General features: G+C 34.5%; 2 protein-coding genes across 2 annotated transcripts; both read left to right on the forward strand.

The window, feature by feature from the left end:
• The first annotated feature begins 12,675 nt into the window (after positions 1-12,675).
• On the forward strand, positions 12,676-95,044 carry LOC118192099 (uncharacterized). Its single transcript, XM_035362999.2, has 6 exons — positions 12,676-12,829; positions 27,253-27,372; positions 41,228-42,312; positions 49,590-52,861; positions 89,911-90,044; positions 94,771-95,044. Exons 2-6 carry the CDS (start codon positions 27,323-27,325, stop codon positions 94,916-94,918), a joined length of 4,689 nt encoding a protein of 1,562 aa, XP_035218890.2. The 5' UTR covers positions 12,676-12,829; positions 27,253-27,322; the 3' UTR covers positions 94,919-95,044.
• A 6,436-nt stretch (positions 95,045-101,480) lies between these two features.
• On the forward strand, positions 101,481-104,783 carry LOC146993094 (uncharacterized). The gene is made up of 2 exons (XM_085807232.1): positions 101,481-101,947; positions 104,294-104,783. Exons 1-2 carry the CDS (start codon positions 101,861-101,863, stop codon positions 104,708-104,710), a joined length of 504 nt encoding a protein of 167 aa, XP_085663358.1. The 5' UTR covers positions 101,481-101,860; the 3' UTR covers positions 104,711-104,783.
• The last annotated feature ends 39,396 nt before the right edge of the window (positions 104,784-144,179 follow it).

Raw genomic sequence — 144,179 nt, forward strand, 5'->3', positions numbered from 1 at the left:
CTCACCTCCCGGCCGACACACAGGCGTGCCAGAGCATTTTCCTGTTCACTACCGACTGTCACGTATTTGTGCCAGTGTCCTAGAATGTTTGAAAAACTATAATTTCTGCCACAAGATGGCACTGTATGTCCATATGGTTTCAGATATATGTACATTAGACCTTCTACTCGAAATGAGAGAAGCATGACTCACATACACGTGTTTTTGATTATATAAACAAACGGGAAAATAAATGTTTTCGAATGGCATGATTTATGACATCTCTTTAAATCGCACTTTATTCGCACGTGGTAGTTGTTTACTGTAAGTAGAGAAGTTTCATTTGCGCTAAAGCATTGGGTATTTCGGTTTGCAGTTCAGTTTTTAGAAAATAATTAGATCTTGTTAGACGTGAATTCTTTCTGTTTTTACCGTTGCAGTGTCGAAGCGTCGAACATGTTTAACAGAGCATGAAATAGCAGAAATGATGCAAAATATTTCAGATATTGATTCTGAAATTCTGATATTGATTCTGAAAGATTAACTGAAAGACATTTTCCAAAACTTTGTTCAGAAGAGACTAATAAGAAAATGAGACGACGATGCTTCGTTTGTTCACATTCCCGGAAAAGTCCTCCAAAACGGCAAATGAGTAACGTAGATGCAAGGAATGTAATGTAGGACTGTGTGTAGATCCCTGTTTTCAAATTTTTTCATACGAAAACAGAATTTTAAGTAATATATTTAGTTTTCAGATGTTAAAAGTCATAAAATGGTGAGTAATGAAAATAAAATGTGTAAAATATGCATTTAAACAAGAAATAAGGTAATTAAAGTATATAGTATAAAAATATCTATAAAGCATAAGCTGTTTAAATACTCTCTAGAGCATTATTAAACAATGCGTTGATATTTCGGAAATTTAATGGATTTAGGCTTAGCAGCAAAAAAGCCCCTGGCCCTGGACAGACGATCGCATAAGACACTGCCGGCCTCAGCGATAAGCGCGCGTTTGCGCTACGCGGCGCGAAGGGTTTAATTAACAAACTTAATTTTATGGGAGCATATTCAGCTCTAAATCCAATGGGGTGCCCATTTGTTGAAGCAGAATTTCTCTAAAACTAATTTTTTAACCATTTTTCTTGGCAATCTCTATCAATGGAAATAAAATACTTGATGCAGTTTCTAACTTTTTCACAAAATTTTTACAAGAGTGAAACTGATTTATTTAAACTAATTAAAGGTACATGATATTCAGTGTAATTTATTAGAATGTAAACAGTTTTAATTTAACTAAAATTTAAAAACTTTTAATCTAATTAATTAGCAAATTTTTCATTTATTTATTTTTTGTACCATATTACAGAATGAATTTCTTTATATTAACATTTCCATCATATATGCTTGGTACTAGTTCTCTAACACTAGTGTTACAAACACAAGTTATAAGCATTGCAAATATGAACCTTTTTATAACTCACCTAACTTGTAACTTTTGTTTGCCTATTGTACTTCAAGAACACACTAGAAGTCTAATACAAAAAAAAGTATATATATATATATATATATATATATATGTTAAGGAAATTCAAAGTAAGTTTAGTATGATATAATTTTGAGAAATTTAAAATCTGTTATTGTACATTTGTTAAATGATTAAAAAATTGTGCAGTGGAACCTCAGATCACAAAGTCCTCTTATCACTTGCAAATTATGTGAAAAAAATATCTGAGATGACAAATGATGCTTCGAGTTATAAACACACAAGTCAGCAACAAAGGATTTTGAAATGTGTTTTGAGCTAACCTCTTATACAGAATTAACACTTATGGAATTCTAGAAACATCGTTTTAATTTTTTTTCTTGTTTAACTGAAATTAGCAAATCCTGATAGCAGGTGATTTACTTGACCATTAATTCCACCTGGTGGAAATTTGGTTAGGTTTTGCTGCTGCATGCAGATATTCTGAAGGCTTTGGCATTGAGAGATTTTTTGTTAACTGATATTGTATCTCTAGATAAACCCCTGTGAGTGGTTGTTAAGGTTGGAGGCATCAAAGAGTTACTAGAGTACCATAAAAATGAACACAAGAAGAAAGAATTGCAACAGAATATAATCCTAGTTCTTTGACTTGTAATATTTTTGCAGAATGATGCAAGATGTAAAGTTCTTCACATAATGATAAAGCAATAACAAGCTACAGCATGAGAATTTTCAATAACAGTGCTATGTTGGACTTACAAATGTAGACAACTACAAAACGTTGGAGAAATTTTGAGTAAATGAAGGCCAGGTGAGTCTCAGACAGAGTGGTACAAAGAGAAACAGAAAGGATTAGAAGAAGCTGCAGAAAAACACTTGTCTGATGCTAAAACTGGAAGGAACTTCTGATCCAAATGATTATGTCTTTCCTTTATCTTTTCCTCTGCATTTCTATTTATACTAGCCACTCTCGTTCATGCGTGTAAGATAAGATTAAATTAAATATTTGTTTATTTTATTTTAGTATTACTTTTCTTAAATGTCATCTTAGATTTAATGATTTCCATTGGTTTAGTGAACTTGGGCATCATTTTGAATGTCAAACCAGTGCTGCATTGCACACTCAGAAATGAAACTTTGTTAATCAAAAGCATTAGATTGGTTTATTTGACTATGGCAAAGCACTCAAGGGCTATCTGCTTAAACAAAGGGGTGCTTTTGGGGAGTACTTTCTAAGGAAAACTGGCTCATATCCATGTTGCACATGGGGAAAACCATGAAAACGCCCATGCAGCCAGCCCATTTATGGGATCAAACCCCAGACTGAATTACCAGTATTCAGTGACGTATTGGAAGTCAAAGTGAAATTTCAAGTGCAGTGTTAGAAACAATTAAGATAGTGCAACTTTTTTCAACAAAATATCAGTCTCGCAAATAATTGCTTCACATTTACTACATTCAGGGCTAAAATAAAAGTTGAATTTTTAGAAGGCTGTGATATTTGTGAATAAAACTAATGACTGACGTACTTTTTGGAGTGTAAAACGTGATATTAGAAGAGAATTAATAAAATGAATGTTGTGTAAAAGGGTAGAACATATCACAGGAGCTTCCAAAGTGTGCACAGCAGCACTGGAAGGTGCCCCTGGCCTAGCTTCATGCAGAGGCTTGCATTGAACTGTCAGCCATACTTTTTCATTAATATGTTCCATTAATTTTTATTCTGTTCTTGAAATAGGCTGTTCAGTGATATCTCTTGTTTGCCGTTGTGTACTCTCCGCTCAGGCGGCAATCCCTAGCTGAAGAATTCAAACTCGTGCATCAAAAATGTGCTGAAATACATAAGTACTGTTCTTGAAATACTTTCTTAAATTTACTCAATATTTTAATTTCATATTTCTTCTTTTAAGCTAAAGTTTTTATTCTCATTAATATGTTCCATTAAGTTCTTCAAACAATACTTCTTTAAATTTTTCTTAATCTTAAGCAATTCTTGTTCTTAATTCTGTGTTTAAAGCACTATTTTATGCTACTCCTTATCTATCACCTGCTTAGTTCCTTCAGTTCATAATAATTCTATATTATTGTGTCAGATTTGTACTTTAATATTCTGTTAACTTTTTTGCACTTGTTGCTGTCTGTCAGAAGATTGCTACATTTTGCTTCTCTGCCCTGGCATCCCTTGGCTGTTTATTTTTTCCGTTTGCGATCGTCAGTATCAAACACATGAACATGAGGTGTACATTCCTACACTTCTATGAAGAAAAAGTAGAAATCTCAAAGAAATATTGCAACAAATCGATGCTTTCTTATTGATATTTCTAAAACTGAAAATATTTTTATTAAACAAGCAAACCAATGATAAAAATATTTTAAGTTTCAGTGACAAAGCAATCAACTGTTGAAGGAGAAAAGAAGTGGAAATATCGTAAATACAAGGAAAGGTACTTAGATTTTGATTTTATTCAGCAGAAGTATAACCAACTTAGTCTACAAACTTTGCAATATTTTTTTAAGGAAGTTAAAGCACACTCATGTCCATAAATTAAGGATAATTCGGATTCCCGCGGAAATCGAACTCTAAAATAAATATATCACCTGTAAAATCACTACACACACCTTCAAGAATCATATGCAAATTTCAGGAAGTAACCAGATGACACCGATGGTACGTCACAATGACGAGAGTGATATATAAGGAATACAGGCAAAGAAGTAAAATTGTTCGCAGGCGCTTTATAAGCATTTCAGTGCAATAATAGTTATGACACAAAGGACGCATTTGGATGATTATTTACGTGGTAGAATTATCGGCTGTCTCGAATGTAGACGTACCCAACTGAAAGTATCAGACGAACTTGGAATTTCCCAGAGTGTCATCTCCAGGCTTTGGCAACGATTCCAAGATGATGGTAATGTGAGTAGACATTACAGCACAGATCGCCCCAGAGTTACAACGCCGAATAAGTACCTGTATTTAGGACTTACTGCCAAAAGAAACAGGCGGAGCACATCCTCAGACCTGTCTCTTCAGCGACTGGTACGACAATTTCAAGGCAGACTGTGTACAGATGCTTAGGGCAGATTGGTCTATATGCTCGTAGACCTGACAGATGCGTTTCACTTACTGCAACTCACTGTCGCCTGCAATTAGCCTGGAGTAGAGAGCATGCATTGTGGACACCGCAACATTGGGCTTGAGTGATGTCTTCCGACGAGTCCAAATTTAGCTTGCAGTCTGATTCTCGCCGGACTTTCATATGGAGAGCTCCAGGTACCCGTTACCACCAATAAAACATCATTGAACGACACCGTTACGGTGGTGCAGGAGTGCTCGTTTGCGGTGGAATTATTCTGGGTTCCAGAACTGACCTGCATGTTCAAATTGGAACCATGACAAGCCAAATCGATCGGGACGTCATTCTGGAACAACATGTATGTCTGTTTCGGGGCGCCATGGGCGCACAATTTGTGTTTATGGATGACAACGCCCGACCTCACCGTGCAAACATCGTAAGCGAATGCCTTCAATGGGAGGATATCACCCGTATGGACTGGCCAGCATTCTCACCGGACTTGAATCCCGTAGAGCACGTGTGGGACATGCTTGGCCGACGAGTTGCAGCCCGTCAACCTCCTCCTACATGTCTACCGGAACTTCGGAGAGCATTGCTTTTTGAGTGGTGTAATATCCCCCAAGATCAGATCGATAATTTGATACTCAACATGCCTAGGCTTTGTACGGACTGTATTGCATCATCTGGGAGACATACAATGTATTAACAATCATACCAACTAAGTAATATTGGTTTTTTGTAAATAGGTTTTTTTTTTTTTTTTTTTTTTTTTTTGTAATTTGCTCCAGGGAGAAAAAATCGCTAATTTTTTTAATAATATCAAACATATAGCATCTTTTTTTGCTCTTTACCTTTTGTTTTATACATAAGCTTTATAAATAAGTCAAATTTGTTTTGCTTCTAACTCTTCCTTTGCCTGATTTTGCATTATCTATAATTTATGGACATGAGTGTAGTTACTATATTTACAAAAGGAAAGCAATGTGTTTACTAAACAAGTGTCAGTTCTGAGTAACGCACAGCTAGCGTCTTTCAAGGTAGCTTACAGTATTTCGAAGTGCAAAAAATGCACAATATTGGAGAGCAGGGAATAGTGTGGCAGCGCCTCTCGACGTGTTTTAACATTATGGTGGGAAATTTCATTTCTAAAGTACTTAGACCAACATTATTAGTCGAAGAAGTCAGTGTACAGGTGAGGATCTCAATGATGAGTAGATAGAGAAAATGGATCATCCGGTCTAAGTGAGACTGCTGAGAGTAACAAAGATGCAAATCTTGGAAGTTACGTATGCTTCCTGGATGGTAATATTGTTGTTGAAGATCTGTTTTGTAAGAGCTTAATCAGAAACACAAAGGTTGATGACTTGTTCGAAATGCTTGACAAGTTTCTGACAGGAAAGGATTTAGATTAGATTAGAAAAGGAAAAAAAAAAAAAAACATTTGAGAAAATGAATAATAATTGCCTTCCTTAAATCTTTTAGGGAAATATGATACAGTGGACATATTCAACAAAGAATTAACAGAGCGTAATGTTCGGAAAAAACTTGCTTAGTAAAACAATCCACTATACGGTTTTTATAATATTTCAAAGCTTACTGCACTTGACAATAAAAACGTATCTCTCCATTAATTCAATAATAAATAAGTATCTCTCCATTAAATAGATAATAAAATATAACCCAGATTTCGAAAATTTCATGCATTTTAAAAACTACTGCACACTCCAAATATTATATACATATATGCCAGAAATATATATTTCTATTTGTCTATGTACGAAGAAATAATGCATGAGTAAAATCACATATGTAATGCATTTTTTGAGCAGACTGATTAGTTTTAATGCACGCATATGTATAACGATAATCATAAGTTCTTGCTACTATACTATAACACTTAAGAGAAGAGAAAAGTATTTTGTAAAATACTTTTTGTAAATATTTTGTAAAAACTTCCCCAAACCCATTCACATAGCAATTACAACATACGTAAAAGTATAACAAAAAATAACCAGTACGGCGATAAATAGCCAATTACAATAACCTTCATTCGTCAATAGCACTTGTCTGTCGAGATTACTTGCCCTGAGGCCGGTACATATCCGAGTAAACCTCCCTCCTCGGGTCTCAGATATCAGACACATTCTTTTAGGATTTTTTCTACCTACTTTTCCTATTCTTTCTATAGGCCCCCCTTTTTTCCCCTCTATTATTTCTGAGCCATTTATTTAAATTTTTTTTTTGTCCCATCTTTTCTTCCTGGCCTTCCGAACTCGTACAAAATGTACGAAGTTCCTTTTTACTCTCCTCAAATACGAAATTGGCCCTCTTTCTATATTCCTTTCCTTTGCACTTATGCTTGATTTTTCTGTAATCGGGCAGAAAGACTTAGCGGGTGCAAAACTAGACATCTGTCTCAAGGAGGTTAGAATAGAAGAGGTTAGGTAGAATAGAATCTATTCTAACCTCCTTGATCTGTCTAGTGCTGTAAAAGTAACGAGAAATTGAGTACCCGTATGTATTCGTTATTCAATGAATCAGTACTCGTTACTTTCGTATCGTTACTCGTTACTTTCGGTAGAATCGACTATAGTAGGTATAAAGCGTCGCATCGCATTGAATCACGTGAACGGCTGAATCCCGCAGGAGTTTTTTTGCATCGCATTTTTGGGTAGAAATAATTCACTTTCTTTTGGCTATTATTTTGTGGTACACTCATATCATTAAATATTTAATTTTCTATTGGTGTCAGGGCTTAATTTTTAAAATCAGTTGTTCGGAAAGCTACGGAATGACGTTAGGAATGCAGAAAAAAATAAAGAAGGAAATAAAATAAATAATACAATAATAACATAATTATTAAATAAAATGATAAAAAGTAGTTATTAAAATACGTAATAATTAAAATAATAAAAAATTAATTCTTAAATTTATAATGAATAGTTAAATAATAAACTAAAATACCAGATCTCATCTTACTGGCTTAATAACATTTCGTCCTGTATGGTTTCATCCCCAGCTCGAAAAAGTGTCTTTTTGTCCACTGCTTTCTCCCCAATTCCCTCTTTTCGTCCTCCAGGAAGGTATCCCTCCATTTAGGCAGATAGCCCTCGTGTGCTTTGCCATAATTAAATAATCCAATTCAATCCATCGGCTGTTCGAAAAACAGGTGTTCACTTTACAATAAGGCGAACGCCTGTTTACTTTAATTAAAATGGTTTCCAGGAGATAACTGTTTCTACTTTGACTTAGCTTTTCATTTCTAATGCTATTTAATATTTTACGCAAACAAATTATGCTGAGCAGAATAATGAATTTCAGACGTGTTCAAAAGGTGTGTATGTGAATATAACATTTTTTATATATAGTATCCATTTTTTTTAATTTCACGCATTTCTAAAGCAGCAGAACCACGGTATCACTATTTTGACATGCACGCACACATACACACACACACACACAAAAAAAATGTGCAATTAAGATTCATGTTACATTCTTTATTAAAAGTAATGGGTTGTCTTTAAATGCAACTCTTCATGCTTTTTAAGAAATTCATGTGATGATCTTAAAAAAGGTGATGTTCACTACCAATGTATGTCTATGTTCTCAAAAATGCAGATCTCTTTTAGAAAGTGACCTCTTCGTTATCTTGATGTCTCTGATGTCGTTAATAGATGTCCTCTTCTCTTGATGTCGTTAATAGATAGCCCACCAGCGGCCGAGCGGTAAAGTCGCTGAACACTGGTAGTTCGGTCCGAGGTTCGAATCCCGCGAACGGGCTGGCTGCATGGGTGTTTTCGTGGTTTTCCCCATGTGTAACGTGTATACGAGCCAATTTCCCTTAGAAAGTCCTCCACGAAAGGTATCCCTTCTCTTAGGCAGATAGCCCTTGTGTGCTTTCCCATAATTAAATACACCACTACCACACGTTAATAGATATTTTAATAAATATTTTCTAATAGATTATAAGGTATTAATCTCTCTTGCTTTCAAAAAATCCTAATGTCTCTACAAGATAATGGAATGAATGTAATTTAATGTCAATTAAAAAAGTGTACCTTTATATTAAGACAGATTTATGGCTCTAATATTTCTTTCGCAATTAACTGTTATGTAAGCTTAATTGTTTTCTTATACCATTTATTGTACATAACTGAAATATTTACTTTGAGACAGGCACACACACACACACGTAATAATAATAAATCCTATATTTACAATAAAAAAATCCAAAGAATATTCTCTATTACATTTTTATTTCACCACAGCAGATTTAAATTATTTTGGAAATGAATATGATGTCTCTTTTTGAAAAAAATTCAAAATCAAAATTCTCTTTTTCGAAATCATTTTGCACACATGTACACATATATGTATGTTTCTCGCATTGTGTTAAAACAACGGTACCTAGAGCCATCCGATTTTGAATAAGGTACGTCTCCACCCGAATATGGGCATCTGGAAGCCCAAATTTGGATTGGATTATTTAATTATGGCAAAGCACACGAGGGTATCTGCCTAAAGGGAGCGATGCCTTCGTTTAGGGCTTTCTAAGGGAAACTGGCTCGTATACACGTTACACATGGGGGAAAACCACGAAAACATGCATGCAGCCAGCCCATTCGCAGGATCCGAACCTCAGACCGAACTACCAGTGTTCAGCGTCTTTACCGCTCAGCCGCTGGTGGGCCCCGAATTTGGAAGTTCTTTTATTTTCTATTTCATATTTTGTAAAAAATTTAACGAATTTTTTATTAACAAACTCAAAGATTTAAAAAGCGAGCAATGGCAATATTCTACGGGGGGGGGACCTTTTTATCACCAGCGCGCGAAACTGTGTATCAGAAATTGTAAAGATATTCTCATTTTAAAATTATTTTGCGATATTACTGTAGAACTGAATTTTATGGTTTAAGTGCGAAGAACATGATATTTAATAAAAGATGACAACACACAAAACTTAAAAAAAAAAGGCCCCTTTGGACGTAATTTAATATTTGAAACCTTTCAGATTTAAAATTTTTTTTAAGATCCAAAGGGACAGTTTGCTCTGAAAGACTATTAATTTCGTTTTGGATTTTGCGTTGGAAACGTTAAAAGGGTGCATCACTTTTCAAATCGTTGCCACCATATATTATCGCTCTGTCTTATATTTAAAGAAATTATATAATGAAGAATCTACATGAATGCGTGTATGTTCCTCGCATTGTGATAAAACAACGGTACCTAGCGCCATCAAAATTTGGATAATATAATTTTCCATAGAATATAGGCATTTGGAAGCTCCTAGTTTGAATTCGAAATTCGTTTTATTATCCAATTCGTATTTTGTAACACTTCAAAGAATTTTTTATTAACAAACTAAACGATTTCAAAGTGAGCAACGGCAAATACTGTACGGGTAAAAAAAAAAAAAAAAAAAAAAATCTCCAGCGCGCGAGACTTTGTATCGAAAATTCTAAACATGTAGAAACATTAGGTTACTTCGATGTAAGAGATGTGAAAAATAAGCAATATCCTCGCCGGAAATCGTATTACCCACCTCTCGAATACGCGCCGAGCATCCTGACCACTATACTACGAAGGCCTGCTAAGAAGGAGGGAGAAATACCTTATATTCTCACCCTTTTAAAGGGCGACTGGGAATTAGGCGACCCAGTTGCCAAATCATGGTGGTGGAGGATCATTGTTGTGAGCTCCATGATTTATATTTGGTAACGACATTCATCAGCCGTTGTGTTCCATTTTAGACAGATATTTTTTTTTCAGTTTGGCAACAGTAAGAAAGCTTGGAATAATGTTTTGATTTCCTTAAGTGTGTAAGAAAATAAAGTTTGGCTTTCTTAAGCAAGAAAACGTAATTGTTTATTTAAAATATTTCTTCTCACGTGTTATAGAATGGAGTCAAATTTAATTTAAAGGCAAGAACGACTGAATGAAACAATATTCAGGTAGATTCAACGCAACAATCATCATCTACCATCTTTTTTAGTTCGGGCGCCATTGTATAGACATCAGGTTGTTTCGAAGCGAGATGATAAATGAGCAATGCCTTCGCCGGGACTCGTAACTACGGACCTCTCGAATACACGCCGAGAGTGCGGACCACTGCATTACGAAGGCATGCCAAGAAAGCGGGAGAAATACCTTATAAAGATATGCTCATTTTAAAATTATTTTGCGATATTGTTGACCCAAAATGTTCAAAAAACGCCTCTTTGGACGTAATATAAATCTGAAACTTTTCAGATTTTTTTAATTATTATTTATTAGTCCAAAGAGGCAATTTTCCCAGAAGGACTATTCATTTCGTTTTGGTATTTTGCGTTAATTCACATGCGTTGTTTCACTTTTAAAATTATTGTCACCAAACTCAAGTATTATCACCCTGTATTATATTTAAAGAAATTAAATAATGAAGAATGTGCATGTAAGTTTCTCGCATAGTAATAAAACATAGGTACCTAAAGACATCAAATTTTGAATAACGTAATCCTCCTGAGAATATGGGCATCTAGAAGTGCAAATTTGGAATTTGTTTTATTATCGATTTCATATTTTGGTAAAACTTTAACGAATTTTTTATTAACAAACTCAAGGATTTCAAAGCGAGCAATGGCAACGCTGTACGGAAAAAAAAAATTATCTCCAGTGTACGAAAATATGTATCGGAAATTCTAAAAATATACTCAATTTAAAGTTATTTTGCAAAATAGCTCTTGAACTGAATTTTATGGTTTAAGTGCGAAGAACTTGGTAAAGGTAACACACAAAATGTTAAAACGACGCCCTTGTGAAAGTAATTTAAAATCTGAAATCTTTCAGATTTTTTTAGTCCAAAGGATCAATTTACCCAGAAGAACTATTAATTTCGTTTTGACATTTTGCACCGCTTCACGATAAGCGTTGTTTCAATTTTCAAATTTTCGCCACCAAATATTATCTCCCTGTATTATATTTAAAGAAATTAAATAATGAAGAATCTGTATGAACGTAAGTATTTTTCTCGCATTGTGATAAAACAGCGGCACCTAGAGCCATCGAAATTCGAATAACGTAATCTTCCATAGAATATGGGTATGTATAAGTCCTAATTTGAATTTGCAATTTGTTTTATTATCGATTTCATATTTTGTAACACTTCACTGAATTTTTGATTAACAAATTTAGAGATTTCAAAGTGAAGAGTGGCAACAATGTACGAAAAAAATATTTTTATCTCCAGCGCGCGAGACTGTGTATCGGAAATTCTAAAGATATGTTCATTTTAAAATTATTTTGCGATATTGCTGTTGAACTGAATTTTATGGTTTGAGTACGTAGAACATGATATTTAATAAACAAAGGTAGCACGCAAAACGTTAAAAAAAGGCCTCTTTGGACATAATTTAAAATCTAAAAACCTTTCAGATTTTCAGCTTAGAATCATATCCCTTTAATCCTACTTAGCAATCCGTTTTGGGAAGAAAGAGTCCTTCATTGTGTCCGTACGTACATACGTCACCCAAAAACATTATCCACATGGATTCTGTAATGGTCAAAAATGGATGTTTCCGTAGAAATATGATGCCCAATATTTTTCGCGATTACAGTACTTACTTCCTTTTTACTTCGTACAAGTAAGTAAAGAACGTATATTGACCTACATATTCTTATATAAACAATACCTAAGTGCAGTATATAAATATTTCAAATCAATAAAAATATCCCAATGGCACCCTCAAGAGAAAATCAATAATTATTTAAATTATCCAAATTTTCAAATTACAAACATAATATGCACTATAAATCTTAATGTAAACCAAAGCGAGTACAAAATAACGCTTCACGCTGTCAAAATGGCTCATTAAATATCATCAACTAAATAATATTTCAACTAAAATACAAACACATAATATAAATAAGAGTTTACCCGATGAATTACACAAAAAAGTACGAAATTATCAATAAAAAAAATATGCGCGCATTGTGACGCACAGGTATTGTTAGCAACCTCATCATTCGTATTCGAACAGCAACCGCATTCGTATTCGAACAACCGCATCATTCGTATTCGAGTAGAAACCGCATCATTCCTACTCGCATCGTATGAGTAACGAAATGGATGCGAGTAACGAAATTGATTTGTGAGTACCGAATCGGTACTTCGAGTCAACCGATGTACCCGTTACTTGGTAACGAATACATGCGGTTTGCTCCAGCTCAAGGAGTCTGTCTTGTATTACTTGGTGATATTCTTTTAGTTAAAATTCTCGGTGAGCTATACTGAAGCTGTGCTAAAATCATTTAGGTACTTTATTTTTCAAATTATTGTTGATTATATAGATTATTATTATATTAAGTTATATTATATAGATTATTATTATGTAAGTTATATTTTATATTAAGTTTTAATTATTAGCATGTAAAAAATGGCTATATATATGTTTTATATTTCATTATGTGTTTTATAATTTTAATGTGCGTTTATTAGCTGCTTTGTGCTTAGTTTTGGGCTATGTTGAATTATTTATTATTTTGACGGTTCTTTCATATCTAACGTAGTAGTAATTTCGCGCAGTACTTTGGTAAGTAAAGTTAAGTTAGAATTCCAAAGTAATTGTACCATGTCCGAAAGGTGATATCTGAAAAAGGAAAAATTAATATACCTTCTTGCAGACTTTTAAATACTTCTGACTTTTTACTGAACCAGACACGTAGCCTTTCCCATGCTCTTCGTATAGAATCATAATCCATTATAAATTTTTTTATGTGTTTCATATTACTGCATTTTAGCTCTCTCATCGATTCATTCCCTACTTTTATAACTAGTGAACGTACAACATCGAAACTGGAATTTCATTTTAAATGCAACTTCTTAAAAAACCGAAAATACTAAAATAGCAGCTAATCATGTGTTAATATTTCACATGTTCTAGGCTATTTAAAGTACATTACAGAAATGGACGACCATTCCTTTTATAATACTTCTTTCTGTGTGAAATTTGAATTTTACATTTTCTTCAGTATTTGTATATATTGGTAGCAATTCTGAAGTGCATATACAGAGTCGTAGCTAGGGTTTTCAGCGCCCGGGGACAACTGAAGATTCCGTGCCCCCTACTGCTTGCCAAGGATGAAAAACATTTAATTCTAAAATGTTGTAACATCAGTTTGGCGCCCCTTGCATTCTGCGCCCGGGGACATATGCCCCCGCTCTAGCTACGCCCCTGTGCATATGGGTATATAAATTCCTGCAGAACTATTTGTTTTGACATCTGTTGATAACCATGTTCTTTAAATATCTAACATCTGACAATATTTTATGTTTTATTAATCAAACTCTGGTAATAAAAAATAAAGCAATGCAGGTGTATCTTATGTTTAAGTAATTTTATTGACATAATTTTCTGCTCATGTTAACCTTTTTGACATCAAAATGTGTACATGCATTCAACTTTAAAAAGAAGCAAATATCCAGTAATGGGTAATGGTAAATTTTTAAAAACATTATTTACTTATTTAAAGAGCTGACTGAAATATAATAAAATTATGTCAATAGACTGGAATATTTCAAACATAACAGTTGTGTGACATATTAACTTGAAAGATTACTGAGGGAAATTTATTTATTAACTTGTTTTCAGTCTCTTTAGCAATTGCTACTAAAAGATAAGCAAGTTTTCTGATTTAGTTGGAATTATTAGACTGCTTGTTTTCAGTAAATTTTAGGCAACTTTCTGCCTTATGCAAATACTTATGTTGCTCGCCGTGTTTCTTCAAGAGATATATATTTCAGAACTTTTACTAAAATTTAAGCATAAAGTGGCAGTAGGATGCCAATTATCTGAACCTGTGAGGTACAGTGCAATTCAAAAGTTGCTGAATTATAATCTTTAACAGTACACCTTTATATTGGTGCTGAAAGAGTATCCTCTTATTGAAAATGTGTCAAAGAATCCCTATCTTCAGTACACAAATCAGTTACAGTAGATTTAAGGGTGCCCCTTGGATTATTGCAAAGTTGTTTCATTTATCGCCAAGTTGTCGTTTCATCTATGGTGACCTGAGTGGTTGAATGTTATGGAAACCCTATTATGATGTAACTGGTTGCTGGATTGTGGTCAATTTGAATGATGGGAAAAGATTTAAAAAGTGTGTGTCGGGTTTTGGATAATGGAAAGTGCATGTTGGATTTTGGAAAATTTTGTGGTCTACATGGTAAAATGCCTGAATGTGGTAAGATTAATTTGAAGTTTCTGTACAATTTGGAATGAAAGGGAAATAAAACATGAATTGACTCTTATGTAGGTAAAAATATATTTACTGGTACCCTTTGGCAATTTTTGGCGGTACATGGGTGCAGAGTTTGTGCAAGCCTCTGACTTGTTATTTTGGCTTGTGTAGCCGCTACACAAAGCCAAAATAAGACAAAAAATTGCAGGAACTCGGTATCCATGTAAACATCGACATATTTTCACTTCAAAAAACCCCGGAGAATTGCACAAACTTGGCATTGCACACTCTCTCGACTTTATCCATGTACACATCAGCCTATTTCCACTTAAAAAAAATCAGAGAATTGCACAAACTAGGCATTGCACACTCTTTTGACATTGTCCATGTACACATCGAACTATATCCACTTAAAAAATCAAAGGAACAGCCTCCCAATGTATATATATAATGTCATTAAACTACATTTTAAATCAAACACATTGTGTAACATAAAAAGGGAAATTCATCTTTGCGCTCCACAAAATAAATATCCACTACCTTATTTCTGAATTAATATGTCTTCAGTCAAACAAAATCCTCCATATATATCCTCCATAGCGCCATTATCGTACGTTGTTCGACCGTACACATTTCCTTCCTACGGACTGGACACTTAATGATGGCTACTAAGTAAACCTTCATTTACACACTGGTCAAGTAATGCTCCTTTCCCCTTTCTTTCCAAATCGTACATTGAATATACTTCCTAACCAACACACGTACAAGCCCTTACGAATTTACTGCAATCATGTAACCGATTACGTCATCATAGGGTTTCTATTACATTTAACTAGTTGGCCTAACATAAATGAAACAACTTGGTGATAAATGAAACAACTTCTCGATATTACAAGGGGTACCCTTGTCTCTATTCTAACTGACATGTAAATGAAGGTTTACTTAGTAGCCATTATTAAGTATCCTGTTTGTAGGAAGGAAATGTGTATGGTCGAATGTCGGAGGATATTTCAACTCTTATATTTGCAAATTTATGTGGATACGCCAGTATACAGATTCTAGTTCAGATAACTTTAGAAAGTTTTTAGATGCTGTTAAGGAATTTTGTTTGACTGAAGACGTGTGAATTCGTAAATAAGGTAAGTGAATATTTCCTTTGTGTAGAGCAAAGATGAATTTTTGTTTTATGTTATTTCCTTGTTTGATTTAAAATGTAGTCTATTGAGATTATATATTTTTTGTTGGCTGCTTCTTCGACTTTTTAAGTGAATAATGATCGTACATAGACAAAGTCAAGAGAGTCCACAATGCCTAATTTGTGTAATTCTCTATTTTTGGGGGGTGAAAATAGGTTGATGTATACATGGATACCGAGCTTGTGCAATTCTTTGACTTCTTATTTTGGCTTTGTGAAAAATCGCTGAGAAGCTGAAAAATTAGGGGTGTTAAGTTTTTAAACTTAACACCTTAAACTCGCTAGGTGCCGGACAAACTAACTAAAAATCAAGTTCATAATAAGAACAATCATTTAGTGGTAGTACAATTAAATTTAAGGTTCACGTTGTGAGTAACGTAATAAAAAGTAAAATCAATAACAATAACTCCAATAAAGCTCCATGTTTCTTAAAAAGCCTCCCAGCTCAAACAAATGGAGTGACTTGACAGACCACCGTAAAAATATACACACAAGATAAAAAAATGCAATAAATTTATAAGACAAGCACATGTATTAATTTTCTTGAATAATTCTAACATTAGTTGACTGCGTAAACTGATCAGTTCCCTACCATAATAATACTATGCAAAATAACACAGAATATCACACCAAATTACAGCTTACAATAATTAATAAACCTTAATATGAAGAATAACACATATCTCGTTCCAAAATTAGCATACTCATATTAACATGTAAGTTCACTATTTTTGACATTCACTAATTAAGCTGGTAAGCAAATCTTTAAACCTTCATTTACAGACTTTCAATTAACTGGTCATTATTCAAAATATTCTAATCACTTAGTAATTTATACATATAAAGCCCTGGAGAATTGCACAAAATTGTTTTTCTTCCAAGTAATTTGAAAAGATGGAGAGGTAGACAAATTTAAAAATCGCTTGCAGATTTTTCGGAACATATTTTTACGAAATATGCAGGCGGGGTAAGATGGCTTCCCTGCAAAACAGTTTTAGGGTTGCCATAGAATTGCATGGAAGGCAGAGTTGCCGAATTTGGTAAGTAATCGCCCATTTGGCCACAAAATTGGCGATATGCCATGGACGGATGGAGAACCTTCTGGAATGAATTCTAACCGGTTTATCCCAGAATGTTCTCGAACGCAAGCCGAAAGCTATATAAAACCTGCTGGTCCACAGTCAGTTAGAGTGTGCCTCGTTGAGTGCGAGATAGTTAGTCTTGAGTTAGTCAGCATCTGAAAGAGGTGAAGAAATAATTCATGTAAATAAAGTTCCTTATTCTCAAGTGCCTGAAGTGGAAGAATGTGAAAATGCGACTATTAAGTTCAACGAAACTGATAGAGAAGTTATGAAGTCGCAGTTAGCGAGTATTGAACCATTTGAAAATGCATATGATGCAGAGATGAGGGAAGTTGATGTGCAGCTTAAGCAGTATGCTCCAGTATTGCAAGAAAATTCACCCACTTTGCAAACTATGTGTGTATCTCATAGCGTGCAGACAAGGACTTCATTCTAAGCCAGGATGCTTCTGTTTGTAAAGAATCTAATTCCGTTCATGACTCTGATGCAGAATTTGAAGCTGGTTTCCAGGAAACGGGAGAAAACGAGTATGTACCAGCTGCTAAAAATACAGAGGTGAACTGTATGCATGCTGTGAATGAACTACAGAGTGGTGAACAAACTGTTTCACATATATAAAATATTCTAATCACTTAGTAATTTATACATATAAAGCCCCGGAGAATTGCACAAAATTGTTTTTCTTCCAAGTAATTTGAAAAGATGGAGAGGTAGACAAATTTAAAAATGTGGATTGGAAAGTCTGAAAGGACTATATCTTCAGATTGTGATATGCAAAACAGAAATGCATCTGAGAACTGCAGTGGAAAAGTATTTGACCCAGGTATAACTTAATGAAAAAACAGACTGAAATTCATCCTGAACTTTAATTTGTATAATTTGAAATTGTTATATGTATATAACTTGTATATAGTGTAATTATGTGTTTATTTAGTTATGTTACTTGTTTGTTTTATTTTTTGAAGATGGCTTCCCTGCAAAACAGTTTTAGGGTTGCCATAGAATTGCATTGAAAGCAGAGTTGCCTCATTTGGTGAGAAATTGCCCATTTGGCGACATGCCACGGGTGGATGGAGAACCTTCTAGAATGAATTATTACCAGTTTAGCCCAGAAAGTTCTCGAACGCAAGCCGAAATCTATGTAAACCCTGCTGGTCCGCAGTCAGTTAGAGTGTGTCTCGTTGAGTGCGAGATAGTTAGTCTCGAGTTAGTCAGTCTGTGCGGAGTTGATCGAGTTGACAGCCAGGCAGCAAGTGCTGAGTGAGTTGTCTAGTGCATCAAAAGTGTCTTTTAGTGTATCATGGTTAGTGCATCATCCAGAGAGTGTGTTGAGCTCTGGGAACGACTGAACCGAAGAGTCGGGAGCTGTGCTCTGTGTGTCGTCGAGTGCATCGCGAGTTGTAGGGTGGAGATTCTCGAGAGTACGTGGAGTTCGAGAACGACCAAGCAGAGTCGGAAGCTGTACTCTGGTGCTTTGCAGTGAAGCTGTCTCAACCGTTATAGCCTGATAACCTGAAGGCTGTGTCCCTGATTGTTCCAGCGAGAAGATCTTCGACGACTGTGAAACATGTCTTTGGAGCTGTCCTGATTAATATTGGCTAAATAGTGTGTTTCGAGACTTCATCAAGTGTTGTCATTATTCACTCCAAATCTACGAACTCCGTACAAATGTGAAGGAAGAAAATAGCGTAACAACTGGTGTCAGAAAAAAAAATTGTAACAATATAATCTTGAGGGAAGTGTCCAGTTTTTCTCACAGAGGAAGTCTTATTTCCTTGAGCCAACACCTTGATTACAGTTAATAAACTAACACTCGTGCGCTGAAGTCCATTCTGTACAAGAATATCTGGAAATGGGGTGAAACTTTTGTAAAACTAACCGCCAGATCAGGGAAAAGTTCGTTCTTCAGAAGCATATTTCTGTGTGGAATGTCTAGGCGTCGGGAACTATAACAGCCGGATAGTAATAACTGAAGTCGATCCGGAACTTCCAAGTGTCGGGTATATTCACTAACAGTCACGCGCGAAAGTAGTAGTCAGGAACATTCTTTATCAGGAATGCTTCAATAGACCAGGAAAAATGCCTTGAAAGGACTCAAACTGGAAAGGTACTGGGTGGGATAAACAAGAAAACCCCCTGGTATCAGCATCACCTTGAGAATATCTATATACAATTCTCGGAAAATTATAATGGAGAAATGACTATGCTATAAATTTTTTTCTGACGAGTTCTAACACTTTTTTTCAATGCAAATTCTCATCTGCTTAATGCAGGGAATCCATAGCCGCAGCTCGCTGGTTCACAGCACTTGCGAGAGCAAGACCTGCAAGGGGTCAAGCCCGCACTCTTTTCTCCTTTTCCTTTTATTTCAAAAATCGGAATCTAACTTTTAACATGGGGCAGTCTCCAAAGTAAACTCGGTCTCTCCGCCCCCGAAAATTTCATAGGCTTACAAAAAATCATAAAATTAATTCTTATCAATTCCAGAATTTTACTTTATCTAGAACTGAGAAAATTATACTCTCTCAACGAATCAAAAACAATAAAAAGCTGATAATCAAGTCCTGACCATCTGTACTGAAAAATAGATCCCCCCCAGCTAACAAGCGGAAACTAGCGATAAGGAAATCCAGTTACCTAAAGTTACTGAAGGAAACATTGCAAATATAACAAAGCGAAAGCAAATGAGAATGAGAAAGCTGATTTCCGTAGTAAATGAAACTACAAACACCCTTACGGCAGTAAAAGGCCATAAACCAGGTGTCTCTTCTCAATGTTTCCTGTCTTTGTTACACTTCATTTTCAAGAATTATGAGCTAAATAAAGCTTTAACAACTTTATAATACTCTTTTTACCAGATTAAAATATACATGAGTACAAATAAAAATACTAGAATAATGATAACTTAACACAAATGTTAATATAATTAAAATTCGCAACATAACATTGCTGCTACACAAAGCCAAAATAACAAGTCAAAGAATTGTACAAACTCAGTGTCCATGTACTGCCAGTTACAGCCTAGGGTACCCGTAAATATACGTTTAGCCACAAATCTACATGAGAACATGTATTTCTCATTGCTGTTTTCAAAATGCTGCACTGTAATGGACATGAACTCTTCAGTGATGGTCAACAAACTTACCTAATTAGTAATACCTTACCTTAGAGAGTAATTGAGTGTTTTCTATCATTAGTGTAAATATTATTAGTGAGAGTTTCAGGATTTCTGAATTACTTTTTATTTTAGTTATTAAAAGACAATGTGAAATTTTTCTGAACCGGTGTAGTCACACTTGCCATCTTATACAACAGTAGTAATTATTTTCTCCTTTGAATTACATTTTTTCAACCATAAGATCTTGGTATTTTTTAATTTCAGTTAAAAACGTGGGCTAAAAATGAATTTACTGGTGCTCCATGGCGATAATTGGTGGTACATGGGCACTGAGTTTGTGCAGTTCTTTGACTTGCTATTTTTGATTTGTGTAGGGGGCACAAAAATTGCCGCTACACAAAGCCAAAATAACAAGCCAAAGAATTGCACAAACTTGGTATCCATGTGCACATCGACCTATTTTCACTTAGAAAAATCGGAGAATTGCACAAACTAGGCATTGCGCACTCTCTTGACATTGTCCACGTACACATCGAATTATATTCACTTAAAAAATCAAAGGAACAGCCAACCAAAAAAATATATAATCTCAATAAACTGCATTTTAAATCAAACAATGAAATAACATAAAAAGGGAGATTCATCTTTGCTCTACACAAAGGAAATATTCACTTAACTTATTTACGAATTCACACGTCTTCAGTGGAACAAAATTCATTAACATCATCCAAAAACTTCCTAAAATTATCTGAACTGGAATCTGTATATTGGCGTCGCCACATAAATTCACAAAATAAGTGTCAAAAATATCCTCCGTAGCACCGTTCGATCATACGCATTTCCTTCCTACAAACAGGACACTTGATAATGGCTACTAAGTAAACCTTCATTTACACAATTGTACAACCAATTACATCATAATAGGGTTTTCATAGCATTCAACTGCACAGGTTATAAATGAAACAACAGGTTGGTGATAAATAAAACAATAACTTAGCGATAATGCAAGGGGCACTCTTAAATCTACTCTAACCAAACTTTGAATTCTTTTCTGGAGAAACATTTTCTTAATCATTCTGGCTTTAAAATTTGACTGTGAAGTTTCTGTAATTTGAGATAGTTAGTGTTGTATGTGAGGTTTCAAATTTTTTTAAGAAAAATTTTTAGGTTTTAGACAATTTTGCTTAGATTTCAAGACTATAATTTTTGTTTTATTTTGACCGTCCATTGGATAGAGCTGGCATTTAGAAAAATGAAATCGAAGTCTATGTTTGTTAAATTATTGTGATGAGATGTCTAGTTTGAGTACTTGTCGTAAACTATTTGAAAACAAATTGTAGCACAATTAACTGAGTTGGGCTGGATAATGCAGTTAATTAGATTAAAGTTTTTTTTTTTTAAACTCAAAACAAGACTTCTCCCCCCCCCTCAGTGAACATGATCGCCAAAATACGGTTTTTATGATTTTCTTTAGTTGTAATGTGAACACAAACCTCTTCCTTTCAGAAAGGCATCCTTTCTCGTAGGACGAACGAGATTGTTGGAGAACATAATGTAAAAATTTTGAAAGTATAAAATACATTCCTTTAAGTGCATACATAATTTAGAAGGAAGAAAGCCCAATTTCTTTGGCATTCAGAAGCAGCCCCCCTTTTCCCCCTTTTTTTGAAACGATCGATTTCATTCGAGAAGATAAAAATAGAAGAAATGGTAGAAATATAATTCTTACCAGATATATGAGTGTTTGATAAAGAAGTTTGTTGCCTGCAAATAAGCAGAATGAAGTTTTGTGAAAAAGAAAATTGAAAGTTTTCTTTACCTCCTGCAGCAGTTATACAAAGATTTATACATGCTGTCTGTGAAACATATTCATCTGTGCATTTCATTCATCATTTCATTGCAGTCATCTGTACAAACATTTCAAGCCTGCCAATGACTGTGTGATTAGAGTTACTGAACACTTATAATTTATCTTGGGTTCTGTTTCAGACAAATATCCAGAGAAGAGCAGCAAATAAATTTATAATTTTTTGTAAATGCAGATCACCATTCACATGTGAGAAAAATAAATCAGGTTTAAGACTACATTACAGTCTTTTTGTTATAAATTATTCATACACTCCTTCATTATACTCTTCTTTGTAGTAACATAAAGGGAAGTAAAAGTTAATTCATTTTTATGAAAAGAAAACATTTCTTGGAAATGCTGCTCCATTAGATTCAATTCTTTCATGAAATTTCATTTTGTAGTCTTTGTCAGACATGCATTTCTATTTATGAAAATATCTTAAATGATGAAAAAATTCATATTGTGGCACTGGAAAAAAATCCGTTTTGTAAAAATTATGAAATCTTAACATTTTTGTATTGTTATATAGTTTTATTTAGGGAAATTTTATAGTTATTATAAAAAATAAAACACAGAAAGTTTTGATTCCTGTATTTAAAAAAAGTGATCCAAGGTATTTAGTTTAAATACTTGAAACTTTTTACATCAATTTTGATTTAGCTTGAGGGGTTATAAATTAGAATAACGAGGTTGATTTTTTTTTTCTTTAATGCCAGCCAATGATATTTTTTTATTTACTAGCATGTAACATTTTTTAACTTGCAATTTTGTTACAATTGGTACACCAAAAGAAGTTAAAAAAGAAATAAAATAGTCTAAATTGACATACTTAAACCATGTTTAAACATTAACTCTTTACCGACCGATTGGCTTTTTATCGGTAACGCCTACCGATCGATAGCCTATTAATCGGCTTTTTTTCACACGTCTACCAACCTATAGCCTATTAATCGGCCTTTTTTCCAACAACGCCTACCGACTGATAGCCTATTAATCGGCTTTTTTCACCAATGCCTACCGACTGATAGCCTATTAATCGGCTTTTTTTGCCAATGCCTACCGACTGATAGCCTATTAATTGGCTTTTTCGCCAATGCCTACTGACCGATAGCCTATTAATCGGTTTTTTTTCTCGGGTCTACCTAAAAATAGCATATCAATCGGTAGCCGTGGCGATAAACAATTGCTATTTGCTGTATCATCTGCATTTTATTATTGTTATTGAGCTACATTGCTCATTTGTGTTAAGTGCGTTGCTTCGTTAACTCCCACATTTTCACACAATTTTTAAAAAATTTATCGTTTACTATGAGCGAAAAAATTGTACTGGAGAATTTCATTTAGATGATTTATCAGATTGTTCCGAAAGTTATTCAGGACAGGAAGAATCTGCAGCTAAGCGGCCAGTCGGACGTGCGTATGCAGTTGAACAGCTAGCGATTGGTAAAGTATTAATAAAATGGGAGCTTACAGAGTCAAACCATCTGCTTCATCAGCTGGAGGTTGCTGTACTGATGGAGCAAACAGCGTGTTTGCAAAAGTTTCTATTTTACTAATGTTTAAACATTGTTTTAGTATGTCAGCCTAGAATATTTTATTCTGTTTTCAGCCTCATTTTAACCACATATGCCTCTTATTCATCATGCTGAAAGAATAACTTACTAGTGGGAACTAATACTTTGAAAACTTACTCGTGTGAAACAAGAGTAAGTGGAGAAGAAAAAAGTAAATTAAAATATATTTAATTTATGCAAATAATGTTGTGAGTTGCCTATGTACCAGTTCTAAAGCTTGGCATTGTTTTCTGAAACATAATACAGTACAAAGTCTTTAATCCAGATGTCCATAATCCGGAATGATCTATAATCCGGACCTCAAAGCTACGAACTTTCTACGCGTAAATGCATTATGCATTTATGCATGCACATTACACGTTTATGCATGCACGTTAAATTATAACAAACGGTATAAGCTAGGCTAAAATTATCCAATTATCTATTTCAGTTAATGTTGCAGATGGCGTTGTTCCTTAATCTTCTAATTGGATACGCCTTATTATTTTTTTGCAGACTGTTAGAGCAATTTTATAAAAAGTAAGCTTTAACTTTCGATTATGTAAAAAAGAATTTCCGATTCTGGAGCTGCCAAAGGATCTACAAAGAGAAAGCATGTTTCGATGTACCGCTTCCAATAGTAAAGAAAGTGACAGAGAGGTTATTGAAAACGAAAAAATTTCGATTGCCAAGTTAGTCGGTATTCTCGACACAGCAATTACAGGACTTGAGCAGTGGAACTCAACAAGAAATTATGTCTGTTTATAGAATTAAAGAGAAAGTATAAACACAAAAAACAAAGCAACTTAAACAACTTACATTGAAAGAAATGTTTAATAAAGTAAACAAATAAATATTAAGCTTTTTTTTGTAAATTTTGATACACTTTAGATCATAATTGCTCTTTATTTCATAAATTACGGTTTCATATTTTTAATTTTATAATTTCTGTATGCCATTTTACCAGATTTAAATTGATGATCTATAATCCGGAATTGCTGAAGTCCCAACAAGTCCGGATTAAAGACTTTGTACTATATAGGATTCTGTGAATAGGATATCTTTTTTTTTTTTTTTTGGAAAAGAAATTATGTTGAGGAATGCTTTTCATGAAAATCTACATAGAAATGCTTTTGATTTAATATAAGAAATCTTTTTCTAAACTCGTGTTTAATTTTTAGATACGTAACAAATTCAAACTTTTCCATGTTCAGTTTGTGTACGGAGCCCGAATATGATTTCAGGCTTTAAATATCCTGCTCAGTTTTTGTCGTGTATGGGAGTGAAAATTTTTCTGCTTTACTTTTTTGAAGGAATTTAACTGTAGGGATTATGTGAAAAGTTAGATTATTTAAATTTTTCAAAATTTATTTTTAAAATTTAAAAATCTCAATATGAATATTTGCATAATTTAAAAAAATTTTTGTAATAGAAAATATATGTCTACAACCAACAGTTGCAAAAATGAAGGCTGCATAAGGATTTGTGGGTATAGTCAATTTTAACTCAAGTGTGCAAATGAATTATGTATAAACATTTTTAATAGCTGTATTTTTTTAAAATTTAAATTAGGGTTGCTATTTGAAACAATCAGACTGCTTGTCAGATTTTCTAATCTGTTTTAATGTAGAGTTATTTTATCAGAGGAATAGTTTGTCTAAAATTAATCATACTTTTGAAGAAATTTATTTGGAACAAAAGTAGTTCAATAGTTGAAGCTGTCATTAAAACAAATTTTTAAAATATAGTGAATAGCATGAACTTTAATGAAATTTAACATGTAATTGTGAGCATGATGTATTTAAGATTTCACTTAACTTTCTAAACCTATTTTACTCATTCTCTGGTAGTCTTAATTTTTTACCATGTAACTGATTGAATGATAGGTAATTATTATATATGTTTAGTTGTCATTAATGTGACCTATTTCCATTAAAAACTTGCTCTTTAGGTTAATGTGTAGTAAAACAATATTCTTTTACACCTTCAGATATCTGTGAAAATAGAAGATATATTATAATTCTGAAAGGTATTGTTTCATTAATTTAGTATGTCCTTCATTACTATCAGTTGCAAAAACTGTTTGATCAATTAATGAACATCTGTAAAAATAATGACCATGTAAATATACGAACTTCAGTTTAAATAACATTGACCATTCCTGTAGAAATACTTTGCCTTGTACTCCTTATTTGAGCTTTCACTTTATATCATTTTACTAATTGTCTTGAAATGTTTTGCTTGATTTGTATATGAAATGAAAGCCAGTTATAAGATAATGCAGTTATTGAAATTAGTTATGTATTAATGTATATATTAGGTTTTTAGCATTTTAATACTCCATTCCCTTTTCTCACCATACTTCAGATTACCTTTCTCCCTCCAGGTTTCTTTTATTCAAATACTGCACTCTGAATAATATGTAAAATTGAAAGTATTTTATTTAAATGTACTATAAAGGCATAAATTTAAGATTTATTATTTTTATTAATACATATTTATTATTTTATGAATTATTTTATTTATTAAATAAAAATAAGGATAAATTTTATTAGCTTGCATGGCTTACATGAAACGTGTTTAAATCTTTTAAGCCATATTGTTCATGTTATTTCAGTTCTGTCGTAATCCTTTTTGACATGAGCTTTTTGGTTCTATTTTAAATCTATAAATCTGAGGTCATTCAAATTCCTCATTAATTGAAAACCTCCAGTATCTGTGTATCTCATAGCTGCTAAATTCCTCAGTAAAAGGAATACACTCCTGGTTTTTTAAGGGGCCCACCAGAGACCCAACGGTAAAGTCGTTAAACACTGGTATTTTGGTCTGATGTTCAAATCCCATGAATGAGCTAGCTGTATGGGCGTATTTGTATTCCCCACGAAGTCATTCCTCCTATTAGGTAGATACCCCTCGAGGCTTTGCTGTAATCACATAAATCAAACCAAAACAAACCTTTTTTTTTTTTTCCTTTTTACTCTTTACTAAGGAAATCTAGCAAAGAAAATATTTTTCAACAGCTGAATTAATTAAACTTAAATTGAGCATATTCTACTCCCTCACACCTAGTAATTCTCAGCATAATTTTTCTCATTAAATTTTATTTGATCTGAATTATCTTAATCTTTGGTAGATGATTTTAAGACTTTTTATGAAGATTCAACCAACGTTGAATCAGTTAATATTTATAGTTAATTTTGTTTTACATCAACAAATGGTACACAATATAACAATGGTATCATTTATTCACTCTTTAGTATGTGTGTTAATTACTAATTTTATTTTTGTATTAAAAAATACTTTAATAAATATAAACTTTGTTTCCACTCGGAATTTTCTCAGTATAAAAGAGTAAGAAAATTACAAAATGAAATTAGCTAAGGAATATCTAATGAAATATATTTTACTTCAAAATCGCATTATAAATATTTCAGTAAACTGGATTTCATAAAATGTATTTCAGTCAATTTACAGTTCTTTTGAAATGACATTTCTGTGCAGTGTAGAATTCTCCTGGAAACTCTTTTTCTTACAAAAACTTTCCAGTTTTTCTTATTTCAGTTTTGAAAGCTGGAGTATCTTCTGCCAACTATATGGTTATGATACTATATGGTTTACTATATGGTTTAAGTATCTTAATTTTAAGGAGATTGCATTATTATAAAAATTTATTCTTTTTTGCATTCCATTATATTTTATAGGTAGATTCTTAGAGCCAGTAATTGTGCCTGCCTTGGATTAGTCCATACAATATAGAGTTAAATTTATGTCATGGATGAAATAAATAAAAGACTAGAAGAATGGAAGTTTATCGTAGATAGGTAGATTATTTTATGTTATTTACGTCTGCAATTTTAGTTACAGCTTGTTGTGTGTTTAAATTTTTGATAAATGTAAAATAAGATTACAGAAAATCAGCTAAACACAGATCAGTTTGTATACTAGTTGTTACTATTTATTCAACACTATGTTTAACGTTACATATTCTGTTACAGTTGCAACTATATCCATATGTATATATAATAATTTATTTCCTAAACAGTATTGATTAATTGATTATATTATCTCCTAAGTTTAATTAAAGTAGAATTATTTTAAAAGTGTGAATCCATACTGGTAAGTTATATTTTGAAAGATGTTTTGAAGTAATTTGAAAGCAAAATGTTAATAATGTTTTAACGGGGACTGGAGTTAAATCATCATGAAGAATAAAATTTCAATTGTAAAAGGAAAAATTAAAACATGTAATCATTGTCATTGATCGGAAATTAGTTGACTTTTCAAGGGAAACAAACCAACTCCCGTTCAATGAACAATAATTGATAAAAATATGTAAATACGAAAGTGTTTCGTCTTTACTCGAGTTATAAGTTAAAGCCAAATAGGCAATTCTAGTCAGGCCAAATATTTCCGCGAATAGAAGGAATTATGAACCAATGCTGATACTCAAAGAACTTATTCTTATGAAGCATTTTAGTCAATTCAATTTGGAGTAAAAATCAATTACTGTGGAGAAATCCTATTTAACTCGAGTAACCGTCCCCGACACTTTCATGTTTATGCATTTGAGTACTATATTATTTGTAGAAATTAAACATTGGAAATTGTCATTGTGAAATCAAATTCAAAGTAAAGTTGAAATAAACATAGAAGATTACAAAATAAGATAAGTAATGCAAACTTTGTAAAAACAAATCAAAGACAATATAAAAATAATACAAAAATAATATAGAAAATAATATAAATAAGATCAGTGAATGTACATGAAGATATAAAGGCCAGAAAAGGTATTAAGTAACTTACATTCTTTCTAGTGGGGGAGTTGGCAAAGTGTTCTCTTCGTGTCTGACTCATAAGTGTAGGGTGTCCGAAAATTCATAGCGGCAGTAGGGGCTTTGAATAATATCAGTCGGTAAGACTTAGGTGAAGTAATTTATGGTAGTGGGTGGGACTTGGAATTCTTGAGGGATGTATTTTGTGGAGTTCTTATCTGAGTGAGACTGTCTGTTAAGATTTTTTTGAAAATACTAGTGAATGGAAATTAATTAATTTCTGGCTAATTGTCGTGTCGTAATGATTAAGAATTTAAGAAAGGAAAAAAGAATTTTCACTGTCCAAGAGCTAATAGACAGACTAAAGGCATGAAATTGGCCCGTTTTTTTAGTAACAGTATATGTCTGAAGACAATTAGCTTTTTACAATATATACAATTGAGTAATCACACTATATACAAATCTTCCAACTGACAGTCATCCAACTTATACCGCCTTCTCAGGTTTAGGAACAAATTATCATATCCCTATCAGTTAAATGATTTAGAGTGAGTATTTAACGCCTGCTCTTTTAAGGCAATGGTTGATAAATTGAATGGAAATTAGATTATTTTCGAGAATTTTAATAAGGATCAAAATTTCGCGTTGTAAATCTATTATATCTGTGTATATAGTTTTAATTCGTTGTATTTGATTCATTATAGTATTGTTAATTACTTTTTGGATATGTTGGAGTTCCAATTTATTAATTTGTTAGTATTGAAATTGAAGTTTCTTGTTTTGTCAAAAAGTAAAATTTTTTTGTAGTTAATGATTTGAAGATCTAGAAAGTCTATGCTATTTTGTGAATTATTAGTTTTATTAAGTGTAAGACAATTCGGATAAATCTCAGAGTGTTCAATTTTACCAAAATTATTAATTGTAATAAGGTCATCAATATATCTGTAGGTGTGTTTGTAGTAATTTAACTCTTGTGGTTGTAGATTTTTTTGGAAGTTAAATTCTTTGACAAATAAAAAGATATTACAGATCGAGGTGCTGGAATGTAAGCCCATTGGCAATCCTCTGACTTGTTTAAAAAGTTGATTTTGAAACTTGATGTAGTTATGAAAAAGTGTGCATTTTAGGTAGGTTTTCCATTTGCCAAGAGTCATGATATTGAGTATATTAGGGAAAAGTTTAGGTAGATCAAGTAGACTGGTATAGATTTCTTCTAGAGGAAGTGAGGTATATAAGTTTTCAAAATCATAGCAGTTAATGTTTTGGATGTTAATGGTTTGAATGGTATTAATGACAGGAGTGTTATTATGAATGATCCAGCAATAGTTATGATTAGTGTTACAATCATTGAAAATAAATTTACAGATTTTATTAAGTTGAATTGAAAAATAATAGTCTACATTTTTCTTGTAATTATTAGTTCCATTAGCTATAAATCTAAATTTTAATGGTGTTTTATGGAATTTGGGAATCGCATAAAGATTAGTAAATCTGTTGTAGTTTGCATTGAAAGTAATATTGAGTTTCTTATGAAAAGTTTTCATCCTGTTTATTATAGATGTTTCTGTAAGGTTGGCTATAATTGATAAGTAGTTGCGTTGAGAAGTTCTTTATGAATAATTTCAGCGTAGAATTGTTTTCATATAATGCTAAAGTTATTAGTTGCTTTATCTATTTTTGTAATAGTAAAAAGCTGTTTTAATTTATTAATATCTGATGTAAGTTGCGACCAATTCAGTGTACTTTTAAATTTGAGGTGACTGATTTCGGTGGATATGCGTTGAAGAATTTTAGCTTTCCATTTTAAGAAGGTATCTATGGGTAAATTCAGTTGATAGCTTGCTTTACTATAAATTCGTTGATGTTGTTTTCGAAAGTCTTGTAACAGTAATTTGTAGTCATGTTTCTGACTGGTCTAAATTTTGTATATTTATATGACATCTCCCTTTTTAATAAAGCCCATCAGCAACTGAGTGGTAAATTCTCTGAACCCTGCTAGTTTGACCTGGGTTCAAATCCAGGCAGTATTAGGTGCACAGGCATTTTTAGTTTTCCCAATGTATTGTGTCATATAAAAGGTCTCTGTGCTTTTTTGCCACTATATGTTATGATGCCTATATATCCTGCAGCACTCACCTGATTGTCTCAAATGAACATGTGCTTAAGACATTAATTTTCCATTGTTTTTGAAGCTAGTTTTTTAATTTGTTGCTTATGTCAAAAGTTATATTGATCTGAAAATGTGTGAAATATCTGAAGAAATACGGTATGTGATGCTTTTTTACTATAAAAAAGGTGAAAACATGCTGGAAAATTTGTGAAGTGAATGCTCTGAGTGAACAAAGGACCCAGCAGTGGTTTGCTTTGATTCCATTCCTGAAATTGCGATATCGAGATTGGAAGGGAATTTTGTCCATTATGAGCTATTGCAACCTGGCAAAACCATCAATTCGACCCTGTACTGCACACAAGTCAACCGTTTGAATGAAGCAGTCTACAAAAGGTCATCAGACTTGGCCAACAGAAAGGGAATTGTGTTCCATCATGACAATGCACGGGCTACACACATTTTTGATGACTCGGAAGAAATTGACGGAACTTGGTTGGGAAGTTTTGATGCACCCACCGTATAGCCAGACTTTGCACCATCTGACTATTTGTTTCGGTCTCTGTAAAACTCTCTTGATGGTAAAAAGTTGGCCGACCGAAGCGCTGCTGAAAAATCACTTGGCCAAGTTTTTCGACAATAAACCACATAAGTTCTATACCGATGGAATTATGAAGCTTCCCAAAAAATGGCCAAAGGTCATAGATAATAATGGTCAATATGTAGTTGATTAAATTTTCTTTATCAATTTTCAATAAAGAAAATTTTTGTTAAAAAAATCGCCCAAGAAAGATTGGAGACTTTTTATATGACCCAATGTAATGCGGATACGAAGCAGTTTCACTTAGAAAATCCTTCACTAAGGTCCACTAAGCCAACACTTCCCTTAGCCAGAAAGCCCTTTTGTGCTTTGCAGTTATCAAATAAGCCAAATAAAACCCTTTTTAACAGAAATAAAAGGTGCACATTCTTTTAAATATAGAGGTATTTTAGCAGTCCTGCAAATGAGTAATATAGTTATGTCAGTTTGCAGAACTTAGTGACATAGCAGTTTAATTACGTGCGTGAGAATTTATGAGCATCTGTAAATTTGGAGTATTTCTAGTACCCTCTGATTCATTCTCATTAACATCTTTAGTTTTACTAATTCACAAGTCAAACAACAAAAATCAGCGTTATATTCACAAAATTTTCACAGGACTAGTTTCGATGGTTTTACCGAACCACCATCCTCAGCTGCAAAATCTTATCTAATCATTATTTCCTATCTTGTTCATTTGCGGTTTTGCAGCTGAGGATAGTGGTTCGGTAAAACCATCAAAACTAGTCCTGTGAAAATTTTGTGAATATAACGCTGATTTTTGTTGTTTGACTTGTGAATTAGTATTTATTCGATGTGTTATTGTGTCTTAATTATCTTTAGTTTTGTTGCTTTCATTTTCATAACTGTTTTTCATCATGAATCTTTCCAGTTTGTTACTTTTAGAATGCCTCTTCTGTTTCTGTCAATTCTGCCATCTCTTTTTTTTTTTATATATAATCCTGAATAAACATGGTCTTTATGCTTTTCCTATGACTTTTCAGCTTTCTTTTAGCGTTCCCCCTTTCTTATTCATGTGCACATAGTCTCCTGCTGTCAATAGTTTTAAAGGTCTATTCCTATCAGAATAACTCTTTGTGATGTTTATTTCTTAAGTAAATGTTATGTTTCTTTTATATGTTGGTACTCTTTTGTAGGCATCAATCTATTCACTTTTCTTCCAAGCAACAGTTCTGAAGGTGATTTAATTTTCAGCTGAAACAATGATATTCTATTGCAACTAAATATGTATCCTTATTTTCAACTCCAGCTTTTTCAGTATTTTCCAATTCTTTGCACTTCCCTGAAAAGTAGCCATGAGTGGTGTTCTGTGTGACTAAAATAGGCAACCAAAGATGTTGCCAAAATGCATTTATGCGATAACCCAGGTATGCGCACAGAGATGAAGCACCGATTTTGACCTTCAATTTGATGGTCATTAGTTTTTGTTGAACTGAGTGTATTTTTTGTATTTATTTATTTATTTATTTTTTTATTTGAACTTGAGTGTATTTAAGAAGTCATAATAGGACTATGGACGTCGCTGACATCCTTCAGCCACTTGTATTGCCACTCATGGCAGGGCTCCTAGGAGCCTGTTTTCAACAAGACAATGCTTGGGCACACGCAGCACGGATCTCACAAGACTTCCTCCACCAAATCTGGGGATTGAGCAGGCCCCCAGATTAGTTATCAATCGAGAATATCTGGGATCATTTGGGATGGCAAGTTCAACTGTTAAACGAGATGTCTCAGGACACCGTATGGAACTTGTATGCCTCAATGCCCTCTCGTATCACATCAGGCATTCGCGCTAGAGGTGGTCCAACAGAGTACTAAAACTTCCGTTCATGTGTACTTTTTTCTACAATAAATGATCCTTTTTTCTTTGATTTTTCTAATTACTTACTTATATCAAAGTAGTACGTAGATATGTAAAATTTTGTTTCATTCTGACAACTCTTTCTTGGTGTGCAAATTTTTATGGCAATGAGCATATATATCTAAAATATAAAAAATACGATCTCTGCGTGTATGGGCAACCTATAACTGACTTTTCACAATTTTAGGATCTTTTCCTAGCCTAGTACTTTTAAGAACATTCAGGCATATTGTATATGTGCTAGTATAAATACAGAGTTCGTGCCATTTTTCGTCAAACTGCTTTCTTATCCTGCTGCTACCAGACCTTTGCTGCTGCTCTACCCATCTGTCTTCCTTTGTTGGAACAGTTATGACGTGGAAAGTCTAATTTTAATCTTAATTAGTTTAAATAACTATTGATTATGTAATTTGGAGAATTTCATCTAAAGAAAATATGATCTGCAGTGAGAAATAACTAAAGATGTGGAATGTGAAAAGCTAAAAGCTTTCTTTGTCATAATTTTTTCAGCCTTTTTTCAGCCACAACAAGGCTTGGACTCTGATTTAGTTATATCGTCAAGCTTTGTCATGCCTGTGCTTGCCTACCAAAATATTACGTATACATTTATGTTATATATTCAGGATCAAAAGCAATGACCAGGAGCAGGAATTTTGATGGTGTATAAGTGTTTATCCCTAATGGCTAGGAAATTAGAGGCGAATGCAGATTAAGTCTTTAGTTTTATTTTGAGCCTGTTCCAAAAGGCCTGCATTTTTGATAATTTTGTAGCAAGAAAGAAGTAGCAGACAGACAGCAGTCTAAGGCCAAGCAGGGAAAGCAAGTGCATTAATGTTCAGGAAGAAATCTTAAGTCAAACTGAGTTTTTGTTCTCAAAGCATTTTAATTGGATAGGTAATATTGCTGTAAAATTATTATTGGCTGGTTTAGTTTGTTTCATTTACATCATCAGAATTATGTAAAAGTAAGACTTAGATTTTTCTCGAAATGACGCAGTGCAAATAGAGGTTACTATTTTTAGAATAGAGAAGGGAAATTAATTTACGTTGCTAATTATTTATATATAAAATCTTTTATATATTCTTTATTTTTCTTACATTTATATAATTTTAATGCAGCCGATAGCAACTAAAAAGGAAGGTGCAAAACTGCATGTTATAGTAGGCCCATATACAAAATTTCAACGTTTTAAAGCTACTCGTTTTTGAGTTATGCGAGATACACCTACACATATATACCGGGTGGACATAGTTAAACTGACAGTGCTCACAGTTTTCTGTAGCGCGATCTATTTGCGAGAATGACACCACATTTTGTAGGAAGATTAAACAAGACGGCGGACTAAGGATTCTGCGAAAAAAAAAAATACTTCCAAAAGTCACCGCTAGGGGAATATTTGGCGCTGTGTAATAGAAAATAGAGTGTTAACAAATGCAAATTAATACGGAATAAAATTACCTTTTATTATGCACATTTTCTGATTTAGTTCAAGTGCAATATGGCAACACTTTTAAAAAAGCGTAAAATCTACATGAACACAGATAAAGTCTTGTGATCTGCAATATCACGCACGCTGAGCAGAAGAAGAAGTTCTTTATTCAAATTTCACGCTACATCCATTCGCACAGTGCCAGCTGCTTGGGTTTTAAAAGGGAATGTGTTACGTTTTGAATCAATCGGATTGAAAGTTTATGTGCAATGTCTCCTTCTTTAGTCGAGCGTGCGTTACTGGTCAAATTCTTTTACCTTAACCAGTGCAAAGTGTCAGCCGCTCTTTGTGCTTTTAGAACGCTCAAAAAAAATGCGTAAAGGTAACGGTCCTGTGTCAGTTAATGGACTAAAAGCGATGGTTGCGACGTTTGAGAAAACAGGTTCTCTGAAGGTTAGGTCAGGCAGAGGACGAAAACCTGTACCACAGGATACAATCGAAGCAGTTGCCACGGCGATTGTCCACAGAGGACCAGACAATTTGCCTGCCACCTCTAGCGCTGATGGAGTAGCTCGGAATATGGATATGCTTTACAGTACGGTATGGAAAATCTTACAAAAGATTATCAACTTCTATCCGTACAAGATCAGCCATGTACAGGATTTACTGTAACCCGACCATGATAAGCGATTGACTTTTGCTCTTACCTTTCTTGCCAGAATGGAGGTGGATGATGCTTGGCCGTGGAAAATCTTATGGGGAGACGAGGCCCACTTTTACCTGAATGGAACTGTGAATACTCAGAACTGCTGAATTTGGGATGACAAACCACCACATGCAGTCACAGCAATTCCCTTACATTCACCAAAGGTAACTGTTTGGTGTGGGTTCGCAGCAAAATTTATCGTAGGTCCATTCTTCTATGAGAACATTACCCCGACAAGACCGGAAACCTGTTCTCTTACTGGAGATAAATATCGCCACATGTTGAAGAACTTTGTCATTCCGGCACTTCAACAAAGACAATGCCTGGGGGAAATCATTTTCATGCAAGATGGAGCCCCTGCACACCTTGCTGTATGGGTGCAACAGATGCTATGACAGAAATTCACAACAGAAAGTCATTAGCCGCTACTCTCCAACTGCATGGCCAGCCCGGTTGCCTGATCTTACCCCATGCGATTTCTGGCTATGGGGTTACCTTAAGTCCAAGGTCTTGTCCAGGACCTGGCTACGCTGAAGGATAACATATCACAGACTGTACGGGAGATTCCTGCAGGCACGTTACTTTCTGCTGTTGTGCACAGAATGCAATATGTGGTCCACAACAACGGCAGCCACATTGAACCTCATTTGAATGCAAAATAAAAGGTAATTTCCGTATTGATTCGCATTTGTTAACACTCTATTTTCTATTACACAGCGCCAAATATTCCCCTAGTGGTGACTTTTGGAAGTAATTTGTTTTTTCGTGGAATCCTTCATCCCCCGTCTTGTTTAATCTTCCTACAAAATGTGGCATCATTCTCGCAAGTAGATCGCGCTACAGAACGCTGTGAGCACTGTCAGTTTAATTATGGCCACCCGGTATATATATATATATATATATAATATGTTCGTATAGACATCACAAAAAAACTCTCCTGAATCTATTTTACACTTCGTTTTGGGGAAAAGAGCCCTTTATTCTTGTGCAATATAAAATTAAGCATAAAAATCACAACATTGGCTTTGCATACAGATTAACAATATTTTGACTCTAATATTTTTGTTTACATTTTTTCTAACTGCAGCTTCTGAGTAATATTACACGAGCTTCAAGCAGATGTAGTCGTTTTCTTTACTCTATAGGTTTTTTTATTCATTATCTGTGTTTTGTAACAGTTTATGTTTCAGAGAATAGCAATATACTATGTTGTTGTTCTTTTTAGAGAGTTAGTGTAACTTTTGTTTTCATTATTTTAGAGTATGAGTAAAGGAATTATTTAATTATTGTAGAGTCATAAATAACTCAAGAGATATAGTTATTTTCGAGTAATGAATAGTTTCTTGAGGTAAAAAATTTGGTGAGAATTTTTGAACACACGTTATGAAAAATAAGTAAATAAAAAATAAAAATCCTTCAAATGTATTCAAGAGTGGTCAAAATAGATATTTCCGTTGAAATATTAGTATCCGAAATTTTTCGCAATTACAATACTTCCTTTACTTTATACAAGGAAGTTAAAATATTTTCATTGTACTTTTTACAAGAATAAAGGTTTTGTGTGTTATCTTTCTTACTTTCCTAGTAATATTCTAGGTTGGTTTATAGAAATTGTTAGTAGTGATTTTATTTAAATCTGTATTTTTGTTCTGTATGTGTTATAATTAATTTAATTTTGGAGATACTTTTTTCACACAATACTTGCCCAAAATATAAAATGCTTGTGAGTGAATGTTTGCACATGATAAAAATGTAAACAAAATAGGCTGCTAAAGTGTGACAACGGGGAGGTAAATCCATTGAAAAATAACATACGTACTAAACAGAAGAAATATCTATATTCTGTGACAAAAATATATTTTTGCAAATGTTTAAGAACAGCTTTAAGTAATTATATTAGATAAAACTGCATTAAAATCTAGAAAACAAAGCTCTTTGTAAGATCATCTTTGTGAGATATAGATCCAATCATAAAAATCTCACTGCCTCTTTTAAAAACTTGTATGCTGTTCATCATAATTATATTGCTGTTTTGCTCTTGGCCCTCGAGGTTTCATGAAACAGCCAATCTGGCCAGCAGGCTAAAAGGTTTGGAGATTCCTGCTCTAGACAAGACTACAGGAATGTTTATGACATATATAAAAGATTTTTCATGCAGTGCGTTTTAATTCCAAATAACCCTTTTTTCCATGAATCGAATCATTTAAGCACGATGTCATTTCTGATGCATTAGGTATGTATCTAGAAACATGCAATCAGTTCTAAGAAAATTTCTAATTCTTTAACCTCTCTCTGTCTTCCCCCCCCCCATGTGTGTGTGCTTTTATATCTAGAATAGCCGTAATATTGTTTTCATCTGGTTTTAAACAATCTGTAGAAAATTTATGCCCCATATTTTTTACCTTTATTCGGTCCAATATTATATTCCTTTAAATTAAATCTAACATTATTTTCAAAACTAAGTTATCTGTGTATATTTAAACTCTTTCTGTATCACCAAAATTTTCAGATAAACTTCAAATATCATATTATACAAGTCTCAAAATATAAATAATATATTTATAATATATTATTGATTTATGAATATAAATGTCTTCTGACAATGAACATAGAACATACAGCAACCTTAAAAAGTAATATCTATTAAATAGAATAACCACATAAACTTGAATTTGACAGTTTAACTTGCCATAATGGTTTGCTTGCATCTAAAGTACTAAACATTTTTGCTTTTGACATTTGAGATGAAATTTCTTCAGAAGTTGGTATGTTTCAGTATTCTTTCAGTTTATTTTCATTAGGGTACTAAGGATCTAAACACATTCATAAATTACTATCCTTTTTTTCTTACTGGTGAATTCATAAACTGTGTGGCCTGATTAACTGCATAATACCATCTTTATCCATTCTCACCATTCTCCTTTCAATAGATTTAATAAACTAGGTCGAATTTTCCTTCATGCCTGTGTTTGATCAGTAGTTTTAATTCATTGTGATAGGAGGCCCACCAGCGGCCGAGCGGTAAAGTCGCTGAACGCTGGTAGTTCGGTCCGAGGTTCGAATCCCGCGAACGGGCTGGCTGCATGGAGGTTTTCGTGGTTTTCCCCATGTGTAACGTGTATACGAGCCAGTTTCCCTTAGAAAGTCCTCCACGAAAGGCATCCCTCCCCTTAGGCAGATAGCCCTAGTGTGCTTTGCCATAATTAAATACACCATTGTGATAGGTATTAGTCAGTTAAATTTCTGATTCCCTTAAATAAGTCTTAAAGATTCTGGTAATTTTCACGGGTATAACTAAATTCAGGATTTACTGTACATACCTTTTGCAATGAATTTAAATATTGCAATGAAAACAAATCTAAAATAACTGGAACAGTTTTATCACATGCTACTACTTGACATTCTACTTCATCATCACCACCTTTAGATGTTTCATAAGAATTTACACTATCCAACTATATGAATTTTTGAGCCATTATAATTGTTTAAAGTGAATTCTAGTTTAATCAAATATTTATCTCTTAAATTCAATTGCTTAAATCTAGGCAATGTAGTGCTTTACATCGAGTACCGTTATCCAATTTGACATATAAGTATTTAGATATGTTTACTTTTAGTTTTTAAATCATTCTGTTTTACATAATGTCTTCTTATTTTGTACAGATCCTAAAATTGTATTATTTTCGGTGATTCATGTTCTAAATTATTCTGCACAATGTTAATATTTTTGTTAGTGCACATTTTAGCAGAGTGATTTTCTTTTTGATCAACAAATCATAAGTAGGGCAGGCATACAACTTGTGACAAGTTCCATATTTTCTATGTGGTTTTGCATTGCTAAACCTTGATAATTTGAACACTATTTTGAGACTTGTATAATATATTTTTTGTGGTACTGTTCCGTTTTGCCGGTGCAAGCGATAAAGTCACCAGTAATGGTACAACCGATGCCGAACGAAATATCCTCGCTGGTAACCTTTTACTTTAACTTTCACATTTTTAAAACAAGTCGAAGCTATTTCATATCTGATTGTTTCTTTCAATACTGGCATAACAATTACATAGAATTTTTACCAGATAGTTCAGTTTTATGTCCTAAGGCCATTCGCAGGCGGTAATTAAGTCAATTAGAATGCAATCACACCGATGGCAAAAATATAGAAAAGGCAAGGGTTAAATTAATCAATTCTAATGAGAATGCACTAGTGAAGTAAAGCACTGAGGTTTTACGTAATTTCTTATTAAGCTATTTGTATGAATTGAAATAATTATTGCATTTAAACTTGTATTCCAAATTAAGATTTAACTTGAAATTAATGTAGATAATTACTGAGAGAATTAGATTTTTGTAGCATAGTTTATGCAAGATGAGATCTTTTGGGGTCACGTGATGTGAACCGACGAATCAGGATGTTATATGATGAAAGCATAGTAAATTCTTAATGTTTTTTATAAATTTACTGTCTTTCTTTATCGGCCTTTTTAAAGAAATCTTAAACGACATTAAAATGTGTATACCTTCAAAATAAAAAATTCTTAGAACTAACATTTGTCAACATTTTTTATGTCTATACCTTGTGTTTTCCCCAATAAAGTCGTATGGCGAGATTTGTGCCGGCAAAACGGAAAAGTACCTTTTTTGTTACATGACTGCACCTTTCCTTCTGAATGTGAAATTTTATTCCACTGTATCACTTCTATTTTATTTCCTCGAGTTAAAATTTTACTGCTAAAATTCTGCGAATTCAACTGCTTTACGTATTTTAATACATTTTCCAATGTTAACTGAACTTCTCATGATAGGCCAAGTATTTTTATTTAAAATGCCACTTATTATAAGTGTCTTGGATTAAACTATCTTTTAACTGTGCAAATCCATAATTACTGCTGAATTTCTTTAAATCTATTACAAAGTCGTCACATGATTTGTGTGCTTATTGTGTTCAATAAAAAAATATATGCTGTTCAAAACTTTCATTTGCTTTCGGTATACAATAATTTTCAAAAGCTTCTGTTCCCTTGTCAGTATCTTTTTTATCTTCTTCATTTAAATCAAAATTATTAAATTTATCGAAGTCTTCTCTACCAATAAAATAACTGCTTTTGTTTCTGTCAATTTAGTATTGCTGAGTATGCCTATTCTACAAATCCGAAAATTTTGTTTGCTTTTTAAAGTTTTTCACTTAATTTCCTTCAAAACTTAAAATGCTTTGTGGTGAGCTTAAACTTAAAGTGCTTCATCCATGTTTCATTTAAGACTTTAAATAGTCTTAACATTACATATTTATTAGCCACTCCAACTGAAAATAAGCAATGCATTTAGCAAGGTGGAAGAGTTTCGGTTTCATTGGACATGTAAACAACTTTCATTCATATATCAGGATTAATAACATCTTCTAGGTTAAGCAACTGTTGATTGTTTTCACTGCCTGCATTGAGTCTTTTATTTGGGTTATTAATAACAGGAATATATCACACAAGATCAATTGAGCATCATTTATTTTATCATTCCAGTTACGTATTTTATGTTAGTTACTTCTACATATGACACAATTGATATTTTTTTGTGAAATTGTATCAAATTTGCTTTAGAGTATTATTTCCCAGCAATTTTTTTTTTTTAATTTATAAGTTTAGTGCATACTTATTTTCCTATCCACTGTTTTCAACAAACAAAATCTGTCACCAAATATTGTGATTTAGCTCCAATAATGTTTCAATGTAATATCACAACACACTCAGTTTTTCCCCCATATTTTCTATGCAATCTCAACCCCCTTTTTTTTGTATATGCCATGTCCATAATTTATATCTGTTGGTTATCTGAATAAATAAAATTTGTGTCTATTGGTTATCTGAATAAGTTTGTAGCCTTCTGAACTTTTACTGGAATCACTGGTACATGCTTGAGTGCATATTTATTTAAGTTCATTGGTGTGATATATCTGTAACTGGTATCTCTTAATCATTTAACTAAAAGGCTTAATGATTGGTATAATTTTGGAGAAATATCTGTCCAGTGTCAATAGGGAAATATGTAAGTACTATACATTTATATGCTTTTTATTATTCCAATAAAAGTTAGGTTTTCTTATTAGCTTATGTATGTGTCTCAAATTAATAATTTGATTTATTGTAAGCATTTCTAAGTATTTGACTTGTATGTTCAGTACATTTAAACAGTCATTCTTTTTTAAAAGGTCTACTCTAGCCCAGTTAGTTGCTGTAGAAGAAGAAAGCGAACAGTTGGAATCTGAAGAAAAACCTAAACCTGGAGAAAAGTCTGAACCTGAAAAAAAACCTGAATCTGGGAAAAAAACTGAACTAAAAAAAAAACTTGGGCAGAAACTTGAAGCTGGAAAAATGCCTGAACCTGGAAAAAAAGTTGAAGCCGGAAAAAAAACTGAACTTAAAAGAAAGCCTGGGCTGAAACTTGAAGCTGGAAAAAAGCCTGAACCTGGAAAAAAAGTTGAAGCCGGGAAAAAGACTGAACTTAAAAGTAAGCCTGGGCTGAAACTTGAAGCTGGACAAAAGCCTGAAGCTGGAAAAAAGCCTGAACCTGGGAAAAAAGTTGAAGCTGGAAAAAAGCCTGAACCTGGAAAAAAAGTTGAAGCTGGAAAAAAGCCTGAACCTGGAAAAAAAGTTGAAGCCGGGAAAATACCTGAATTTAAAAGAAAGCCTGGGCAGAAATATGAAGCTGGAAAAAAGCCTGAACCTGGGAAAAAAGTTGAAGCCGGAAAAAAACCTGAACCTGGAAAAAAGCCTGAACATGAAAAAAAGCTTTGGAAGAAACCTGAACCAGAAAAAAAGTCTGGAAAAAAAACCGGAAAGAAACCTGAACCTGAAAAAAAATCTGGAAAAAGGCCTGAACCTGAAAAAAAGTCTGGGAAAAAAGTTGAAGCTGAAAAAAAAACTGCTAAGAAGGCCAAACCTGAAAAAATATCTGAAGGATCTAGTTCAGAAGAAACTTCCTCAGAAGAATCTTCCTTAGACGTTGAAGATAAAATTGAAGATGAAGATGAATATAAAATTATTATAGATGAAGAAGAGGAAAATGAGAAGGAATATGGATATGAAGTATACCCTTTTATAGAAGGTTTTATAGAAGATGGTGAATTTACTGCAGAAACTTTTGCAGAAGATGAATCTGTCAAAGAAAAAAAAGAAGAGGAGGAAGAGGAAAAAATATATATTCCAAGATTTACACGAAATATTATTATGATTCGCCATGGCCATTATAATAATAATGCCACTTCAGAAAGTGAGATAGTTTTAACTGCTTTAGGTAAGTATTTAACTTTTCCTCTGCGTAATATATCCAGTATCTATATGATAGTCTATGACATAATGAAAATACTGCTTATGTTTTGTTTCTGAAAGGTATGTTCCACGGGAAAACTTCAGTTGTATAACTTTGTATTTGAGAAGTTTAATGTAATTGGTAAATGCGAACTGTGCAAAAAAAAGGGGCGACAATTCTTCTGTTCTACTAGGCTGATTGACAAAATTCAATTGCGTTTTTCATGTCTCAAAAGTGCGAATTAGGATGTCTTAGATTTATATATAGCATTGAGCTGATATAGGTATTTTGACACAAAATTGGACATTTTTTGATATGACGTGCCGAGTTTTTTCCATATTTTGATTCTAAGACTCAAATTATTCCAAACTGCTAAGTCTTGTAAAAATTGCACGAGTAGTTTTTAAAAAATTTGCTCTCAAAATTTTATCTCCTCGATGTTAATTGAATTTGGTATATATTTATTAATCTCTCTTTTTTACTAAACAATTCAAAATTTAGGTGCATTCCAAATAAAATTCGCTCATTTTTTATGATTTATTTTTAAAATTTGTATTTTAAAAAGTTTTTCGAAAAATTTTGTTTTACAACCTGTAAAAGTTTTACCGTGATCTTAAAGTAGATGTATTTCTAAGTATACCTGCAAAGCATCAGAGTTTTTTTCAAAATTTCTGAAGATATAACATGACGCATTTTGTAATTTGGCATATTTGTTCAAATCAATAAAACATCAAATATGGTTTAGGCATTTTGTTAAAATTATTTGAAAGTAGAAACAATGCGACTTACCCTCTTATGCACAGTGTAAAAAGGGAAAGGAAAATAGGTTGCCATAAATTAAGAAATTCGCCAAGTGAATTTTTCTTGATGCAAATTGAAAAAAAAATATTCCAAAATAAATTTTTCAATTTCTCTGTAAATTTTGCATTACATTTTATAAAATTTAATATTTAGGCATAATTTGGCATGTCATTTCAGAAAAAGTCCGATTTTGTGTTAAAACTCCTAAGTTAGAAGAATGCTATATATAAATCTAATGTATATCCTAAGTCTCGCTTTTGAGACACGAAAAACGCAGTTTGGATTCCGTTAATCAGCCCAGTAGAACGAGAAATATAGAACAGTCCTCCTCTTTTTTTTTGCGCAGTGTACCATGCTCTAATATGTTACATTAGAATTTGTGGTTCAACGTCATTAACCCCATGAAAGACTCTGAAAACGGCCAATTTCAAGAGGTGTCAGGAATTTAAAAGTAAGGCATTTCAGTAGATGGTAAATAATACAGGCTTTCAATAATACAGACATTGTCACGTAACGGAAGTATAAATGCACACAAATGCCTCATTTATGCAAGAAAGAAATGAAATGCAATTGTGGAAACCCTTGCCAGCAGTCAAAATTGATAGTACGATTCATATTGTCATTCATTATAGGCCCTTTTTTCTTTGAGGAAGTCCACAGTGGTATATTTTGAAGTGTTTCTATTGCAGTCTCTTAAAAGCACAGCATTATGCAATGCTTTTAAGAGACAATGTGATTGCCTCCTTGCAGGACAGGCAAGTGACATTTATAATGCTTTTAAGAGATAATGTGATTGCCTCCTTGCAGGACAGGCAAGTGACATTTATGCAAGATAGAATGCCTGTGCATAGCTCCTACCCAGCACTTGCTGTGAATGACATTTGTCACTGAACAGGTTCTCATTTGCTTCCCTGCTAGAATGGCCACCAAGGTCTCCAAACCTTCCATCTAGTAACTTTTAGTTACAAGGCTGCTTGAAATCAGATGTGTGCAAGGGTTGGCTGGCATTATTGGCCATATTGAAAAACGTTATTAGCCATCATGTGGCAAGAATTACATCTGAACCTTCATAATGATGTGCAGAGTGTAGTGCCATGCCTAATGGTTTTTTGTTCTGAATGATGGCCATTAGTGAATATTTGTAATCCTAGCTGCATTGCAAAATATGCAGTTTAGTTTGTTGCTGTACAAACTTTTGCTACAATTGAATCATCACTCATTGGTGAAAAATATAGCTTTACTGTTGTTAAAATCTTTCAAAATTCCACTTTACTTTAAAATTGTTAATGGATGCAAAAGGATTATTTTCTTAGGTCTAAGAAAAAAACATTTTTCAAATGGTTAAATCTAAAAATATTTAAGTTTTGAATAGCACATACATTGAGGAGTTTTTAAATCAGTGTAAATTAAAAAAAAAAATCTCATTACATTTATATATTAAATGAAATTTACAATTTGTACTAACACATTAAGAATTTGGTAAAAAACATTTACTCTGGATGAATGAAGTGTCAACATTTGAAATATGATTCATATTCACAAGAATAATTACGAGGGCCATCCAGGAAGTAGATTACGTTTCCGTCTGTGTCCGTTAGGGGCGGGGCTAGCGCGGCCATCTTGGGGTCAGAGCGTTGCGCAGCTCAGTCTGCATCTAGCCGTGCTAGTGAGAGGTTCGTGCTGTGCTCCGTTCAGATACTGTGACGGTTTGAAATGTCTGCGTTAATTGAAAATCCTGCGAGGTGCGCTCAGTAATAAGGTTTCTGACTGCAAAAAACTGTAAACCGATAGAAATCTATCGGCAGCTTCGTGAAGTGTATGGGGACAACATTATCACTGAAGGTGGAGTGCGTCAGTGGGTCATAAGATTTCAAAATGGCCGAACCAATGTTCACGACGAAGATCGAAGTGGGAGACCCGGCATAGTGACCGCCGAACTTCTCGAAAAAGTCGATGCTAAAGTCCGTGAAAATCGAAATTTCACAATAACGGAACTTTCTTTGAGTTTTCCACAAATTTCGCGAAGTTTGTTGCTTGAAATCATCAGCGAAAAGCTTGGTTACCACAAGTTTTGTGCAAGATGGATTCCAAAAATCTTGACAGAGGACCACAAAAATCAGCGAATGGCTGCAGCGTTGAACTTTTTGGACGCTTACCATAAGGATGGTGACTCTTTACTCGATCGCATCGTTACTGGTGACGAAACATGGGTGAAACATGTGAACTGTGAAACGAAATTGCAATCAATGCAGTGGGGGCACACAAGTTCTCCCCAAAAACCCAAGAAATGCATGCAAACAATGTCGGCAAGGAAGATGATGGCGACTGTTTTTTGGGACAGAAAAGGTGTAATTTTGGTGGACTTCCTGGAAAGAGGCACTACAATAAACTCTCAAAGGTATTGCCAAACTCTCCAAAAACTCAGAAGAGCAATTCAAAACAAGTGCAGAGGAATGTTGAGCTCTAAGATCTTGTTGATTCACGACAACGCCCGGCCCCACACGGCAAATGTCACTCGTAAAGTTCTTGAATCTTTTAAGTGGGAGTTGTCTCCTCATCCGCCGTACAGTCCCGACCTGGCACCGAGCGACTTCCACCTATTCCCAGCAATGAAGAAGTGGCTGGCTATGCAGCGTTTTGATGACGACGCACAGCTGCAAGAAGAGGTAACGAAGTGGTTGAAGGCGCAGGCGGCCGAATTTTTCGACGAAGGAATTTCCAAGCTCGTACATCGCTACGATAAATGCCTTAATTTGTATGGTGACTATGTAGAAAAGTAGTATTTGAGTGTGGCTTTCATCTGTATATAATAAAATTTGTTTCCTATACTTTGTTTATTTTTTTATTCCAAAACGTAATCTACTTTCTGGATAGCCCTCGTATGTAGAGCGATAGATTTGTAAATTAAAATATGGTTCCCAAACATAAAAAGAAAGTTTAAAGCATGTTAAATATATTATAAATCGATAAATGATAGAAGATTAAGAAAACAAATGCAGTTATTCTCATTTTAATCAAAGTTGTTGTTTAACTTGTGCACTTTTGGTGTATCTAGATCTTAACAATGGTTCACCTATGGTATCACCTGCTAAACTGCACATATGAGTCAACAACTGAGGATGGTGCTGGTGGCCAAGGCCAGTATCTTGCAACAGAGTACAATTTTTGTTGCTTTGCTTTCAGAATGTATTGCAATCAACCTTTGGATTGATCAAGTCTTTTAAGATGTCATATTTGCCAGTAGTGGGAGGTTTTAAAATGATATTGCTAACGGAATTAAGTATATCAAAATACACAGCTGCAACATCATGGCTAAATTTTTTAAATCCACAAGTTATATTAGAAAGGAAAAACTGTGATTTTAGTCTAGCAAATTATAATGCAGGGTTTATTTTCCAAAAAGACCGTAATTTTACTGAAACATGTGATACCTCCAAAGCTGCAATATTTTCAGTTGGAAAATTATTAGTAGAATTTTTATTACATGACTATTAAATTTAGAACAGATATTTGGTTCTAATTGCAAACATAAGAAAAAGGTAAGTACTAAACATGGTATAAAGGGATATAAGATCTACCATGCATCTAATAACCATTAGGGATACACATAGAATAAAAATTATACAAATCTTAACAAAATATTAAATATTCACATTGTAAAAATATCCTGTGCAGATTAACAAATAAGGAAAATTAACTCAAGTGAATACCAGGGATGCATGGTAAAAAATATTTTCTTTAAAAAATACACTTTAAACATATCCTAAAAATATTATATAATAATAAATATTTTTATAATAAAAATATATAAAATCCGATTAAATTATCGGTTAAAAATCTTTTTTTTTAAACACTTGCTTTCACTTAAAAAAAAAACATACAAAAAATAATTTAAAAAGGTAATCCAGTTTCAGCACTGACACACAAATGAAAACCTTCACCGAAATATTCTTGAAAATTATTTGTACTGATATAATCCTGCTGTGAAATTACAAAATCCATTTATGCTGCTCAAAAACTTTCTTCAGCATAAAACTACAGCATACTTCATTCATCACTCCTTCAACGAAAGTAGGACTGTGCAGAATAAGGTGTACAATAAGTTCTGGACCACAAGATTATCTTCTGTACAAAATGAAATGTGTGAAAATCACAACCAGTTTTCAAGGCAGGTATCAGTTCTTGCTTTAGGTGACCAAATATGGCAATGATTCAATGCCATTAGACTTCATCCGAAGGTCATTAGAAAGGCCTAAGACTCACAAACTTCAGCTAACAGTTAAAACCAGGTTTAACATTTGAATGAAGGAAAGTGCATCTCACAAGAGGCTAAATATTTAAAAATTAACACACACGTGTGTTGATGTCAGACATCGGCCATGAACAGCCTCCCCCCCCCCCGAAAAAAAAAAAAGAAGTAAGTAGCAAGCAAGTTTCTGTGAAAAATGTTCAAGTTTTTATCCTTATGCTGTGGTGTACTCACTGCAATGCGGATTTCCAGAGCAGACACTTTTTCATAATAAATCAAGTTAGGAGTCTTAATTTCACTAAATAAAATACCTCTATGTTGAAAAAACAATCATTTACTAGGATAAATCTGCATTTTCAATAATTTGGCTCCATAGTCGTTTGTCTGCTTGATATACATCTGAAACTGAAACATTGTACATCAAAACACCATTGGCTTTATAATTAATGAATAACTTATATGCCAGTGTGGCAAATCATTATTTAGTATTTTTTTGCTTTCACCACTGCATGACTATCAACACATGGCAGCCTGAGAAATGATTCATGCAAAGATGTCTAAGCATTTTTTTAAAGTATTTGTAACTGAATACCAGGAAGCATGGTAATCTATATTAACTTTATGCTTGGCTTTGATTACAGATTGCAGCTAACTGTGCTATGAAGTGCTGACGAGAAATTTTATAGAAGTTTCTTTCCATCTGAAAAAATAGATAACTACACTAATGTAATTTTGGCTTTGCTTTCTCAGCACACTGAAGAAGTAAGGGAAAATTTAGTGAACACCATGTCTCTAGTTACCTATCTCAGGATACACCACCAGGTGTGAAAAGCGTATGTTGACTAAGCTTTGTGATAATAGCCCTTAATTTGAAAGTTTATAATGAGTTGCTATTGGGAACAATAGGTGAAATTTCCAAATTAACAGAATTTGTGGAAAAAATGGTAATAAATTGAAACAATATGGCAGAAGTTTTTCATTGCGATGATAATGCCCCAATCGTCAATTCTACTAACAGACGGTAGAATCTATAGTATGATTCTATACACAGAAAATATCACTACTAATAGTGAAGAAAGTGACAGAGAGGTTACTGAGAATGAAAAGGTTTTGATTGACAATTTAGTTAGAATTCTTGACTCGGCAATTAAAGACTCGAAACAATGGAAATTTGTCATTGAACAAGAGATTATGTCTGTCTACATAATTAAAGAGAAAGTATTAGCAAAAAAAAGATGAAGCAACATAAACAACTTACATCGAAAGAAATGTTTAATAAAGCAAACAGATAAATAATAAGCATTTTTGTAAATCTTGACTCCTTTAAGGTCGTAAATGCTTCATTATTTCATACAGCACTGTTTCATATTTTTAATTTTATAATTTCTGCATATCATATTACTAGATTTAAACTAATGATCTAATATTCAGAAAAGTGCCAAATCTGGAATCACTGAAGTCCCAATGAGAGTCTGGATCTTGGACTTTGTACTGCATTACTTAAACACTGAAATTAAGGTATATTGCAGTAAAATTTCTGAATATTATTCAACTAACTCCTTTTCTGAGTGCTTCAAAAATTTTACTTGAGTACTATGGAGCATATTTATTTATACTTTAGTAATTAATTGTTTTCAAAGAGACATTAAAAAGTATTAGTATTTAATCAAAAACATTAGTTTACCATTTTGTTCTTAGTGCAGCATTTCATTCAAATATAATTCAGAAACGTGACTTTGCGGATCTCTTGGTTGCTTCTTAAAAAGATCAAAAGTATTATTAACTTTGTAGTCATTAGGTTCTAGCCCATATGCTTCCAATTACACCACATATTTATGGAATAAAGAAAATATCTTAAGACTTTATAAAATTGTTTTGTTTCTAGTCTGCATCTGATTTTAGGATTAATTTCCAAGTTTTTGTGTAACCCTCCAAGCATTGTGGTTTTGGCCATGAAACCGTTAGGTTGCCTCAAATGTCATGAATAAATGTTATTTTTGTAATTATAATTTCAAAGTGACTTTCTCACTTTGTACCTTGTTTCATTTTCTTCCATATACATCCATTGTATATAATATAATCCATTGTATATAATATATATAATATAATATCTATTGTATATAATACATACATTGTATATAATGCTGTTCATTCCAACAGATTTCACATTTAATCTCTATAGTTGTTGAATTTGAATGTTTCTCATTTGCAGGAGAAGAGCAGGTTATTCTGACAGGTCATTATTTGAAGAAACTACTATCTGGTGATGGTTTCAGCATACATAGGCTTCCTACGGTTCTACAGGATGAACTAGTTAAGAAAGGAGTAGTTCGGTATGAACGTATGAAGAGGGATGTAGAAGATGAAGAGCATGAAGAAGATGAAGAGGATGAAGAAGATATAGACGAAGAAAATAATACAGAAAGAGCAGAAGATACGGATGGAGAAGATGATGCAGAAAAGGCTTCAGAAGATGCAAAAAAAGCTTCAGAAGTTATGAAAAAGGCTTCAGAAGATATAAAAAAAGTTTCAGTAGGTACAGGAAAGGCTTCAGATGGTACAAAAAAGGCTTCAGAAGATATGGAAAAAGTTTCAGATGACCCAAAAACATCGTCAGAGGGTATGAAAGATGTGCAAAGGGCTTCAGAAGATACAAAAGACAAGAAAAGGCCTTCAAAAAGTACAAAACATGTGAAAAAGGCTTATGGAGATGTGCAGAGGGCTTCAGAAGATACAAAAGACAAGAAAAGGGCTTCAGAAAGTATAAAACATGTGAAAAATCCTTATAATCCTTATGAAGATTTGAAAAGGGCTTCAGAATGGGCTTCAGAATATACAGACAATGTGACAAAAACTTCAGAAGATGTGAAAAGGGCTCCAAAAGTTATGAAAAGTGTTCCAGAGGGTATTAAGAAAAAGGTAAAGCCTTCAGAGTGTGTGAGAAATATGGAAAGGCATTTAGAGGACATGACAAGGTTTTTAAAGGACATGGAAAGGGATATGGAAGACATACTAGCTTCAAAAAAGGCTCCAGAAGAAATAAAAAAGGTTCCAGAATATATAAAAAGGGCTGTACTGGGTACAGGAAAGGCTTCAGAATGTACAGAAAAGGCTTCAGAAGATGAGAAAAGGGCTTTCGAAGATGCAGCAGATATGTTAAAGGCTTCAGTAGGTGCAAGAAAGGCTTCAGAAGATAAGAAAACGGTTTTTGAGGATGCCACAGCTATGAAAAAGGCTCCAGAAGGTTTGAAAAAAGTTTCAGATGATATAAAAGCATCTTCGGAGGGTGTGAAAAGTGCTTCAGAAGATGCAAAAGACAAGAAAATGGCTTCAGAAGCTACAAAGGATAAGGAAATGGCTTCGGAAGCTACAAAAGACGAGGAAATAGCTTCAGAAGATACAGAAGATAAAAAAAAAATTTTAGATCTCCAGAGCTTAAAAAATTTTTTATCTCCAGAAGATGAAGAAAACGAGTTTATGAAAGTTAGGGTAGAGAATTGGGAAAGAATTTTAAAGGACATAGAAAAGAATTCGGAAGATATGGAAGGTGCTTCTGAAGATACAAAAAAAGATTTTGAAGATATGAAAAGTGTTTCTGAAGATACAAAAAAAGATTCGGAAGATACGAAAGCTATGAAAAAGGCTGCAGAAGATACAGAAAAAATGAGAAGTGCAAGAAAAGATTCAGAAGATACAAAAGATATGAAAAGTGCTTCTGAAGATACAAAAAAAGATTCAAAAGATACAAAAGCTATGAAAAAGGCTGGAGAAGATACAAAAGAAATGAAAAGTGCTTCAGAAGATACGCAGGAGTCAGAAGATGCAAAAAAAGCTTCAGAAGATACAAAACAAGTAGAAACAGTAGAACAGCAGGAGTCAGAAGATGAGAAAAAAGCTTCAGAAGATACAAAACAAGTAGAAACAGTAGAACAGCAAGAGTCGGAAGATGCGAAAAAAGCTTCAGAAGATACAAAACAAGTAGAAACAGAACAGCAGGAGTCAGAAGATGCGAAAAAAGCTTCAGAAGATACAGAACAAGTAGAAACAGTAGAACAGCAGTCAGAAGATGCGAAAAAAGCTTCAGAAGCTACAAAACAAGTAGAAACAGTAAAACAGCGTATAGAGGACTGGGAAAGAGTACGACTAAGGTATATGGAAAATAGCGTTAGTCGTGAATTTTGGTATAATGAGATGAAATATTTAGAAAAAAGGCTTGAAGTTGCAGAAGAAAAAGTTGAAAGTATTAAACTTGCAAAAGAATATCCGGATATAACAGATATGAGAAAAGCTTTTGAAGATTTAAAAAAAAAGTTAGAAAATGTAAGAGCTATGAAAAAGGCAGCAGAAGATGCGAAAAAAGCTTCAGAAGATACAAAACAAGTAGAAACAGTAGAACAGCAGGAGTCAGAAGATGCGAAAAAAGCTTCAGAAGATACAGAACAAGTAGAAACAGTAGAACAGCAGGAGTCAGAAGATGCGAAAAAAGCTTCAGAAGATACAGAACAAGTAGAAACAGTAGAACAGCAGGAGTCAGAAGATGTGAAAAAAGCTTCAGAAGATACAGAACAAGTAGAAACAGTAGAACAGCAGGAGTCAGAAGATGCGAAAAAAGCTTCAGAAGATACAGAACAAGTAGAAACAGTAGAACAGCAGGAGTCCGAAGATGCGAAAAAAGCTTCAGAAGATACAAAACAAGTAGAAACAGTAAAACATTGGGACTATTTTGGAATTGAAGAAACAAAACAGTGTATAGAGGACTGGAAAAGAGTAAGACTAAGGTATATGGAAAATAGCGTTAGTCGCGAATTTTGGTATACTGAGATGAAATATTTGGAAAAAAGGCTTCAAGTTGCGGAAATATCTGCAGAAAATAAAAAAATAATTAAAAGAATGAAACTTGCAAAAAAAGATTCGGAAGATACAAAAGATATGAAAAGTGCTTTTGAAGATACAAAAAAAGATTCAGAAGATGTAAAAGCTATGAAAAAGGCAGCAGAAGATACAGAAGAAATGAAAAGTGTTTCAGGAGATACACAGAAGGATTCAGAAGATGCGAAAAAACCTTCAGAAGATACAAAAGAAATGAAAAGTGCTTCAGAAGATACTCAGAAGGATTCAGAAGAAGTGAAAAAGCCTTCAGAAGATACAGAACAGGTAGAAATGGTTTCAGAAGGTATGGAAGATCTGAGCGAGGATCTAGAAAAATTGAAAATTTTAGATGACCCTGTAGTCTTCTCAAGAATCTACCATTCTACTTCAAATGTAGCAGTACAGACTGCCAAGCTTTTGAAATCAACTATAGAAGATATACCTCTTCTTCTCTATGAATTGCTTGCTATACATAGAGAGCCCATACCTGATGATCTTTCTGAATTTTTAGAAGAAGGATTATTACCCATACCTCTTGAAGCCTGTGAATTGTTAAATGAAGGAGTACCCATTCTACCAGACCCTCCTTTACCATCTTTTGAAATTGATCCAGAGGTAATTTTTCTTTTTCAAAAATAGTTTGTTTTATAGCATACAGTCTAAAAATTCCATCTTCTAAGTTAATTTCTTGTACTTTGAGTTAATTGCTTTAGTTGTTTCCTACAGTAATTTTTATAATTTGAGAATTTTTAGCTGAAGGTTGCAAATGTGTTCAATTCAAATAATCTTATTCTTTATTTCAGAATATAGTGGTTATGAGAGATTTTTAGTGTTCCCTCACAACTAATGGGGCATTCCCATTAAATTTCTTAACTCCTTGCCTTGCGATTTTAGTTGCAAGAGTGCGTCACATAACACTAATAAGGTCAGTCGTACATTGAGCTATTTTAGGGTTTGGCTGAATTGAAGTGCATTGCATAAAATCTAATGTATTATTAATATACTAGAAAGAACAAACTTCTTTAAACAATTTTATTAACTAGAAAACAGATTGGAACAAATATCAAGTGCCCTTTTGAAAGCGAAATTCCAATGGATGTTTATCTTCCGAACAGTCTTTTTGCGATGCAATCTTATGAAAATTAAAACATACAAAAATTAAAGATAAAATGAAGAGAAAGCATGGAGGATGCTACACGCTCCCTTCCAAGTGAAAACGATTAGGAGACATAATTCTTTAAATGGGATGGAAATCTGACAGTCCTTCCACTGCGTGTGGTATGGTTGTGACTGAATGGTGGCGAAATTTTCCCCGAGGTTTGCACTGTGTGTGCAGATCTGGATAATCCATGTGTCTGTGGGTTTCAAGAGGCTGCTCATCATTGTCTTTTATGGTAAAAATGGTTTCAGTCTATCAATTGAAATTCTTTTGATAGTTCCATTAATTTCAATTACAAAATACTTTGATGCTGGGTGTACAACATAAGGCCCAAGATAAGCTAGTTGCAAAGATGAAGTGGCCACATTATTGTAGATGAAAAGATGTGAGCAATTCAAAAAGGTCTTTGGAAATGAATACGGTTATATTGCCACAGGGAGTTGTGGAATGTTTCATGTTGCGGATAATACTTTGCACGAACTCTGAGTATGTGACATTAGGGATCGTGGGGATGAATTCTCCGGGTAAACAGAAGGGAGTTCTGTAAAGAAGCTCTTCTGGGGAGAGTATCCTATGTCCTCTTTCAGCGTAGAGCGTAATCCAAAAAGAACCAAAAATAAAGCGTCTATCCAAGATTTGATTTGTTGTAAATGACATTTCAAGCTTGCTTTTATAATCCTGTGTTGTCACTGAATCAGTCTGTTTGACTGTAGATTGTATGCTGCTGTTCTGGATTTTTGAAAAACAAAGTATTTGCTTAAAGATGAGAAGAGTTGACTTTCAAACTGATGGTCCTTGATCAGATGTAATATGGTGTGAAATTCCAAAACGATAAGTCGAGGTTGAGATCCCTTTGCAACTGTTTCTGCTTATTCATCCGCTATAGGAAGGGCTTCAACCCATCTTGAAGAACGATCAATCATTGTTAGTAAGTATCTAAAACTTTGACATGAAGACAAGGGTCCAACACAATCAATGTGTACGTTTTGAAAACATTCAGGTGGAACTTTGTCCAGGAAGTCCATAAGAGCTGACTTTGCATGTCTTTGAACCTTAGATTGGCAACATTCTATGCATTCCCTACACCATATAACTGACAAGCTTTATTGATATTGGGCCATATGAATCTTTTCATGATTAATAAAACATAACCAGGAAAAGGAGTGTGGAGCAACCTCTATGTTAACGCTTCATCTTATCTTTAATTTCATTATGTTTTAATTTTTGTAAAATGACATCACAAAAAGACTGTTCGAAAGATAAACATTCTTTATAATGTCATTTTCAAGAAGCCACTCAATATTTGTTCCAATCGGGGTTTCCTGTTAATAAAATTGTTTAAAGTAGTTTGTTCTTTATATTAATAGTGTTTTAGATTTTATGCAATGCATTTCACTGCTGATCAGAAAATTGCATATTCACATCATGTCTGGGTCACCAGTGAAGTGCGTTGCATAAAATCTAAGAAGAGGAAACATAGAGGACCCTACAGAATGTTTGAAGTGGAAACAATTCCAGCCTCGGTTATGTCGCGGCGCGCAATGAACTGGAAGTTGATCTGTCAGCACTATCCTTATCTTCAGGGCAGATGTTTTTATTTTATTTGGCTTATAATTCCTTACTAAATGTATTATTTCATCTCGATGTACTCTGTCTTTGATATGATTTAAATCAAATTCCTCGTCATTATAAATATCACGAATACACATCAAATAGTTTTCTGGTTGCAATTTTCTAATTTCGACTATGCGTAATGTGTGCTTTACGCATGTGCACGTTGAAAGAAATGTTTAATAAAGTAAACAAATAAATATTAAGCTTTTTTTTTTTGTAAATTTTGATACCCTTTAGATCATAATTGCTCTTTATTTCATAAATTACAGTTTCATATTTTTAATTTCATAGTTTCTGCATCCCATCTTACCAGATTTAATTTGATGATCTATAATCTGGAAAAACCGATAATCCGGAATCGGCGAAGTCCTGATGAGGGATCGCTGTTATCGCTGCCGACATTTGAATTTGTTACGACGATAGAGTTACTGTTGCAACTCAAATTACAATTAAATTGTATAGTCTTTGACTACCAGTAGACGTTTTTACTTTGAATCTGACTGTTCCTGTTTAATTACATCACTACGAGATGTAGTGTATTTTGCTAGCAGAAGAACGTGCCCTTATGTTCTGAGTTCTTTTTAACATGTGAGCACGTGCACTGGATATAACATACCTGGAGGCGTACTCTTTGTCCTTTATCTTCAAACCCCTTTCGTAGAAATATGTGAAACCTTTTGTAGCTGAAGTCAAGGTCACATTCTTGAAGCTGGGAAGTTCGTGGAGTGATTCTTCGAATATTTTTGTAGGAATTTAACCATTTGGGTATGTGACACCCATGCGGCTTCTCGCATCTCTCATATTTTCACCCTCACTTTCTTAGTTAGTCAGCATGGTGCGGCATCTAAGTTATGATAAAGAAATGGAAAGGTTGAGAAATATGCTAGAAATTTTTGCAACAGATGATGAATCATTTAGCGAAGAGGAAGAATTAATAGATGAATACAACAGCAATCATAATTCATCAACATACAGTGATACAGACACTGAAATAGATAGTGAATTAGAAAATCAATGAAATGATGAAAATTATGTTGGTAAAATTGGCCTGATATGGAACAAAAACAAATGTTAGAACTAGTTCTAAAAACATGATCTTCAAAAGGTCCAAGAAATACTGGTTATTCGAAAGATGCATCAGCACCATTGGTTTCCTGGCTCTGCACATTGAAAAAGACATGATAGGAATAATAGTTTAATGTACAAATATTTACATTGATTCCATTCAGGAGCGGTTTGTACGTGAGCGCGATTTAAAGAAAATGGATGAATGTGAAATCAAGGCACATTTGAGACTTTTGTATATATGTGGTGTTCACAAATCCACTCACATCAATGTAAAAGATCTGTGGGCAACAGATGGAACTGGAATGGATATTTTCCACAAAACCAATGTCCTGCAAGTGATTCCTTTTCCTCCTAAGAGGCCTTCGATTTGATGATATCCAAGATCGTTCTAGTAGAAGAGATGATAATAAACTCGCTGACCAAGACAGTTTTTTTGAAAAATTCATTGAAAACTGTCAGAAAGGTCTATACCAGCGGTAGGCAACGCGGGCACCATTACTTACTCTTGTCAAATGGCAATATACAGCAAGTACTGTCTGACCACGTATTCCAGATCTATGTAAACATCCGGTTTGGGGCGGAAGTGGGCACATCTATCACTTATGTAGGGGTGAGTGCAGTAGCCTGGTAGACACTAAATGTCCCCTGACCTTCGATTTCACCCACACCCCTTCGACCTTCGAGAGGGAAAAATACCCGCGCTTTTCGCCCACACACCCCTTCAATTAAACTGACCCATCTTGGCCCTCAGCCAAACTGCTCTCGCTAGCGTGGTTAGACAGTAGTCAGTTGAGTGTAGGATTGTGCATAGATTAGCAGTTTGCTAACCTTGAGCGTATCTAATAATACGCACGTATTTTTTGTTAGTGTGTGATCGTATTTCGAATAGACCACGCGTAGACTGTGCATTTAAAACTACCAAGTAATCCGAAATAATTCTTTTCTTTCTAAACCCTTCATGGATAAATGTAAAAGAAAAAGAACATATTATTTTAACGATGAATGGGAACATCTGTATTGTTTCGTTGATTACAAAGTGAAGTGTATTTGTTTGTTGTGTAATAATAGTGTTGCGATTCACAAGAAAAGTAATATTGAACGATATTTTAAGACCGTTCATACCAATTTTGATAGTGACTATCCAATGAACTCTGAAATTAGAAGAAAAAAAAAATATTTCTTTAAAATCTTCAATAACTAACCAGCAAAGTTTTTTTACTAAACCACTGCAACAACATAAAGCAGCAACGATCGCGTCATATAAAATATCGCATTTGCTAGCTAAGAATAAAAAACCATTTACAGATGGAGAATTAGTGAAAGAAGCCATGTTAGAAGCTGCTGATTCACTTTTTGAAGAATTTAAAAATAAAAAGGAAATAGTTTCAACTATAAACATGTTGCAGTTATCAGCACAAACTGTTACTAGAAGAATTGAAGTAATTGCGCAGAATTTGGAGGCAGAATTAGCAAATGATATGGAAAATTGTATTTTCTTTTTGCTACAGATGGATGAATCGGCAGACGTGACAAATATATCACAATTAGCAATTTGCGTGAAGATGGTATTTTCTGATTTTACAACAAAAGAAGAATTCCTTAAAGTTCTGCCATTAAAGGGAAGCACCAGAGGAGAAGATATCTTTTCTACTTTTAAAAAGTATATAACAGATGTAAAATTACCTGTACAAAAGTTATCGTCAATTACAACAGATGGGGCACCAGCGATGACTGGTAAGAAAAAAGGATTTATTGCCTTATGTAGACAGGATTCCTTATTCCCGAAATTTATTTCTTATCATTGGCTCATACATCAGGAAATGTTACATGCAAAAACAATCGGTTTTCAACACGTATTTACGATAGTAACAAAAATTATTAATTCCATAAGATCCTGAGCTATGCAACACAGATTGTTTAAATTACTTTTAGAATATGAGGACTTTCAGTTCACAGATCTTCTTTTACATACTGAAGTGAGGTGGCTGAGCAGAGGTAAAGTACTTGAGCGGTTTATCATGCTTTTGCCTCAAATAAAGGAATTTATTGCATCAAGAGGCGAATTTTACGAGCAATTAGAAAATAAGGATTGGCTAATCTACTTCGGATTTCTGACAGATATAACGGCAAAGTTGAATGAATTAAATTTAAAAATACAAGGGAAAAATTAGCATATCGCTGACATGATTAGTGCAGTAAATGCATTCAAATGCAAGTTAGATTACTCAAATCAACGGTGACAGCAAGTCATGCTCCCTTTGAAACTAAAAGAAAAAATAATTTCAGGAGATTGCAGCATGGAACCACCATCTAAAAAGATGAAAAACATTTACAGAAGATGCGCTGAGTGCCCTAAAAACAAGGACAGAAAGACCCGGTTTCTGTGCGAGAAATGTAATATCAGTATTTGTATAGAGCATACGTGTTCAGCCTGCCAGAGATGTGCAAAATAATTGTAAGTACTTTTTCTTATATTCTAAAGTTCATTTTTTTATGTTAATCCACATTTATACTCATATTTATATCATTAATGCAATTTAAAATGTGTTAATTGCTTTCGGGTATGATATACCCAGCGCGCCTTCTCGTGTTCGTAATTTTGGCGCGGGTTTAATAAGAGACTTATTTAAGCCTTTATCTGACTGTGTAGTTACTTTTAGACATGACGATAATTTGCTTTGCATCTGTTGGGGGTTTTGGACTATTTAACTTTTACCAGAACCTCATTAGATACATTATCAAGAGATTGACAAGTTAAGAGATAAAGAACGCAGAAACTAGTGGGAAACCTAGTTTGTGTATTGAAACAAATTTTTAATTGCTAGAAAAGATGCTTAGAGAGAAGGATATTAATATAAATTAGCCAAAATATCTGTGAAAGCTTCAAATTAAAAAAGACACAAATATTTTGTTTAGTGTTGTTGCTACAAAATATAAATGTTTTGTAACTTTTAATGTGCAAGTATACTAATATCGTTTAAGAATCAATGTCATAAGTTACATCTATTTTAAACTGTGAAATGGTATTAGATTGGGATTTTAATTGTGCTTTTTTTAACAAATATTTAAAAAGAATAAAATTTAATAGTGGCTATGTAAATCTTTAATGATGCAAATTTAATTATTTGTAACTAACTGCTCACCCTTAAACGTTATTGCTGCATGTTAAAGCTAGTTATTGCCTTTCATTAATTCTTACCGTGGGTACAAGATGCAGCAGAGAAATGTAAAAATTAATGTAAAACTTATTCTTTGCAGCTAGTGAGACTCAATGCAAATTTTTTTTTTTTTTAAATCTAAAAGGTTTCAGATTTTAAATTATGTCTAAAGGGGTATTTTTTTAACGTTTTGTATGTTACCTTTATTTACTTGTTCTATGTGCTCAAACCATAAAATTCAGTTCAACAGCAATATCCCAAAATAACTTTAAAATGAGCATATGTTTAGAATTTCCGATACAGAGTCTTGCCAGCGGGAGATAAATTTGTTTTCCCACGAACACTGTTGCCATTGCTCGCTTTGAAATCATTTAGCTTGTTAATAAAAAACTCATTGACGTTTTACAAAATATGAAACTGATAATAAAACAAATTTCAAATTCAAATTAGGGCTTCCACATGCCCATATTCTGTGGAAGATTACATTATTCAAAGTTTGATAACTCTAGATACCGCTGTTTTATCACAATGCGAAAAACATACATACATTTATGTAGATTCTTCATTATTTAATTTCTTTAAATATAATACAGGGCGGTAATATTTAGTAGCAACAGTTTGAAAAGTGAAACAACGCTTATCGTGAATCGACGTAAAATGCTGAAATGAAATTAATAGTCCTTCTGGGTAGGTTGCCCCTTTGGACTAATAACTTATCAACTCTGGTGCTTTAGTAGCTTATTCGAATCTTAAAGTATATTAACTGGGTTACAACTGTAGAAAACTGTAAAATTTATTAAGAAGCTATTACACTAACTGCATCAGTCATGGAGCATAACTAATTTTCAAAACTTGCCAACAGTGCCTACATCAGACTTTCAGGTCTGTTCTCATCAGCAGGTCTAATTAGGCAAGCAGCAGAGGTAACAACAGCCAGTCTTCTGTTACCAGCCATGACTGAGCAAATACGTAACAAAATGAGACATAAAAGATACCATAAAAGTAACTGTTAGTAGAACATAAATGTCACTACTCTTCTTTCAAATATATCCTACTATTATTAGCATAAAATATTTAATGCTACTTAATAAATTTTATAAAGTTTAATTTATACTCGAATTTGTTTTATAAGTATTTTTATTAAGTTATGTTTAATAATAATACATCCTGCTTACAGATCTATTTTATTCTTAGGTATTACGAAAGTTAAGTTCAGACATTCTTTAATAAAATTCATTCAGGTCCCTTTTGCTGTCAGGTTCTTAGTTTTTTTCATTAAGGGTCCTTAACCCTTTGACACTCGGTGGTCGCGCCCTGAAACCACCAATTTTCGAATTTTTTTCTCCTTTTTCTTTTGAAATTTTTGAGTGAAAATCAATTGATTACTGATTTTTACCTCTAACTAACACAAAATGACTACAGAATCATACATATTTTAGGTCTTAGTACTTCAAATCAGATGCCTTTTAAAATTCGTTTTCAATGAGACAAAATAACTTCCTCTTATTAATATAAACAACTTTAAGTTTCAAAAGTTATTCATCGCACATCATGATTTCTATCATAAACAGCAATAATTAAACTGCATATATTAAAAAACCCTCTATATGTATGGCATTTGCTTTGTGGTTTCAGGGCGCGACCACTGCCCCACTAGAGCATTGTCACAATGCTCTAGAGGCTCGGTGGTCGCACCTTGAAACCACTGCTCTTCACAATGGCGTTTGCTTGCTTCTCAAATAGGAATGTTTATTTTTAGCCGGATATAGATAAGGGGTTTTGTAATCACAGAATTATTTTATTACTAAACAATACATGCACTTGCCCAGTAAAAAGGTCTTTCTTTTCCAGAGACTTTTCTCTGACCTCAACACACTTGCTCCCCAAGCTAGTATTGTAATTTTATAAATTACTTCCTGTGGTTGAAATTTAATGTAAATATACTTTGCTGTAATTAAAAATAGAAATTGCATAAAGTTTTATTTAAATTAAAAATATTTTCTCAATATTCTGAGATGAAATACGAATAAAATAAGTATGAATGGGAAACGAAAGATCCGTACCAAAGCCAAAAAGACCAAGCCCCCCCCCCCCATTAACATAAAAAAACCCACAAATTTTATGTGCCTGATGAAAAGAAACTAAATAACGCTGGACATATACCAGAAAAATTTAGATCCAATCAGTGTACATTTTGTAACACAAGGAAGAAACTTCATAGAAGAAATTACATGTGGTGAAACGTGCAATGTGGGCATGCATGTACCAAAAAGACAAAACATGCTTTGAACAGTGTCACAAAAAATATTTGTTCTTTGAAATTTAAAAAAAAAAAAAAAAAAAAAAAAAAAAAACAGAGTTCTTTTTTTTATCCTTATTTTACTGAGTTTTTTAATCCATGTAGCCAAACGTCCTTATCATGTAGGTACTTTTACTGCTATAGAAAAATTACATAAATGTTTATTTTTAAATTTTTTCTGACGATTTACTTTGTAAAATAATGTAAAAAATATATATATTATATATTATGCAATTCCTACACGCATTTTGTTTTAAATTCGTAAATTTCGTCATTCATCGGAAATGCGCACGGAGAAAGTTAAGTTTTTTTTTCCTACTTACCTCGGTAAGTTTCAAAGTCCTAGATGCGCGGTGGTTTCACAGTGCGACCACCACCCACAGAACAATGGGCAAGAGTAGATTTTTTTAAATTTATATATTATTTGTCTCTAGGATCATAATATTCAATTTCTAGAGTTTTTAGTTAAAAAAAATTATAAAAATAATATCGCGCGCTTCAAAGGGCTAAAAGTACTTAATTTCCATGTGCAGAAATGTGTATGAACCCTGTATATTGTTATTCACTTAATTAGGGTACTCTTACTCTGGGTTTTACAAAGAACGTCCTTAATCTGATCAACATAGGTTCGCTGAGGTCGACTCTCTTCCATCCACACTTGTCTTGTATACTCATTTCATGTATCTTTTTTCATTCATCCTCTCTGTATGTCCAAACCATCTTAGCATACCTTTCTGAATTCTCAGCACTACATTTTGTTTCACTCCACAACACTCCCTAAAGTTAATTCTTCAGTTTTTAGGTATGTCAAATAAAACTTGATGTTACACTTAACAATGATACTATTAATTGATAAAATAAAACTGTAAAGTATCCAAAAATTTAATTCATGATAATGACGAACAAATACTAACGCGAGCAATGGTCTTGCATCTCCTTGGAAAGTTTGTGTAGCTCAGGTTTGTATGTTGCTATTTTTAACTTCAAGAATGATTCCAAGTTCTCATCAATAAGATGACTTTTTAATTTACTCTTCATAAGGTTCTTGCTTGAAAATGATTGTTCGCATGAATATGTAAGCCCGAATAAGGAAAAAACAGCAAACTCAATTTTTTTCGGCTGATTGTATAAGTCAGAAATACTATTCTGTGTGTTAAAAATAAACATATCTTCCTTCTCCATGTCTTTCAAAGCAGATAATTTGTGCTGTGAACTAAGCTTACATTTATTTTTCTCTGGTGTTTCCATATCAGCGTTAAGATGTTCAAATTTTGTGCTCCACAATTGTTTGTTTTTTTAAATCGAGCAATTGGATTTCAAAGTGTCCAGTGTCACCATTAAAGGAAGAAAAATTTAATTCTGTTATAGTAGTGTTAAAAGGTTTATTAAACAAAGGCTAACATCACTTTGTTGTTTCTGAATTTCTGAAACCTGCTGAGAAAAACTTGAACATTTAAAATTGTTGTTTTGAAACAGCTAATGTCAATATCAGAATTATTTTCTTGCCAATGTTTCAAGAGGCTTGGAAAGTGAATCAAAGTTTTTCTTTCAAAATCTTCGCAGCAAGAGATAATTTGTTTTCAAATGAAATTACGTCTTACATAAAATAAATAAATAAATAAAAACTTTCCTTTCCCCCGTAATTTTTGATCAAGCTTATTTAGATGAGATATAACCGTGTACAATGAAATTCAATTTTTGGATCCACTGATTGTTCGTTAGTTCTGTATAAAAAAACATTCTTTTCAAGGAGAAATGCTTTAATTTTTTTTAATAAGAACACGAAATGTTGCAAAATGTCTCCTTTTGAGAATCAACGTACTTTGTTAAACTGGCAATGATTAAGAGTATATAATATACTATAATGTAGTTGGTAATCTCACCAATTCCATAACTTCACAAATTTCTTCTGGAAATGTCTGTGCACAAAGCACTTCTTGATGAGAGATACAATGCTAAGTAAGTATCTTGTGATTGATTTTTTTCTTTCAAAATAGCAACAAACCCGTTTTTTTATGACGGTTGCACTTTTTGTCCCGTCTGTTGGAACTGAGACAATGTTATTGAATGGAATATGAGATTTTTCAGTGCATCCAGTTACAACGTTTGCTATGTCTTCTCCGCGTGTTTGACCTTTGAGTGGCAGTAATCCTAAAAGTTCTTCTTTGGGACCTGTATATGAAATAAATTGTACAGAAAGTTAAACTTGTGCTATATCATTTATGTCGCAAGACTCGTCAACTGTTATTGATAAAGCTGAAACCAGTTTTAAGATCTTCGGCTTGCTGGTTGGTTATACTTGAAGACATTTTTACTGTTTTAGCAGACATGGTAAAATTTTTTTAGAATATCCGTTTTGTTCTTAAAACCTCCAAATTGCTCTTTGGGTGCATTTATAAAATTTGCAGTATTAACATTATTGGAAGATTTCTAGTAATTAAGTACAGAACTTGATTTTTCTTGACTCTTGGGAAGTTTCTCAACTGGTTTCTTCCTGACATCAACAGGATATTTAGCACTAAATGACACATGTTTAGTTGTGAAGTGTCTCTCCACATTTGATTTCTTGTTATAAGCCAATGTTTCCTGACAGTTCGGATGGCCGTTTGAGTTTTGAATAAATGCAAAAGTCTCCGTCCATTCAACTTGAAATTCACGGTGGATTTCATCTGTTTTCTTGTTTAAAGGTGGATTTCATCTTCTACTTTGTAGCCATGTTGTTACAAGAAGGAATGATTAGGACGAGAAGCAGAGAAATGATTGAGCACCAACCAGCAGCAGTTAGGCAAGAAAATAATGATATCCCGAGAAACAAGGACACGGGAAATGGTTGTTTACACCCATGAATTCATATCCCTATTTAAGTAGTTTTTTAAATAAACAGAGAGAAACCTCTTGTATTAAACACTCAACAAGCTTCCTGACTGACCGGCACACAAAAGTACTTTTATTTTAGTAATAACACTCACAACTCGTGGTTGAATTACGCCCATTTATCAATACATCTGTAAAAATCTTACTGGACTCGGTGCAATAGCAATTTTAACTTGATACACCAAATAATGTAAAAATGAAATTTTTGTCAAAATATCTGGGTTTTTAGTTTTTAGACATTTCCAATTTGAAGTTTTTTCACATTATAAGCAACCCAAACATCGTCTATGTATTTTATATTGCTTTAATTCAGTTGCTAGGAAAATTTTTGTTTCAGACATTGGAAAAACTTGTAGAGTTGCACGCCTCCAACCTGCACGCAACAAAGTGGTGACTGCTGAAACTGGAAATTAGACAGTCTTGAGAAGGGTTTAAGTCCCTTTTTATTCAACTTAAGAAATTACAATTGCGTACTCTTGACGCTCACAAACTATGCCGACCCAGCGGTAAAATAAAAATAAGAACCTGAAAAGAAATAATAACAAGACTCTAACTACGAGGCTCTCTAAACGTAACTAACCTCACTGCGTTTTACAATACCGCTGCTAATTCAGCAAACTTTGAATATCACGTTGAATGATTAACAATTCTCCGAGGCAAGCACACAGGCCGAAACGCGGGGTTCTTCAATTTCTGACTAACTACCTCAGCGCTCGTGAAGTAAGAAAGCACATCTCGAACTCGTTTCCTTTGTATTTAACTCAGAATACTTCCGCTGATAATTTGAATCCTTGCGCGTTCTACTAAAATTTACATACTCTGGCATTGGCAGTTCCAGGGGAAAGTAAGGCTTGACAGGAAAGATAGTTTAAAGTTAAAATAAGTGTTAGTTAAAATAAATATAAACCCTACATTTGCCGCTGCCAGAATTTGGAAAACTTGGAAGCAGGTCCTACAAACGACCTGTTGTAAAGTTTCTACAATTCTGAACTAACTCTCAAGAGCCTCGTTTACACAAAAAAATCTTATGTAACAAAAGGTATTCTAAATTTCTGTAGATACTTATATAAATCTCTCTTCTTACAGCAACTTTTCCTGGACTTCAGCAATCAATCTTGTTCTTTTTCTTCCAGCATCTGGAAGGAATAAGTATCAGTATCTTTCTAAATACATTATAATTTACACTTTCTTGACACTGAATAAATTTTTGTTTTTAAACGATTCATTTTCCTTAGTTACTGCTTAATTCACATTCATTCAATTATTCAAACATTAATTTAACTTTACGCTGGCTCTCCACCATGTGTGGTGTCAAACGGGAATATTCGTGTTTTAGTCTTACAACACTTCCCCTAACCACCATGATTTGTTAGAATTCAACGACCAAATAGACACACCTTACTCGACATTCTACAACTCGATGAGCTACTTTAACATTCTTAATATTCAAGTGTAGGTGGAGAACCCTACAAAACACATTCATTCTAACTTCCTCCTCATTCATCTTTAAACATGCAGGCTTTTGCTCTAAAGCATGACTTTATCTACAGTTATCTAATTTATCTAAATTTTGAATTCATTGCTTTTGAGCATTTTACTTTTAGCATCTAAAATTTTATGCTTCTAGACTAAATTCTACTTTTACATAACATTCAAGTATTTACGTACATTTACAAAATTTTAATACATATGATTTTTACAATTTACCATAAAATGAATAAGAGAAAATAAATTTTTACTTTACTCATTCTTCGCCAAGCTGGCGGCACTGAAACTAAAATTCTTATTAATACAAGAATACGAAGTTATTTTTATCTTCAGCCAAATTTTGGCTTTAACATAACAGAATTAGTCTTTCAACCAACAGAAAATGCTTGTTCTTAGATTTTGTACTTAAAGAAAATAATACTTTTGCCTTAGCTAAATAAAGTAAAACAAAACTAAGTCTCAACCGAGACATATTGACTTTCGTCAAAACGTAGAACTTCGTACTTACGCATAACATTTCGGAACAAAAGAAAAAATTTTTATGGAAGATTTTAACTTATCTTTGAGTTTTCGATGATTGAAACTCCGTCATTCTTTTCTGGCAAAACTGTTCCCACGTTAAAGGTTCATGGACATCAATCTTCTCCTTACTGACCTCCGAGTGTCGTCCACATTAGTTTTTCTTTTGTGTCCTCTGCATGCTGGCCTCTTGGCATAGTAATCGTCGGGTTGCTTTTTCGTTTTTCCCTTGGACGGCTGGTCTTGACGTCCTCCGGTCTGGAGTCCTTCTTGAATTTCTTCTGTTGTTGCTGGTCTTTTCGTTCCTCCTGCTGTCTTTTTAGTTTCCGGAACGGCGGCCTTGTTTGCACCTGACTCTCTGGCCATGGGAGCGTTCTCCTTGATGTATAATTTCTGCTGCGATATGTTGTAGGTGGTGTTTTCCTCTTTACCAAGATTTCTTTACGCGGTGGCTTTGCATTCTTGTTTTCTTAAATGCTGGAGTCTGAAAATTTTTGTTTTTTCTTTTCGGTACCGTCGGCTGGGTTGTAGAAGGGCTAGGTCTCTCTTCAGTTCTCTGCTTCTTGGGTGGTGGAACGGGTGACGTTATTTCGGGACCTTCTACTTCTTTTACACTTGAGTCCTGCAAGAAACTTTTAAGGATTTCAAAATCATTTTGATTATAGTATTTTTTCACCTGGTCGGGACTTGCTTTACAGATTTCCCTCTCTCGTTCTTAAGGTACAGTACGACTCTTGATTTCCTGAATTACATAGGGGCCTTCAAATTTTGGAGCTAACTTTGCAGTAAAATTGTCTGGGGCACTTGATAAAGAAAATTTCCGCTTCAATACTTTATCCCCAACTTTAAAATCTGCTTCACGGCGTTTTCTATCATAATATATTTTTTGCTTATTTCTTGCCGTATCCGAGCTTTTAAACGCCTGATCAATAAGTTTTTGCACATCTTTCTGTTTAAACTCTTGCTCTCTTTGTTGCACAAAGAATAATTTATCTAAAGGCGTAATTAACTTTCGACCTAAAAATAATTCTGCTGATGTTTTTCCCGTAGTATCGTGATTTGACGTTCTTAAAGCATAAGCTAATTCATTTATGTAGCCATCCCAGCGCTTGTGATGTGTGCTCACGTAACTGCGAATTATTTTTACGATGTTTTTATTCACTCTTTCTGCTATGTTTGCCTGTGGTCTATACGGAACCATTTTGATATGGCGTATGCCAAGTCCAGTGCATATGTTTTCAAATATTTGACTAATGAATTGTTTTCCGTTATCGCTAATGATTTTTATCGGTGCACCGTATTTTAAAATGTATCTGTGTAAGAATGCATCTGCGACTGTTTTGGCTGACGCGCGTTTAAGTGGAACAATTTCTGTCCATTTTGAAAAATGATCTACTATTACTAAAAGGAAACGATTTTTATTTAACTCGCTCTGGGGGAAGGGACCAAGAAGATCTATGCCTAAAATTTCATTCGGAAATGTAGCGCGAATGCTATTTAAGTACCCGGCTGGGCTGTAATTAATATCATTTATTAACTGACATTGATTGCAGGACCTGACATACGCAGTTACTATTTTGTATAATTGCGGGAAATATACCGCCTCGCGTACCCTTTTTAAAGTCTATCTGACCCCTAAATGACCCGCTGTTTTCGCGTCGTGTAATTCCTTCAAAATGCTTAATAGAAGCGAGGCTGGGATGACTGGTTTGTACTCGAGATTTTCGTTTGTTGTTTTCGTATAAAATAATAAATTATCTATTATTTCATAGTTTTCTGCTCTATTTCTTATCGCATCGATATCTGTGTGCTCAAAGCTTTCGGGGTCTTTCAAATATGCATAGATATTTCCAAATTCAGGATCAGCTTTCAGTTCAGTGATAATTGTATCTCTAGAATCTAAAATGTTTGAAGTCAACACAGCGCATTTAAGTTCATTACCTTCCTCGTCCAGTTTTATACGAGAAAGTGCGTCAGCTACATTGTTTTCCTTACCCGGTTTATATTTTATTATTAGATTATATTCTTGGAGTTTTAAAGCCCATCTTATTAACCTGGGTGTTAGGTTTTTCCCCGAGTAAAGTCTACCAACAGCCGCATGATCGGAAAAGACTGTTACTGGCGCTTTGCCGAAATAAACTCGAAATTTGTGTACAGCCATTAATACGGCTAATGTTTCTCTCTCTGTAGCTGTATAATTCAACGTTTTACTAAAAAATGCCAGAGGATGGCTATTTTGCATAAGAACCGCACCCACCGCATAGTCCGACGCATCTGCTGCAATTTCCAGGTTTTCGTCCCCCTCCGGGAATTTCAAAACGGGCATTGATGAGCGCTTCTTTTAATCTTTCAAATGCGGTATTTGCTTCCGCTGTCCACGTGAATTTAGTTTTCTTTCTTTTAATTACTAACAGGGATTCAACAATATTAGCGAAATCTTTTATGAATGACCGATAGTAAGAGCATAACCCAAGGAAAGAAGAAAGTTTCTTGGTGGTGTTGGGCGGTGGGAAATTCTTGATTGCTTTTATTTTTGAATCTTGCGTTTCTATACCCTTTTGCAAAATTTTATAACCGAGATATTTAAGTTCTTTAGTTGCAAACTTGCATTTTGAGGCATTAATTGTAAGACCGGCCTCTTTTAATAATTTAAACACTTCTTCTAGATCTTTAATATGTTGTTCCAACATACTACTCGTTATAATTATATCATCTAGATAGATTAAAGTCGATTTTCCTAGGACAGGCTTTAGAACAATGTTCATAGCTCTCTGGTATGTTGATGGGGCCCCACACAACCCAAAGGGCATGCGTAAAAATGCATAAGTGCCCGATTTTGTTATAAACGCGGTTTTATGTATGTCTTCGGGTCTCATAGCTATTTGATAGTAGCCAGACGTTAGGTCCAAAGTAGTCATATATCTAGTAGATTTGATCTTTCTAATAATTTCCTCTATAATCGGCAAAGGGTAAACTGGGAATTTAGTAATACTATTTAGTTTTCTGTAATCGATAGCAAACCTCCAAGCCCTTTTATCCGAAGGAGGAAACTCGTTCTTTTCCTACATAGTACGACTGGACTCGCGTACTCACTATTTATGGGCGTTATTATTTTATTCTTTTACATCTCCTGAATATGTTCTTCGATGATTAGGTCTTTTTGTTTATCATAACGATACGGTTTAGTCCTACAAGGTTTTTCGGCTGTTAACTGTATCTCATGCGTAACTATTTGACAGCTACCAGGCTTTTCTGAAAATAAGTTAGAAAAATTACTCACCACTTGCTGGATGGCTTGACTTGACATGGTCATTCAAATGGCTAAGGTCAACTTGCGGTTGTTCCACAGCTTCCACCACCCTCTGGTCCATCTCCAGCACAACAGAACTGTCTTGAAAATTCAGTTTGGCCCTCGCGGCCTTTAAAAACTCCATACCTAAAATAAGAGGATTTTGCAGATTCTTCACTACAAAAATTAATACTTTGAGGCTTTCCTCTTTTACCTGTATGTTTAATGATAATTTCCCAATGCAGTGACAGGTTTTTCCTTGCGCCGCTATAATTTCTATCTTTTTGTTTTTAAATAATCGCAACCTATAAAAATTCTTTTTGAAGAATGTTTCGCTCATAAAATTACCTTCTGCTCCTGTATCGATGAGGGCTTCTACTGGTACATCGCCAAACAGGACTTGTATAATTGGTAGATGTGAGTTTTTTACGATGACCATATTTAAATGTCTTTTTGAGGGTTTTTTTAAAACTTCCAGGGTCTGGACCCTCGCTTTCACAGGCCCCTCTACTCGTTTAGAGCTTTCCTTTCAACTTCTGCCTTCTGGGTATGCAGATGTTTGTTTTCGAATTTCCTTTTTGGGCCTTGACCTTCGAGGTTCGATGAGTTAGCTTATAGCTCTTTCCCCCATAAGAGCGGTTTGCATTTCTGGTCTGCTCATTTGAAGATTGCCTTCGGATGCTTTGAGAATACGATGCCCATCTAGCTTTTTCCGCTATTCTGCGATTTTGAAACTTCACTGCCAATTCGAAGAGCTCCTGCAATGTGCTTGTGTTTCTAATTTCGAAGTAGTCTTAAACAGCAGGTAACAATCTTGGTAAGATTATTTCAATAATCTCCGCGTCAGGTTTCTTCCCATACAGCATATCCGTCAGCTTAATTTTTCGCAGAATAAAGTCCATCAACTCTTCTATATCCCATTGATAGAAACTATATAGTTCGGTTTCTAGCCTTGCTCGATCTTTCACTATGGGGAAGGCCTTTACTAACGATTTTTTGAAATTTTCAAATGTATATGTCTTTCAAATTCCCCTAATAAAAATTTGCCTATATTCTTCCACCATAGTGTGGCCTGTCCTCTTAGTGCAGATGCGGCGATGGCAACTGTTTGTCTTTCAGGCACAGGGTAGAGCTGAAAGTGATTTTCTAGGCCTTCTAGAAATATCGCCACCGAATTTTTTCCGTCGAAATTGACGTTTGGCTTGATTGACGCTCTCAAAGTCTGGACCAGGTATCCAAATCCTTCCAATTGGCTTGCCATTTCTTGTTGTCCCGCGGCTTCCATCCGATTTTCGGCCATTTCAGTTCGACAAGTGTTCGGGCCCCAGTGTAGAGTTGCGCGCCTCCAACCTGCACGCAACAAAGTGGTGACTGCTGAAACTGGAAATTAGACAGTCTTGAGAAGGGTTTAAGTCCCTTTTTATTCAACTTAAGAAATTACAATTGCGTGCTCTTGACGCTGACAAACTACGCCGACCCGGCGGTAAAATAAAAATAAGAACCTGAAAAGAAATAATAACAAGACTCTAACTACGAGGCTCTCTAAACGTAACTAACCTCACCGCGTTTTACAATACCGCTGCTAATTCAGCAAACTTTGAATATCACGTTGAACGATTAACAATTCTCCGAGGCAAGCACACAGGCCGAAACGTGGGGTTCTTCAATTTCTGACTAAGTACCTCCGCGCTCGTGAAGTAAGAAAGCACATCTCGAACTCGTTTCCTTTCTATTTAACTCAGAATACTTCTGCTGATAATTTGAATCCTTGCGCATTCTACTAAAATTTACATACTCTGGCATTGGCAGTTCCAGGGGAAAGTAAGGCTTGACAGGAAAGATAGTTTAAACTTAAAATAAATGTTAGTTAAAATAAATATAAACCCTACAAACTGTTTAAACTTAAAATAAATGTTAGTTAAAATAAATATAAACCCTACAAACTTTCAAGTTTGAAACATCTAAATGCTGAAAATCCTGTTATTTTGAAACTAAACTTCATTTTTACGTTACTTGGTTTTGCATGCAAGTTAAAATTGCCATTGAATGATATATTAATTGAAAGCAATTCATTAGCTAAAATTTGATGTAAGACAATTACTGTGACAGCACAGTCTGTCACACAAGCAGTACAATCAAAATGCCGAAATTGGTGCAAACAAAATTTCCTAGGAGTAACATTGGCCGATATGTTTGCAGTTGCTTTCATGCTTGGGTAAAATTTGATAGCCTTTGTGTTGTATTTATAAGATTTTCTTGCGTGCGTCTGCATGAGCTATCTTGGCCCGTGAACCATGGTTTGCTGACCACTGGCTTATTGCATGAGTGTCACTGACATTTTTCAAATGTGAAATGTGAATATAAACTGTTTCCTTTAAAATGTAAGGACTACAGGCTCTTAGACTTCAGAAATGTAGAATTAGCTGCTGAGTGTGCTGGTAGTTTGTATTAGGCAAGTGTAGAAGTAAAATCCAGTAGCACCCCAATCTGTTACTCTAATATGGCTAGGTATAGTACAGATGCTGCGTACTTAGCAAACTTTCACAAATACAGACAATCATGTTCTCAAAGAGTGAAATTTGTTCAGAGTCTTGAGTCACTTCATTGCACTCCAGGAAAGACTACAATCTATAATTGTGTATATAACATCCATAATACATGGGGAGGTGTAACATTGTAAACATGAGTGGCATTTGAAAAATTAAGAGCTTTTTTCTTGTTAATGATTCTTAATGGTTTTAATCAAAATGAGGAAAACAAGAAAATTCTTGTGAGGTTTATTGGCATTAGCAGACAAACGGATCTAAACTTGCAGGAAAAGAATCTTAAAGAAGAGTTCACAAACGAAGACATGATGCATTTCGAAGAGAGAGGAGAAGGAAGAAACTGCTCATTAAAAAATTTTGGCACATAGTTAACAACAGTAGCATTTTACAAGTTTTAAGAAGACCTCACTTTTATAGAAAACCAAGTCTCAAATTCTGAGAGTAAAATCTGTTTGCCTGATGCCGTACAAAAAATTTTCTAAAGTAAAATCTGTTTGCCTGATGCCGTACAATGCATTATTTACAACAAAGGGAAAAAGCATTTGTTCAGACAAGTTTAGACATTTATTTTCTTAAGAAACACACTTCTAAAATCAGCATTGCTGGCCAATCTAACATACTAACTCTCATGCATCCTCTTTATAAATGTCCCCTTTACTTGTCAGTGAGTCTTCAAAGGCTAAATGAGATGTTGACTCACCTCCCCCCTCCACTCAGTAGAGGTTTACTAGCCTTATGCTTACACATCCTTCAAAAACGACAATCCAAGGTTATGTACTTATATAGTAAAGTAATTCTTCATTTATTTATATTTTTTTTATTTACAAATTTATTAAAAAATTTTTATTTATTTTATTTGTACTGTATTTAAAATGTATTACTTATTTGTTTTAGTATTTTTAATTGTTTATTTGAAAGTATTTATAGCTCTTATCATTAGGAGATATGCTTAGCGAACCTAATATTTTATGAACAAATTCTTGGTACGAACAATCATTCGGAATGTAACTTGTTCACAAGATGAGGAGCTTCTGTACCAGCCTCATGATGTTTGTCGCTGCAGTGCCACTAAACTTGGATACAACCATCACAGTATCATAGGCAAAGTCGAGATTTGTATGGAAAGATAGTATCATGCCTTTCATTTGTCTATGTCTCACATTCAACACACCACTGAACCTTCATTCATTTGTGGTGTAGAGTTGCCATTAAGCACTGTAATGGACACCTTCTAAAAGTTGCCCTGATTTGCGGACAATATGAAATAGTATGTGCTGATACATGCTGTTGTGCAACATGTCCATTTTTCTTTTTACCTGGATTCCTGATGTTGATGTGAGATCTCTCACTGTCATGTGCATAGCATATCTTTTCATTCGGGTGTGTGATGAAGCTGGTGCAATTACTTTTGTTATTCTTTCCATCGCTCCCGCGCCCATTGATTCTATATTCGTATCACTCGTTTTAGAAGTCAATTTAACATGGTGTAAATTTCAATACACTTCCTTCATGGTGCTGCATTTTAAATCCTAAGCAGTTTATGTATTCTGCATAGGCTCATCTTTACTGACAGTATCTTTTTATGAAAGATTTTGATGTAAAATGCATTAATGTGTAGACAAAGGCATTTTGTTTTTAAAAGCCGTTACATGATTCTTAACTTAGATCCTCACCCAGTTTTTAAGTCACTTTTTCTATGTGGTATGGGCTTTATCAAAGAAAACTTTTCCTTTTGAAGCAAATTTCCCTGAAGAAGTAAAGAAAGCTTTCCTTTAAGCACTTTACATTGTTGGATATATGAAAATAGCCTTTCGCAATTATAAAGTAATTTCTTTGCTAAGCTTGCATTTTCTTAGAGAAATTACTATCTGCTGTGTATGTGTACAAATTTGGCCAGTGTTTTTTTTCCCAGGGGGGGGGAGAACATATAAAAAAGTGGGAAGCATAAGAAGCAAAATGTGTAGTATTTCACTTACTGCATATTCCGGTGTATAATGTGCACTTTCAATGCAAAAAGTAAGATCGAAATTTACGGATGTGCATTATATGCTGAATACAAAAATAATAGATTTTAAAAAAAGGGGGGGGGGAAAGATGAGCATACAAAAAGTAGATTCTTGCAGGTACCTAAATGCTGTGTTAATTAAAAGAAAAGACGCACCTTATGAACTTAAAATTTTCATTGTCAGATAATATGCAAACTTCATCATATTCTTCTTCCATTATATCTTCAGGCACATCATCAAGTTCTGTTTCATCTTCACCATCACTGATCCATAAATAAATAATCATCTTCCATTCTACCTAGCTTGTTAGATATACTACATTTCTTAAATGAATTTTGAATTATGTAGAGATTAATTGTATTCATATTCCTTGCTTTTACACTTGCACATTATTTCTAGACTGACATTATGCATTTGGCTTCCTCTTATAAATGTTTTTTCACCTTCTAACACCCATGAATTCCTGTGCTGTTTTAAATTTTCTTTGAATAGTTTATTGATATACACACGTCTAAGGGCTGAATTAATGGTGTTAATCTACTTGGAATAATTGTTATGTCTGTGTTACACTCTTTCATAAATTTCTTCATATTATCCATTAGGTGGGACCTGAACATATCCCAAACTAAAAGACTTTCTGGATTCTTTAAGGCAACAAGATGCTTTTGCCAAACATTTCTTATTCACAATTTCACACCATTTTTGTCCATCCATCCTTTGTAAAAAATTTCACTGTAAGCACGAGAAGTTACATTTTGGCACTGTCTTTCTTTTAAAAATAACCATGGGTTCTAATTTTTTACCAAATGCTAAGCAGGAAAGCATTGCGGTGAGGTGACATTTTTTTGTGACTTGTTATGTGTACCAATTTTTCCCCTTTCACATCAACTGTATTTTCCTAACATATCATATGTTACTGGAGTTTCATCCATATTTCTAATATGTGACAGTAAATTTTTTTTCACCTTTGTAGTTCAATGACATATTTCTGGAAACTTTCTAATTTGTTGTCCAAATCTTTCAGAAGCCTTTGCGAAGCTTTTCTTTTTTCTTGGACTAAATTATTCCATGCCATAAATTTACTACAGCAGCACAAAGTTGTTTTAAAACTTTTGCTTTCATTCGCATTTCTTTTGCCCACTTTAAGGCAAATAAACAGACACTGTGTTTTGTTACAATTAATCCATTCTGGCGATTTTCTATGACCCAGTTCATAACACTTTCTTCTAGGATAGCTGGTTTCGTTGCTCTTTTATGTAAAGTACAGTTATTCTTTGGCCTATTAATTTTGTGATTTGAGTTATCTTCCACTAATGTATCAAGCTTCCACGAACACCAAACATCTTTGCTACAGCATGATTTCCTTTTTTCCCCCCAAATTGAATGACTTGAAAAAAATTGCAGTGCAGTTTTGTTTGACAGAAGCCATACTTACTGCTGTAAAACTAGGTCAACTGTATTTCTACTGAAGCAAGTGTGATTTACTTGCCTTCGATGTCACTTCAGAACCGCAGCTTCAAATGAATACAGAAGCAAAAAATGTCTGACTCCTGATTCTGCGAATTCATTTAGGTTGAAAGTATATTCTTACCCCAAATTATGTCCCTCTTTTCTTGAAACCCTAGAATAACATTCTTGTGAATACCTGCATTGAATATGACCTGCCGTCTTTGCAGAATTGTTTACTTCCTCAAGCATTTCCCCCATACACATATTATTTCCATTATCGCGTGTCTGTTCAATATGCCATTTTTCAAAAGCCTGACTAAAATCTTCCCAGGAATGAATGAATTCAAAAGATAATGGCATTGTTTATATATCTTTCAGGTTTCTTTCTAAAGAAAAGGGTATGTTTTATAAGGCAAATATGCCTAAATATTAAAAATTGTAGTTTGAAATTACAGCTGCGTATATACAACGTTGTGTGTTATGTTCTAGAATATACGTTAAGTGGCATTTTTATATATGAACTTCTCAGTAGGTTTAACTCATGCTAATAAAATCCTTTGTTTTAGAATCGGAAAAATCTTATAATATGATTTTTCATGCTCTTCATGTCTTCAGAAATTTGGAGAATGAAGATATCTAATAAATATTATAAAAGCTGGTAGTCGCAAGGTGCAAAGTTGGGAGGAATACATTTCACAATAAAATTCCAGTAAATTTTTCCCAATGATTAAAGCAGCATAAGGCTTGGCATTATCTTGGTGAAATCCTGTCGAATTGATGAGTACTGATTGCTTAGATACTCTTCTCAACCTGTCCATCTGTTGCAAAGACACAATTTTCCTTTTTGTTAGATCCACAAAGCTCTTGTTAGAACCTACTGTATACACTTGTGCTTAAAAAAAAAATAAGCAACAAATGCTAAAAGAAAAGGTATGAATGTAAAAAGATATGAATTACAACATTTAATTTATGTATGTAGAGGTTGCATCGGCAAACCAAAATTAGCGTAAAGTGCAGTTCCACATTCGCACCACAACATCTTAAAAAGGGGAATGCCCGACCTATTCCTGAATAGCCAAAGTGCAGAGCTTGAGCCAAAAACACCATTTGCATGATGAAATGAATTGCAGAGCTGTCGGGATGTTGCAAGCTGGTGCAAGATAATCTGCTGTTTTCAGAGAGCTGAATGTGCATCATAATATCATCAATAGGTTGTTTAATTATTACCAAAGGGATCAAATCCCCTGTAGAAGATGTGGGTTTGGACACCAAAGGATTACCACAACGACAGATTATCGCTTCCTGTTGCTATGTGCAAGTTGCCATAGATCACTAACGGCATGACAGCTGGAATCGCATATCTCTGCTGTTGATGATACCAAACTATGTCGCATATCGACTGCCTGTAGGTAGACATTTTAGTTTATTTTCTCTTTAATCCTGTAGACAGAGATAATCTCTTGTTCAGTTACATTGTTCAAGTCCTGTAATTGCTGTGTTGAGAATTCTGACTAAGTTATCAGTCGAAATTTTTTCATTTTAAATAACCTCTCTGTCACTTTTTTCACTAACAGTATCAGTATTTTCTGGATCTAGAACCTTGCTGCAAATTTCACCTTCTGTTAGTTGATTAATAATTGGGTCATTGTCATTGCAATGAAAAGCTTCTGTTATATCATCTTCATTTATTACCACTTCTCCACATTTCTTTAAAAAATCCATTAATTGGAAAAGTTAATGTTTGGTTTGCATTATCCGGACATATTCATCCACCTCACCATGAACTATGCTAGCTGACAATAAATTATGCCAACCATTTTTTAAAGTATCTGGAGACGCATCCTCCCAAAATCTTGCGATGTTCCACAAAGCAGATTTTACGCTAAAATATTTTGAAAATTCTTCAATAGTCTTTCCATTATTCAAGAAATTTAACATGGAATTTAAAAATACTACTATTTGCATTTCAGTGCATACACTCTTCTGATATCCATAGGCTGATTGATTGACGTACAGTTTGAAGGGAAGAATAATGCAGATGCATTATCTTTCTTTAAAACTTTAAATGAAGTATGAGCCGAACAGTTGTCTACAATCGGGGCAATTTTTGCATTATCAGATAGGCCAACCGAATTCTGCCGAGCCTCCAGTATGAAATGATTTTCAAATTCATTAACACTTATGTCATCCATGTTCTTTTATTTGCACGATATGTATGGGAAAATTTTTACTCCTTTAAATGCTGAAGGTCGAGTATTTTTCCCGATTACGAAAAGTTTACACTTGTGCGTTCCTGCCGCATTTGCGCATGCTAAGATTTCTAGTCTGGCTTTGGAATCTTTAATACGAGTTGGAGAAGCCTTTTCTATAAAAATTGCCGAGTTATTTTGCGGTACGTATTGCCAGAAAAGACCCGTTTCATCAGCGTTGTAAATTTGTTCTGGAGATAACTTTTAACGATTAATGAGTTCAATGAATCTGCAAATAGTTCAGCAGCTTCAATATCAGCTGAAGCTTTTTTACCTGAAATTCTTAATTGCCTTATGCCATGGCGATTTTTTAGTTTGGCTTACCATCCTGTCTAATGTGTGCACTCAGTTTTTAAGTTCATTTCTTAGTGAAATATTTTATCTTGCATGATTAGCATTTGACCGGTCAATGGCTTGCCCTCCCTGCAAAGCTGTCTGACCCATTTAATAATCACTTGGTCATTATCTTCACTTTTAGCATAATCAATAATTTTTTTGTTAATTCGTTGAGAGTGGGGTGTCGGAATCCACTAAAAATTCAAAAAGTTCCTATTTCTGTTTTCTTACGTCATATACAGTTAATTTTTCAAAGGCGTACTTCTTACATAATTTTCAGACAGATATACCTTTATCCTTTTTTTGCTGCAATTCCACTTTTTATTTAATGAAGATCAAAATGTGCTTTCGCTTTGTAGATTCTGTTGCATCTCCAGAATTAGAAACTCTTTTCGATATGATAAAACAAATTGTTGTAATAAAAACAGCCTGCAAAGAATTATTAAGCTGTATTAAATCAGAAAGTTAAGGAACAGCACAATTTGCTAGATTGCCTTAAATTCCTTGGAATCGGTAAAGTAAATTTTAGCCTAGCTTAATAGCGTCCGCTATACATTATTGGCTATGTATCATGAGATTGGTGACGAAAGACAAGTTTTTCCATTAAATTTTGTCTTCTTTCTATCCCTCACGAAGACTAAGACTGATTATTTTCAGTTTAGTTACAGTATACATTCATGTAATGTCCGCACTCATGTAATATCTGCACTGCAATTTTACAGATAAAATTTTTGTTAAAAAAAAGTTACCCTTCATAATGTCTGCACCCCCCCCAAAAAAAAGAGTTTCTTACTTTTAAATATATTTTTTTTAACATCGCCTTTTTCCTCTCAGTCAATAACATTAATCAATAAACGTCTTTAAAAAAGAATAATGCATTTGTTTTGCCTTCTTGTGTATTTTTATGCTACTGTTTGCAGCAGAAAGATTTAACATTCGCACACGCAAACATAACAACCAAAGTTTTCATACTGTGCATCAGAACAGATTTTTAAAAAAAATTATGTGTACAATATTAAAGAATCAACATTGATTTAATTTGTGTAAAAGTAAATATTAAAATTGCAAGTGTTGGTTAATTTTGTGCCTCTATATTGTGCTCCTGTGCGAACGAATATGCACCGAGTGTTGATAATGTAAGTGGGATAATTTATATTATATATGTGGATGGGAGGAAGTGAGTTTGTAAATTTTAGGTAGCTATTACACAACTTTAAATTTGTTTGATACTTTTATTACTTATGCCATTTTCTTCCACTTAGAACTTAACTTGGCTGTTTGAAATAAAATTTACACCCAAAATTACACATGAGAAAACGTGCAACATTTGAACGACCCATATAATGTCTGCACCTGCATTTTAGTGATGTAATTTTAGTCAAAAAAGTGTGGACATTACGTGAGACTATACGGTATTTATTATACTTACGCCTATTTTTTGCACATGCTTAAGGCTTATCTGAACCTTGTCCGCATATAATTAAGGCTTATTGAGGGCCGGCGCTAGATATCTTATCGCCTTTTTGAGTGTCTGTGAGTCCTAAATTCTGCTACCAAGTATATCCCTAAATTTTGGATCTCAGTGCTTTCCCTAAATTATGGTGCCTGGTGCGGCCATACGAGCTCTGGTGCTGGGTTTATGTGAAAAACAAGTCAGTTATTCTTAAGTGAAATAGTAATAAATGTAGTGTTTTGGCTTATGAGTGTCATTAACAAAATCTATTTTTAGTATATGGAAAGAAGTTTTGTTAAATTTTTCCTCTTTAATATTTCTTAATGCATTTAACTTGAATCTGTAATCATTGCCAAGTGTAATAATTTCAACATAAAAGATTACCATATGCTTTGTACTAAGAAAGAAAATAGTTTGGGCATTGCTGCATGAGTCATTGCTCAAGTTGTCATGTGTTGATAAATATGCAGTGATGAAAGCAAAATGTAATAAGTAATGATTCGCCAAGTTGGCATCAGGGATATAAAATATTCGTAAGCGTAAAATTAATGATGTATTTATCGAGAATGTTTTGGTTTCAGATGTATGCCAAGCAGATACGCAGCCAAATTATCAAACACAAAAATTTATGCTAAATTATTTTTTCTTCAAATACAAGGTTTTTATTTAGTGCCAAAGGGAAATTAAGAATCAGAGCTCTCCACGTTTTATCTACGAGGTAAAATTTCAAATGCGTGTGTGTAAAGTATTTAAAAAAAAAAAAAAGTTGGTGCCAGTTGTTGGTGCCAGCATGGCTTGTAGAACCACTGAATTGCAATATATCTTATCTTAATATATTTAAAAAAAAAGTTGGTGCCAGCATGGTTTGTAGAACCACTAGATTGCAATATATCTTATCTTAATACAGTACAAAGTCCAAAATCTGGACTTGTCCAGACTGGCGATTCCAGATTTAGGATTTTTCATTATATTGGATCATCAGTTTAAATCCAGTACGATGGCATGTAGAAATTATAAAATTAAAAATATGAAATCATGATTTATGAAGTATTTATGATCTGAAGGGTATCCAAATTTATAAAAAAACAGCTTAATATTTATTTTTTTACCTTAATTAAACATTTCTCTCAATGTAAGTTGTTTAAGTTGCTTCACTTTTTTGTTTTTGTGCTAATACTTTCTCTTTAATTCTGTAGACAGGCATAATCTCTTGTTCAGTTACATTGTTCAAGTCCTGTAACTGCTGTGTCGAGAATTCCAACTAACTTGTCAATCGAAATTTTCTCATTTTCAGTAACTTCTCTGTCACTTTCTTCACTATCGGTAAAGGTATTTTCTGGATCTAGAACCTGACTACAGATTTTTCCATTCATTAATTAATTGATAATTGAGAAGCATTGTCATCCCAATGAAAAACTTCTTTTATATCATCTTCATTTATTACCGCTTCACATTTCTTTACAAAAACCATTACTTGGAAAATTTCACCTTTGTTTTGCTATATCCAAAAACCTTTAAAATTAGTGGCTATCGTCATCAAATGTAGCTATCCTTCACTATACATATTTGGCTATGCATCATGAGCTTGGTGACTAACGACAAGTTGTTTCATTAAATTTTATCTTGCTTCTGTCGCACACTAAGACAATTAATCCTAACTTGTATTAGTTTAGTTATTTATTATACTTATGTCTATTTCTTTCACATGCTTAAGGCTTATCAGAGTTCTGAATAAATAAATTCCCACATATACTTATTGAGGGCTGGCAGTAGATATATAACCACCTGATGTACTCTCTGTGGGTCCTAAATTCTGCAACTCGGCGTGACCATACGAGCCCTAGCGCTGGTTGTGGGTTTATGTGAATAACAAATCAGTTATTCTTAATTCAAATAGCCCTAAATGTAATCTTTGGGTCTATAAGTATCATCAACAAAATCTGTTTTTATAAAATGCAAAAAATCATTTTGTAAATTTTTCCTCGTCAACATTTTTTAGTGCATTTAACTTAAGTCTGTAATCATCGCCAAGCGTAATGTCAGCATAAAAGGTTACCGTATTCCTTTATTATTCAATTACTAACATAAAAAAATTGTTAGGCATCGCTACATGAGTCATTACTCAAGCTGTCATGTCTTGAAAAAGGTGATGAATGGAAAGTATAATAAATAAGGATTCACCAGTTTGCCGTCAGATGAAAGGTGTATCTATGTGGAATGTTTTGGTTTAAGATGTGTGCCAAGCAGATAAACAGCAACAGAGCCAAATTACTGATCATACAAATTTATGCTAAAATGATTGTTTCTTCAATAACAAGGTATTTTATTTAGTGTCGAAGTGAAATCTGGACTCTCCAGATGTTTTATTATTTAAGAAGGGAGGAATCGAGTGCGCATGCGTAAAGCCTATGAGGAAAATGTTGTTTGGTGGTTTTGAGGTCTGAATTTTAGATCATTCTGGATAATTTACGTCCAGATTTCGGACTTCGTACTGTACTAATAAATGATTTTCTTCAATATGGAGGTATTGTATTTAGGGCCAAAATGAGATTAAGAATTGGAACTCTCCACATGGTTTATCGTGAAAAAATATTAGATGCACATGGTTGAAGCGTGAAAAAAAGATGGTTTCTTGTAGTCTGGAGATCCATATTTTAGATCATTCTGGATACTGAGGTCCATGTTTTAGGCTTCTGCACTTGCCAAAAATACTCCAAAACCTACAATAAGCAGCTTCTTATCATTTCATTTTTCTTTTCCGAGGCCCTATCCTTTTCCGCTTGGAAGGGCCTCGGGAAAACAATTATTCCAAGGCTTCCACAATAACAATTTCGGATATTAAGATTTTGTAAAATTTTTTATGTAAACAAATATTAAGATTTGTAAAATTTTTTATGTAAACAAATATTAAGATTTGTAAAAAAAGATTTTGATTCAAATACACGTTCAATTTAATGTTTAATTTTTTATAGGAGGGACCCTTTTTTGGTAGGGGGTTCTTCAGTTTGTGAAGGGATGGATTGAGTAATATATTTTTTATTAAAAAAGGTTGCAAAAGTTTGTTTCTTTAGTAGTAATAATGTTAGTGGTAAATAGAATTTTGTGATTAATGATGGTGGTAAGATTAGTAGTGGGGTGATTGGTTTATTCTCTTAGAGTAGAATTAAGTGGTTATTTGCTTATTCTTCAGTTCATCATATTGGTTGGTTGATCATATGCCAGATTGAAAAGATGGGTTTATTATGTAATTATTTGTTCTTTTGTATTAATAAAAGTTATATTTGTAATAACAGAAGAAGAAATTGTAAGAATAAGCGCTGTTGTAGAATTCTTTAATGACTATGTTATTGTTTCATTTTAAAGTGAATTGCATCTTCTCCATCTTACCAATTGCATACCATCTTCTGGCTTAAAAGTAACTCTGCTTTGACTTGAAATATTGCATGCTTGTCTGGCTTATTTTTTGCCTGTGCTTCATATTGGTGTACAATATCATTTACCATAACTGATGACGATGTAACAAAAAAAAATCTCTTTTCGTGTTCACAAGTAGCTTGTAGCCAAAAGAGCAGGTTGACTGTTATAGTGGAGTACTGTTGTTTTTCATTCAAAGTGTGTGACCTATGCAATGAGTTCTTGAACCCACTGGGTGAATATAACAGATGCTGGTATCATTAGAGTATCCATACACTGGGTTAATTTTGCATTCAATTCTGTAGTGCTAAAGTAGAATTAAGAATAGGGACTCTTTACATGTGTTGTTATGAAAGACTATCAAATGCGCATGTGTAAAACATGCAGAAAAAGGTTGCTGGCCGTTTGGAGGTCCAGATTTTAGATCATTCTGGATATTAGACTTCCAGACTTTGTATTTATTACGATTATGTTCCATAAGTTGGGAAAAAATAATATTAGTAGCTCAGTGAAGAAAATCTTTCTTTTAAAAAGGGTTAGTGCAAGAGAAGTATTGAAAATTACTGGTTTAGACTCACCAGCTTATTTTTATAATGTGTTAATTTTTTATTTATTTTTTTTTTCCTTAACAGAAATCCCCATACATTAAAGTTAAGTACTTATAATGGGGTTATCACATTTAACAACATAAAAGGTTAGGAGAAACTTTTCTGAGAAATCAGCTTCTCCGTCTCCGACCATTGGAGGGTTCCTAGCCAAAACATGTTTCTTTAGGCTAAATGTTTAGAAACTGAGCTGGAAAATGTTTCTGTTGAAGCTTCATCTCTTGTATAATTTCTCCAATGAGTTGGTTTTCACATAAGTCAAACCAATCAGATATCCCAACAAGAAAAAATTCTGGGAAATGTTTCTTTCAATGCACTGTTGAGTGTAGCTTGTAGATGTGATACCAGTTTAAGTCTAGCTTAGTCCATGGCTTGCTAGTGAAGTCAGTTTCTTTTCATAGTTTTTAATTATCATGAAAAGATTTCACTAATATACATATTGTAGCATTTCGTATGCACTGTACACTTTTTTTAAAAAAAAAACCTTTTTTTTTTTTTTTTTTTTTTGGCTAATCTCAGATTAAGTGTATTATATATCTTACACATTTGTATTTCCATTCTTATACTTTTGCCATAATCTCTGTGGAGGATATGTCAGTTATATACATATTTCCCGATGTTAACAGAGTTGCCACATTACCAGGAAAAGTCAGGGAATTCGAAAATTGACCAAACAATTCAGGGAAAAGTTAGGGAATTTAAATATTTTAGTCAAAATCTGGGAAAGTCGGGGAATTTCATGTGGCGATCCTTAAAAAAAGCGAGTTTTGCGCCGACGTTGGAAGCGGACGCTTTCTTGGCGAATTATGTATAGTGTAAGCTTATTCGGCCAGCTGGCGTAGAGCCAATTTTTGCAGCTCCAATTAGATTGTCTTTTAGAAAAGCATAGCAAGTTTCCAGTAACCTCAAGAATAAAAAGACTCGCATGTGCAGTGCATGTTGAACTAAAGGAAATATGTATTCTAACATCCACATGGAGTAAGCACAGCATTTTGAAGTAAAATAAAAAAATAGTAATCAGTCACCTAGGCTAACCATTTAATATAACTATATTCGCCAAAATGTCATTGATTATTTTAATCAATTTTTAAGTAATTATCTTTATTTTAATGTTATTCGTATCATTTAATGTTGCTTCTTCCCTCTAAATTTATTAGTACTAAATAATGCTTTGTCTGGCAAAATCCTGAAACTAATTCTAGCAGTATGATGACATCACGAAATTTAATGCACATACCTTTTGCTTATGTATGCTGCTTAATAAATATAAAATACTTGAATTTATTTAAAAATATTAAATAGATCTCTTTCTTTTGTTTGTCTGCAAAAAAAAAAAAAAAAGATATTTTTTAATCCAGATTGGGCAGATTCTAATCTCAATCTTCAGTGGAGAAAACAACAACTTTTGTAGTTATAATAGTAATGCTTTGGGGATTATATAAATAAGTCATAATTAGCAAATTTTTGCGTTTTCAAGTGATATCATAATTAATTTATCTTTTAGCACAGTCAACGTGCATTACGGGAATAGACTGGAATTTTCTTAAGACACCTGGAAAAGTCGGAATTTCATTCTCCTGTTTGAGTGGCAACCCTGTGTTAAACAACCAAAGAATTAATGTGTAAAGTTAACAACAAAAAATTAATGCATCAATTTACTTTGTATAAGCAGAATAGTAATATTAAGTATTAAATATAGGTAAAAATTTTTCAGATATACTGTTGTAATTTTATGTTTTCCGATTATTCTATTTTGTGGTGTCTATTCAACCCAATATTTAAATATTGCTTTTCAAATATATCCTGAAAACGACTTTAAGATCATGATACAATTTCATAAGTCTTTTATGTACAAATGGTAATAATAACCTATTAAATATTTTTAACAATGCTACAGCAGTATTTCTTTAACCGCTTCCCCTACAAATTTTTTTGAAAAAAATTGCAAAAAATTATCACATTTTTTTATTTTATTATTAAATACAACAAAACGAAACAAATCAAAATATGTAGGTTTTAAGTTGAATTTTTAATTTTTTGAAGGTGTAAAAGCATTTATTTTTAATACAGTCAAAAGTCGTTAATCGGGACTTCCGCGGTTCCGGATTATCGATTTTTCCGGATGATAGATCATCAGTTTAAATCTGGTAAGATGGCATGCAGAAATTATAAATTAAAAATATGAAACCGTAATTTATGAAAAAAGAAGTATTTATGATCTAAACAATATCAAAATTTACAAAGGAAAAACTTAATATTTATTTGTTTACTTTTTATTAAACATTTCTTTCAATGTAAGTTGTTTAAGTTGCTTCGTTTTTTATGTGATAATACATTCTCTTTAATTCTATAAACAGACATAATTTCTTGTTCATTTACAAAGTTCCGCTGTTCAAGTGTGTCGAGAATACCGACTAATTTGTCAATCGAAATTTTTTCGTTTTCAATAACCTCTGTCACTTTCTTCGCTATCGGAAGCGAATTATAATGACGAGGAATTTGATTTAAATCATATCAAAGACGGAGTACATCGAGATGAAATACTACATTTAGTAAGGAATTATAAGCAAAATAAAATAAAAACATCTGCAAGGATAGTGCTGACAGTTCAACTTCCAATTCATTGCGCGCCGCAGCATTAAAGATAAACAAGGTTTAGATAAACAAAGGATATGCCTTTATCCATTTTTTGCAGCAATTCCACTTTTTTTAATGGACTTCGAAACATACTTTCGCTTTGTAGATCCTTTACATATTAGTAAATATATATCAGAAATTCTATTTGACATAATCGAAAGTTCAAGCCTACTTTTATAAAATTGCTCTAACAGTCTGCCAAAAATGATAAGCCGAATCCAATTTGAAGATTAAGGAACAACGCAATCTGCACCATTAACTGAATTAGATAATTTTAGCTTAGCTTATACCATCCGTTATACATTAAACGCGCTTTCGTAAACGTATTTTGCGCACACGCATATTCGCAGCCGGAAAGGCCCGTTTCCACTGCTGCGTATGCGTTTCTCCAATCAGCGAGCGAATTCACTTTGATTGACATCTGCAATCCAGTCAGTGTGCGGTGACGGATGACATACAGATGGAGTTCAACAATGTTCAACTTCTATCCGTATGTCTGCGGATGCGTTGGGGTCACGTGGTAAAAAAGGAGCAATCAGGTGCAGTGACTAAAAATTAATGGCGGCAGAAGTAGCGATGAATGTTTTGCTAGAAAATACTTATTTCTGAATTAACATTATAGCGAGAAATCTGCATGCTGAAAAAGACAGCAATCAGCTGAATTCAGTTAAAAAAGATAAGAAAACAAGATAACTGCAACTACAGTACTTGTTCATTCAGGAAATTCAGTTCAAGAAAATCAGCGGCAAAAATTATAATTCCAAATCCATGAAATAGCAAAATTTGTTCTGATAATCATTTTTTAGTTCTGCATACTCATTTAGCTTTAATGAAAATGAATGTCTGACTATAGCAAATTAGATATGATTAAAAGATTTGCTATTTTTTTCTTTTGAAACAGGTAAAAACTAAAAACGTTAATTATAAATTAAATTTGATAGCCTTTTAAATACTCCAGTTCATTGAAGAGTATGTTAAATTTGTATTTCCCTTTATAAATATATCTTTTTGGATAACATATATTTGTAAGCACATGAAATATATTTTTAGCAGCCCGTTTAACTTCAATCCGAGCGCCACTTTAAAAGATAATGATTTTTGTAAAAAGTGTACTAGAAGCTGAAGAACAAACTCTGGTAAATTTTCAGACGATAGCACACTGAAATAGTACCAAAAAACTTTAGTTTTAAGAATTGATTTAGTTGATGATGTATATAAGCCAAAATATGCATGCGACTTATGTGCAATCCTAGCTTAGTGGTAAAGCTGATGGTAAGGATGTTCATTTTTTTGGAGTCGTGAGTTCGAATCCCATACGCTTATACGCTTTTTTCACCCTGTCTGCAACTTTCTTACCTTTTTATTCCAATTTGATCTATATTCGTGTTTTATAATTTATTTCTATTATTATATGCATTAAATATATTGTTTTATTTATGCTCTTATTTATTTAAATTTTTCCTTCAAAAAAGTTTGAAAATTATATAATACTAATTTAAAGCATATCCTGTACATATATATTTGAATTTAACAAACATTCTCTATTCGTAAAAAGCAAATTTAAATGAAATTTAATGCAAACAAAGAAATGATTAATTATTGCTGCGAACTAATCTACAATATCATTTAAATTCTGAGAGCATATGTAAATCAAGTGCAAGTATCAAAATCCATGAATAAATATATAATTCCAAAAATTTATTAATCCTAAAAAATTTATAAACATGCATAAGTGAATAATGGGATAGATTATTAATCCTACAAAAATTATAAAAATGCATAAGTGAATAATAGGATAGATTATTAATCCTAAAAAAATTATAAAAATGCATAAATGAATAATAGGATAGATTTAATCCTAAAAAATTTATAAAAATGCATAAGTGAATAATAGGATAAATAAATTTTTGGAATTATATATTTATTCATGGATTTTGATACTTGCACTTGATTTACATATGCTCTCAGAATTTAAATGATATTGTATATTAGTTCGCAGCAATAATTAATCCTTTATTGGTTTGCATTAAATTTCATTTAAATTTAATTAACTTTTAATTTGCTTTTTACGAATAGAAAATGTTTGTTAAATTCAAATTTCATTCCTTGCAGCAATGGCGCAAGAGAATTATTTAAATTTAATTTATTTTGAAACCCTGCAGATATATATATATATATTTTCGTTTCACTTTTATGTGAATGTATATACATGTGCTCAGACTTTGGGATGTTTACGACTCTAAACTTTCATTCCAATTAACATGAGACAGTATTAATGCCCTAAACATTTTTTAACAAAAAATTACTATAATAATTGCTTTTAAATTCATTCCTCTCCAGCAGAAGCGCAGGAATTAATTAATTAATTAAATATTTCCATTTTCTTTACCTAATGTGTGTATATATAAAGAGAAAAATCTTATTTTTATAACTTCTATGAAAAGAGATATGAATTAAAAATGTTTAAATTAAAAATAATATTTTATGGATTATGCATAAAATATAACTGCCCATAGTGCATTTTAAAACAAACGAGATTTCTAATAAATTATCCAGCTATGACCCTGAAGTCAGCAGTATACAAGAATAGCAAATTTTGCGTAAATTTTGTGAACCTTTCTTTACAGTTGCTCTGTACTTTTAAAGTACCAACTGTTTTTTAATCCCTTTAACTTTTTTATTTTATTTATTTATTTGTTTACTTTTTCACTAACAGTACATTTTAGTTTTAATAATATATATATTATTTCATAATATTTAAGGCTTCTAAAAACACAATTTTTTTTTTTTAATTTACTCAAGCTTCTATGGAATTAGTGATGTTCATAATATGCATTATAACCTTACTTATGTAAAAATTGCTAGCGTACTTTACTTTCGCAGTTCATAAGCAGAAATAAAAATTTCCAATAACATGAAATTTAGTAAACAAAACTTTTCTGCGTTTTACGTCAGGATCCATATCAAATCCAAAACAAAGCGGGAAAAATTCAGATGTTCAGCGTCGTAACTCGCGAACTGCTTGTTTGGCGCCAAAATATTACAGTGACACCTAGTGGCGGAAAATGAAAATATTTTACAGATACGCAGCAGTGGAAACGCTTGTACGGATGCCGTAGGCGTGTCGTCAATTGACGCAACGCGTTCGTACACAGTAGTGGAAACGAGCCTTTAAGGTCTTACGCGCATGCGTCAATTCACAAGGTTTCTGAGGAGCAGAATAGAGGAGATTTCTAAGTACTGGTATATCCTTATGGGTTCAGTTTCTGGAATAAGCAGGTTAGCATTTTCAGAATTTAATTATTAATACAAGCAAAACTCCACCAGATGAGGTATTGTTGAGGCATCTCTTCTAGGGCAGATAACATAAGTGCTTTGGCATAGCAGATTAAGTATTTGCAACTAACAATATTTATTCCTTCAAAAAAATGCTATTTTTCCTCTAATGTGAAATCCTTGCATGCATAAACTATTTAAATCTAATAAGTGATGAATGTTTAGGTATGTGCCATGCAGAAAAAAAAGCTTCGAGAAGCCTTCAAGAAATTCTTCTATGGACCTTCCTCAGAAGCTACATCTAATAGTTATGAAATACTGGTTTCTCATACTACTGCCATACGATACTTCATCTGCAGGCAAGTCTAAGATAATATTCTTTCATTTTATGTCATTCATAACTGTGTAGGCTAAAACTCGAGTATTTGGATTTGCTTTTATGAAAAGTATACTGAGTTTACTCTCGGAATTATTTCACAATATTTGGTATCTTGAGACATAACTGTTATGTTTGAAATTGAATTAAAGCAGAGTAAAATGCACTATTTTTAATATGCTCAAACAATGTGCATAATTTCTTTTCAGTATTCTAAATAGTTTACTTTCAATATAAGTATGATATTTCAGTATTACAAAAATATTTAGAATATAAGAAATAACTTTTTTCTGAATGCTGTATTTTTAACTCTTAATTTAAAGGAACTATATGAAAATAAAATTTCATCAAATTTTAACTGACCATCTTGTGCATTGCTTATGACCTGCTTTCAATAAAATACTTTTATGTTTGTAATTTTGTAGTTATGGATGCTTAACAAAGCATTGCTAATAAACAATCTGTTGTGTCAATGAACCTAATAGTCTGTGTAATTTTTGTCTCTTAAATATAGTATTTCTATTAAACTAAAAATTTTTGTGTATTGTTTTGAATTATGTATGTAATGTAAATATTTGATATATTTTTTATAAATATAGTCATTTCCATGTAATCTTGTATAACAGTAAAAACAGATAGTCATAAAGTTGGCTACATGCATTTGTATCGTAACTTTTTTGGTTCCACACACTTTAATTGCTCTTCATGTAGTACGTTGAACAAGGCTTGACAGTTTCAATAAGCTAAGTATTGATTCCAAGCGTATCATCTCACATTGTTTCTCAGAATAAAATGCAGATCTCTACATTTGATTCACTGACTACAGTAAAGCATGTGATCCTTATTTGTCTCGGTATTAAAACCTTTGTGAAGGTCTTTTAAAATCTAGTTAAATAATATTTACATTATTTATAGAGACTACCGCAGGCAGTCAATGTGTTCTTTGCAAGCCCTGACAAATCACCATTACTTATTCACTCAGTTATTAGTAGACACAAAATTTTGTGTAACATCTTTCCTAGGAAGCCTAAGCGGAAATGTTTACTTGACTAGGAATTCTCTCTAATTTTAATTTTAACTAGCACTTCACGGGCCTAACCCGACGATCCTTGATTGTTTCTAATCACCCGCCGGACCTAATCCGGCCTCGTTCAACCGGCATAGTTTATCCGTGCTGCTAAAATTATTTTGCTCCTCCATTTGCCAAGACCTCACCTTTTCACAAGACACTGTCCAGACTCTTAATCATTAAATCTCTTATAATGGGAAAATAGCTTTAATTTTTATTCGTAACTTTTTAATTAATTTAATGAAACTTAACTTAATAATTTTAACTTAACTTAATTCAGCTAAATTTTTACTTTATACTGTACCTTAAAATAATTTTTCTACATTAATATTTACTATTTTTACCTTCAACTTAAATTATTTTAGCTTAAAGATCAGCCATTTAAAGCTCCAGTTAACTTTACAGTTAATCACATCACGGTTCTCCCCAGGCGGTAGGAGAACTTTTCAGAATCTGCTCCAGTTAACTTCACAGTTAATCGCATCACGGTTCTCCCCAGGTGGTAGGAGAACTTTTCACCTCTTCAGAATGAACTAACTCCCCCCCCAACTTCTCCGTGCACTTTCTCTCCTCTACAAACCTGCTCTTTGGTCGTAAGACCAGTTTCCCCCGCCCATTCCCAAGGCGTTAGCAAACTCTGCGGTTGTCCGTATTACCTATGACGTACTTTACCCAGGACCTGGAGCAATATGTCTCCCGTCCTTTACTCTTTCAACTTGTTTCAGTTCCATTCACAGAGTGCGTTCAGGAATTTGCCTTATCAATTACCTCTCTCTCTTTCAATTTCACAGCGGCGGGAGGTCTCTGACCCCTACCCAAGTGAATTGAAAGCTGAAAGAAGTTTTCGTCACTTTGTGTGGACTTCTTATTCATTTCCCTTTCACTAAACCCTTAATGGTTTTGTTCATTTTTCTTTAGCCATTGCTCTTTCTTAATTAATTCAGTTTTCTTAACAAAGTTGTGGAGGTAATTGCACTAATTTGCAAAGGTACTCCAGAAGCCAACGCCTGGGTAAAAATTTTGTGAAAAACACTTTTGATACTGTAAGTGGGAGGGTATTCCATAAGCATAAAACTAACTTTCTATCTGAACCTTGTAAAAAAAAATATCCAAGTAAGTATTTATTATGTTTCATGAGGTTAAATAAAAAGCATTCCTTAATTTAAATTCACCAAAATAATGCTTGATCAAAAGTTACAAATCTTTTAATTAATGCTACTTTAAACACTAAATTCCTAGACTAAAACAACTTTTCAATTTATGTTTACTGAACCTTAATTAAAACTGCTGTTGGTCCTGTTTCGGAGAGAATTAAATTGAAATATTTTAGAATGCGATCACAGTTTTAATTCATTCATTCCAAGACTGTTTTGACCAAAACAAGTTTTATTTTAAATGCTGATTTAAGCTGTCATGCAGAGCATCATGCAAAGTAGAGACATAATATTATTCTTTCATGGTTCCACAGTCAAGCTGAGCAGTTTCACATTTCTAACTTATGTCTTATGTGCTACCTGACATCAGTCATTTAGATGATTGCATTACTTCTTTGATAATACAGTTTGAACTGAAGGCAATGAAAAATATTAGCCATCAAAATGTCATACATGCTTTTCTTGTTAAGTTTCATCACTAATTTTTTAATGTTAAATATTTATTTAAATTGCTTGTTATTTGCATGTCTCCACTTTCTTTGTATATATATATATATATGTGTGTGTGTGTGTACAGGGCTGTTCACACATTTTTAGACAATTTTCATTGTATTTACAGATGTATTTTGCCTAAAATTTTAACCCTTATTCTTCACTACTTTTCTACACCACAGTTTCCAAGACAATAAAGATTTTTCTGGTAACAGAAGAAATATTTTATTCCATTCCTCTTGAACAGCTTTACAAAGTCTAAGGAAGGTTGTAGGTGATGCCTGGACAATCTGCTTTTTAAAAGTCTAAAAGCACAAAATTTTGTGGTGTTACATTAGGAGATTTAATAGGAATATGAGTGAAGGGTGTGGCCTTAATACACTTTATTTTAGTCCAAAGGGGCTTTGTCCCTGAAAGACAATTGTTTTCGTTTTGCGATTTTGCATTGGTTCACTATAAATATCTATCTCACTTTTTAAACTAAATGTTAAAGTCCTGCATTATATTTGAAGAAATTAAATAATGAAAAATCTGCATATATGCATTTCTTGCATTGTGATAAAACAATAGTACATAGAACCATCAAATTTTGAATGATGTAATCCTCCTACATTATCAATTTCATATTGTGTAAAACTCTAATGAATTTTTGATTAACAAACTCAAGGATTTCAAAGCGAGCAATAGCAACGTTGTACATTTTTATCTCCAGCGTGGGAGTCTCAATGTCGGAAATTCTAAAGATGTGCTCATTTTTTTAAACTATTTTGCAAAATTGCTGTTGAATAGAATTTTAGGGTTTAAGTGCGAAGAGTGTAATATTTAATAAATAAATGTAACACACAAAATGTTTAAAAAAAAAGCCCCTTTGGATGTAAGTTAAAATCTGAAACCTTTCAGTTTCAGTTTTTTTTTTAAAGAAATTAACAACAAATATGACAGTAACTGTAAATGAACAATAAAAGGAAAGAATATCAAATTAATTTTAAGGATTTTGACATGTGTCTGGTAGCTTTGACTTGAAGTTCTACTGATTGATGACACTGTGGTTAAAGAGATGTTTCATATTTGAAAATTGGATATAAAATATGTTCCTAATAATATGTGGAGTTGACCTTAACAGTTTTCTTCACTCTCTTTAATTTTTAGTTCTTGTTATATCAAAAACCAGCAACAATCATAAATCCCTTTGAAAAACATTCTTTAGATTCTTTGAACCACATTCTGTGACTTTTTTTTCCCCTTCTCTTTGATGAAAATAAAGGGATCTCTTTTTATTGTGGCATTTAAATATTCCCAAGCTCCATTTATTGTAATAGTATTTTTCCATTTTTATCTGAATAATTGTTTCTTATAGAGAACTCTGCAGTGCTTTCTGCTTTTGGTGATATGTCATGGAGAAAGACGCACATTTTTATCGCCTTTTTAAGATTGAAATCGGCATTAATCACTTTGTTTACAGTTGACACTGAGCATTTTCATGATTATGCAACTGTCCTTTGACTTTGAAGATTTTCTTTTAACGTTAACCTTTGACACATTCGAAATATTCAGGTTTTACCTTGGATATATATTTTGAACAATTTTTGTCCTTGAAGACAGACTTTGACACTTCTTTCTTATTGACAATATTATCAATTGTTGCTGTAAATATTAAAAAAAAAAAATTGTGACTTTCGTAGCATTTTTAATACTTAAATGCATATAATTTAATTCGGAAAGAGCACAATCATAGCCTTCTGTCCATTACTTCTTTAAAAGTGCCATTTTGCATGAAAACAAATTTATGAAGTAACAGGTAATTTACACTTTCGAAAATATCATTGCAATTTTAAAAAAACATTTTCCAAGCAGGTGATTTTTTTTTTACAACAGTCGCCTAAAAAAATGTGCGAACACCCTCTCTATATTATTCATTCACATAAATTATTATTTTTTAAATAAAAAGTATAGTTATAGTTAACCTTTATATTAAACAGTTATTTTTCTTTTAGGCTACTGAAAATCAATCCAGCTGCATGGGTTAGATTTTCCCTGCCCCACTGCAGTATTACCTGGGTGAAAATTTTTGACAATGGTGCTGTCAAAATAAGATGCATAGGAGACACTGGCCACCTCCTACCACATAAAATTTCTGAATAAATGAGCAATAAGCTAAAATTTTGTATTCAATAAAGCGTTTGCTTAGATGTTTCATGATACATCACCAGAATTTTCATAATGTATTTGTATTGCAAGTTTTGTACTTATTAAACACCTATAAACTTATTTTTATTTATTTTACTTAACTGCAAACCAGCATGGGGAAGTACATAAAGGTTGATTCAGAAATTTTTCTAACAAGTGTTTAATTACTCTTTTATACAAGATGTCTTCAAAAGTGCGCAACAGTCTCACATACCATATATGAGAGACAAAGAAAGTAACAAAATGTTGGAATAATTTCCATGCACTGCTTCATTCAAAGTCTTGTGAGTCACTTCTGGCTAAGAAAGTTAAAGGCATAAATGATATATCTTGGTTGTCTAGTGTAAAGTAAGGCAGACGTAAGTTCGAACATGCATCGCAGTTGAATATCTGCAGATGTTGACAGGACCGGAAGTGTGCTCGTTCAGACATGAGATAAATGGAAGCAAACAGGCAAAAGTAAGCAGCATCCAGGAAACATGTTTCTTTCTGTTAGTAAATATCGCAGAAATGTGGATGCATAGGCAGGTGGTGAGCAGAGAGCTCTTGTAAATGTAAAATTTATCAGTGGGACACATATATCAGATCATAGTACATTCCTTGTCGGTGCACAGTGAACAATATATTACACATTATTTTACATCATTGATTGATGAATAACACAGTACTTGAATACAGATATTATTTTGTTTTCTGCTTTGTATTATATAATTTCAGAGTAAGTTTTCAACTGTAATATTAAATTGAATTAGATGTGATAGAGAATGAAGGCACCAAATGTGGTAGAAAATTGATTAAATGTAATCAAATGTGGTAGAAAATGGATTTAATATAATAGAAATGAATTTCTTAAATAGTTACTAGATCGTGTTGTGTCTGCAATAACCTATAGATACATACAAATGTGAGAATAGAAATAGAGGGTGATCTATGAAAGGAAAATACAGTCAAAAGTCTTTAATCCGGACTCGTCGGGACTTCGGCGATTCCGGATTATCGATTTTTCTGGGTTATCAGTTTCATCAGTTTAAATCTGGTAAGATGGCATGCAGAAATTATAAAATTAAAAATATGAAACCATAATTTATGAAATAAAGAGCAATTATGATCTAAAGGGTATCAAAATTTACAAAGAAAAAGCTTAATATTTATTTGTTTACTTTACTTTCTTTGCTATCGGAAGCGAATTTTAATGATGAGGAATTTGATTTAAATCATATCGAAGACAGAGTACATCGAGATGAAATACTACATGTAGTAAGGAGTTATAAGCCAAATAAAATAAAAACATCTGCCCTGAAGATAAGGATAGTGCTGACAGATCAACTTCTAATTCATTGCGCGCCGCGGCGTCCCTTCGCCGCAGAGCAGCGTGAAATTGATAAACAGATTTCGGAATGGTTAGATAAACAAAGGATATGCCTTTATCCATTTTTTGCAGCAATTCCACTTTTTGTTTAATGGACTTCGAAACATACTTTCGCTTTGTAGATCCTTTACATATTAGTAAATATATATCGGAAATTCTATTTCACATAATCGAAAGTTCAAGCTTACTTTTATAAAATTGCTCTAACAGTCTACACAAAATAATAAGCCGGATCTAATTCGAAGATTAAGGAACAGCGCAAACTGCAACGTTAACTGAATTAGATAATTTTAGCTTAGCTTATACTGTCCGTTATACATTAACCGCACATGCGTAAACGTATTTTGGGCATGCGCATGCATCATTGCGACGTTTGTTTGTAGCTTTGAAGTCCGGATTATGGATGTCCGAATTAACGACTTTTGACTGTATAATATGAAAGTAAAGTTACCCCAAGAGACGATAATTCAAATATTACAAGAAATCGGTTATTTTTATTTTACTTTTAGCATCACTATTTCAGAATAAGCACTAAACAGGGTTCATAGTGGTCCTTACAAGTGCTTGTAAGTCTTTATATTTGAAAATAAAATATGAGGTGCTTACTTTTTCTCTAAAGCACTTAATTTTTTTGTTTTTAGTGCTTTTTTTTTAACAAATGCACATCCCCCCTCCCGTACCAAAGCCGAAACCAAATAAACAACTTTTCTTCCTTATATGGAATGTCAGATGGTGGAATAGCTTTTTGCCCCGTTCTCTGCATTAACATAACCTTTGGTGCATGTCGTTCTATTGGTCAAGAAAATGCGAAAGCGGTAGAAAATTTACATTCCGTATTCTTCTGCTCTCACCCAATATTACATGTTTGGATTTCTATCAAGATTTTAATAATTTAACATTCTCATGCTGCGTGGTCAGTTCATATCCGCGTTTATTATGATCGGTATGCTTTTATTATGAGTATATGTATGACTATTTATAATAATATATTTGCAGTAACTGCTGAAGTATAGATAAACTCCAAAAATGGGTAAGTGTGTTTTAACACAGATTAGTTTTCTAAGGAATAATTTTCAGAATGGCATAAAGTAATCGAATAGTCAAAATATTTTTCCCCCCCCAATGCATTGCACAGTACGAAGTTGGGGGTTCTCCCTTTCTACGCAAAATCTCAAATATTGAATCCGGTACAGTTTGTAGCAAAGCAAGCAACAGACTTTTTTGGGGGGGGTCAATTTTCAACCTGGATTGAATAGGACTAAAAGTTCCGCGGTCTACCAACCCAAGCGAAGAATGATTCTGTTCCAGAAATTTAATGCAGTCTGTTCAAAATTAGAATGAAATACACTCCAAATTGGTAAATCTCTTTATTAACCAATATGAGTATGGCAGGGATATCGCGCTGAGCGCGACGTGTCCTGCTCATTGGTAAATATGCCACATGGGCGCATGATGATGAAAACCGGACGAAGCAAAGGGGCGTTTTCCTTTATTTGGTTATTTATTTTCCGAAAACCGGCAGCTGTTGATTCCGATTGCGTAATATCACGTGCGGATGGATTAAGGCGCATGTATTGCGCAATAACATTTGCGATATTTCACAGAGATAAAAGAGTTTTACTATGCTTGCTAAGAAGATTATTTCTCAGTTCCATTGGGCTATTTTTTATATGATGCACATATCGAAATATCAAAAGCATTATTTAGCTGAAAAATCTAAAGAACGGCTACACAATCTACCCCCCTTCCTCTTTTACCAGTTACGCTTGACTATCTGGAATTTTCAGATATTCGGTAATTTCCGAGTTTGCTGGTTAATTAAGCTTTTTCTGTTAAAGGACGACTGCATGAAGCAATTTCCCATCTTCTGATTTCAGAAAAGTTCCTTCTTTCATTTAAATTACTTTGTTTGCAATATCTGTTAAGGGAAAACTGTTATACAATGAAAATTTAGAAAATGTTCAGAATTTTGATTTAAGTTATTTAAATATTAATATGAGTGGAAAAATAAAATGTATTTATTTTTAGGTTCCAAGCGAATATAATAAATATGGCTTATTATTATTTATTTTCTCTATTTTTAACTGAAATTTCATCATTAAATATAATTTAGTTCTGCATAGTTTTTTCCGCTTTCATTGTAAACTAGTTCTGTAAATTGAGCTGTTATTTAAAATTTAAAAAAGTTATTGTTTTCTATGTTTGAGTAATGCTCATTGTCTCTTAATAAATACTGAATTTCTCATATCTTAAATTAAAAATCTAATTTTTCTTTTAAGGTTATGCAGTTGTGTATAATGTAATTAGACAGTTGCTCATTTTTTCATAAAATGTGTTTACAAAGTGCTTATAGGTGCTTATTGTTTTAACTAAAATGTGGCTACGAACCCTGACTAAAGATTAAATAAGATGTTTGCCAGACAGGTGAATGCAAGGTACTTAAACAGAATCACACGGGGAACATGTTATGCTTGACTTGATGCATATTACTAAAATAACGCAGAGCTTATCGTTATCAAAGTCAATCTTCTTTCATCAGTATGAAATAAAAGTTCTGGAGAAGTCGGAACCATCCAAAAATTTGGCGGTCTATAAGCATATTTGGTAAACAATAATATTTGGTCTCTATGTCAAAGAAGAGAAAACACGTGTGCAGGGCTTACTTACAAAGCGAAAGCATCTTACAGTGATTGAATGGAAATAAGTAATAACCACTGTCAACTTATTTATAATTTTCTTTTAAATACAACTTCTTGACAGATTTCATAGATGGAAGAAATTACAAAGAATTTAGGTGATACTTATATGATACATGCTTTCCTTAATAGCTTAAAAGTTTTAAAATGATACCAAATTGTTTTGGATGGATGCTGCTAATTTTTAGCCTATCGGCTTGTTTTAACCTATAAGTCACATTGTCAAAACTTTGTACACGATTTCCATCATTGGGTTTCAGATTTCTCATAGTTTTTAACAATTCACTTGTTGTAGTATTTATGGAATGATCTGATATTTTTAATAAATTAAAACACTTCTGCTATTTACTGTTCATGCATCTTTCTGTGTAGAAATAATTTGTAGGACTAGCATATTGAAAATATTATCAAAAATTAACTGAACATTTTCTGTATTCGCTAAATAGAATGCTTTAATCAATCAATTTGTTGACAAAACCTCCAATAAAGCATTCACTTTCTTTGTTTATGCATTCTGTTGTGCGTTATGGCTTATATCAAGAATTATACCTGTCATTGCCTTAGGTCTTAAGCATTATAAGCAATTGTGCAAATTTGCCGATTTCAGCAGCAGTTTTGGAGGAAAATTTCCTGGGGCATTGCTCTTCCCCTTCCACCAAACTCAAGAGGGCTTTCAGCTTCATAGTAATTTAAGTGCCCATTTAATTTAAGGCTGCAAAGATATTGCTCACTCATAAACAACCATGATTTCTTTGGGATTCGTATCCATGCTATTCATTCATGGAGGTAAGAAAGGAAGGAGGGCCCAAACCTGCTCGAAGATTGAAGCACTTCTCTGAGGCTTTGGTCTCCAGATGGGGTGGGTTTTTTTTTTTTTTTTTTTTTTTACATTCAGAGGTTCTGTCGATAGCGCTTTGATAGTATTTCAACACACAAGAGTTCCATACAAATCAAAAAATGAGATACTTCCGCAAAAAGAAATATTGATTGTTGATGGAGAATAGCAATTTGTATAGTGACATTTAAGCAAAAATCACATCTTTTATTATTGATGGTAATATAACTTTATTATATTAGCTGGTTATTTTCAATAACTAACCACAGCGACTTTGATTATAAATTTGTTTTATAAAATTCTAAGCTGTTGAACTACAAAAATATATATTTTAGTAAAAATGTTATGCTAAGGAATGAAAAATACCTTTACGGTGGTACCTTTAAAATTATATGTCTTTCGATACCCTTGATAGAGTATTCGCTGCTTTTATTTTACGTTCCAAACGCCAAAATGTTTTAAATAAATTTTTTTGTCATCCACATATTATTGTAACATGTACTTTTTAAAAATTTTTAGAGGAGAAGCTTTATAGTTGCTCATTTTATTTGTAGATAACTGAAAAATAATCACTTTGGGTTTACATGTTTTACTTGTTTGGGTTAATTAAAAAGAAAATTACCACCAAATGCTGCAATCCTTGTCAAAATTAATAAATATACACAACCAGGTATACCAGTAAGTTAACTTTTCCTTGATTTGTAACCACACATATGGGTAGAATTATATACAGTTTTACACAAGTGGGTGGAACAGAAGTACTTGGGAATTCGGCAGAAGTACCATGTGCGGTCAAGATGATGTGAACGTGCCGCATCATCAAGACAGCTTATTAAGAATTTGAAAATAGGGTAATCAATGGAGGTGAAAACATTTGTGTATCCTGCCAAAGAAAGTTCATCCATGAATGGTCCTTATACTGATTCTAGATAGTTAAATGTTTCCCACGCAAGTCTCCCCCCCCCCGAAATGAATTTATGTGAAATTCCATAACAGGGAGTGAACGAATGTATTGAAACCTTCGAGGCGCCTCGTCTCCATATCAACGCCTCTTGGGAAAAGAAGCGCATTATATGCGTTCTCCAGAATAGCTCTGAAGGCCCATCTACACGTACCGATTTAATCGGCCGACTTTCTCGCAGAGGAACAATTTTCAGGATGTGCGCATGCGCTAAAAATCTGTCATGTTCTCTGCGACGATTTCAGAGCTAGTGTTCACCGCTCACTAGCCGACGATAAAATCGGCGACTAGCCAATTTGATTGCTTCCAGAGATCACGTGCTTTTCTCTCTCATTTTGGAAACATGGCGCTTTTTCGTTGGAGCGAAAATCAAATTTTTCAATTGATTGATTTTTATAGAGACCATGCTGTGTTGTGGGACACAAATAACATAAATTATAAAAATAAAAAGTTAAAGGATTCCCTTATTTTGGTAAGTTATCTTCCCGTTACTTTATCATCAAATATTTTTTTATTCATGATGAAAATTATTTTATGTTGGTTAAACAAATTACAGCTCAATTTAATACAATATTGCTCAATTTTATTAGCTGATTAACTGATATAGCAATATGATTACAGTTTTCAGAACTGTATTAGTTATCAAACTATACCGATAGTATTTTTTAATATTCAGTATGATATGCTATTTTAAGATTTTGCATATTTATATTTCTTATTTGAAATTTTTGTATTGAAATTACATTATTCCTTTCTACTATAGTAATCTTTATTCTGTATTAGTACTTTTTACTCATATTGTTGTGGTTTTCATAACATTATTGTCTGTTTATTTAATAGTAAAGGTTATCATTTAAAGCACAGTAGTTATTTACTTTTTCTGAAGCATGGTTATTTTAACATTTCAGGACTTAAGCACACAAATATGCGTTCCAGAAAATGAAATTAAAAAAAAAATGGAGTAACCTGCGTACTCAATTTACAAAGGAGAAACATAAAGAGAAAAAAAAATTATACATCTGGTGCAAGCACTGCCATGCAGTACAAATCGGCATGGCAGTTTTACACATCGTTACAATTTTTAAGTGATGTCGTGTCCTTAAGGAATACTGTGACTTCTTTGGTAAGTGATTACTTTTTAAATTTATATAATTTGGCTTATAAAGTAAATAATTTCCCTTTACTATTTGAAAATTTATAGAATTGTTTTTAATATAGGCAAAACTTTAACAGTTTTTGTGATAAATAAAATAATATTGTTATACATACTTAGCTGTGTAAATTATATTAGCCAAATCTTCAAGCTCATGCAGCAGATGGGTCATCTGCAAAAGTTCACACTCACAGCAATTTCTATATAACTTCAGTACAAAAGTATTATTTTATTTATCCTTTTACAACTATGTGTGCTATTTAATTTCTTAAATGAAATCTTTATATTTAAAGACTATTCTTAAGCTCATTTACTTAAAAATAATCCCATTTCCCATTAAAGTATAGGTAAAAGTGGATAGGACCAGGGCTTAATTTCTAAAATCAGAAGTGTCAGAGTTAGTAGAAGTTATATTTTGAATTTATATGAAGACCTAATCCTTTTTCCAATGAATGATATTCTATTGATAATTTCCAAAATAGCTGAGCAGTAAAACTGCTAAGCAACTGTTAATTTGACCAGTGTTCAAATGCCAGCAAATAAGCTGACTGTAAGGTTGGTTTTTGTTTTTTCCTATGCAGAACATGGATACGAGCCATTTTCCCCTAAAAATTCTTCTATGAAGCATCCCTCTCTATAGGCAGATAGTCCTTGAATTGCGTTGTCTTAATCAATTAGTCTAACATCCAGAAAAGCATATGTAATTTATTTTGAAATGAGAGTTAAGGTACTTAAATTTCTCTTCGTAAGTCTATTTTGGTACTCATGTATTAACACAACCACCTTGTCACATATTTGGTGGTCTTTATAAATGTAAAGGTAAAAATTACTAACTGGTACAAGTTAGTGGTTTTTATGACTTTTTTTTTAAAAAAAACCATTCCCAAATATCTGATAGTAAGTCAGCAAAGTAATATCGACCTACCGAAAAAAGCCGAAAAATCTAAACATGAATTTTAATTATTAAGTAAAAATTATATGATACATTAAAAAATAGGTTCTTACATGTTATCACAAGCACTTTAGTACAAGCTCTTTTAAATTTCCAGAATGTGCTAAAATCTGTCGACCATGAGCATAACAATACTTTAGGCAACCATGCTCATAAACATTCCTTCAGTCAAGCAACATTACCCTCATTCTTTTTCATTTATAAAAATTTGCCAAACTTGAGGTGATTACGCTAATATGTTAAGTACTAAAAAATAAAACACTTATGAATTTGCAAAATAATTCTCTAAATTTTAGCGTTATTCTTTTCTCCATGTACACAGTGATCTGTTTTCACTTAAAAAACCAATAAATTGCATAAACTTGTACTGCACATCGACTGTTTACCAAACACATCTCATCGCTGTTTGCATTAACGGTTTTGTGACAAAATACTATATTCTGCAGAATTTTTACTGCAGTTTCTTCCATTGCTGGCAGATTCCACAAATGATATTTTAAAAGTAAGTTAAAGTTTCCCAACTCCCAAAAAAAAATTACGATGTCTGTCAAAATCATTAGAATTCCAAATACAACAAAAATAAACAATTGAAACATTGCTTGACTGAAGGATTTTTATGAACAAGGTTGCCTGTGAAATTTTTATGTGCAGAGTATGGCAATTTTTATTAAGGTGGTTGAGATAATATGTGACTACCTCTAATTTTAAAATATTAATAGAGAAACATGAATTCTTATTGCATTTTAAGTAATTATTACTATCAAAATCTTACTCATATTGCTCAAGTTTTTACAAGTAAATGAAGTCCAACTCCGCTTCACATTGAAAAGTTATAAAAATATGGGATGTACATGCACAGATACTGTTCTTTTAAAAACACTCAAATTATTTCTTTTTACTGTAGTAATTATTAGCTTTGCTTTCTTCTCAGTTTATATATATATATATATATATATATTTGTAAATTATATATATATATATATATACCATTTTCAATGATAAACTTATATTCACAGCTAAATCAGACATAAGTTAGTCAATATTTTGTTACTTTTAACATACTTAAACATAAGCATTAACTTCTTATATATTTTCTTTTAAATATATGCATTGCATGTTTTTATTGATACCAAATACGCTACAACTTAGACAGCAGAATTACAAGGTTTTTTCGTATTCTTATTCAAGATATTTGACTGTTCAACTTTGATATCTCTTGAAAAATCAAGCTTAGGAAATATATTCATTATCCTTATAAATATTTATTTCTGCATGTTTTCCCATAGCTTGTTAATTATGATTTGTTATATATGAATGAATGATAGCTGTAATAGTAAAAATTAAAGTGTTATTTTAATTTTCAGGATTTTAATGATACTAGTACACAAGAAAGAAGTGCAGAAGTTACCAGTCATTCTGAGGAGATGTTTGACATGAACGATTTTGAAGACACTGAAGAGACACAGAGAGAACTATGTCATACACAAACACTACCACAGCTAAAAAGACACACATCAAACACTACAACTTCAAACAAAAAACAGAAACACGATCACATTTACACAGCAGCCACAACAACACTGGAAGAAATTTCTACAATATTAAAATCAAAAAACACTACTCCAAATACATTTACACAGTTCGGTTCCTTTGTTGGTTCCGAACTAAGTCTAATCCGTGACCCTCAACTCCTCACAGACACAAAATATAAAATATACCAAATTCTCACAGATGCACAGACAGAGCAAAATATATTAGATTCCATGAACAACACAGAATAAATAAGAAACTTAGATATATTTATTACTTACCACATTATTTTGTAACATAAAATAAAAATACTTATAAATAATCTTTATTTCTTTATCTTTTATTATAACACATATTGAGAAATCAGGGAACATAAATTGAATAACATATATTGAGAAATTAATAATAATTTATAAATTTATCTTGCCATGCAACTTTTCCTTCATTATTTACATAATCACAAATTTTTTCTCGCATTAGCCTTGCTTCAGCAGACCCTGTGTTATAACCATTTTGTTTACACAGGGATTTCATCTTACTTAGCAATTCCTCATTTTGCCATGATCCAGGTATAAAATTAAAGTCCTCATCTTCATGATCGATTAGTTCTCTTGGTGTATACAATTGCCTGGACGGTCTTTCTCGTAGAAAGTTATGCAAACAGCAACATACAGAAACAATTTTATCAACTGTCGCAGGAGGCAGCTGTATTGGTTGCATCAAGATACAAAATCTATTTGATAATATCCCGAATGCATTTTCAACAACACGCCTTGCCCTGGACAGTCGATAATTGAAAATCCTTTGCTGAGGAGAGATATTTTTACCAGGATATGGCCTCATCAGATAACATTTCAAAGGAAACGCCTCATCTGCAACCATAAAATAATTCACAGGCTTACTACCTGGAATCAAAGGTGTTGGGCTGGGCAGATCAAGCAAGTTATTGTCTAGCATCGAAAATAAACTTGTTTGGGCAAAAACTCCTCCATCTGATATTCGTCCATTACATCCAACATCAATAAATGTAAATTTATAATCTGCATCAACTGATGCCATCAGCACAATGCTGTTGAAACTTTTATAATTGTAAAAAGTGCTGCCACCCCCTGCTGGTGCTTTTATCATAACGTGTTTTCCATCGATGGCACCAACACAGTGTGGCAGGTTCCACTTTTCAGCAAAAGCTTCTTCTATGGCTTTCCACTCCTGAGCAGTGTTTGGTGTCTACGAAATGAGAAAATAAGTATTAATTATGAAACTGAAAAAAGGATGCGAATACAAAATATAAATGCAGAAAATACTATTTAAATATTGGCAAATAGTAAAATCAAATATTTTATCAACGAATATTAGCTACTCATTTGTTATAATAAAATTCACATCAAAGAAATAGATAAAAGAATGTGCTTATATATTTTGGTTGTGTTCCTATGTTTCACTTTTTATGTAATTTTTCCCCATTTTTTTCTCTCTTGTTTTTGATTAAGCTACACCATAGATTCTATTTAAAGTTTTTAAAGTAATGAATGTGTCAGATACAATAAATGGAATTAAAGCTAAGTGACTGTGGGTCAATGAATGTTTTTGATCACAATACCCATACAGACAGAAAAACTGTTAATTTTTGGAAAATAAATGATTAAAAAATAAGCTGTTGTTGTACAAACAATAATACAATAAACAAAAAGAATTTATGCTTGTTTGTACACAGAAACAGAATTTTCATTTAAACAAGATGTTTAAACATTTTATAACTGAATATATATGCTTCTTAATTTGAAGAAAACTCAAAACTAAAAGTGTCTATTGAAGAATTTTGGATGAACCCATAGGTGGTCAATTTAGCAGATTCATTATGTGTTTTATACAGAATTGATACTAGGTTGTCAATTTGCTGTCCAATGCAATCTCTGCAGTTCCTACATTCTATTGCTAGATGCCTCCCTAATTATAAAACAATGTTTATTATGATTTTTCCAAAATCAAATAATCATATCTCTTCTTATAAATGAAAATTTTATTTAAATATACTGAAAAGCATAAACAACATTATGACAGACATTCCCATTGAAAATGGTTCATTCTAGAATTTGAGTCAAATTATAATCTAGAGCATGGACCAACAAACTGGTGCCTGCAAAAGAATTGTAAAATTTTAAGAAGCTGACGAGATATTTTAATGTTGAGTGGGAAAAACAATTTCATTTATAACTTAAAATTATTTTCTTAAACTGTTGGTCGCGACCCCCATAGGAGGTCGCCAAAACATTTTAGCAGTTTTTGATAATCCTTTAACTTATTCCAATAATTTTACAATTATCAAATATTTTTACACAATGTATCTGAAAATAGATAAAGATAAGGCAGTGCATAAAGTTTTCTTTCTAACTGAACAAAAATCTGATTTTGCGAATTTAATTCATAATAAGTTATGGCTACAAAAGCTGCATTATTTGAGTGACATATTTAAAAAACTAAATGATCTAAATTTGTCGTTTCAAGAAAAAGGTTGCAACATAGTCATATTCAAATTAAAAATTGATGCTTTATTAAGAAAATGACCATATGGAAAGCTATGATGGAAAAGGGTTTGTTAGAAATGTTTGTCGCAACAACTGAATTTTTAAATGAAAATGATGAAATAGATAAATCAAAAAGATGATGTCTTGAGAAAAACTTTTAAGAAATATTTCCCTTCAAATTTTAGTGTCAAAGAACTAATATGGATTGTGAAACTATTTAGAATTAATGTGGAAAATATTACTCATTTGCCATTAAAATCACAAGAAGAACTTGCTGATTTATCAAATAATTCGGGATTGAAACTATCTTTAATACGAAGTCTTCAGAAGATTTTTTGCTAGCAATTGCAAAAGATTTCCAACAATTTCTGAAACTGCCATAAACTTTTACCTTTTTCTGCAACATATTAGTGAGAGACATTTTCATCTCTAACCACCATAAAATCAAAAGTGTCAATCAAAAAAGTTTAAAAAGCCCTGATTTATTACATGGTAAAAAGTGCATGCTTATGCAACTGAAGTATAATGGTTAGTGTAAAATATAACTTGGAGAGACATTTCATCAGTACGGTGTTTGCATAACATTTTCAAGAGAATGTTACGAGTAATGAAATTCCAATTGCTATACTAAATCTCTCTCTGCTAGTACTTACAAAGAAAAAACTCAAAGTTATCCATTATCCAGATACCCCAATGCAACTATTATTTTATGACTTTAATTGTTACTTAAATTTAAATAAGGTAAAAAAAGGTTACTTAAATTTAAATATCGCAAAGCCTCGAGGACTATCTGTGTAAGAGGAGGGATACCTTCGTAGAGGCCTTTCTAAGGGAAACTAGCTCATATTTATGTTACACATGGGGTAACCACAAAAACCAACCATGCAGCCAACCTGTTCGCCTGGGACGGAACCCAAGCCAATTCGAACTACCAGTATTCAGTTGTCTTAACCACTCAACCACTGGTGGGGCTCTTAATTCTAAATAGAAAATTATACATTGCACTCCTGTAATACTCTTTTTAAATGAATCACATTTCAAGGAAAACAAGCTCTGAAGTTAATTCAATATTACAAATTTGAGAAAAATTCAACTTAACATTAGTATCCTGATCCTGTAAAAATGAACATTTTTTTTAAAAATTAAAAGGTCATGATGTTGTTGTGAATTATAAGACCTCATATGTAACATTATATTAAGTTTTAACTCACCTTTATGTAATCTTGCATGCATTCCCATAAAGCATCCAATACTTCTGGTATCACTCTTGACAATGTTTGTTTAGGTATTCTAAACAAATACTGTAAATTTGAATAGGAACACCCTGTAACATAATAAAAAACTTAAAAAATAAATTTATTAAAAATGATGTAGTGATATAATTATGATATTTATTCATTATAAATTTCTCAAAATTTAAAAAATTGTGGTTAAAATTATTGTTTGAATTTGTATTTCAATTTTTGTGAATTTGATTTATTAATTTTATAAAAATTAATTTATTTTTTTTCAATAAAATAAAAATTAACTTACCACCAGCTAGAAAGCGTAAAGTATGCAGCCTCTCAGATGGTGAAATTGCACAACGCATAATCGTATCCTGTTTTTTAATTTTGCTGCTCACTAAGTTTAATAAATAATCAAAATCGCACGGCATCATTCGCAAATACTTTCCAAATTCCACCCTGTCTTCAAAACGCAGCTCTTGGAACAGGGTATTATGGGCTCCATGAATTTCTCTGCGTTTCACCCAATTTCTCATCCAAATACGCTTTCTTTTTTCTTCTTCTGCAGCAGCAGCAGCGAGGATCAAAATCGCAGATGTTGCTACAGTAGCAATTAACGGGAAATCTTCATCCATTTTTATTATTGTCGCCTAAATTCACTCCCGCACAGTTTTGTTTTCACAGTTGTTGATAGTGTGACGCTACATAGGGCGGGAATTCTTCCTCGGACAGTGATTGGTTAAGGCATTTCCTGTACCGACGACAAAATCGTTGCGTGTGGACAAGCAAGCTCTCGCAGATAAAATTGTACGAGAAAGTCGGCCGATAAAATCGGTACGTGTAGACGGGCCTTGAGTCTCTTTTTTGACGATGCAATTCCCGGATGATAAACAGGGAGGCTGTGGAGTACGGGGTTTCAGATCGAAGGAATATTTTGGGAAAAGTTAGCCGAAAGTCGCTGTATAAAGCGATTTATGGGGAGAATTTTGGCTGCATTATGAATGTCCTCGTTCGTAACAAACCAAGGAGCTTTATAAATTTGCCGTAGCATAATGTTCTGAAAAATTTGGATATGTTTCCTGCTAGTAATTGCTGCTGCGCCCCAAACCGGCTAGCATATGTCAGAATTGGCCTTATCATTGATTTATAGAGCAAAATCCTGTTTTTCGTGGACAGGTCGCTATTTCTAGCGAAAAAAAGGCAGTAATTGGGTTTTGACAACCTTCGCATTGGAATTTTTTTTTTTTTTTTTTTTTTTTTTTGAATGTGAGGTTGCCAAGTTAATTTGAATCAAGTATCACTCCTAGATACTTATAGGCAGCGCCGGCTCAAGATTATCCGGCGCCCGCCTGCAAAATAGCTGAAGTCGCCCCCCCTTTTTTTTTCTAAATTTTTGTATAGGAGAAGGAAGTTTTGAAGAAAGCATTTGTTGAAATTGAGAATAATTTATTTTTTTGCATTTAAGTTACTTATTGCCTTTAAGGCTAGTGTAACACTCAAACCCTTTTCTTGCAATTGTTTGCTGACAGGATTGATTCTGTTAAGCAAATCGTGCCAAACTATCAAGGAACAAATAAATTTTAATCCTTGATTTTGGTACACAGACTTCGTGCTTCATGTTGCACTTCGTTTGAAAAGCATTCATCTTCGGATATTTCAAAGAGAGCATCATAGATTTCTCCTAGTTGATATCTTAAAGGTCCAATAGCTTCAATTTTGCTTTTTCATAGAGTGTTTGAGAGGGGTTTTAAGGTTAAACATGAAATGCTTTTTAAAAGAACTGCCCATCGCTTAGGAGAAGAAGAAAATAAATTGTATAATTCTTGAATTGTCGAAAAAAAAAACTAACTGTATCTGCATTCACTTTTGCTCCATCGTTAATCATTAAATTTAAGCTATGAGCGGCACAAGGAACATAAAACGCACGAGGATTTATTTTTAAGATGTTATTTTGAAGACCCTTTTTCTTCCCTTTCATATTTGCGCCGTTGTCATACCCCTGGCCTCTCATATCATCAAGGGAATGTTCCACATTTTCAACATATCCATTATTGTCTCACATAGCCCGTTACCTGTAGAATCATCAACTTTAATAAAACCTAAAAATGTTCCTTGATTTCTCCCACTCTATCACTGCAGAGGACAAAACGTATGATGGCACTCATCTGCACAGTTTTGCTAATATCGGGAGTACAATCTAAAATTATAGAATAATACTTGGCTTTTCGAAGAGATAGTAAGATTTTCTCTCTTATACTACTGCCAATAATTTGCAGCATTTCATTTTGACTATCTTTGCTTAGATAATGAACTTTGCTGTTGCTACCTTTAGGTCGTAATACTCTTTCTATGTGAAATTCCATAACAGGGTCGAATTTTGCAAACAATTCCACTAATTTTAAGAAATTTCCGTTGTCTTTTTGGTACAGCACATCAGATGAGCCTTGAAAGGCTAAATTCTGGCTGCCAAGAAATTTTGTGATCTCAATCAGTCTCCCTAAGACATTTGACCTATTTTTTTTTTTTTTTTCCATTTCCGTACATCTCTTGTGTTTGGGAATCAATTGTTGTTTTATTTTTCAAATTTTTCTCAAGCTCTTTCCATTTTAAGAAATTTTTCATATGTGCTCTACTAATCTCATGCCTATGCAAGGCTTTAGATACATTTAGCCAATCATTATAGCCTTTTACGAGGCTACTACTGTCAACCGATGCAAACATCTTGCAACAGAAGCAAAAAACAGAATTTGTACTTATAGAATATAATAGCCATGTACGGGAAACTAATTCTCCGTTTTCCATTTTTCTGTTATAATATGTATCACTAAATTTACGTCCATTATTACTTTTCGGATACATTAAACCTTTCCTTTGAATGGGCCCCCATTTCAGACAAAGTCATTCTCACTTTGTCGCTAAGAGTTGGCCACTTTGCAGGCTCATCAAAATCAATATAAAGAAAGGAATTTTCATTTATGCCAATCTCTTCCATCGAATTACCTGGATAATCTCTTTCTGATTTATTTAATTCCATGCTTGGATCATCTTTCCCTTCCTTTGGAGTTTCATCAGTCCTTTCAATAACTTCATCCAATTCAGCTGATGTTCTTTGGCTGGATGATGTCTGTTCTTTTGTAATTGATTCTGATGCTGATTCAGTGTGAGCATCATTTACGCCCGAAGAAGTCTTCATCTTCTTTATGAAATGAGACATTGCGTCTGCCTGCTCCTGAAGAGCAGCATCTTTCTCAGCTTTGCGTTTACGATTCTGTGCACCGGATGATTTCTTCTTTGTTTCCATGTTATCAAAATTTCACACTGAAATTTAAAAATTCAATTCTAAATTTTAAATATTTAATATTTCTTTTAAAAATAAGCCATAACATCTGCTAAATATAGAATAAAGATGAAAAGTAAAAAAAAAAAAATGATTCTAATGAAAAAAATAAACTTTATGATAACTTCGAGCGGTTGGGAAGTATTAGCATCTTTCTAACAAACGATAAGGAAAAGTTTGACCTTGTGGGATGGGTCAAACTTAATGCTTGCCAAGGGCTCTGTGTACAATGACCACCAAACCTCTCTCTCCGAAAACACTAGCTAAGTCTTATCTCAACCCAGTGTTTTTCAACTTTCCAATATACGCGGCCCAATTTTCAGCCATAATTTTCATCGCGCCCTCCCCCATATTATAAAGTGTATGCAATTATAATGTATTTTGAGTATTTTTGGCGCTAAATCTTAATTACTGATTACTTACTACTTAATTAAACTACGACCTTAATTTTACCAAGAATGCGTAAATTTATTCATATTTGGCAACGTCGATCCTCAGCATTCACAAAACAAGAGTCTATTCTTCTGTCGCTATCTGTTCTACCGTGAATGTTCATGTTATATGTTTTCGTGTTAATTGCAATTCACCGTATTAAAAATTCACGGCGGCAGATTTATGCAGGATTATGGATAGATTTTTAAGCGAGCATTAGACGATAGTCAAGCATCAACAAGTACACAGACGAACGTGGTTCCGAAAATAAAATCAAGAAAATATTCTCAAGAATACTTAAATTTTGGATTTACCAGTACTAAAGTAAATGACGAACAAAGACCATTATGTATCATTTGCTCAAAAATATTGGCAGCAGACAGCATGGAACCTAATAAACTTCAAAGACATTTGGAAACACTTCGTAGTGAGTACGTCAACAAACCCAGAGAATTTTTCAAATTAAAATTAAAATCATATGAAAAGCAAAAAACATTTTTTTAAAAAAACTTTGAATGAAAAAGCATTAATCGCTTCTTACAAAGTTTCATATACACTGGTGTGCAAAAATTAAGGACGAGACGGTTTTTTCAATATAACTTTGTACAAAAGCTTTCCAAATCAACACATTTAATACCGTAAGATCCCCAATACGTAAGGACGTAAGTAATGTAAGCAACACTTACTAAAAGAGAAATCAGAGGGATAAAAAGAAGCCTTATTGAAAAAGTAGCATGGAGCGCAATGCGACTGAAGGCCGAAACATCCCTGTGATGGGTGTCCAGCAAGAAACATCCGGTCTTTAACGGGGGATATGATCTCCCCTGACTGCTAGGCAGGTTTCACAACGTCTGCCCATGCTGAGAATGAGGGTGTCAATGAGTTGTTGAGGCATTGCTGCCCATTCGTCTTGCAGCGCCAATCGAAGCTCCGGAATCGTTACTGGTGCTAAGGTACAGGCTGCCAAGCGTCTGCCTAGAAAATCCCATACATGCTCGATGGGATTGAGATCCGGAGATCGTACCGGCCAATCCATACGTTCAATATCCTCACTCTAAGAGCTGTTCGGCAGCTACTGTGCGATGACATGGTACATTGTCGTCCATGAAAAGGAACTGCGGACCCATAGCGCCTCTAAAAAGACGCACATATGGAAGAAGAATCTCGTTACAATAATGGGTCCCGTTGACTGAACCTGCGTCGAAGATGTGAAGGTCTGTACGACTACCAAGCATGATGCCTCCCCAAACGACAACACCGCCACCTCCATACCTGTCCCTTTCAATGATGTTCGAGGGATGATTGCGGCTTCCCCGCTCTCTCCAGATGAGTATGCGGTAAGAATCGCTACTCAGACTGAATCTGCTCTCATCTGTAAAGAGTACTCGTCCCCATTCATTGTCTCTCCAATTCCGGTATTCCCGGCACCACAGAGAACGCCTTCTCCGATGGGCAGGCGTTAGAGGTACAGTCGGTCACAAAAGTATTCGAACACCGGTACCCTATCAGAAAATGACAAGATGGCGTTTTTTTTTCTCTTTCTCTCTGTGTGTCGTGTTATTCCATCCTAGGTTTTCTTCTTCCCCCCCCATCTTGGAAAAAACTGGAAAAAATTGGTTACGATCTCTTTTTGAATGGGGAGATGCCATTTTGAGAAAAAGCTGACGACCCTATCTTGGAGAATGAACATGACCGCTCTACACACCCTTTTACTCTCTCTCTCTCTTTTTGAATTGGGAAGCCATTTTGGGAAAAAGCAGACGACCCTATCTTGGAGAATGGAAATGAACGCCTCTCCCTCTCTCTTTGAAATGGAAAGCCATTTTGGGACCCTCTATTCTTGGGGAGGGAGAAAACTGAAGTCTGCACTTCGCTGTCTCTGAAAAGCGGACCCTCTTCTTCTGATCTTGAAGAACTGAAAATGAACGCTCTACACGATCTCTCTTTGAATTCAGAAGGTATTTTGGGACCTTCTAATGTTGGAAAACTGAAATGAACGCTCTACGCATTTTCTCTCTCTCTCTCTCTCTCTCTTTGAGATGAGTAGCCATTTTGGAGGATTCTCCACCACCATCCTAACCTTGGAAAACTGAAATGAACGCTCTACACCTTCTCTCTCTCTTTCTTTCTTTCTCTGAAATGGGTAGTCATTTGAAAACTCCCTAACTTTGGAAAAAAACAGAAATGAACGCTCTACACCATCTCTCTTTGAAAATGGGGGGTGTCATTTTGAGACCTCCCTCCCCTAAACTTGGAAAACAAAAACTGAAATGAACGCTCTACACTTTCTCTCTTTGGACATGGGTAGCCCTTTGGGGACCCTCTCCTCTTGGTAGGAAAAAAAAGAACTAAAGTGAAGGCTCTACACAATCTCTCTTGGAATGGGATCCATATTTCGGGAAACGTGGATCACCTCATGCTGGAAAACTGAAGTGAACCACCAAGATTGGACTCTATATAATATTTTTTTTAATTGACATCATGACCCTCCTCCCATTTGTTATTAAAAAAAATTGTTTTTTTTTTTTTGTTTTGGTTTTTATCCCATTTCCGATGTGATTTCAGAAATGCAATTCCATAACAGTTCAATTTCATTCGAGGTTAAATGATCTAAACAGTCTTTGACCCACCCATCCGTATGATTATTTTCTTCTCCTTCCTGTTGCACCAAATTTTGTAAGTCCATATAATCATTCCATACGGGAAGGGCTGGATCCTCACAAGGCTGTCTTGAAACACTTGGAGTCTCTTTGGGATGAGTGGAGAAATCTAGGATGTCTGGACCCGGCTGCGATTCTACCTCCATGATTTCTGAACCCGTTGGAACTTGTTTACCCGGCTGAAATTCTACCTCCATGATTTCTGGACCCGTTGGAACTTGTGAACCCGGCTGTGATTCTGCCTCCATGATTTGTGGACCTGTTGGAACTTGTGGACCCGGCTGACATTCTACCTCTACGATGTCGGGACATTTTGAAGCTTGTGGACCCGTCTGACATTCTACCTCTACGATGTCGGGACAGGTTGGAGGAGAAGAAGAAGATACTGGAAGAGGTTCTGTCTGTGAGGAGTCCGAAAGAGGTTGCCTGTTTGAACAAGTCGGGGAAGAAGAAGAAGCTTCTGGATTCTGAAGCGGATCTTGCACGCCAGGTAGGTTCCGGTAAGTCGACCGTTTTTTAAGAGGCAATTTTTTTTCTTCCTCCTCAACTTCAATTGTGATGACTTCAATTTCATTCCGTTGCCGGGTCGATTTTGTTTCGGGCCATGACGGTTTGGTCCAGCTCCTCTTATCTAAGGAAGGGATGGGTAAAGGTGGCGGAGGGAACTTGTTTACCCGGCTGAAATTCTACCTCCATCATTTCTGGACCCGTTGGAACTTGTGAACCCGGCTGTGATTCTGCCTCCATGATTTCTGGACCTGTTGGAACTTGTGGACCCGGCTGACATTCTACCTCTACGATGTCGGGACTTTTTGAAGCTTGTGGACCCGTCTGACATTCTACCTCTACGATGTCGGGACAGGTTGGAGGAGAAGAAGAAGATACTGGAAGAGGTTCTGAAGTATCTTGGAGAATGAACATGACCGCTCTACACACCCTTTTACTCTCTCTCTCTCTTTTTGAATTGGGAAGCTATTTTGGGAAAAAGCAGACGACCCTATCTTGGAGAATGGAAATGAACGCCTCTCCCTCTCTCTTTGAAATGGAAAGCCATTTTGGGACCCTCTATTCTTGGGGAGGGAGAAAACTGAAGTTCTTCTTCTTTTTCTTGAAACATCATCGGCGATTGGAAAGAAATCTCCTCTTTCAATTGTTTCCAAAGCGAGTACGAGCACCGATCGACGAGAAAGAGACTCTTCTGGGTTGTGACGATGAGATATTGCGTTTTCGGGGGAACGACATAGTTTTGAAAAGGTCTTAGAATATATTTCTTATATTTCATCCTGTCGCTGACTTTAAAACTTCTTTCCTTCAGATTGGGGGACGATGATTCGTAATAGGCGAGAGGAGCGGCTGTGGTTTGAACAATATGAACTTCGTCCTCAGCCGTCGTTCTCACTCCAAACGTAAAATATCGTTTCGTGAGAAAAATATTCTTCCACCGAAAACTCGTGCGCGGATCTGTATATCGCCGGTCTGTTTGAATGGGCCGTCTCAAAGCTCGATCCATCCGATTCCAAGAGAAGGGAGATTCCTCTTTCGTTTGTTGCGATTCGAATAAATTTCTGTATATATTCTGAACGAGCAGGTTGGAGGATTCGACATCTTGGTTGAAAGAAACGATCGCTTGATGAGGTGGTAAATGCGGAATAAATGTCGCACAATGACACGCCAAAAAAATTTTCAAGTTGGAGATTTGCTTTAGCGTCTTCAAATCCTCCCCGTTCGAAATCCGTTGAGTTGGAAAAACGTCTAATAGCGACATGGCTCCCAATGGAAAAGAAATGATCTCGCCCAGTACTCTCGCCTTTTTATATATCTATATAGACACACATAGAGGCTCTATGACGTCCGTTTTATTTATTTTTTTCCCTCTGTCTTCTTTCCAAGAAATCTTATCTCCATGACCTCTTTTTCTTTTCTTAAAAAGATGAATGTGTGTGGGAATGAGGAAGTGAAAGTAATAATTTAATAAACAAAAAATTATCCAACCATGACCTTCTTTTTTTTTTCAAAGTCAACTTTTCCAATCCAAGGACGTCCAGAGATAGAGGAAGCAGGGAGAGAGGAGGAGGAGGGAAGGGAAGGTCACACTCTCTTTCTCTCTATAAATAAAAGGGGAGAGCCCCAAAGTCGTATTTTTGTCCAAGTGGATCATGAGGAGGCATCCCCAGCTCACTACGTGTATTCCTTTCAAATATAAATATCTTGATCTTTCCTTTTATATCATCCAAGGAGTTGTTTACCTGAAAGCCTCCGATTTTTCAAAATGTGCGGGTTATTATACCGTGGGGAGTTATCAAAAGATGCGGGACGAATTTTTATCCGACGAAAACGTGTTGATGGCTCGTGACATTCCACCTTTGGATGCACAAATTTTGTTAATGAAACGAGCCAAATATTTTTACACCTCCCACTTTCTAACCGTCTCGCAAATGAATAGGATTATGGATCGTCTTGAGAAGACAAAAGGGATTCTCGTTCATTTTAGTGAATGGTTGCATAAATGTTTGCACGAACCTCTCTCGATCGAGAAGACTGGGAAGAATACCTATTATATTCTTCTCGAGGACTCTCCTCGTTCGTCTCATCATAGAGAGGCCACGACTTTTGAAAAAATCCTCGAGCAAGAAAAAATAAAATGGTGGAACAACTACCCCATCCCTCTCCCCGAGCATCAAGAGGAGCCTGTTCAGAAGAAAAAGAAAAAACCTTTCCAAAAGCCTATCCTCATCCTCCTCGATAATGATGGGGATGAGGAGAAGCCTGTTCAGATTCCTCTCCGTTTGTCAAAACCCGTCGAGGATGAAAAACCTCTCCCTTCCTCAAAACCCCTTGAGGAAGAGAGACCCCTCGAGAAGGAGAAATCTCTCCCATTGTCAAACCTTCTCGAAGATGAAAATCCTCTCCATTTATCAAGACCCCTCGAGAAGGAGGGACCTCTTCCTTTATCAAACCCCCTCGAAGATGAAAAACCTCTCCATTTATCAAGACCCCTCGAAAATGAGGGACCTCTCGATTTTTAAAAACCCCTCGAGTATAAGGGAACCAAAACTTCTCTCTCTTTCGAAGAGGAGGGACCTCTCAATTTGTCAAGACCCCTCAAGAATAAGGGAACCGAAAATCCTCTCCCTTTCTCAAGACTTCTCGAGGAGGAGGAGGAGGAGAGACCGCTCCATGTCTCAAGACAGGACCCCCCTCTATCTCTTGAGGATCCGAGGGAAACGATTCCTATTGAAAAACCATCTATCGACGATCCCCAGAAAAGGTCTTCGGAGGAGATTAGACTTCCATGTAGAAAACGAATCTGCCACAATCATCATCATCATCATAATAATAATAATAATAATATACCCCCTTCTCAACAACAGAATCCTACAGCATTTGCAGATAAATGCATTCAAACCAATCCCTTTATAGTAACCCTTTTGATTGGAGAACCCGTGCATTAGCCTCGAAAAATAAAATGAGATTCTGGCCTGTTTCTATGACCAGAATGTTAAGCCAATAGATAGGTCTAGCTCAGAATTTTTCTTTTTAAAAGAAAATAAATAAATAATCCAAAGACTATTCGTAAATATAAATGGTAAAGTCTCGAGTCGGCTGGAAAAAAATTTTCAGAGCTGAGAAAAATTCTACAACTCAAAAAAAAAAAAAAAAAAAAAAAAAAAAAAAAAAAAAAAAAAAAAAAAAAAAAAAACATTTTGTTAATTTTTATCATTAACGACCCCCCTTCCCTTTTCGTCTGGGAATGTCTCACTCTTTTGAAAAACAAATCGTGATTCATTCATGGAATGATTGCCATTAGAGAAAGGATGAGTCATGGTCTATTTTTAGAAAGGGTGAGACATCCTTCCCAGACAAAAAGGGAGGGTCATTAATTTTTATCATGTCTAAAGACATGATAAAAATTAACCAAAATATTTTTTTTTTTTCATTAGAGAATTTTATTTCAGCTCTGAGAAATTTTTTTTTCTCCCAGCCGATTCGAGACTTTACCCATTTGTTTTTAAGAATGATTTCTCCCTGATCTATTATTTCAAAATTCCAAGTTTCGCTTCAGGACCATCTGTGCTGTTGAAGAAGTAACATGATATATGTATTTTTTTTAATGAGTTCTGTCAAGATTGAATTGTGCAGGATCGACCTTGCGAATTTCTTCTCTGTGTCTTTAAATAATAATGATACCGAACCGCTTTTTGTAGAGCGCAATGGAAAAATTTTTTGTATGGTTAGGACAATTCATGTGTTCGATCCCATTGTATTTGAGAATCTCTTGCGTCGATCCCGAAATGCAATAAATGGATCTTTGCAACCATTTCTCTAAAAGCCGCCGTTTCATTTCTCCTCGCACCCAAATCATGGAAAAACGTTCCGTCAACATCGTTAACACCCATGGAAAATAACTGTACGGAATTTCTACTTCGTACCACGACAAGCCGTGATAATAATCACTCGCCCACACAGCGGTTCGTTTTTCTTTCTCGGTGAGCATTTGCCATGGAAACGGGGGTTTAAAAACAAATACCCCTCGAGAAGTACCGTCCAATGTGACGTAAGCCAATTCTTTCACAATAAAGGCTCCTTGAGAATCGTAGAAACCTTCAAAGTCGAGCACGAGTTCCATGTTTTTTATTTCTTTTTATTTCCAAGGTGACCTTTATTATTATTATGATGGATGTGTATTGAGATACGTACGATATTATTCAAAAAACAAATATATATATACGAATGTGACCTTTCCCAGAATTCATACGACCTGTCACGTGCAACCTTCTCTCTCTATATATATATAAAAGAGGAGACGGCGAGAGAACGCTATCCATTTTTTCCTTCATGACACACAGCAAGAGAGAGAGAATTTTGTTTTCTTTTTTTCCTCAATTGAAGAAGATGGACATTTTGAGTGCCAAACCTCTCAAAGATTCCTACATTGTTCTGGACATGGAATACTTTCACTGTTATGATCCAAAGACGGGAGATATATGTTTCATCTTGAAAGAACTGGGCTACATCACTTGCGATTTAACCTTATGCGGATCCATGATTTTTCTCCCTCCTGTCCATTACGATGACTTATCGTCCCGCAATCAAGCTGTGGTCAACCAGACTACAAATAACCGACACGGCCTGCAATGGACCGAGGGTCGTCTTTCCTACGAGCATCTTCCTACAATCCTGAAAATACTGACCGAAAATGTGGAGGTGATCTACGTCAATGGATACGATAAAGCCGAATTTTTCAGCAAGCTCTGCCAGCGATCCGTTTATGAGTTTTACATCCCAGGGAAAACCGAGTGGCGGAACAAGTCGAAATGCACGCGACACCAATATTTCCAAAAGATGATTCATTGTGCCGAGAACAAGGTGAGAAATTTTCGATACCATTTGATGGAGGGTAGTTACGTTTTCCGGAAATTACATTGTTACCCCTCCGAGAGCAAAGCTGTCGAAGATGAGGCGGAAGAATCTCCCCAGGAGAACTCGTGCGACGATGAGGAGGAGGAGGAGGAGGATTAACTTTCTAATAATAATAATAATAAATGTCTAAGTTGGGATGCTTTAGAGACCCAAGAATATTGGTCTCAACCCTTATCTCACCTAGACCTGAAAGAGGATCCTCAAGTGTACTCTTTGTGGTCCTCTTCTAAAATTTGGTCTTGGAGAGAACCCTTGAATGTTCATGAATGAAATGGTATGTAAATCCCTAGAGAAAAAAAAATAGAAAAAAAAAGTTCCTTTTTTTTGTAATATGTTGATTTCTTTCCAATCCCATTTCTTTTCCATAACTCCACCCCAATCGACGAGAAGAAGACGAATTTTCCAAGTTACACAAGACGTAGAAATATTTCACAAGGATTTATAAATCACACGCTCCCACATGATATATGTATAGAGAGAAAAAACCCTCTGTTCTCTAGCCAATACGTCAAGACTTCCCTAAACTAAGAGAGATCATGAGTACCGAGGAAACCTTAGCAGAGCAAGTGGAAAGACTTTCAAAGAGATTAGAAGAGTTAAGACGGGATAGATTTACAGTTCCGCCGACTAAAGAGGAAACTATCATCGATTTCAACAAACCGCTGTACTTTCATCCCCTACCCCAAAGAATGAGACGAATGGACTCGCCGTTGAACAGTTCCAATGAGAAACAAAATGTCACTTATTTGAATAGCCAATTTCAACACATTAATATTTCATAAGTATTTTTTTTGTTTTTTTTCCCTAAAGCGTAGGGAGATCGGATCAGTAGTTTTTCCCTTTTCATCGTCGAAAAAGATGGGGAGGAAAAATCTTTCTCAGCTCTCTCAGAAAAATTTTTCAGCCTTAAAAAAAAAAAAAAAAAAAAAAAACATTTTGTTAATTTTTATCATGTCTTAGACATGATAAAAATTAACTCTACCCCCCCTTTTGTCTGGGAATGTTGTCTCACACTTTCTAAAAATACACCATCACTCCTCCTTTCCTAAAGAATAGAATTCCAAGAATGGGATTTGGTCTATTTTTAGAAACGGTGAGACCCTATTCCCAGACAAAAGGCGGGTAGAGTTAATTTTTATCATGTCTAAAGTTCAGGGTCCATCCATCTTCTTATGTGAAACGGTGACCCTGACAAGATCGAGATAAACAAGTCCTGTGAGTTGTTTTGTAATCTTGACGCGATCCAAGAAAGACTTTTTATTATTTTTTTTTGAAATAGGCGGGGGGTGGGGAGAGAAAATGTTCTCACGACCCTCAGATATCTTTTCATAAATATATTTTTTATCAAAGTGTTTCTTTCATTCCGATCCTTTTAAGAGGTTGGAATGACCCTGACATTTAGATGGGGTCGCGATCCCGACAGATGTCGCGCGAGTATAAAAGTGTGTATCCTTCGCGAGATTTCTTCAGAGAACAGAAGACGTGAACTGAGCTGGTAAGTCCCTTTGGTCCTATGAATATGGTTATCTATAAACTCGATTTGATTCTTAGTTTTTTTTAATAATGATAATAATCATAACTTCATTTAAAAAGACCTTTGAAACTTCTTAACCCTTTGAAAAGAAAAATGTCTCTTTCAAGACGACGACTCTAAAACGTTTTATTGTTCCCCCCCTTTCTAGATCTTCCCTGTTATACATATATACCTTTTCGATTCTCTTTTTTGCTCCTGTTTGTGGAAGACATCACCGTATTCATCGCCATGGCGTGTTTAGAAAACTTTATCGTGCTCGATCTAGAGAGTTTCCAGTCCTACAACCACAAGAAGGGTGAATTTTTTACCTACGTTTTAAATTGGGCTATGCGACAAAAGATTTTTTGACCGTGGGATCGTTGACGTTTACTCCTCCTCACCCCTTCCACCAACTGAGTGAAAAAAACCAAAAGACCAATGCCTGGCTGACAAGAAACCGGCACGGACTTCGTTGGAACGAGGGTCATATTCCCTACAACCATTTAGGACGCATTCTCCAATCGCTCACTCACAGCTTCTCCACGATTTATGTGGTGGGATGCCAGAAAGCTAAATTCTTTGCTAAAGCCTTGGATTATCAAAAACCCGTGACGGAAATTTATGTGCCAGATGGAATCATTTGGAAGTATCGGGAAAAATGTGCCCGACATCATCAAAGGATGAAATATTTCCATTGTGCCGAAAACAAAGTGCGCAACTATCGATGGCATATTATGGAAGGAGATTTTCATATCAATCACGTCTATCCAGACGGAACGGAGAAAGAGGAGAGGATTCAGGAGGAAGCAGACAATCCTCTGCAAGCTTTTGATAAGGCCTACGATCAGTTAGAGAAGGATCCGTCCCCAAAAGCGTACGATAACCTCATCCAGAAATGGGATAATCTGTCCTGTTTCCAAGTGATGGAACATCCGGATGAGCATACGCCTTTAAACTTGATGGGCTCTTCTACTTCTTCTTCTTTGTCGTCAACTTCCTCCAATAACTCGAGGAAGACGGAGGGTTGGGGAAACATACCTGAAAATATTCCCCATTACGATCCAGCAGCGTGTTGGGACGAACCTTCCAAAGAATCTCATGAGACCCCCAAAATATCTTCAGAGGATCCAAAGACAAAATCCACTGAGTGTTGGGACGATGAACGGACGACTCATGCTCCAAAATCCACTAAGACTATATCCACTGAGTGTTGGGACAATGAACGGACGACCCATGCTCCAAAATCCACTGAGACTATGTCCACTGAGTGTTGGGACGATGAAACCGAAAAGACGACAGAGAATTGGGATGACCGTTCTCAAAAGTATTTGAATTGATATATACATAAACTCAGGAGAAAAAAATAAAGAAAAGATTTTTAGAAATAAGTAGGGAAAGGTTCTCCGCTTTCCCTATATTTATGGAAATGGACTGAGAAGAGAGAGAGAGAGAGAGAGAGAGAGAGAGAGACGAATCAGGAGACCAAAAAAAATGGGTCTTGGAAGGAATGAGTGCAAATGCATTCGATTCCTTCCAAGACCCATTTTTTTGGGTCCCTCTCTCATCCAATGTTGGAAAAGAACTTTGTCCTATTTTTCTAGGTCCATTCAAAAAGAAATGAATCTATCCATAAATTTTCTTAAAAGAAAAAAACAAAAAGATCCATTACCTCTTGACGGTCCAAAGTCGAGAATCTTGGAAAAAGTCATCCACTCTCTCCATCCAGTCAAGCTTCTCTGTAGAAAATCTAGTAGGTGCATCTGCATTCTTGAACACCCGGCAGTTATTATTGGACGCGAAACGTCGAATGCTGAAATAGTTAACAGTGATCCCATTCTTAAAGAAACGGGGATGTTTTATTCATCCAGTCGAGTGCGGAAAAATTTCTGAGAGCCGGAGAAAAATTTCTCTGGCTGAAAAAAAAAAAAAAAACCTGAAAGAATTCAGATTTTAGATTACGTCCAAAGGGGCATTGTCCCCGAAGGACTTTGATTGTGATTAATGATATGATAATTGTTTTTCAATACAAATGATTTTTACAATAGTTTTTTTTACTAAGATCTATTTCAAAGATTCCCTCTTACTACGGTTGCTTGACTACCGTTTTATTGAGAATGATTACTATTCTGTTGTTTCATACAAAGGGGAAATGGTAACTATATGGAAATGGAGGACAAGAGAGAGGAGGATGAGAGAGTGTGGATGAGTAGAGAGAGGAGGAGGATTACAGAGTGGAGGAGGATGGGAAAGCGAGGAGCATGGGAGAGCGAGGAGGATGAGAGAGTGGAGGAGGATTGGAGAGCCAGGAGGATAAGAGAGAGGAGGAGGATAAGACAGCGAGGAGGAGGAGAGAGTGGTTAAGGATAAGAGAGCGAGGAGGAGGTCAGGGTGGATCTGGGTAAGTGCGTTATTTTGAAAAGTGAATCGGACATTCTACGGTTGTCAACGCAAAACACCCAAACGAAACTAATAGTCCTTCGGGACAATGCCCCTTTGGACTAAAAAAAAAAAATACCCCCCTTTTAGTCTGAAAATTGATGTCTTCAATTTTTCAAAAATTGAAGACATCAATTTTCAAATTTTCAGAGTAAAAGGGGGGTATTTTTTTTTTTTTTTTTAATATCTAACTTTGAACCACAGAAATTTTTTCCGGCTCTCAGAAACTTTTCCCAGCCGACTCGATGTGAATAAAACTTTACTGTTTGTTAAGAATGTTATTTAATGGATCGATTTCAACCTATCGAGTTTCGCTTGAGTTCCGGCCGTGCTGTGGGCCTACCTGGATACAAGTTTTGCCCTTTTGGAATAGAATAAAACTTTACTGTTTTTTAAGAATGTTATTTAATGGATCGATTTCAACCTATCGAGTTTCGCTTGAGTTCCGGCCGTGCTGTGGGCAAACCTGGATACAAGTTTCCCCCTTTTGGAATAGAATTTCCGTCAAGGTAGGCTACTTTTCCTCTTTTTGCATTTTTCATGTCATTTCATTTGTATTACAATATACTGAATACGGGCGTTCGAACTGATTTCTAGGCTATTTCTATACAAATGGAGCTCGATCCAAGAAAGAAATGATGTCTTTTTTTTATTTTGTGGACTGCCAATTAGTATTGGAATATACTGAAAACGGGTGTTTGAGTCGGTTTTCAGTATATTTCAATACAAATAGAGCTCGATCCAAGAAAGAAATGATGTCTTTTTTTTTATTTTGTGAACTGCCAATTTGTATTGGAATATACTGAAAACGGGTGTTTGAGTCGGTTTTCAGTATATTTCAATACAAATAGAGCTCGATCCAAGAAAGAAATGATGTCTTTTTTTTATTTTGTGGACTGCCAATTTGTATTGGAATATACTGAAAACGGGTGTTTGAGTCGGTTTTCAGTATATTTCAATACAAATAGAGCTCGATCCAAGAAAAAAATGATGTCTTTTTTTTATTTTGTGGACTGCCAATTTGTATTGGAATATACTGAAAACGGGTGTTTGAGTCGGTTTTCAGTATATTTCAATACAAATGGAGCTGGATTCAAGAAAAAAATGATGTCTTTTTTTTATTTTGTGGACTGCCAATTTTGTATTGGAATGTACTGAAAACGGGTGTTTGAGTCGGTTTTCAGTATATTTCAATACAAATGGAGCTCGATCCAAGAAAAAAATGATGTCTTTTTTTTATTTTGTGGACAACCAATTTTGTATTGGAATATACTGAAAACGGGTGTTTGAGTCGGTTTTCAGTATATTACAATACAAATGGAGCTGGATCCAAGAAAAAAATGATGTCTTTTTTTTTATGTTGTCGACAGCCAATTTTGTATTGGAATATACTGAAAACGGGCATTCACGTCGGTTTTCAGTATATTACAATACAAATGGAGCTGGATCCAAGAAAAAAATGATGTCTTTTCTTTATGTTGTGGACAGCCAATTTTGTATTGGAATATACTGAAAACGGGTGTTCACGTTGGTTTTCAGTATATTACAATACAAGTGGAGCTCGATCCAAGAAAAAAATGATGTCTTTTTTTTATTTTGGGGAGTGCCCTATTTTGTATTGGAATATACTGAAAACGGGCGTTCACGTCGGTTTTCAGTATAATCCAATACAAGGGGAGCTCGATCCAAGAAAAAAATGATGTCTTTTTTTTATGTTGTGGACTGCCCTATTTTGTATTAGAATATACTGAAAACGGGCGTTCACGTGTGTTTTCAGTATATTACAATACAAGTGGAGCTCCATCCAAGAAAAAAATGATGTCTTTTTTTTATTTTGTGGACAGCCAATTTTGTATTGGAATATACTGAAAACGGGCGTTCACGTCGGTTTTCAGTATATTTCAATACAAGTGGAGCTCCTACCAAGAAAAAAAAGATGTCTTTTTTTTTATTTTGTGGACAGCCAATTTTGTATTGGAATATACTGAAAACGGGCGTTCACGTCGGTTTTCAGTATATAACAATACAAGTGGAGCTCCATCCAAGAAAAAAATGATGTCTTTTTTTTATTTTGTGGACAGCCAATTTTGTATTGGAATATACTGAAAACGGGCGTTCACGTCGGTTTTCAGTATATTTCAATACAAGTGGAGCTCCATCCAAGAAAAAAAAGATGTCTTTTTTTTTGTTTTGTGGACAGCCAATTTTGTATTGGAATATACTGAAAACGGGCGTTCACGTCGGTTTTCAGTATATTGAAATACAAGTGAAGCTCCATCCAATAAAAAAATGATGTCTTTTTTTATGTTGTGGACTGCCCTATTTTGTATTGGAATATACTGAAAACGGGCGTTCGAGTCGGTTTTCAGTATATTCAAATACAAATGGAGCTCTATCCAAGAAAAAAATGATGTCTTTTTTTATGTTGTGGACAATCAATTTTGTATTGGAATATACTGAAAACGGGCGTTCGAGTCCTTTTTCCGACTATTTCTACACACATTCCACTATATTAAAATGACGTCATGGTTGAGTCCAAACAGAGTCGTCCCCGGACAGAGTCGTCTCCGGACAAAGTCGTGCCCGGACAATTTTATACCGAATTTGTATAGAGATATACTTAAAATGGGCTTGGAGGGGAGGGCGCTTTCTAGTATATTCCTATATACATTCGGTTGCATTCAGAAACAAAAAGAATGTCTTTTTGAATGGACAGGATGACTATGGAAACCGGATCTCTCTCTCTCTGCCCGAAGATTGGATGAGAGTGTGCCTCCTATTTGTATTGTAATATACTGAAAACGGGCTTTCGAGTCAATTTCTAGACTATTTCTATACAAATGGAGCTCTATTTACGAAAAAAATGATGTCTTTTTTTTATTGTGTGGACAGCCCTATTTGTATTGCAATATACTGAAAACAGCCGTTCGAATCGGTTTCTAAACTCTTCCTATACAAATTCCACCATCTATATAGAAATGATGTCATCGTTGAGTCTAAACAAAGTCGTCCCCGGACCATCTTGATGACCAGACATATTGCCTTTTCAACAGCCCACATTATTCTGAACAAAAACGTGGAATACTTTTATAGAAAAGAGAAGAATTGAAAGTGAAAGTCAAAAAGCAAAATGGGATCGGCTGGGAAAAATTTCTGAGAGCCGAGAAAAAAAAGAAAAAATACTTTTTGTTAATTTTTATCATGTCTTCTAGACATGATAAAAATTAACTAATCCCTTTTGTCTAGGAATGTTGTCTCACCGTTTCTAAAGAAATAGACCATGATTCATTCTTTCTAAAGAATAGAATTCCAAGAAAAGAATGGGTTCTGGTCTATTTTTAGAAACGGTGAGACAACATTCCCAGACAAAAGGGGGTACATTGAGTCTGTGCTGTAGAACCTGAAAAACCTATCGGTTACCGGTAATATATCTGGAAGGACCCCAAAAAGCTATCCACTGTCGTTGGAATTGTGTTCACTGGAGGCTATTTCTTTTTTTCGCAATCTCGCTTTTAGTTTTCTCTGAGATTCTTTAGAAATGGGTGAAGATGGGTAGCGTGAAGCGGGGGACACCTGGATCAGGATTCCCGATTAGGGTAGAGAGGGAGGCGTGTTGCCTTTTCAACAGCCCACAGTGTTCTGAACAGAAACGTGGAATGCTTTTATTGAAAAGAGAAGAGTTGAAAGTGAAATTAACTCACCCCCTTTTGTCTGGGTATGTTGTCTCACCGTTTCTAAAAATAGACCAGAACCCAGTCTTTTCTTGGAATTCTATTCTTTAAAAGGATGAGTCATGGTCTATTTTTAGAAAGTGGGAGACAACATTCCCAGACAAAAGGGGGGGGTGAGTTAATTTTTATCATGTCTAGAAGACATGATAAAAATTAACAAAAAGTGTTTTTTTTTTTTTTTTTTTTTTTTTTTTTTTTTTTTTTTACATCTCAGAATTTTTTCTGAGCTCTGAGAAATTTTTCCTAGCCGATCCCATTTCGTTTTTCGACTTTCACTTTCAACTCTTCACTTTTCCTATCCACTGTCGTTGGAATTGTGTTCACTGGAGGCTATTTCTTTTTTTTGCAATCTCGCTTTTAGTTTTCTCTGAGATTCTTTAGAAATGGCTATACAAATTTCACCATCTATATAGAAATGATTTCCAAACAAAGTCGTCCCCGGACCATCTTGATGACCGAATATGTATAGAAGTAGTCTGAAAATGGGCTTGAGGGCCGGTTTCTGGACGATTCATCTACAAATTCGGCCGCATCCAGAAAAACAAAAATACATAGTTTCTTTTTGGGTGGACAGGAGATGATAAATTTCTTTTCTCTCTCTCTCTCCCAAGATTGGAGGAGAGAGTGGCCCAAAAAAATGGGTCTTGGAAGGAATCGAATGCATTTTGAAATGCACTCATTCCTTCCAAGACCCATTTTTTTGGTCTCCTGATTCAACTCTCCAGTCTATGGAATAGGGAAAGCGGAGAACGTTTCCCCTTCCTTAAGCGACTGGAGACCATATCGCATCATCATCATCATCATCATCACCACCATCACCATCGTCCTCTTTCTGATACTTTTCAACGAAGGCTTGATGTCTCTGGATGATTTTGGGGAGATGATGGATCCCGAATTGAGTGATGAAAAAGAGAGGACTCTTTTTCCTTTCTTGTTCGTCTTGCACAGTCTCTCGGAGGGTGATATACGTTTCCCCGTCCTCCTCAATTTTCGTCAGAGGTCTCATGAATATTTTACACGTCCAAGGGAAGAGCGACTTGTTATGCAGGGATTTCGAAGCAACGAAAGCCGCTTCATTCGAAGTGAGGACAATCTGGTTCGGTTGACCCCATTCTTTGGAGTAGTTGTCCAAATCGCCTAGTCGAAGAAAATGGCGTCGATTAGGAAAAAAGACTTGGAGAACACTCGTCGTATGCGAGACGTTCGTAGGCAAGAGAGTCAAGATATCTTTGGCATTCCAGTACAGGAATCCTAGATCCACATACGCGTGCACGTAATAGTCATCGTTATATTCCAGTTTGAGTAGCATGGCTTTTGTATTTTTTTTTCCGTTCTCAAGGCGAAACACTCGTCTGATATGAACAAGAGCTCGCTGGCGATCCGTTTATATAGACTCCTCAGAGAGAGAGAGAGAGGGGAGGAGGAGGAACAAGGTTGATGAATTCTAAAATAAAAAAATGATAACGAAATGAGATCGGCTGGCAAAATATTTTCAGAGCTCAGAAAAAAATTCTGAAATGGAAAAAAAAAAAAAAAAAACTTTTTGTTAATTTTTATCATGTCTTCTAGACATGATAAAAATTAACTCACCCCCCTTTTGTCTGGGTATGTTGTCTCACCGTTTCTAAAAATAGACCAGAACCCAGTCTTTTCTTGGATTCTATTCTTTAAAAGGATGAGTCATGGTCTATTTTTAGAAAGTGGGAGACAACATTCCCAGACAAAAAGGGGGGTGAGTTAATTTTTATCATGTCTAGAAGACATGATAAAAATTAAGAAAAAGTGTTTTTTTTTTTTTTTTTTTTTTACATTTCAGAATTTTTTTCTGAGCTCTGAGAAATTTTTCCTAGCCGATCTCATTTCGTTTTTCGACTTTCACTTTCAACTCTTCACTTTTCTATAAAAGCATTCCACGTTTCTGTTCAGAACAGTGTCTCTCTCTACCCAAATCTGAAACCCTAGTCACGAGAGAATATGAGACTAGAAAAATAGTTTAGCTTATTGATCTAAAAAATGTCCCATGCTAGAACTCAGAATTATAATCAGAGCGGGGCTTTCCAGTATCCACTTCCAAGATTTTAGATTTGTCATGTGTGACATGTTCCCAAATTCATAAATTCTTCAATTATAGTCCCCTTCTTTGACAAATGGCTAAGAAATTCTTAAAGAATATCATGATAAAGATTTAGCTATCTATATATAACATTATGTTTTCTTTTCAAAAAAAAATCCAGTCTTGATCGAAATGGACTTTACGCACAATTTATTGTATCCCCACCTTTCCAAGATTGGTTTGAAGAAGTGATCAAAAAAATGGGTCTGGAAGGAAAAGGGTGCATTTCGAGAAAAGAAAAGAGGACCCTCTTTTTCTCGCAATGCACCCGTTTCCTTCCAGACCCATTTCTTTTGCCTCCTCAGAACTCTCTTTCTTTTCTCCTCCCTCTCTCTCTTAAGAGGGATTGAAAGAAAGAGGCTAGATGGAAAAGTTTCTTTTTTTTTCTTTCGAGAAGATAAAAAAAAATTTGGAGGAGGAGCAAATTTTTTTTGGGTGGTGGTGGTTGTTTTTTTTAGAAGGTGATAACTTTAGTGACATTTAAAGAGACCACCAGAGGATCCGTTTGAGTCTCGACGACCTTTTCTTGACGGGGGTCTGTCTGGCAATAAGCGCTGGCATATTGTTTAGGGTAAGTAGAAGAATCCGTCATGCCTGGATGAGGCGGTATGTAGCGCACTCCCAGATTAAAGAGGGTGATGAAGGGAAATTTCTCCCCCGGATAGAGCAGTCGGTAAACGGGTTGATTGGGTACAACTCGAACCAGCGGCTGAGTTAAAATGCTATACACCCAGGCCAGAAGCTGATTATTTTTAGGATTATTTTCGGCCAGATGTAACATTTCTTCGCTGGAGAGGACATATCCCTCTTGAGAACTGCCGAGACTCCCAAGATCTTTTATTTTCCTGAAGACGTGGTGTTCGTCGAAAAACACGGAGAGAATGTCCCAGGTTCTTTTACTGGAAGTATGAATCAGAGGCAAAATGTCCGTAGCGTTCCAAAACAATCTTCCGTCATCCACATAACAGCGAATGCTCACAAACTCATTATATAAGACGCGGATCATCATCTTGAGTAGAAATATGGATACGCACAGCAGTCTCTCTCTCTGGGAAATAGAGTCTGTCTTCCACTCGCCTCTCTATATATACGAGAAGACCACGTGATGGGCGACGTGACGGTTGACTTCTAGAAAAAAAATCAACTTTGTCTATCTCTCTCTCTATGACCTTCTATTTCTTTCCTAAAGAACACCCCGTCACCTTTTCAAAGGTCATGGGATTGAGAAGAACGAAAGAAAAAAAAACAACCATCCTTTGTATACTACTTATGACCTTCTCCTAGAGACCCCTGTCATTTTCTTCTCGAGAGCTACGTGATGAAAGCTTTTTTTTATTCTAAAGTTTATCAACTTTGTAGACACATGACCCCGTCACCTTCTCAAAGGCCATGTCGTATGGAATGGGACCCTTTTGGTTTTTTCTTTTGAGAAAATAAAAAATAAAACAACTCTATAATCATCTCTCTATGACCTCAAACACTCATGTTTTATCATTTTTTTTATTTTAGAATTCATCAACCTTGTTCCTCCTCCTCCCCCCTCTCTCTCTCTCTGAGGAGTCTATATAAACGGATCGCCAGCGAGCTCTTGTTCATATCAGACGAGTGTTTCGCCTTGAGAACGGAAAAAAAAATACAAAAGCCATGCTGCTCAAACTGGAATATAACGATGACTATTACGTGCACGCGTATGTGGATCTAGGATTCCTGTACTGGAATGCCAAAGATATCTTGACTCTCTTGCCTACGAACGTCTCGCATACGACGAGTGTTCTCCAAGTCTTTTTTCCTAATCGACACCATTTTCTTCGACTAGGCGATTTGGACAACTACTCCAAAGAATGGGGTCAACCGAACCAGATTGTCCTCACTTCGAATGAAGCGGCTTTCGTTGCTTCGAAATCCCTGCATAACAAGTCTCTCTTCCCTTGGATGTGTAAAATATTCATGAGACCTCTGACGAAAATTGAGGAGGACGGGGAAACGTATATCACCCTCCGAGAGACTGTGCAAGACGAACAAGAAAGGAAAAAGAGTCCTCTCTTTTTCATCACTCAATTCGGGATCCATCATCTCCCCAAAATCATCCAGAGACATCAAGCCTTCGTTGAAAAGTATCAGAAAGAGGACGATGGTGATGGTGGTGATGATGATGATGATGATGATGCGATATGGTCTCCAGTCGCGTAAGGAAGGGGAAACGTTCTCCGCTTTCCCTATTCCATAGACTGGAGAGTTGAATCAGGAGACCAAAAAAATGGGTCTTGGAAGGAATGAGTGCATTTCAAAATGCATTCGATTCCTTCCAAGACCCATTTTTTTGGGCCACTCTCTCCTCCAATCTTGGGAGAGAGAGAGAGAAAAGAAATTTATCATCTCCTGTCCACCCAAAAAGAAACTATGTATTTTTGTTTTTCTGGATGCGGCCGAATTTGTAGATGAATCGTCCAGAAACCGGCCCTCAAGCCCATTTTCAGACTACTTCTATACATATTCGGTCATCAAGATGGTCCGGGAACGACTTTGTTTGGAAATCATTTCTACATAGATGGTGAAATTTGTATAGCCATTTCTAAAGAATCTCAGAGAAAACTAAAAGCGAGATTGCAAAAAAAAGAAATAGCCTCCAGTGAACACAATTCCAACGACAGTGGATAGGAAAAGTGAAGAGTTGAAAGTGAAAGTCGAAAAACGAAATGGGATCGGCTAGGAAAAATTTCTCAGAGCTCAGAAAAAATTCTGAGATGTAAAAAAAAAAAAAAAAAAAAAAAAAAACACTTTTTGTTAATTTTTATCATGTCTTCTAGACATGATAAAAATTAACTCACCCCCCCCTTTTGTCTGGGAATGTTGTCTCCCACTTTCTAAAAATAGACCATGACTCATCCTTTTAAAGAATAGAATTCCAAGAAAAGACTGGGTTCTGGTCTATTTTTAGAAACGGTGAGACAACATACCCAGACAAAAGGGGGTGAGTTAATTTCACTTTCAACTCTTCTCTTTTCAATAAAAGCATTCCACGTTTCTGTTCAGAACACTGTGGGCTGTTGAAAAGGCAACACGCCTCCCTCTCTACCCTAATCGGGAATCCTGATCCAGGTGTCCCCCGCTTCACGCTACCCATCTTCACCCATTTCTAAAGAATCTCAGAGAAAACTAAAAGCGAGATTGCGAAAAAAAGAAATAGCCTCCAGTGAACACAATTCCAACGACAGTGGATAGCTTTTTGGGGTCCTTCCAGATATATTACCGGTAACCGATAGGTTGTTCAGGTTCTACAGCACAGACTCAAGGTACCCCCTTTTGTCTGGGAATGTTGTCTCACCGTTTCTAAAAATAGACCAGAACCCATTCTTTTCTTGGAATTCTATTCTTTAGAAAGAATGAATCATGGTCTATTTCTTTAGAAACGGTGAGACAACATTCCTAGACAAAAGGGATTAGTTAATTTTTATCATGTCTAGAAGACATGATAAAAATTAACAAAAAGTATTTATAATATATATTATATAATATATATTATATAATATATATATTATATAATATATATATTATATATTTTTTCTTTTTTTTCTCGGCTCTCAGAAATTTTTCCCAGCCGATCCCATTTTGCTTTTTGACTTTCACTTTCAATTCTTCTCTTTTCTATAAAAGTATTCCACGTTTTTGTTCAGAATAATGTGGGCTGTTGAAAAGGCAATATGTCTGGTCATCAAGATGGTCCGGGGACGACTTTGTTTAGACTCAACGATGACATCATTTCTATATAGATGGTGGAATTTGTATAGGAAGAGTTTAGAAACCGACTCGAACGGCTGTTTTCAGTATATTGCAATACAAATAGGGCTGTCCACACAATAAAAAAAAGACATCATTTTTTTCGTAAATAGAGCTCCATTTGTATAGAAATAGTCTAGAAATTGACTCGAAAGCCCGTTTTCAGTATATTACAATACAAATAGGAGGCACTCTCTCATCCAATCTTCGGGGAGAGAGAGAGAGATCCGGTTTCCATAGTCATCCTGTCCATTCAAAAAGACATTCTTTTTGTTTCTGAATGCAACCGAATGTATATAGGAATATACTAGAAAGCGCCCTCCCCTCCAAGCCCATTTTAAGTATATCTCTATACAAATTCGGTATAAAATTGTCCGGGGACGACTTTGTCCGGAGACGACTCTGTCCGGGGACGACTCTGTTTGGACTCAACCATGACGTCATTTTAATATAGTGGAATGTGTGTAGAAATAGTCGGAAAAAGGACTCGAACGCCCGTTTTCAGTATATTCCAATACAAAATTGATTGTCCACAACATAAAAAAAGACATCATTTTTTTCTTGGATAGAGCTCCATTTGTATTTGAATATACTGAAAACCGACTCGAACGCCCGTTTTCAGTATATTCCAATACAAAATAGGGCAGTCCACAACATAAAAAAAAGACATCATTTTTTTATTGGATGGAGCTTCACTTGTATTTCAATATACTGAAAACCGACGTGAACGCCCGTTTTCAGTATATTCCAATACAAAATTGGCTGTCCACAAAATAAAAAAAAAGACATCTTTTTTTTCTTGGATGGAGCTCCACTTGTATTGAAATATACTGAAAACCGACGTGAACGCCCGTTTTCAGTATATTCCAATACAAAATTGGCTGTCCACAAAATAAAAAAAGACATCATTTTTTTCTTGGATGGAGCTCCACTTGTATTGTTATATACTGAAAACCGACGTGAACGCCCGTTTTCAGTATATTCCAATACAAAATTGGCTGTCCACAACATAAAAAAAAAGACATCATTTTTTTCTTGGATCGAGCTCCATTTGTATTGGAATATACTGAAAACCGACTCGAACGCCCGTTTTCAGTATATTCCAATACAAAATAGGGCACTCCACAACATAAAAAAAAGACATCATTTTTTTCTTGGATGGAGCTCCATTTGTATTGTAATATACTGAAAGCCGACGTGAACGCCCGTTTTCAGTATATTCCAATCCAAAATTGGCTGTCCACAACATAAAAAAAAGACATCATTTTTTTCTTGGATACAGCTCCATTTGTATTGTAATATACTGAAAACCGACGTGAATGCCCGTTTTCAGTATATTCCAATACAAAATTGGCTGTCCACAACATAAAAAAAAAGACATCATTTTTTTCTTGGATCCAGCTCCATTTGTATTGTAATATACTGAAAACCGACGTGAATGCCCGTTTTCAGTATATTCCAATACAAAAGTGGTTGTACACAAAATAAAAAAAAGACATCATTTTTTTCTTGGATCGAGCTCCATTTGTATTGAAATATACTGAAAACCGACTCAAACACCCGTTTTCAGTATATTCCAATACAAAATTGGCAGTCCACAAAATAAAAAAAAGACATCATTTTTTTCTTGAATCCAGCTCCATTTGTATTGAAATATACTGAAAACCGACTCAAACACCCGTTTTCAGTATATTCCAATACAAATTGGCAGTCCACAAAATAAAAAAAAGACATCATTTTTTTCTTGGATCGAGCTCTATTTGTATTGAAATATACTGAAAACCGACTCAAACACCCGTTTTCAGTATATTCCAATACAAATTGGCAGTCCACAAAATAAAAAAAAGACATCATTTCTTTCTTGGATCGAGCTCTATTTGTATTGAAATATACTGAAAACCGACTCAAACACCCGTTTTCAGTATATTCCAATACAAATTGGCAGTTCACAAAATAAAAAAAAAGACATCATTTCTTTCTTGGATCGAGCTCCATTTGTATTGAAATATACTGAAAACCGACTCAAACACCCGTTTTCAGTATATTATAATACAAATGAAATGACATGAAAAATGCAAAAAGAGGAAAAGTAGCCTACCTTGACGGAAATTCTATTCCAAAAGGGGAAAACTTGTATCCAGGTTTGCCCACAGCACGGCCGGAACTCAAGCGAAACTCGATAGGTTGAAATAGATCCATTAAATAACATTCTTAAAAAACAGTAAAGTTTTATTCTATTCCAAAAGGGGAAAACTTGTATCCAGGTGGGCCAACAGCACGGCCGGAACTCAAGCGAAACTCGATAGGTTGAAATCGATCCATTAAATAACATTCTTAACAAACAGTAAAGTTTTATTCACATCGAGTCGGCTGGAAAAAGTTTCTGAGAGCCGGAATAAATTTCTGTGGTTCAAAGTTAGATATTAAAAAAAAAAAAAAAATACCCCCCTTTTACTCTGAAAATTTGAAAATTTATTGAAATTGATGTCTTCAATTTTTGAAAAATTGAAGACATCAATTTTCAGACTAAAAGGGGGGTATTTTTTTTTTTTTTTTTTTTCAGCCAGAGAAATTTTTCTCCGGCTCTCAGAAATTTTTCCGCACTCGACTGGATGAATAAAACATCCCCGTTTCTTTAAGAATGGGATCACTGTTAACTATTTCAGCAGTCGACGTTTCGCGTCAAATAATAACTGCCGGGTGTTCAAGAATGCAGATGCACCTACTAGATTTTCTACAGAGAAGCTTGACTGGATGGAGAGAGTGGATGACTTTTTCCAAGATTCTCGACTTTGGACCGTCAAGAGGTAATGGATCTTTTTGTTTTTTTCTTTTAAGAAAATTTATGGATAGATTTATTTCTTTTTGAATGGACCTAGAAAAATAGGACAAAGTTCTTTTCCAAGATTGGATGAGAGAGGGACCCAAAAAAAAATGGGTCTTGGAAGGAATCGAATGCATTTGCACTCATTCCTTCCAAGACCCATTTTTTTTGGTCTCCTGATTCGTCTCTCTCTCTCTCTCTCTTCTCAGTCCATTTCCATAAATATAGGGAAAGCGGAGAACCTTTCCCTACTTATTTCTAAAAATCTTTTCTTTATTTTTTTCTCCTGAGTTTATGTATATATCAATTCAAATACTTTTGAGAACGGTCATCCCAATTCTCTGTCGTCTTTTCGGTTTCATCGTCCCAACACTCAGTGGACATAGTCTCAGTGGATTTTGGAGCATGGGTCGTCCGTTCATTGTCCCAACACTCAGTGGATATAGTCCTAGTGGATTTTGGAGCATGAGTCGTCCGTTCATCGTCCCAACACTCAGTGGATTTTGTCTTTGGATCCTCTGAAGATATTTTTGGGGGTCTCATGAGATTCTTTGGAAGGTTCGTCCCAACACGCTGCTGGATCGTAATGGGGAATATTTTCAGGTATGTTTCCCCAACCCTCCGTCTTCCTCGAGTTATTGGAGGAAGTTGACGACAAAGAAGAAGAAGTAGAAGAGCCCATCAAGTTTAAAGGCGTATGCTCATCCGGATGTTCCATCACTTGGAAACAGGACAGATTATCCCATTTCTGGATGAGGTTATCGTACGCTTTTGGGGACGGATCCTTCTCTAACTGATCGTAGGCCTTATCAAAAGCTTGCAGAGGATTGTCTGCTTCCTCCTGAATCCTCTCCTCTTTCTCCGTTCCGTCTGGATAGACGTGATTGATATGAAAATCTCCTTCCATAATATGCCATCGATAGTTGCGCACTTTGTTTTCGGCACAATGGAAATATTTCATCCTTTGATGATGTCGGGCACATTTTTCCCGATACTTCCAAATGATTCCATCTGGCACATAAATTTCCGTCACGGGTTTTTGATAATCCAAGGCTTTAGCAAAGAATTTAGCTTTCTGGCATCACACCACATAAATCGTGGAGAAGCTGTGAGTGAGCGATTGGAGAATGCGTCCTAAATGGTTGTAGGGAATATGACCCTCGATCCAACGAAGTCCGTGCCGGTTTCTTGTCAGCCAGGCATTGGTCTTTTGGTTTTTTTCACTCAGTTGGTGGAAGGGGTGAGGAGGAGTAAACGTTAACGATCCCACGGTCAAAAAATCTTTTGTCGCATAGCCCAATTCTTTTAAAACGTAGGTAAATTCACCCTTCTTGTGGTTGTAGGACTGGAAACCCTCTAGATCGAGCACGATAAAGTTTTCTGAACACGCCATGGCGATGAATACGGTGATGTCTTCCACAAACAGGAGCAAAAAAGAGAATCGAAAAGGTATATATGTATAACAGGGAAGATCTAGAAAGGGGGGGGAAACAATAAAACGTTTTAGAGTCGTCGTCTTGAAAGAGACATTTTTCTTTTCAAAGGGTTAAGAAGTTTCAAAGGTCTTTTTAAATGAAGTTATGATTATTATCATTATTAAAAAAAACTAAGAATCAAATCGAGTTTATAGATAACCATATTCATAGGACCAAAGGGACTTACCAGCTCAGTTCACGTCTTCTTCTGTTCTCTGAAGAAATCTCGCGAAGGATACACACTTTTATACTCGCGCGACATCTGTCGGGATCACGACCCCATCTAAATGTCAGGGTCATTCCAACCTCTTAAAAGGATCGGAATGAAAGAAACACTTTGATAAAAAATATATTTATGAAAAGATATCTGAGGGTCGTGAGAACATTTTCTCTCCCCACCCCCCGCCTATTTCAAAAAAAAATAATAAAAAGTCTTTCTTGGATCGCGTCAAGATTACAAAACAACTCACAGGACTTGTTTATCTCGATCTTGTCAGGGTCACCGTTTCACATAAGAAGATGGATGGACCCTGAACTTTAGACATGATAAAAATTAACTCTACCCGCCTTTTGTCTGGGAATAGGGTCTCACCGTTTCTAAAAATAGACCAGATCCCATTCTTGGAATTCTATTCTTTAGGAAAGGAGGAGTGATGGTCTATTTTTAGAAAGTGTGAGACAACATTCCCAGACAAAAGGGGGGTAGAGTTAATTTTTATCATGTCTAAGACATGATAAAAATTAACAAAAAGTTTTTTTTTTTTTTTTTTTAAGGCTGAAAAATTTTTCTGAGAGAGCTGAGAAAGATTTTTCCTCCCAATCTTTTTCGACGATGAAAAGGGAAAAACTACTCATCCGATCTCCCTACGCTTTAGGGAAAAAAAACAAAAAAAAAATACTTATGAAATATTCATGTGTTGAAATTGGCTATTCAAATAAGTGACATTTTGTTTCTCATTGGAACTGTTCAACGGCGAGTCCATTCGTGTCATTCTTTGGGGTAGGGGATGAAAGTACAGCGGTTTGTTGAAATCGATGATAGTTTCCTCTTTAGTCGGCGGAACTGTAAATCTATCCCGTCTTAACTCTTCTAATCTCTTTGAAAGTCTTTCCACTTGCTCTGCTAAGGTTTCCTCGGTACTCATGTTCTCTCTTAGTTTAGGGAAGTCTTGACGTATTGGCTAGAGAACAGAGGGTTTTTTTCTCTCTATACATATATCATGTGGGAGAGTGTGATTTATAAATCCTTGTGAAATCTTTCTACGTCTTGTGTAACTTGGAAGATTCGTCTTGTGTAACTTGGAAGATTCTTCTTCTTCTCGTCGATTGGGGTGGAGTTATGGAAAAGAAATGGGATTGGAAAGAAATCAACATATTACAAAAAAAGGAACTTTTTTTTATTTTTTTCTCTAGGGATTTACATACCATTTCATTCATGAACATTCAAGGGTTCTCTCCAAGACCAAATTTTAGAAGAGGACCACAAAGAGTACACTTGAGGATCCTCTTTTAGGTCTAAGTGAGATAAGGGTTGAGACCAATATTCTTGGGTCTCTAAAGCATCCCAACTTAGACATTTATTATTATTATTATTTTTAGAAAGTTCATCCTCCTCCTCCTCATCGTCGCACGAGTTCTCCTGGGGAGATTCTTCCGCCTCATCTTCGACAGCTTTGCTCTCGGAGGGGTAACAATGTAATTTCCGGAAAACGTAACTACCCTCCATCAAATGGTATCGAAAATTTCTCACCTTGTTCTCGGCACAATGAATCATCTTTTGGAAATATTGGTGTCGCGTGCATTTCGACTTGTTCCGCCACTCGGTTTTCCCTGGGAAGAAATAAAAAACATGGAACTCGTGCTCGATTTTGAAGGTTTCTACGATTCTCAAGGAGCCTTTATTGTGAAAGAATTGGCTTACGTCACATTGGACGGTACTTCTCGAGGGGTATTTGTTTTTAAACCCCCGTTTCCATGGCAAATGCTCATCGAGAAAGAAAAACGAACCGCTGTGTGGGCGAGTGATTATTATCACGGCTTGTCGTGGTACGAAGGAGAAATTCCGTACAGTTATTTTCCATGGGTGTTAACGATGTTGACGGAACCTTTTTCCATGATTTGGGTGCGAGGAGAAATGAAACGGCGGTTTTTAGAGAAATAGTTGCAAAGATCCATTTATTGCATTTCGTGATCGACGCAAGAGATTCTCAAATACAATGGGATCGAACACATGAATTGTCCTAACCATACAAAAGGTTTTTTCCATTGCACTCTACAAAAAGCGGTTCGGTATCATTATTATTTAAATACACAGAGAAGAAATTCGCAAGGTCGATCCTGCACAATTCAATCTTGACAGAACTCATTAAAAAATACATATATCATGTTACTTCTTCAACAGCACAGATGGTTCTGAAGCGAAACTTGGAATTTTGAAATAATAGATCAGGGAGAAATCATTCTTAAAAACAAATGGGTAAAGTCTCGAATCGGCTGGGAGAAAAAAAAATTTCTCAGAGCTGAAATAAAATTCTCTAATGAAAAAAAAAATATTTTGGTTAATTTTTATCATGTCTTTAGACATGATAAAAATTAATGACCCTCCCTTTTTGTCTGGGAAGGATGTCTCACCCTTTCTAAAAATAGACCATGACTCATCCTTTCTCTAATGGCAATCATTCCATGAATGAATCACGATTTGTTTTTCAAAAGAGTGAGACAACATTCCCAGACGAAAAGGGAAGGGGGGTCGTTTATTTTTATCATGTCTAAGACATGATAAAAATTAACAAAAAGTTTTTTTTTTTTTTTTTTTTTGAGTTGTAGAATTTTTCTCAGCTCTGAAAATTTTTTTCCAGCCGACTCGAGACTTTACCATTTATATTTACGAATAGTCTTTGGATTATTTATTTATTTTCTTTTAAAAAGAAAAATTCTGAGCTAGACCTATCTATTGGCTTAACATTCTGGTCATAGAAACAGGCCAGAATCTCATTTTATTTTTCGAGGCTAATGCACGGGTTCTCCAATCAAAAGGGTTACTATAAAGGGATTGGTTTGAATGCATTTATCTGCAAATGCTGTAGGATTCTGTTGTTGAGAAGGGGGTATATTATTATTATTATTATTATGATGATGATGATGATTGTGGCAGATTCGTTTTCTACATGGAAGTCTAATCTCCTCCGAAGACCTTTTCTGGGGATCGTCGATAGATGGTTTTTCAATAGGAATCGTTTCCCTCGGATCCTCAAGAGATAGAGGGGGGTCCTGTCTTGAGACATGGAGCGGTCTCTCCTCCTCCTCCTCCTCCTCCTCGAGAAGTCTTGAGAAAGGGAGAGGATTTTCGGTTCCCTTATTCTTGAGGGGTCTTGACAAATTGAGAGGTCCCTCCTCTTCGAAAGAGAGAGAAGTTTTGGTTCCCTTATCCTCGAGGGGTTTTGACAAATCGAGAGGTCCCTCATTTTCGAGGGGTCTTGATAAATGGAGAGGTTTTTCATCTTCGAGGGGGTTTGATAAAGGAAGAGGTCCCTCCTTCTCGAGGGGTCTTGATAAATGGAGAGGTTTTTCATCTTCGAGGAGGTTTGACAATGGGAGAGATTTCTCCTTCTCGAGGGGTCTCTCTTCCTCAAGGGGTTTTGAGGAAGGGAGAGGTTTTTCATCCTCGACGGGTTTTGACAAACGGAGAGGAATCTGAACAGGCTTCTCCTCATCCCCATCATTATCGAGGAGGATGAGGATAGGCTTTTGGAAAGGTTTTTTCTTTTTCTTCTTAACAGGCTCCTCTTGATGCTCGGGGAGAGGGATGGGGTAGTTGTTCCACCATTCTATTTTTTCTTGCTCGAGGATTTTTTCAAAAGTCGTGGCCTCTCTATGATGAGACGAACGAGGAGAGTCCTCGAGAAGAATATAATAGGTATTCTTCCCAGTCTTCTCGATCGAAAGAGTTTCGTGCAAACATTTATGCAACCATTCACTAAAATGAACGAGAATCCCTTTTGTCTTCTCAAGACGATCCATAATCCTATTCATTGGCGAGACGGTTAGAAAGTGGGACGTGTAAAAATATTTGGCTCGTTTCATTAACGAAATTTGTGCATCCAAAGGTGGAATGTCACGAGCCATCAACACGTTTTCGTCGGATAAAAATTCGTCCCGCATCTTTTGATAACTCCCCACGGTATAATAACCCGCACATTTTGAAAAATCGGAGGCTTTCAGGTAAACAACTCCTTGGATGATATAAAAGGAAAGATCAAGATATTTATATTTGAAAGGAATACACGTAGTGAGCTGGGGATGCCTCCTCATGATCCACTTGGACAAAAATACGACTTTGGGGCTCTCCCCTTTTATTTATAGAGACAAAGAGAGTGTGACCTTCCCTTCCCTCCTCCTCCTCTCTCCCTGCTTCCTCTATCTCTGGACGTCCTTGGATTGGAAAAGTTGACTTTGAAAAAAAAAAGAAGATCATGGTTGGATAATTTTTTGTTTATTAAATTATTACTTTCACTTCCTCATTCCCACACACATTCATCTTTTTAAGAAAAGAAAAAGAGGTCATGGAGATAAGATTTCTTGGAAAGAAGAGAGAGGGAAAAAAATAAATAAAACGGACGTCATAGAGCCTCTATGTGTGTCTATATAGATATATAAAAAGGCGAGAGTACTGGGCGAGATCATTTCTTTTCCATTGGGAGCCATGTCGCTATTAGACGTTTTTCCAACTCAACGGATTTCGAACGGGGAGGATTTGAAGACGCTAAAGCAAATCTCCAACTTGAAAATTTTTTGGCGTGTCATTGTGCGACATTTATTCCGCATTTACCACCTCATCAAGCGATCGTTTCTTTCAACCAAGATGTCGAATCCTCCAACCTGCTCGTTCAGAATATATACAGAAATTTATTCGAATCGCAACAAACGAAAGAGGAATCTCCCTTCTCTTGGAATCGGATGGATCGAGCTTTGAGACGGCCCATTCAAACAGACCGGCGATATACAGATCCGCGCACGAGTTTTCGGTGGAAGAATATTTTTCTCACGAAACGATATTTTACGTTTGGAGTGAGAACGACGGCTGAGGACGAAGTTCATATTGTTCAAACCACAGCCGCTCCTCTCGCCTATTACGAATCATCGTCCCCCAATCTGAAGGAAAGAAGTTTTAAAGTCAGCGACAGGATGAAATATAAGAAATATATTCTAAGACCTTTTCAAAACTATGTCGTTCCCCCGAAAACGCAATATCTCATCGTCACAACCCAGAAGAGTCTCTTTCTCGTCGATCGGTGCTCGTACTCGCTTTGGAAACAATTGAAAGAGGAGATTTCTTTCCAATCGCCGATGATGTTTCAAGAAAAAGAAGAAGAAAACCCTCCGCCACCTTTACCCATCCCTTCCTTAGATGATAAGAGGAGCTGGACCAAACCGTCATGGCCCGAAACAAAATCGACCCGGCAACGGAATGAAATTGAAGTCATCACAATTGAAGATGAGGAGGAAGAAAAAAAATTACCTCTTAAAAAACGGTCGACTTACCGGAACCTACCTGGCGTGCAAGATCCGCTTCAGAATCCAGAAGCTTCTTCTTCTTCCCCGACTTGTTCAAACAGGCAACCTCTTTCGGACTCCTCACAGACAGAACCTCTTCCAGTATCTTCTTCTTCTCCTCCAACCTGTCCCGACATCGTAGAGGTAGAATGTCAGACGGGTCCACAAGCTTCAAAAAGTCCCGACATCGTAGAGGTAGAATGTCAGCCGGGTCCACAAGATCCAACAGGTCCAGAAATCATGGAGGCAGAATCACAGCCGGGTTCAGACATCCTAGATCCCTCCACTCATCCCAAAGAGACTCCAAGTGTTTCAAGACAGCCTTGTGAGGATCCAGCCCTTCCCGTATGGAATGATTATATGGACTTACAAAATTTGGTGCAACAGGAAGGAGAAGAAAATAATCATACGGATGGGTGGGTCAAAGACTGTTTAGATCATTTAACCTCGAATGAAATTGAACTGTTATGGAATTGCATTTCTGAAATCACATCGGAAATGGGATAAAAACCAAAACAAAAAAAAACAATTTTTTTAATAACAAATGGGAGGAGGGTCATGATGTCAATTAAAAAAAATATTATATAGAGTCCAATCTTGGTGGTTCACTTCAGTTTTCCAGCATGAGGTGATCCACGTTTCCCGAAATATGGATCCCATTCCAAGAGAGATTGTGTAGAGCCTTCACTTTAGTTCT

This window comes from Stegodyphus dumicola, chromosome X1 (genome assembly GCF_044657685.1).
Source record: "Stegodyphus dumicola isolate Sdum_Otavi_A_Nest chromosome X1, ASM4465768v1".
NCBI lineage: Eukaryota > Metazoa > Arthropoda > Arachnida > Araneae > Eresidae > Stegodyphus > Stegodyphus dumicola.

Excerpts from the sequence above, each read along its gene's own strand:
- LOC118192099 (XM_035362999.2), top strand. The coding sequence starts at position 27,323 with ATGGATGAAATAAATAAAAGACTAGAAGAATGGAAGTTTATCGTAGAT. Across the intron at positions 27,373-41,227 it reads TGGAAGTTTATCGTAGATAG|GTCTACTCTAGCCCAGTTAG; the intron begins GTAGATTATTTT and ends CTTTTTTAAAAG. Across the intron at positions 42,313-49,589 it reads GATAGTTTTAACTGCTTTAG|GAGAAGAGCAGGTTATTCTG; the intron begins GTAAGTATTTAA and ends TCTCATTTGCAG.
- LOC146993094 (XM_085807232.1), top strand. The coding sequence starts at position 101,861 with ATGCAGTACAAATCGGCATGGCAGTTTTACACATCGTTACAATTTTTA. Across the intron at positions 101,948-104,293 it reads GGAATACTGTGACTTCTTTG|GATTTTAATGATACTAGTAC; the intron begins GTAAGTGATTAC and ends TTTAATTTTCAG.